General features: G+C 40.1%; 3 protein-coding genes across 8 annotated transcripts; all 3 read right to left on the bottom strand.

Moving 5' to 3' along the window:
* Positions 1-39,800: 39,800 nt before the first annotated feature.
* On the bottom strand, positions 39,801-53,025 carry SMPDL3A (sphingomyelin phosphodiesterase acid like 3A). 2 transcript variants are annotated; one of them, XM_005154805.4, is made up of 8 exons: positions 52,786-53,025; positions 51,064-51,277; positions 49,436-49,580; positions 46,370-46,466; positions 44,964-45,142; positions 43,550-43,730; positions 41,487-41,611; positions 39,801-40,317 (listed from the first exon to the last, which is right to left on the bottom strand). In XM_005154805.4, the coding sequence occupies exons 1-8, from the start codon at positions 52,889-52,891 to the stop codon at positions 40,006-40,008; spliced, it is 1,359 nt and encodes a 452-aa protein (XP_005154862.2). In that variant the 5' UTR covers positions 52,892-53,025; the 3' UTR covers positions 39,801-40,005. The 2 variants fall into 2 exon arrangements, with proteins under 2 accessions (XP_005154862.2, XP_030909976.1); XM_031054116.1 differs by lacking the exon at positions 52,786-53,025 and adding an exon at positions 50,128-50,310 and having other exon boundaries at positions 51,064-51,198.
* Positions 53,026-55,748: 2,723 nt separating this feature from the next.
* On the bottom strand, positions 55,749-59,309 carry FABP7 (fatty acid binding protein 7). The gene is made up of 4 exons (XM_005154719.4): positions 59,160-59,309; positions 58,316-58,488; positions 57,601-57,702; positions 55,749-56,117 (listed from the first exon to the last, which is right to left on the bottom strand). Exons 1-4 carry the CDS (start codon positions 59,230-59,232, stop codon positions 56,067-56,069), a joined length of 399 nt encoding a protein of 132 aa, XP_005154776.1. The 5' UTR covers positions 59,233-59,309; the 3' UTR covers positions 55,749-56,066.
* A 14,481-nt stretch (positions 59,310-73,790) lies between these two features.
* On the bottom strand, positions 73,791-129,681 carry PKIB (cAMP-dependent protein kinase inhibitor beta). Of its 5 annotated transcripts, none has more exons than XM_034060833.1 (3): positions 129,609-129,681; positions 78,907-79,081; positions 73,791-74,773 (listed from the first exon to the last, which is right to left on the bottom strand). In XM_034060833.1, the coding sequence occupies exons 2-3, from the start codon at positions 79,052-79,054 to the stop codon at positions 74,688-74,690; spliced, it is 234 nt and encodes a 77-aa protein (XP_033916724.1). In that variant the 5' UTR covers positions 79,055-79,081; positions 129,609-129,681; the 3' UTR covers positions 73,791-74,687. The 5 variants fall into 5 exon arrangements, with proteins under 5 accessions (XP_033916724.1, XP_030909905.1, XP_033916725.1 ...); XM_031054045.2 differs by lacking the exon at positions 129,609-129,681 and adding an exon at positions 129,279-129,530; XM_034060834.1 differs by lacking the exon at positions 129,609-129,681 and adding an exon at positions 120,455-120,472.
* Positions 129,682-144,179: the final 14,498 nt, after the last annotated feature.

Genomic DNA, 144,179 nt, shown 5'->3' with positions numbered 1-144,179 from the left:
CAAATATTTGCAGACACCAGTGCTACCCCTTCTCTCTCCCCAGTCTTCCTGCTATCAAGGATAAGACACAGGCAGGTACTCCAGGCAGTTCAAAGTCAATGGAACTTAGGTTCTTGGATCAGTTGTATGCTTACAAAGAGTCACATCTGGGATAGTTCACAAGACTGGAGACAACAGTGTCAATGGTCATGGCCCTCAACCTGGAAGTTTAAAAGTCCAGGATTCCATATTTTTCTATGGAGCATAGATGCTCTTCATTCAGATGTGGCTTCTACCTCACCTCTTCCCTCTCTGGATCTCTAACATTCCTATGGCACAACTGGAGTCTTCAGAGATGTCCTGTGAAGTATCAACCACTGGATTAAGCTCTTGAGCTATAAAATACATAAGAAATTGTATGATATGATGATATATGATTGATATATGATATGATGATATGTTTAAATACCAATTCTAGGCCATTTACCACACTGCTGTGAAGACATCCAGGTGTGCAGGTGTCCCAGTCTTCCACACAGACCAACCGTTGCTTCTGCCTGCTCCTCCTTCTATCCAGACAAGATAGACACTTGCCCTTGGCCTCTGAGAGCTAGAAACCCCAGCCAAACTGCAAGTGCTAACTTGCTGGACTCCAACCATAACTTTCTCATTTCCAGAATACTATCTTCATGGGAGATTGCCTGCTTGCAGCTTGACTCTTTAGAAGGCATAAACATACAAAACTTTAATCAGGGGAATACTATTACTGTAATGTTTTGTATCCTGTATAATGCTTGTAAAATGCCTGAAGACTTCCAGAGTCTTTGCAATTATTGGAGAACACAATAAGAAATAAAAATGAGTTGCTTAGAAAGAGCAATGTTTTCCTTACCTTTAGAAATGAGCCTTCTGTATCTTTTGACACCTGAAAGCATAATTTGCTTGGTTCCACACATTGCAATATTTCATGCTTCTTATTAAGCTTTGATCTGCATGAAAACACTACATAAGCAAGCTAAGAAGATAAATATAGTTAACAATCAATATTATTGTATTATTTTCTTTTATTTAAATTTGAAGGATTGACAAAATAGAACAGTTTTTAAATATTGTATAAGCATTAATATAACCAAAACACATGGTACAAGAAGTTATTATCCGTGCATAACTAGGGAATATGACAAAATACGTTCTGCTGTTTAGTCAGATACCATGAGGTTCAATTGACTTAACTTTAGCCAATCAGAAATCAGCTGTCTTGTCTACAATAGTAGTCAAGTCACGGGGAAAAATAAATAAAAAGAGGGGCACCTTCTGGGCAATTCACCCACTCTGTCATGAGGCAGATGTCTGAGGTATGTAGGATACATCACCTTTTGGAGAATGTTCTTTCTCTCAGTGCCTTTCCTGCTGGTAAGGAGCCCAGGCAACAAGCTTAAATCAGATATTGACCTTTTAGATTAGCTAGCACTAGGTGAAATTAATCCCCCTTCCACAGGGTCTTCCCTTTCTCAGGGTTTTCATGTTGTTCCATGTGATTGATTGTCATTGTGCTTGTAAGTACAATATGAGGGCCAAATAAAAACATCTTTTTATGTGCTATTCCTCTCAGAGATTGACTGGATTTCCATCAAAGTCAGTGGAAGGAGAACACAAATTCTGAAATCATACTGACTGTAGTTCTATTCATTGCTCTGCTCCCCCAAGAGCAACAGCCTCAGTCTCTGAACCTTACCTCTATACATCCATCCCAGTTCACATCCTCTGTCTTCCATAACTAACAAAATAACTGTCAGGATCTTTAACTCCAGGTTATGAACACTGCACATTGCCTCAATAGTGGCAAAATTATAATATTCTAAAATCCACACCCTTATTGATCCTTTTAGGTATTGTGAACAGTAATGACTTTTGTTTGTAGCAAGTGCTTCTTTGATCACTTCAGAAGAAAACATGGTTCGCTTAAATATGGAGAAGTAAGTTCCCTTTACTTGAGAAAAACTGCTCTTGTGTATCTCTTCACTGTGAGGGTGTGAGGCACTAATGAGAAATGACAGACAGGTTACACTTTTAAAGGATTGGCTGTAAAGATGAGTAATGTAAGCCTGATGCAAAAGAAAGAAAGAAATAGTACGGCACATGATTTTGTCTAGAGCAAAAATTAAATACACAAAATATTGTGGTGATATGGTGCAGAATCAATTCCGTCTACCTCGTTTATTGGCTGATACTCTATCATACAGAAAAGAATTAGCAAGAACTTAAAAAATCCCAGGAAATGTAAAAGGTAAGCCATTCATGGATATAGCATACACAAATGTATCCTACCACCATTTGTATTTCATCATTTATGAAGAAATACGAATGAAGAAATATGTATGAAGATAGGCTGAGTAAACTGGGGCTGTTCAGCCTGCAGAAGGTTGTGTGGAGACCTCATAGCAGCCTTCCAGTATCTGAAGGGGGCCTACAGGGATGCTGGGAAGGGACTCTTCATTAGGGACTGTAGTGACAGGACAAGAGGTAACAGGATAAAACTTAAATAGGGGGAGTTTAGATTGGATATAAGAAAGAAGTTCTTTGCTGTAAGGGTGGTGAGGTGCTGGAATGGGTTGCCCAGGGAAGTTGTGAATGCTCCATCCCTGGCAGTGTTCAAGGCCAGGTTGGATGAAGCCTTGGGTGATATGGTTTAGTGTGAGGTGTCCCTGCCCATGGCAGGGGGGTTGGAACTCGATGATCTTAAGGTCCTTTCCAACCCTAACTATTCTATGATTCTATAATATCTACTATGATACTATTAATATAAGTGCGTTATTTTGTCTGTGACTGCTTATATACATGTCATGGTTTTGTTGAAAATCATGATTTATATTTAGGATTTAATTTGAAACATGCTTTTCCTGAAAATTTTTACATATTATACACTAGGCAGTGTTTCGTTTGTACTTAGGAAAACCTTTCTTACAGAGCCATCATCTTGCAGCTCACACAGGTAACAATAGCAGATGTTATTTTGCATATATAAGGATCAAGATAAAGGTATTTGAACTTTTTCTTTTCTGGAAAGCCTCTTGAAGATTATAAAGTTAAACGACCACTGTAACATATTCAAGTTACATCCGCCTTTTGCATTTCCTAAAGAACAGCAAGTGCTTGACATTTTATCTTTATTGTGTCTCAGCCATAAGGCTTCAGTTATAGTTTGAGATGTTAGCATTAGTATGTTAATTGCTTGAACATCACTTTTTAAATATACTATGACAGCTACTGAATAGCACAAAGTATGTATGTATACTAATGCACTTTTTCTCAGATCCCTGTATTATTCTAATATTGTCAATTTCTTTGAACCGAAAAAGGTTTATTTTTAGAGATAATGTTTTCTTCTAGAGGTTCTGCTTCTTAGGAAGGTATTGATGTAAAGGAAACTTGGACTCCTTTAAGTTTCAAAGAGGCTTTAGAGAGATTTTAAATCATATATTCTACTCCATAGGTTAAGGATATATTCATTACAAAAAAAAGGTCAAAGCACATACTGAAAAATAAAATCTTAGTAAACTGGGGCAACTTGTACATGGGTTTAATTTTACTTTGCTTCTTTGCCTTTGTATCAGTGCTGAAGAGCTTCCAACCCTATCAATGCTCTGTGTATTCTACACAATTTGAACTAACCTTTGAGTGTTTTGTCAAAAGCATTGCTGCATTGAACTGCCTTGTCTTCTCCCTGTTATCACCGTTGTCTGTGTAAGTCTACTACTTGTCTCTACGTGTCTCCCTTTCTTCCACCAATATAAATCCTAGATTTTCTCTTCATCTTTCACACATTACAGCTGCTCCTGGATGCAGCAAGCTGTTTCACATGGAGTAGGAATATAGAAAATAAGAATTCTTGCCTGTCTAGTAATACCATTGCTTTGGCTCTTAGGACCAAAGCAAGACCTAGCTTTTTGAAACTCACCATCTACATGTAACCTTAACTTAGGAGAAGGAAAAAAATCTTCGTCTTTGTACTTAGTGGGAGAGAAGTAAAAGAGTTAGCTTTATCTGCTATACATATACGGATATTAGCCTGGGACAGAGGTTAACCCGTTTTCAACATACAGTGCTTTGAAGTAAGACAGCTGGGACAAAACAACACTGATACAAACACAGTATGATTTACTATGACTATGTAGGAAAGAAACACTGGGTCACAATATAGCACTATTAATATGTCATCCCTACTCAGCAGTAGTAAAAAAGTCCACAAACAAAAGGATCACTGTTCATGACAGCCTCACATCTTGAGTACTGGGTGTGCCCCATGTATAATACCTTAAAGTGCATAGTTGACTTGAAATGGGGGACAAAGAAAAGCAACAAAGATAATGGGAAGTGTGGAATGGCTGTTTAGGGGGAATGTTTAAGAGAAGAGACCACAACATCACGACTATTCAGCCTGGAAAACAAGACAAATGAAATAAAGCCTAAACTCAAGGTCTGTACAGTAGAAAGACAACTATCTTTCAACACAGCAGCCAAGAACAACCTACTGATCAGACAACAGTTGCATTCCACTCATAATTAAACTAGGAAAATCTATCCCAATGTCAAAACTATTAATGGCATTAAAAGTAGATGAATAACAGAGAGCTAATTTAATTTGTAGCTGTTAAACATAATGGTCTTAAATAAAACCCCAAGAAAACCCTGTGCCACAAACTGCTGGGAACTAAAGACCAAGGGAAGGAACAATGAACATTTGCTCAGCTCCACAGCATCTGCTTCACAGTGTTGCAGGAGGCAGGATTCACAGCTGAATAAAGCTTTGATCTAAAGGAGCAGGGCAAATATTGCACTCTTATGATAACCCATAACTGACAAAGTGCTTCTGCTGAGACTTGTTTAAATTCAAAATAGTATGTAAAGCAGCCACCTGCTTCCCTTTTCACCATAATGGTTCTGGTGACAATTGGAAGACTCAAAATGAGCCAGATTATGTTTTATGCCTTTCCCAAGAGGCCCTTCCTTCTCAGTGCAATAGTACTCTGCAGCTTATTATGATGTTCCCATCTGTCTTAGTCATCATGCAGCCAAGCTATTTATATTTAGCTTCTTAACCTTTCCTCATTAATCAATTTCTCTAACTCAGTAATCAAGATTGTCTGACAGGGAGAGAAAGTAAATCCTAGATTCAGAAATGGGGCTTCAGACAGCAACTCCTGCAAAAAGAGATGTAGAAATTCTCTACGCCCCTTGTACTACCTTTTCTTTTTTTTTTTTGATAAATGTGTATACATGCAGGGGGAAACAAGAAGCGAAAAGGAATGACCATGTTTGGGAAAAAGAACTGGGCATTGGGTAGGAAAGACCATTGAAAAGTATAAGAGTAAAAGGCAGGATTAAGATGTGTTTTGTTCTTTCCTAGTGGATTATGAAAAAGCATCCATCTGTCCATCCATCCATCCATCCATCCATCCATCCATCCATCTATCCTTCTGTTCCTCCTTCCTTTGTAGCTTGCTTCTGTCCCTCCCTCATCCCTCTTTGCTTGCGCTGAAACTGGTCCATGGCTTTGAGACGTTTCAGGAGCACCGCAAACCTTTATGTCCTAATAGGCAAATGTGTTGAGGCAGAGGCAGCATAAATCTTTGGCTATTCAAATGAAACTACCTATATTCCAGAATGTTTATTTCAAGACAGTCATTTACAGCTTATTTGTCTATTCATTTGAAGTAGTATTTTATTACTGATTTCTAAAATCAGTTAAAAAAATATATATGTAACTGGGAGGAATGTAAATCAGCCTGTGCCCCATCTTTGAAAATTTTCTTCTTTTTGGTAAGTGAAATGGACTTTTTGTTGCTGATTCAAGCTAGACTTTCAGAACTGCTGAGATAGATAATTTCTATGGAGCACAGCCCACATAAAATGCATTGTGATGAACAAGAACCTCTACACACTGCAATATCAGCATTCAAAATGAATTTACTGACATCCTTGATAGCATTTATTTTCATGCTCTGTATATTACTGACTGTTTAATGATACTGAATTAGAAACTATCGGTATGGAGGTGATGAGGCTTATGCTATATACTCTTTTAGAAAAGTATGCATATTATATACCTGGTATTATATTTTGCTGGTTCATTTTATCTTTTTAATTCATCAATTAAATATGACTTACATTATCCAAGGAAGCTTTCAGTTGCATAACAACACAAAACCTAATATGAACCTATTTCCCATATTATATTTTTTAGGAGGCTAAACCAAAACAAAAGCTTTTTAATTAGGAAGAACATGCTGTTACTAATTTTGATTTTTACTTTGATCTAGCCAAAAGTGTACTTGGGATATTAAACTTAATGTTCACACAGTGAATGTGTACAGTCTAGTCAGTTATAAAGCTTATGCTGTACAGGCTTTTTTTTAGCACTGCGCTGCCTAAAATTATGAATGGCAGCTTTCAATAAAACTTTAGAAAGAAGTTTAAAGGCATAGACTTCCCCTGCAAATAAACTAAGAAGTATCTGTCATTGCCCAGTTGTGTGAGTAGTCATTAATGAAGTATTAATGAAGCTCCATAGCTGTTACAGTTGCTTCTGGCTTTGCCAATACTCCACATTCATGTTCTTACTACTTCTCTGCATGAGGGTTGCTTTTATAAAATTTAAGTAAAAAACTCACCTTACTAAGTTCCAAAAACAATTAAGGAAGAGACATAAAACTGCTCTGAAGCAATTCCTTGGATTTAAAGCAAGACCTCCTCAAGGTTGCCTTTCCATGTACTGTTTGCCTTGGTTATGTTTATGTTCATCTCAACTATTAATGTAACAAGACTCACAGTGGGTCTTGTGAGTTCTTTATGGAAGGAGAAATGATAGTTTCTCATAGGTTGCACTTGCTCATCTTCTCAAACCGACACAGTCACAATCAGCAAGATGCATGTGACCAAGCTGTCCAGAATTCCTTGTGTGCAGCCCAGAGGGCAAGGAACATCTACTGAGTCTTCACTATGACTTCTGGGTTGCTTCTCCTTGGCAATGACAGATGCATGTTTGGGGGGGGGGGGGGGGGTTCAAGTCTCTCTTTAGGAGTCAAACAATTATTACAGTGGGATCTTTCAATTCATAGCATTGATTAACTCATCCTCCATATATCTTAGACAAGGTTGCCAGACAGTGCCTTTGGTTGCTTCTTCTGGGTATCTGGCTACCATCAACCTTTTGGTCTAGAAGAGAAGAGCACGTACAATGTAACCTACAGCCTGCGTATAAAACTTGTTCACTGAACATGTTCAGCTGAAGAACTCAGCAAAATGAGGACTAAACAGCATAAGCCCATATGTGGAGTCTTCTCAGCTTCTGTAAGTTTATCACATTACTAGGACTGAAGAACTCTAGAAGGAACTTAGAAGGTATGCTGCAATGTTTATTACCTCCAAAGAGAACAGAGACTTCTCTATTCTCTGATATAAGAGACTTCATGCCTTGTTTTACTGTCTTGCAGAAGTATTCGCTTAGAGTCTCTGAACTGATGACATTAAAGACAAAATAAAAAGCTTAGCCCAACAGAAATCTGTCCTTGCTTATGGACTTTCTCACTTCCCTCAGAATAGAAATAAACCACAGATTTTAAGGATTTGATCCCACCTTATATAGATTTCACACCCTTCTGGAACTGGCAAAAATTCTGGCATTCTGAATTGAAAGAATCTTTTATTCTTCAGCCTTTTCTTCTTCAAAGAAATCAAAGGAGTGTCTTGAATGACCAAGAAATAAAATTTCTTTCAATGATTGGCTAGGGTTTGGGCTGTGAACACTGTTTTTTCTTCACAACATGCTTTGCTGAAAGGAGAGCTGGTATCTGCACAGCTGCTGCTGCTGGTCTGAAATGCCTCCCTCCCTCCGTTCTAATAGCATGACCACAGCCATAATCTTGGCAACTTTACTTGGATATTATTGGCATAATTCCTTCTTCTTTAATGCAAAGAAGTTTGTAAATGGGTAGCTATTAGTAAAAAGCATACTGTGGACAGGAGAGATTTAGTTTAATGCAGCTTTCCCGAACAGTATTTTCTATCCATTTCATGTAACATAAATTGTTCAATAGCTGAAAATCCCTTTTTTTAATATTTGGAATTCTTTTCATTAATAATGAGTAATCTGATAGAAAGAAAGGGTGATTATATGAATACCAGAAGTGAAATAGGGTAAAATTTTCTTTACAATAAAACCAAAATTTAAATAGTAATAACCTTTGATGACATTTCACACATAACAAAGAAGGGGGGAAATGTGTATCATAGCCCAGTATGCAAGGGGGTGGGGGGGAATTATAATAAATGTTGCTTTATAAAATAACATTATAGTAATTCAATTTGTGACAAATTACAGCTTTAAAAATCTCTTAGTATTCTGCCACACTTGCATTATTTAAACTTTACCTTTGCCACTGAGGAAACCATGCTGTACTAATGGACACATAAATCCTTCTTCAGAAGTATTTCAAGACACAAGGATTAGAAAAATCATTAAATATTTGATGACAGTTTCAGTATCTGCCTGATTTAGAAGCAGATCTATTCCCACAAAACTACAGACAGAATGATAAAAAGATCAATAAAATTCTTCTTACATGTACCATATGAGGGAAATAAAATGAAGATACAGAAGATGCAATGGATCCATAAATGAAAGTGCAGATGGAATATAATTTGATTCCCTCATATTTTTGTTCCATTGAAAGAACAAAACCAGGACAAAAATCATTATAAGCATTCTAAGGTAATTCTAAGGTAAGTTCTCAGGATTTTATCACTACTTTCAGCTTGGATGGATCATCATTTATGCTTAGCTTTTGCTATAACTGGGTCTTTGTGGATGTAAAAAGAATGCTGACATGATATAATTAATCTACAGATCTCACAACACAGTTTTCTATCACTTAGCCCATGTTCAGAATAGAAAGTACTATAGCATATTTCATCTGCTTTGCAGTGATAGCTGCAGACACTGAAAATTGTACTATGGTAGGATGAAGATGTATCTGTTGCTGTTTCATCTTATTCTACTGATATAGATAGGTAAGATGAAAATTATTTTAGTCAGAGATGCATGTGCTTCAGATCTGTTAACATTAAACCTTGCACATTATTTATTCCAGGTATGCTGATAGTAAAACCTGAGGTAGGAAAACAGAGTGCCACAGAGCAAATTAGAGCTGGGAAAGACACAGAAGTTGCTTTATGCTTCTATGGTAAACCCGTACATACCTTTTTTGTATCTCAAGACCTGAGGATACCATTTTCATAGTGGTGCTGCTTTGCTGGTGGGGAATTGCATAAGGAAATATGCTTGTAGTACATGTCCTGAAATGCTACACAATAATTGGCCTATGAAAAGTTTAATTTGCCTATTTTCTTCCTCTCTGCTTCCATTTCTCTTTATCTAACTGACCCATCTTCAACAAAATATCTGAGCATCTTCTTATGAACCAAAGCCACAAAATAAATTTGTTTCCTACCTCAAAAATAGCAAGATTCTCTTTTTTCTTAAGTATACAAGAAATTTAATTTCTTTTTCAAGTTCAGAGAAATTTTATTTGGCTGCTGTGGTTCTCAGATAGTTCATAATTGACTTGGAAAAAAATCAAACTCAGCTTGGATCTAATCCATATCACAAGAAGAAAAATCACAGCTGACACTTTGTTAGCACAGTCAGCAGAGAACCCAGACCCTGCTTCCATAAACATTATTCAAGCAAAACACCTATTCTGAGGAATATATTGCTAAGAATTTTGCTAGCATGTGAACATTAAAAATTGAGACATCTCTCCCTTGAATGAGACCCTACCTGTTCCCAAAATTGCACCAGTTTAACCAGAACAGTACTTTTTAAAACAATTTTTGGTCAGTGCGTGTGTAGGAGTTGGGGTGTTTTTTTTGGTTGAAGTATGACCTCTTTTACTTGGATATACACAGAAATTAAATATCTGAATAAAATCTGCTTTCCATCTGAGTAACAATATTCATTGTGGTTCTTGTACTGATTTTAATGCAGTGCAAATAAAAGCAACCCACTTAGGTAAGCTAAGGTAGGACTAACCTCTTTGGTAGAAAGGCTAATTCTGCCAGGAAAAGGATGATGCTTGGCCTTATATGTAATCAAGGCACTGGTAAGCGCTCATTAGTTTTACTTAACCTGTAGGACAAACTGAAAACCAGAGTTTATGGTGTGCCCAGCTGATAAATTGGTTGTTTTGCTTTCTATGTCTGATGACTGAATCTCCTCTGCAGTTACGCAAGCTCGGCTACATCAGCTGTCACAGGAACGCATGCGCAGCACCAGTTGATGCTAATGCAACGGGCTTAAGCTTCTTATCTCCCTTTCAGTTGCTAACCTTAAATCTATGCTGGATTTTTTATCACTCATGTTCACTCCTTTTAAAAAGTAGAATAAAAAACTTTTTTCCATTAATATTTCTTCTTCCCTTCCCTCCTCTTCAGTTTTAGTACTCTGTGCTTTAATTTCTGTCTTCCATCAACAGTTTCCAGACTGTCACACCAGTAATAAGTTCATTTAATTTATAACTCCAAATAGTATGTTCATAGCTGTCAATATCTAATGTATTTGTTTGAATCCCAAGAGGGTCCCAGACTGCAAAACCTATTGAACATTTACTAAGCAGCAGAAAATTGCATGTAAAAACACATTTCTCTCTAGCATATATAATGTATGCTTGCCCATTCCTTCATTCCTTTTTCTCTGCCCTGTATCCATGTTTGAATGGATTCGGTGGGGGCACTACTCTAACTCACTGCAACAGATCTTTTTTTTAATTCTGGCAGTGGACAGTATACAACCTATAACATCCTATCCTAAATGTCACAGAGATAGAGGTTAAAAGGACTGAATCCCATGTTCTAAATGCATCCATCACAGATCAATATGTCCTCTACCATTCAGCTGAGAACTCTTCCATCTGAATAGTTTCTCTACTTAGGCCCTGGCAAATGGAAACTTGTCCTGCCCCACTCCCACCTCCCTAAATCTAATCCTAATAGGACAAATTGTTTTAGCATTCAATATGGGAACAATGCAGCTGAGCCTTCAAAAATTTGGCACTAATTTAATACCAACTGTCTTTTTTGGAGGTGCCTGGAAATTTTGTTGTTTTAAAAGCTTTTCCAGATTTAACTTTGTTCTCCTGCCAGTTTTTTTGTTTGGTTTTCCTTTTTGAGAGTGGCTTAACCAGAAGAATCAATATGTACGGACACCTACTCTGCTCTTTCACAGGCAGAACTTGCCCATGCAGGTGTGGGAAAATTCAGTGATCTCTGTTCAGTTTCCAGCACCAGAACCACTTTGGCTGAACACTGGAAACACAGCCTACCAGAGAACCTGCTTACTGTCATCAGTTTAACATAGACAAAATAAAGCACTTAAGAAATTAAACAAAAGCTTCCTTTTTACAGCATGGTCTAGTAAAACAGTTTTGCAGAGACATAATCCCCCAAATGCAAAATGTAAGTAACTGCCTTCCTTGATCAAGTCCCTGGAGACTTTTCTGTTGTTGCCTACAGAGATTTATTTGGGACAGTATGGTGGAAGGGCAAATAGTAACTTGATGTAGGGAACCTGCAAAGACTTAATGAAGAATTTAAGCCCTTTCTGTGAGTTACAAAGCTTAATTTGGCATGCAGAAGAGAAAGCAAACATTTTTACTGACGTGAGTTAATGCCTTTGTCTATTGGAATAATCATTAAATAATTAGGATTGATACATTCTTAATTCCAGAAGAAGAGCTTATATTAGCAAAAGAATTAATGTATTATTTTATCAGTTAAAGATTTCATTATCTTGTCTTGATTAAGCTAGAAGGGCACAACCCATTAGACAGCAAACCACAGCTGAAAAGTCCTTCTTTGCTTTTGAGTGAGACCAATCATAGAGTTGTCATAAATCTGTGAAATGCAGCTTTACTTTCTTTATGAACCTATTGTTCTTATGGCACAATTGTTATGTAGGCTTTTATTTGCATGTAAAAAAAAGTAAAATTAAAAAAAAAAATGCTTGCAGCTGAATTTTGTCCTTCAAAGGTCTGAATCCAGAGTGATTCTTTTTGTAACTATTTAGAAATTAACTACTTCAGGGTTTTTAAGATGCAAGAATAAAGAATTAATCAACTGTTTATTTTTGTTTTCCTTAAACTATTTTGTCAGATGTTTTATTCTAAAACAGTAGAAAACCAAATGTTAAAGGCAGGGGGTATATTATTGATTTCACTACTGTAATGTAGTGAAAGGATTCTGTTCAAACAGGTAACTTCTAAAGAAAACATTTCCCATGCTGCATCCACATAACCTCAGGCCCGAATCATCATTCTGCATACAACAATGCTAGCCATTGGGTGTACCCTGTCTCTCAGGGGCTCATGTAATAGGTGTTACACAGGTTTCTGTTGTAAGTTGCTGGTTTAATTTGTAAGCTTGAACACCCTTTCCTTAATAACCCTACGTATAGCAAGACCAGAAATGCACTCTCAGAGAAACATGGCAATACCAGCCTGATACTCTAGAAACAAAAGTTCAGTGTGAAGCATTAAGAATTCAACAAAAAAGATATGTTGAAACAAATCTATTTTTAAGTTGGTGTTTACAATAACAGTTAACATATTTTCTTGAAAACCTGAACTTTAATAGCACACTTAAGTAGAGAAAATAGTGTCAAATAGATTCTAGGGAGAATGATAAGGCACAGAGAAAGAAGCTGCTGAAACTGAAGGGAATATGGTACTTGGGAAAACTCTGGGCAAGTTGATTAAAACTGGGGCTCATTTTACCTGCTTTGTAAGGCATTAGCCAAACTGGTTGTCTAGACACTCTGTGTATGGAAAGAATGCCCAGAGGGCAATTCATCTCAATTAACTTAGATGCTTATCTTCAATTGAAATAAAATAAATGTGCTCTGAAAGTATTCTTTCTCTCCATTAACTATAGGGGAACTTAAACATCTGGTTAGACTAGACATTTAGCTTTTAGACAGCAAAGTTAGGTGAGATGTATAGCATGCAAAGTAAAAACAGGAGCAACATCAACAGCTGAGAAATAAAAGGGAAGTGAACTGCAAATGGCCTTTGGGTTAAGAGGAAAGAATATTGAAGATAGGAAATAACATAATTAGGTAATCAAGTGGGGTCCAAAATCCAAATCCAAAAAAGGATTTGAAAAGCAGGACAAAACGGTTTTGCAGCAACCAGGTAAATCTGACTGTACTGTCATATGGTAGAGAAGAGAAGAGAATAAAAAAGGTGGCTAGGGGAAAAGTTGGCAATAATCAATGAAAAAGTTGCTCAATGTGTGAATACAAGTCTCTTGTAGGGAAGCAAAAGAATTGCCAGTCTTTAGGATATTGTGAAAATACAGAGGGCATTCAACCACAGCGTCTTCCGAAGATGAGAAAGGCACTGAAGATGAAAATAGGTTGTATTTTTAATGTAGTAGAGATAAAAGACACAATACGCAAAATGTAGTAAAAAACCATATTTTTTCTCTTTGAACTGGATCTAGACCTCACAATGAGGAATAGTCTATTTCATGTTAGTATGGATTTTTTCTGGATGTCTATTGTGGCAGAATTGCTGACTGAGATACTAGAAGCATTTAAGCAGGAAATCTTTAATCTAGCAAAGGGAAACTATTTTGTTCAAAGAATGAATAAAATTGACATCGTGAAATAAAGAAATCTGTTCCCTTGTTATACATTATACCACCCAGTCCTCACAGTCTCTATGCACATTTAATATTATCAATTTGTAATATAACAATAAATATTACATAACCCAGACTATGAAGGAGCAGATTTTATTCAGCCATATCTTAATTATGAACTGATAAATATCGAGTAACTATAATGGCTTCCTAGGCTGGCTCATTTGGTTGTTTTGGGAAATTGTGCTGAAGTACTGTAAAAGCCTGTGGTGATCATCAATACCCTGTGTTATTTGAAAGCAATCACAGGGTAATTGAAGCAAATTACCAGTTTGAGATTCTTATTTAACTATTTTTTTTTCTCTTGCCCATCCTCCCAGCTTAAAATCTGAGCTGTACTACTTCTGTTTCTTTAGGAATTCATCTAGGATCTCTATTTTTCTCTGTGATGTTTTGACTGTATTTTAAGCATAAATATTATGAATCCTTTCCTGTCAACTTTTGATTTACCAAACATTTGGCAAAGTCAATGAACAGATTAAGCTCACTACATAATACCAGATGGCTTTATGGTTTTGTGTCCTCTCTTGGGCAAGTCCTGCTGTCATCTCTGAGCATCTGCACAGAGCCATGAGGGATGCGTGCACTTTTCATTCATTCAGCTGGGTCACTCATCATTAATATTCAGAGGAGGGAAAGAGGTGTCAGACAAGAGAATTGGTTCTGGCTTCTGTTAGCACATTGACATGTCAATCATTCACCCTAGAGGCTGCCAGGCCCAATTTAGAACAACAGTAACTGCTGGGCTGAGCACATCACAAAAGGAGATGAGATTTCTTTGTGTTAACCAGCCCCTTCACAGGGTGGAAACATAATTAGAGTCTTCCTCACAGCCCATAACACATGAAACCCAGTCATTATCAAGAGCTACTCTGAGATAAAATCACTGACCTCAATTACGTCATGAATAATTCTGCTGCAATTTTAGGGTGTCCTCAAAATGAAACTGTATTTGAAGTACCTCTCTTAGCAAAGCGGTCCAATCCAGCACAGTGATAGCTTGAATATGTTAAGTTCTCTGTAATTTCTTACATGACAGCTTTGATCATTCATGAAAGGTACTGTTGTTTTCCAAATTAATACAGTCACCTTTAAAAGAAAATAACAGCAGACACAAATTAATCCTCATGCAGTTTGATCTAAGTGCAATTTCCCAGCAGCTGCATCTCTAATAGCCTCTTAGTGCACCCTACTGGACACCCTAAAGAATGCCTCTTGCTTCCATGGAACGGCTTTAATGGATACGGTGTCCAAGTGCGCATGGGCTGAGCTGCTCAGGCTAGAAAACAGAGATTCCTGTTTCATAAACTCTTCAACATTTTCTTACAACATTTTGACCCTTTCTGGCACCTTGAGTTAATCAAAACAAATGTGTCAGCAATCAAAGCATTTGTTATCACAGTTCATACCTGTTTATTATCAAGCAGTAAAATTTTCAGTTTGCTCTGTTAAACAGCTTGTCTTTCAGCAGACAGTCTAACACAGGACAGCTCTCAAGTGTTTGCCATTACAGTAGCAGACTCAAACCTCTCACACACCACAATCTGAATGTTAAAGCTAGCTTCTTCTCTGGCATAAGGTGAAACTCTGTTATGTAGACTCCAAATATTCTGAAGAACATTAAATATTCATTCTATTGATAAGCTCAACCCCTGTGTGTAAAACCTCCCACCACCCTGTGATAATCAAAGAAACAAGCCACGTGTAAACCAGTAAATCTGTATCAGAATCAACAGACAGACACATTTCTATACTACCTGAAGAGCTGGTCTATTTAGTTCTAAAATAAGATTGTCAGATACATGCTTCAATTATGTTTGCAGTTACTACATGTGACACGAGAAATTCACCCTGAACTTCTGACTTGGTCAAAACATAGAAAGCCTTCCACCTGCAACATTTCTCATAACAGGTAGTCATTGTTTCATATATTTATTTCCTCAAGAAAAGAAGGAAAAAAGTATTTCAGTGTCTTTAATTCACTTACTTTCTTTAGCCCTGCTGTCCGTATGTGAATGCGTCATGAAAAATGTATTCTAACTGTGGCCTGGTTTTATAATGAAGTTTTATGGCCAGTTAAATTTCACCAACAGTATGAACCTCACATGTCTATTTCAGATCTGGTAGAAAAAACTCATAATATCGTAAGCCAAAGGTTGTAGCTAAACTGCAGGAGTAAGAAACAATGACAGCAGGAAACAATAAGCCACTTAACTTTCAGCTCTCATGGGCATGTGTTACTAATGCTGCTTAGTGATAAATTTCTTTGAACAGCTGCAATTCCTGGGCAGGTGAGAAGAAAGCTGGATCTCACCTAGTCCTAGCTGTCCTGAGCACAAGGAATAAAATAGCATGACATATTTGGCTTTGGCTCTTATTTATACTGCTACTTTATTCATCCAGTTATTTTGTTATTCAAAGACCAACAGACTGATTGCATGGCTGACTACATCAACTACTCTACATCTCAAAAATCTGGCACCATGCCCACTAAAAAGAAGACTACAAAGACAGCAATTTTATGATCTTTAAGTCTGCATTTTCATCATTAGTATAAGATCATTTCCCTTTTATAGTCTAAGAGACTAAATAGGCAACACTAGTGGCACTTTTACATGCCTTAATGAATGCTGCTATTGCATAAAATATATTATTCCTATTAATTTTAACATCTTCAAATGACATGTTCTTGCCTATTTTATGTAGGGTTGCAAGTTTACTGAAAGGATACAGTGCACACACTCTGGCCCAAATGTGTGGCAACATCAGAGGAACATACATCATGGCTAAAGAAAGTGATGCAGAAGGGATTTTGTGCTCTCTCACAGATGGCCAAAACTCACTGTGTGTCAGTCTAGCATCCTTTCTAAAGCTTTCTCCTCTAAATTACGTGAGGCTAAGAAGCTGATGTTCACCCCTTTTTTTAAAGGTACTTCTTCAACAAAATGCCAATCTTTCAATATTTCAGATAAAAATACTGTGCAAAGAAACTGTGTACAGCTTTAGTCATTCTGAAGCCAAATTTCCCCACCACCTGTCACAACATGAAGAAATGGAGGCTAAGTACAATACAATTTTGGATAAGCGCCATCACTGATAATGTAATATATTTGCATGGTAAGTAACTCAAAGTGCAGCTATGTCAATACATGTCAAAGTCATGCTAGAAATATATGCATGTGTAGATAGTGTATCAAGAGGAAGCGCAGACTGGTGGTAACCTGTCAGAAAAGACAGGTTCAGTTGTTTGCTCGACAGAGATTTGTGGTGTTCCCATTTGTCCCCTTCAGCTCCTCATCTCTAAAATTGGGATGATTATTTTTTTGCACATTGCAGACATCTGTGGGGTGCTTAAAACCAACTTTAATGGCATTGGTATAAATATCTTTGATTGATTGGGGGGGTAATTGAAATAATTTTTCCACAAGAAATGTTGTTTCAGCATAAAGATGCTCTGATTTTCAATGTGCTGACAGTATTTTGATTAGTAGAATTGTATTTTCTTGCTTTCATTTCCATCATCATGATTTTTACATAAGATGCAACTGGTACCTCTGTAATTCTTCTCCATACATTGCATTTCCATAAATAATCTTATTAATTCAGAGACAAATAGTTTGAGAAGACCGTCTGCTTTCATTTACATAATTCTCCACGTGCTCTCTGCTGTGAGGTTTGTTATGTTTAGCTGCTGCTTAAATTCTGAACCCAAGGCTGAATAATCTCTGTTACTTCAAAGGAGGATAAGAACTCTCTTTTTTTATGAAACATTATTTGTTGCAATACAGAAGAGTTGCAGATATACACAAGATGGGAAGATGGATTGTATTAATGTTCAGTCAAAGGTTTAGGGAGTTACTGTCACATTTAAAGAAACAGCATGTGCAAAGTAACTGTATCAGAGCACTGAAATAATCAAGATTGCTGAGTCAAATTTTAAAGAATGGAGTATTACCTAACAAAACACAAAACAAAGCTTCAAAGACAGTATGCAATATTTATTTAACACTGAACACAGGTTTAAGAAAATGTCCCAGAGGAGACTTTTCAGCCATCAAACAATACTTAGGTTTAAAAAGCAATGAAATAAAGCTAATAAATTAAACAAAAAATATACAATACATTGAATATCAGGGGACAACAAACTGACCAAAAAGACCCCTATATCATAACAATATTGAAAATAAATATAAAGCATTTCTTATTGCTAAAATCAGTTAAAAGTCATTTATGGAACCGGCAAAACCACAGCTTCTTTCACTGCGTGGTTAAGAGAAAACTGCCTATGAGAAGGCTATGCCTCTTGATTTTTTATTACATAGTCACTACCACCTACATCTTCATAGCATCAAAAATGGATTAATATTCCTCATTGTACTACCTAAATGCACATGCTGAGATTAAAAAGAGCTTCAACTGATGTAAATCCCAGCAATCTCTTTTAATGGTACTAGCATGTAAGAACATGACCGCCTAGCATTCTGCTCCATAGCACAACTCCAAAGGGAACAAAGAAGCCAGCTGCCTTTCTGGGTACAGGGTTGAGTACATGGTACATTTCTCAATACATGGACCAAGAGATCCTTGTTGGAAGAGTTGTTAATTTTATTGGCAAAATTAGAAACTACCTTCACAGAGGGATTTAAGATTGGCAATTCCTCTTTAGGTCTTTAAGTCATTGGACTTAAGCAGCACCAGCATTCACACCTGCAGCTAACACTAGGTCCAAGCTCACAAACACGTACAGCAGATTCTCATGTAACAGTGTGGATGGACTCCTTCAGGTGTTTGCTGTAAGACAAACCTCACCTCAGCTGGTATCGCAAAAAAGAAATGTGCCATATTATAACTGTGACAAGAAATGTGACATATTAAGGAGTCAGAAGAATAGAGCAGAGAAGCAATTTAGTGTTAAGAGATAAGAAATCTGTTGGAGAAAAAGCTAGAAAATATATCCAGAGCATCTTATGGCCTGAGACAAAAAGAGAACTGATGAATAGCTAAGCAAATTACTAGATGGCTTCAGATGTCTCTTAGAGTGCAGATATTCTTAAGATATAGAGAAAGATTACAGATTTTTTGTGCCCAGAAGATAGCTTGCAATTTATTATTTTTGAGATTTGGCAAGAGTTCTGGGTTGTATCTCACTGAAGTGGTTTCATTTTAACCTTGCAACACCCAATGAATATGCCAATCACCTTAAGTTCTGGCAGCCTGACCTACCTGCTTCTGACATTCCTCAGTGGCACAACAATATTGTGTGTGAGCGTCTATATGGCATGCCTTTACAGCAATGTTCTCTGCTCAGGCAGCAATGTCTTGACACAGTGCAGCAGTACATGCAAGTTATTACTGCACTGCCAGTTGGTCTATTCCCATTGCACAGAGCATTTGCCACTATCTGGGAGTCAGTAGAGAGACAGAGTACTGGCCACTTTCTTCATTCAGCAGTCCCTAAGGACAGATGGCTTTCACTTCAGCAGGCTGACTCGATTCACCTTTCCCTTCAGTGCCTTCCATGTCCTGATACGTGAAACTCCACACAGCAGCTTATTTCCACTTCTGATGGCTTCCCACCAGACAGGAACCATTTGTAAACACAGTACATGGCTTCTCCTGTCATGGGGCCTTTTGCACAAGTTACCTCCTTAGGCAGTGCTCAAAAATCTCTGCTTTCTTGACAGTCCATGGTCTCTACCAGGACCCATGGGTAGTTGGGGTTCCCCTTTGGGCCTGTTGCATGATCAACACTACCCACTTACTCCATATAGTGTGATGTGTAGAGGGCTCCCACCCTCTACATCCAGAGCAGCACAAGCAATCGTGATGCCAAGACAAAAAGTGCTTCTGTACTGCCTGCTTTCAAAGCAGCTCTAACCCCTTGATATGCTGCTAATATATCCTTTTCAGACAGGGTGTGCTTTGTATGATATTCCCATAAAATATAATTTAATGTGTAAATAATTTATAATGAAATACAATTAACATAAATTTCAAATATACTTAGAGAAATTGTACTAGATAACCTGGTTTACATATATAATAAACAGATATCTCCTCAAAAGGAATTCTTAGCCTTCATTAACTTTTCCAGCTTTAAGAGATATTAATTGCCTGTACTGTCATGCAGGTGGTTTTTGGCTCAGTAATGCAACATATAATGAAGAAATATGCTCAGGTTATTTCTCAAACTAGAATTAATGGTTCTAAAACAAAAACTCAATTATATTTAATGTAGCATATAGCTAACTAATAAGCAATTTGAATTGAAACTTCTTTTTAGAAACTGTTGGGTCAGTGAATTATATAACCTATTGAAAAGGTATTTTCTTATTGTATGATTTACATTGAGTGCCAGTAAGTTATGTTTTGCAGTATGTTTGATTTTCCTTTTGAGAAGTTTAATTACTGTATCATTAACAGAACACTAGATGCAAAACAGCTTTTCATTTTTGAGGAAAAAAAAACAATCCTGGGGTATGGAACTTTAAATAATTAAGAATAAATACGTTAGAGAGGTGGAATTCTATGCATTCCATTCTGTGCATTGAGTATAACACACTCCATTTCAAAGTCTCCAATGTAGACTTGTTTGCTTGAACTCTATTTTATATCTATATTTATGGGGTTTAATATACCATGAGTCAATAACCTACAATGAGCAGCAGTAGTATCTGAAAAAGTAAACAACTTTCTTAGAAAAGGAAGGCTGAAACAAAATTAGTGGCACCTCTTCATTTCTGTGAGGAAGCACAGCTGAGCATCCCAAGTAGTTGCCAGTTCCAGCTGATGTCAACTACACAAGAAGTGTTGAATGGGAAATAGACCAAATTTGAGGGCAAGCCTTTATCTGAATGGCAACAAAGGTTTTTGGGTGCTTCTGCTTCAGAAACCAACACTGGGTTTTCCCAAGCACTTGGTTCAAAAATAATGTCTCTTTTTTAGAAAAGCAAGAATCTGAGCAAAGCAGAGACATTTAGCAACTGATGGAGTCTCACCCTTTCACAACCACTGCTGGAACATCATTACATTAGATTTGTTTAAGCACCTGTGTGAAATTTCCTAGCTTCAGGCTACAGCCCAACAAGTCAAAAGCACTTCTTGCAAGAAAATAAAAAGTAAAACTATATTTTGCTAATATAACTCAACTATGATTTGAAAATTTGTTCCTGTTGAGAATTCAAAGGGATTGTAAAAGTGAGATAACCTAAAAACCCTCCTGTTCGAAATATGCCTGCTCCAAGTAGAACTTATGAATCTAATTTGTAAATCATGACAGTAAGGTATTTGTACTCTTAGAAATATAACAGTATTTTCTACAGTGCTTTAGAATACATTGTAGTCTATACATTTACTGGGAGATTTAGGTTAATCTTTCCCATTTTCACCTGGAATCAGAAAGGACAATGGTGATTCTGATTTCTGTGTGCTGAGTCTCTAGTGAGACATAGGCAATGGACTGGTTTGCTGCTTGCCACCCACTTAGAATGCAGAACAGAAAATCACTCCATCCAGTAAGGATCATTTTAATACAATGCAATTCATAATATTTCATGATAGATGCAGCATTATAACCAATATCTCTCTTTTAAAGAAAAGATGATGTTACCTTTCTCTGGCCTTAGCAGGTATCCAAGAGTCTGGGGTCTTGTGAGTTATTTCAAATGGAGGAGAAACTGGCAGAGTCCAGCATATCTTAGATACAAATTAGTTTATTAGAAAAAGTGTTCAAAGTCACTTTTCCCGAACTTGACAGAAATTAAATAGCAAAGGCAGGTTTCTCAGCACACAGGTCAACATCCCTTTCTGAACAACACTTAGACAAAAAATTCTCTCTCTGTTTTCACACATGCATTTTTCTAATTGCCTTTTGTAGAGTTTTCTCTCAGCTATTTCAGACATTCTGCATCCCACAGATCTGAAAAACGTCATACAGCAAAACCCATACATGCTATGTCTTTATTTTAAATGGAAGGTGTTTTCATTTCAGCTCTCTGAATATCTACAGAAGCATAAACATTTCTTACCTTTATCCCTCACAAAGACACATTCTTAAACCCAGAAGCTTTTAATGACGTTTAGCCAACTGTAACAGCATCTTGGTTTTGAATGCTTAGCACAGCTACAAAATTTCTGTAGCTCTTTTTCTACAGAAACATGCAAACAGCAGCCACATGTTCCTGTGTCCCAGGAAAAGTCTTCAGCAAAAGGCAGATAAATTATCCTAGTCTTTGGAGATAAACAGCAGCATAATAGTTCTCATACATGCTTCAGCTTCACAGTGATGCAGAGATAAGAAAGGAATTGACTCAGAGAGGCCACAGGCAGACAGCACTACTGGACAAGCAGATGCCGGAGGAAGGTGAGCTCACTAGTAGTGCTGTCTTTGGAAATCCTGTCATTGGGTGAAATATGCAACAAATAATAGTATTGACTCATGCTTAGCAAAACCTTGACACATGAGATTACTGATCTTGCACGGTACATTGCTGGAATACTGTTTTATTTGCTCTGTAATAAAAAAAAATCTAAACAAAGAAACCATGCTTTTCCTAATTAACTTCATCTGAGAAGGGAACCCACTGTTTCTTCTAGCTTTGAACTAATGTGGGCAGACATCTATCTAGATACCTATGAGTACACCTGCAATGCAAGTGAATATCTTGAAGCCTCGGTCTTAAAGTGAACTCTGCATTGATTCGCCTGTAGAGATGGTTGTTATATACTCAATGCCAAGATATAAACTAGATCCTGGTTGTTTTGCATGTTTGGACGAATGCTGCAAAACTTTAGTTCAGGCTTGGTGCAGTCATTCCAAATACTTGGAATCAGAACATTTTCAAATCACCATTTGAAAACATTCGTTTCCAGTAGCCAACAAACAACCTTTTTTTTGGTTGCTGTTTTGTTTTTTGAGTTTTTTTACTGAGACACTTAATATTTTCAAAAATATTTTGCAATATAAAATAAAATCTGTAAGGAATTTTGAAGCAATGTTTATAATTGATTTGGATAAGCTCAGCTTTTAGGATTACTTTCTGCTTCTTTTTAAAATAACTGGATTATCTGAAGGATGAAGAAATCTTTGACCTAAATATTCTAGTTACTGTCTTTCTTCCATTTACTTGTCTTTAAAGGATATTAAGACAAGCTAACCCATATAAATGTCTTGCGGGATAGAACATCCAATTTTAGTCATGCAAAAAGTACCTGTGTACCCAAGGATGACAGATGGACAGATTCTTATTTTAGCACACATTGCGTGGCAGAAGGAAACCAGTAGAAAGCAGGATTTAAATTTCTCTATCCCAGTAAATTACAATCACAGAATTATCCCTGAAGATCATAATGAAATAAGAGATAAAACAAAAGCAAAAAAGGGCAAAAACCTTGATGCTGCTTATACTGATACATCTTATACCAGGGTTGGTTCATAGTTAGCTCATCAAAGCTACAAACTGAACATACTACTAAGGAGAAAGGACAGACCAGAATGTGGCAGCTTAATTAATCAGTGAATTCCACTTCCTGTAGGGAGGATGTGACAGGCAGATGAGAAAGTAACATATGGGAAATTGTTCTTTTGTAGGAAGGAAATGAGATGGACATTCTGTTAGAAAATATTATTGAAGAGCTGGACCAAAGATGTGGAGCGATAATCCTTTTGCAAAAAGAGACCATAGCTAGCTCGGCAAACCTCTCCCAAAAGTCTAAGGAAATCTGAGTGTCCTTGATTGTGCCTCAGAACCTCTTACCCTTGCATGGGTCTGGCATGCAGTGGCATGCAGTGAGGCTGCAGGGATATGGTTCCAAGGCAGACAAGCAGTGAAGATGGTGTGCTGACTGCCCACAGTACCCGTAAAGCCATCTCAAAGTATCAATGAGGTGAGCCTCCTACATCTGCAAAAACAACAGATCTTTTTCTTCTTTCTCCTGTGTCTTGCCTCCACAACCCTTGTGTTCCTTCTTTCTTTGATTAACACATCATTTTAGATATCACATACATCACATACATTTTCTCTCTTATCCACATGAAATGCATAACATGGTCAATCCTAAATGATCCAGATAAAAAAATATCTGACTGACCTAGACAGTGGTGAAAAATGTTTTTTTCATTTGCCTCTCTGACATACTTTACTAAGAAGTCACTGTCACTATGACCACCAGAAATCACACTCTTTCATTTCTTTTTCGCCAAAAGAATGAAATACTCCTTCTCCCACTTCTGAGACAAATCAATTGAATTTGAAGAGAAAACAGGTAACAGTAATATTTAATTTTTAGGAGTAAAGTCTCAATATTATTTTCTTAACCATAGATAAATGGTTTCCCTACCAGGAAGGTATTCCCAAACTGGGACAGGGGAGGGCACTAAAGAGTTACATATGGATCTGAAAGCTAAGGAATACTTTGCCAACCTTGTAAATTTTCTCTACAACGATTTCAGGCTCATCATGTATACTTCCTGTATGAAAAAGGAGCATTGATACAGCCTATTTTAGTTGATTGAACCACGTCTTTGGAACCATATCCCTGCAGCCTCACTGCATGCCACTGCAACAAAAAAAATTTAGGCATGATTTTTGTTTGTCTCCAGTCAGTCCCATTAAGTTTTAGGGTAAAAAATATGTTTATAAGGTTGCTGCTCTAGCTGAGCTAATACCACTGAAGAACTGACATGTTTAGGTAGAGGACTGCAATCCTCATTGCACTTCCAAGAAATCAGGGTTATTTGCAAATTTACTATACTTGCTAAGGATTTAGCTCCTTAGGGGAGGCAACAATTCATTCTCATGTACAAAGGGAACATATTTCATCAAAGAAATGAACAACACACATCTATTTACATAATTAATTACCATCGAGTTCACAGTAGCATAAGAAGCTGAGACTATTCTTCCCTTTTTCTGCCTGTCAGAGTGTACTGTCACAATTGACAACATACACTGAGTGAGGCCCTTCTTTGTAAAAGCACATCTGAATGAAGACTTTTAATTACAGCAACTTTTTTTTTTTTAATTAGTGGGTAATTCTGTAACCAGTGGTAACATTTGTAATGGTGCAAGGCTATAATCAGATCTCATGCACTGGTGGAAAAACCTATCACTCTAGAGATCAGGAAGGCTCTATGAATAAATGTTCAACGGAGGTACAAGGTTCTGTATTTTTCTGAAGAGATTTTATACTATTTTTCATACACACAACATGGAATAAAGAAGGAATAAACCTGTTGGTAAACCACGGGATAGGTATGAGGCAATGGTATACAGTGTCTGTTAGTTGTAGAACACATGAGGAAAAGCAGTCCTACCAGGGATGGAGAGGTCTGAATGCTGCTTTACAGGCCACTGATACAGTTCTGGTGCACTGTTGTGGTCAACCCTGATAAAAATTATGAGATCAAAGTGGAGCAGATGAGAGGAAGGCTCTCAAGGAGCCCTGAAACACTTAGGCTGCTAGATGTCTTGTACACAATGAATACGTATGTACTCCATCTTTGGCCCTCATCTTGATTTGCATCCAACTCCACATTGTAGTGTTCTCTAAAAATAAACCCATATGCATAGGCAAGACAAGAATAACATTAAATGGTAGCTTAGGAAGTGGCAGGCTTTTTGGATGTCTCCAAGAGAAGTATGGGAAGGAATGATTGCCTGTTATATATAAAATAGAAGGCTTAACATTGGAAAAGGGTTAGACTGATTTAACTTATGCAACAATGTTGTCATAAAAGCATACAGTAAAAGACTTATGATAATGTGGCTGCAAAGACAGCTTCTGATAATTCTGAGGTGTGCGGCATGAGATCTCTATTCCCAAATAAATGCTTGCAATGACACCGTCACTTAGCACAACTGAGTAACAGTAACAATAGATGCCCTATGGTAGACAGGGTTCCTCCTAGCCACCTATATGACATCTTCCTTACGTCATCTTTATCCTCCTTATGTCCTGATGTTTTAGAAGGAATACCACATGCAGCAGAAATGGAGGTAGGGAACACAGTGAGGCATGGAGGAGTATGCCTGCCTGGAGAGTCCTAGTAGACCACAGGCCAGTCAAAGGTCCGGTGGAAGAGACCAGCAGCAGCTTTCTAAGAGCTCACTGCCCTGTGGCCAAACTCTGCTCTGGCTTCCAGAGGAGTACAAGCTTGCTGCCTGCCTTCATGGTAGAGACAGACAAATCCCTAAAAGCTCATGAAACTTGTTTCTCTCTCTATGATTGCAGTTTCCCATGACAACCGTGTTCCTCCATAGGGACACTACGCCTGGCTGCCAAGAGATGGATGTTTGTGACAGCAGAAATTTCACAGGAGCTGGTCCTGCCCACAGCAGATGGGAAAGGTTCGAGTACTTATGGTTTTCAAAACACATACAAAGAAAATCCATTTTTCCACTTTTGAAAGAAGCAACATCTGAGACTCATTGCAAACAGAAAAATCAAACTTCTTTTGAATTTCAAAACAGAACAAACAAGCTATCACTTTCTCTTAAGAAAACATCAGGAGCTCGCAAAAACAGGGATAAGCTGTGTGTATGTACCCATCTTGATTTTGTGGGTGGGACAGAAAAGTAGAATCACAAACGCACACCATGTGTTACAATAATTTTTTTGGAAGAGATCTGGATAATGTGCTGTCGCATCAACACAGACCTTAGAAATCAACTGCGAGGTCATCGCCATGAGAAACAGGATCCAGGGAAGCCTCCGGCTGTTTGACCTTCCCAGGAGCCACAGCAGGTTCTGCAGAGAAGCCTCCCCCGGCGCTGCAGGGGGACTGCAGGTTATTTCCTCACCACACTATGCTGCCTTTGCCCACTTGCCCACTCCTTCCGATTACACATCCTGCTTTTGTGCACCGGGGCGGCAGCGGGGAGAGAGCCATGTGTGGTTTGTGGTTCTGTTCCCTTCATTACCATGCAGACAATATTCGGCTGTTCTCAAGGAAGGTCTGGGATCCCTGCTCTTTTCCCAGGCTTTCTTCTTGTTCATGAAAAGAGGAAAAACAACAAGGAGCCTATTTGGCTCCGTCTGGCCGAGCCGTGGGCTGACGATGATGTAACGCCGAGCCCCGCAGTGACTGGCTGCAGCCAAACTGGTCATGCTCTGTCCACGCATGGTGCGGGCATCGGCTGGTGGCCGCCTCACACCTCAGCCCCCGCTGCAGCACAAAGGCTCCGAGGGGGGAGCATTCAACAGAGAACAAAGCTCCAGCCAAGCATGAAGTTGAAAGGGATCTCCCCCTCGGCTCCCAGCCCCCATCCCAATGCCTGCCCTGAGCTCATATGCTTCTTGGCTCTCGAAGTGTCACCCGCCTGAGGCTGAGGAGATGGTGGTGGTGGTGGTGATTATTATTAGCTGGTGGAACACTTTGTGAAAGTGGGGTTGGTGGGAGAAGTGAGCACAGAAGGAAGGAAACTAAATTTGCTTTTGTTTCAAAGGATAACAAGGCCAGATCTCAATGAATGTAAATCATCATAGTCTCTTTGCCTTCAGTGACAGGTATGTTCAAATACATTTCGGCACAAAATGTCCATGATGTTGGATAACTGAAGGCAGTTTACAACTGTTGCACAGTCCCTTGGTGAGCAATTAGTAAGCTAAGTGTCTACTAACATCTATTTAAACAGAAACATTTAGGCAGTGGATTTAAAACTAGCCTGCATTTTTTTGTCATCTTAAAATATTTCATTTTGCCTGAAAAGTGTTCATTATTCTTAATAGGAAAAAAAAAGGAAAAACCCCAAAACCTCCCAAACAAACAAAAAAACCCGAACAACCAAAAAAAAAAACCAAACCCCACCCTTAGTCAATCCTTTCGTGAGTGCTTATGATCAGGTTTTCAGTTTTAATTTTGCAAATGTGTTATTCTTGTTACTAGAGATAGGTTACCACAAAGACACTTGGTAATTCTCACACTTGTGTGATCTTGCCAGACAGCTGACATAGAAAGGTGAAACACAGAATAAATATCTGAAGTTCCTTCATAGTAAAATGTAGCAAATACAGGGTTTATGTTTGTTAACTAACTTACTAACTAGCTTTACTTTTTCAGTCTTCGTTCAGCCTTCACTCAGCTCATCAGTGAGCTGTCTCCTGGGGTGACATATCCAAACGTTCTGTTGCTCACAATAGTTACAGCTTTTGACAGATACAGAGCGAGTGAAAAGCAATGGAAGCTTGCAGCTTGTTTTCAGAAGGGCTAGCCAGTGAAAGCATATGGCCAGGTTCTTCTAAGAAAATGTTAGACCTTAAGTGGAAGGAGAGGAGAATGAATGGGAAAGATTAAGCATTCCATGTTGTCTGAAACATCTCATCTTAAAACTGGATCAACTTCCACAGTACCAGTCAACTTACCTTTCAGATGCAACTTCCCAAGGCATGGTGTAATTTAAACTTGAATAATAAGTGTCTGTTAACATGTAGTTTCATCTTTTTAAATGCTTTCCAGAGTCTTGAGTTTGAAACATGCTGTATTTAAACTCACTCTAAGTAAAGGTTGGAAATTAATTAATGAATTGTTAATTATAATGAAAAGAAGTGCCCAGGTACCTGATCTGCATGCTTTACGCTCATTAAAACACAAAAATTGAAGTACAAATAAACAGTAAAGCCCTACTAAATAAACCCATACTTATCACACAGCAACATGAATTTTCATTAACTAAAAGTCTTCCCCTTGAGTTTTTCAGCAGCCTTTTTAAATACTTCCAGATACATTTGTAACCTTTTCTATTGCTGTCCATTTCTCATGAGTATGCAGATGCTGCCTATTTCTGCAACTCAATGACATACAGTGCATGTGCATCAAGTGTAACAAACATTTTCATTCAGGAGATCAGAAATTGCCCTCCAGGCAGTTCACTCTTCATTCCCAGGTCCTGGCATTTGGAGACTGACGCATAAAAAATGATGAAGCCAAAACTCAGATATTGCAGCAAACCCATGCATCCACTAGTGCATTCAAGGTCTATCTCAACCTTGATATATCTCATAGATGCACACAAACACATCTATGACATAAGGAGGTATAGGCAGCAGAAGGGTGACAACTGCACTAGTAAAATCAGAAATCAGAAGTGCTTGGAAAATGGAAAGGATTTTGCTATTAAAAAGTAAAATTAAAATAAAATAGCTGGTGAATCCCCCGAGCCTGCCACTGGAGCTTTTTACACAAAATGGAGCTAGGGAGAGGAATGCATAATTAAAGAAGGCAGCAAATATAGCTAGGGTATAGAAATACTTTATATTTGTTTCTGAAACAAGCACAAACAAAACAAAATCAAAACACAAAACCTAGAAAATCTGGAAGTCTTCCCCCATTCAGTTTTCTTTGCTAATTAATTTGCCTTCATCATTAGACTTTTTTCTTTTCCTGTAGTGACAAGATATATTATATGAGCTCTCCCTTTTTGTTCACAATACTTTTAATCTCAAGGCTTTGCTCTTCACTGCTGCTAACTAACAATGACTACAATTAGCACAAGGCATTAGGTGCAGGGAGTATCCTTAAGACTTAGCAAATCACAGTTCAACCTGATTTTACCTTACTGCCAGTAATTCCTTATCAAAACCACCTTCCAACCATGAAATCTGAAAACTCAGCAAAAGCGATTTCTTTAAGAATTGAATACCTAGTCCTGTTCAGGGGATTCTCAAAAGCAATGGCATCTCTTGTATTTGTTCCATGACCCTTATTTTTTCACTATTTTCTTCTATTTACAAAGTCAAGAATTGCTTGAGCTATAAACACTTCATGTAACATACTGAAAATGTGTCCAGAGAGGAAGAAGATGAGGCCTTTCACCTGCCACGTGGCTTTGTTTTTATCTAGTTTGTTATTGCACTTACAATTGTCTTCTGTATTGTAACAGTATTTCCTATGCAAAAACTATCCAGCTTTGATTCTGATAGTGTCTGAAGATTAGCAGAACAGTTTGAAGGTCTTGACAACAGAGTACATTCATGCAAACTACAACACACTTAAATAGGGCACTATGCCATTTGTGAAACCTGTTTTGCTTCAGTGAAATTTGTAAACAATGTTTAAAAAAAAAAGTAAAACTTTCATAGTCCTCTAGAGAAAAAAAGAAGGCATCTGTCTGCACTTCCATGAATATGTATATGGTTGGTTTTGACAACGGGGAGCTCTATTGCTGGGGAATAAACATTTCCAGTTCCAGACAGGAAACCTTCACACTTCAGAAAGGCAGAAGTAAGAAGAGGCTTTTCATTCTGCTGTGAGATGCTGGGTTTTGTACTTGGTTTTTATGTGGGGACCCAAGCTTTCATACTGATGGGGAAGTAAAGCAGTTCTTTATGGGGTGTTTTATAAAGGACTATCAATCATTCCAGTACATGTCTGAAGCAGAAGGGGAGTAAAGGAGAGGTCATGCACAAAAAAGATTGTGTTTCAAGCCATGCAACAAATGGAGATCTGGCTGTGGGAACACAGATTCACATCCATGCAGACCCTGAACTTGGCCTTACAGAGTAGATAATGCTGCTTGTGCCTGTAATATCCTCTCTCTGAGGTCTACAACCTATAAAATAAATCTGTAATGAAAGCAGATCACCTCATAATGCAGTCCTGGAAGGGGCTGTTTCATCTAATATCTCTTGCTTACAAATGTACCATGGGGTTACCATAGTTCAGGCAGCCTCATTAAAAGCAGTGCAAAACATGCAGAGCTTGAATGAAGATGAAATAAAAGCCCTATAGATGGCTGTTACACATAATCCATTTGTTACTATGCTTTCGGCAAACAAAGGAGCTCATTGTTTATGGAGCTGCTCTCTGCCAGCAGCAGGACAAATTCTTGTATGATTCTAGTGAATATTTTACCAACGTTCAACAAAACAAAGAGCATGCCTTCTTCCTAACACTAGTAATTTATAACTGGGTGAGGAATAAAGGCAGAATAGAGGAGAGAGTAAAAAAGTGAGATCAGGTAATCACTAACAGCTGTACAGGGAAACTGAAATTCTCATTGTTTCTGAGCACCCAGAATCCTGCACTGGAAGAGAGAAGGAATTTTGCATTATTTTATATGCACTGCATATGGTATGTATAAAGTTTAGAGTCTATTCCCTAACCACTAAATTCAAGTGGTTTATAATTTTGCATGCCAGTAGGTGACAAAGCCTCACCAAGTTTGGTTAGACAAAAATAAAGAGATATTCTTGAAATAAAAGTTGGCCAGACACTAAAAACCACAACGGCAGGCACTGAATGAAGCAATGAATTTAACAAGTATAGGACCTGTCTAGTTACACGATGAAAAAGTTTAAAATAAAATCACTATTTCTAGTTCTACATTTGGCATATACATGAAGGCTACTTTTCATCCAAACAAATGAATCAAAAACTTTATTTGCAGTCTACGTATTAGCAGCTTTCTCATACCCTAGGTTAAATGGTGTAGATGCAGACTTCATCCTGACCTCAGTGGGGCCGCACCAGATTCTAAGGATACCAGCCTAGGTCAGCCTACCCAATTAGCACCAGTTAATTCACATTTTTCTCCACACCTTGCTTTCTTTTCCTGGAACTATGTCTTCAAGAGTACACTCTCATAGCTCATACATGTGAACAAAACAAAATTCCTGAAGTCAGATTTCTATAAAGAGGCTAAACACTCCTTATGCTGGCATAAACAGAGAGGTGGAGTTTTTGCCTGAACAAAGGAAATGCATGGAGATTATACTTCAAGCTGAACATGCAGTACACTATGCAGAGATAAACCCTTTGCAATTTAAGAATAGAACACTGGTCTGTCATTCTGCCTAGACACATATGAAGTGTTAGAAAAATTTATAACCTGAAAACAAAGCTAAGAAGAGGCGTATAAAAGACACAGTCCAAGAAGACCTATCCTGAGGTTCTGTTTAGCAGCAGTGTAGCAACAGCTGTCTAACTGCAGCTGAAGCAAGAGATTTTCATCTCTCCTGGTCATGATATGACTTACCCCAGCTTAGTGGTGAAGGGGCAGGTCTCTCTCAAATAGCCTTAGCTCTCCTTCATGAGTGAAAGCAATGCAAAGAGACCTTGAATACAGTTAGGGGCCTCAAAAGGGAATCAGTGCATCTGCAAAGAATATGGCACACTATGAGACCCTGACTGTTAATACTATCTTTGTTCCACAAAGAGAAGTGGTGGCAAAACATGATCTGGTGTAAAGATGTGATGACAGCACTGGGGCACATATGCAAATTTCTGTGGGAAAACATCCTCTTGGAGGCATTGAGAAGTACTGACATGTTTTGACATAAATCATTAGGTAAGAAGGATCCTATTTTCCATTCAAATGGCAGTCCAGATGCCAGGGAGTGCTAAGGACCACCCCTCTTCCATTCACAAACAACCTCTTTTGCTTCTACCTAGCTGATCACACAGCAATTGCTTTTCTGCATAATCATATGAATGTAGCAACTATGGATAGGGTATAGAAATACTTTCTGTTCTAAGGCATTTATTATTTGTGTATTGGAGGTAAATACTGACAATCAGGATACAAGAAGAGCCACATTCAGATCTCCTAATTATAAATTTGTTTGGACTCCAAGTTCCCAAAATTATTTGAGGCACACTTTGTATCATAGGTGGCTAATACATTCAAGAATACAAACTCCTTTGGGCTGGATTTCTGTTGCTGCTGGGAGATCTTATGGACTAAGTAGGTGCTGTGGGTGAGTAGGAATTTTCTGACTGGCTTGATGTGTCAAAGCTTAATTTCTGGAATATTGTGAAAAATGGACTCCACTGAAAACTTATTTGAGGTTATATTATGCAAAAAGCAAGCAATGGCTGACATTTATTGGTTAAAGAAAAGAGGAAATGTGAATTATTGACAGGAAAAAACACTGGGCCTTAGAGGGGTAACTTAAATATTCTGAGTAAAGAGGTGGGCTGAAGGGAGAGTGGTGGTCGCTGAGCTAGCTGCTGAGAACAAGGAGCTTGTGTTATTGCAATAAGCAGAAGCACCTACTGAGCTACCAGCAGGTTTCCAGCACCAGTGCCCACACCTGACAGAAAACTGCCCAAATGCACATCTTAATAAGCCCACTGAACATGTTCTGCTCTCCCCTGCTGCACTGCCTGCCTGTCTGCAACCCACTCCCCAGGCAAACCCCTTGCTCCTGGCCATCATTGCCCTGATGTGACTGAAAAGAAAAATCCTGTCTCTCGGTAATAGGAATCCCTCCATACATCCCTGGAGTCTCGCACAGTCACATGCTATGAACAACACACTCCCCTTCCACTGTGGCTTGTTCTGAGGGGGGTGTTTCACCCATGCAAATATTTAGCAAGAGTTTTCAGCAGAAAATTCCCAGAATCAGATTGGATGGAAGTGTGAGCTGAGGACAATGTAAGTGATTAATGGGTCCCTGCAGAACAAAACCTCCTCAGCTTTGTCACAAGATAGTTGCTATGGTTTTTTGACATCACTCAGCAGAAATTTGCTTTGGCTAGGGAGATTTGAGGAAGGGAGAAAAACATACAAAACATACTATAGAAAAGTCCTCCATTGAACACTGGCAATCATTCTGAGCAAAATCCTGTGCCTGTCTAGAATTTCAAGCTCTGTATAAATACTTCCAATGAGATTAAAAAAAATAAATAAAAATGGGGAGACTTTGTTGATAGCTAACAAGACATGTTGCAAGCTGTCTGTTCTTAACAAAGTCTGTTAGAAATGTTGGAAGGTTTCATGTAGGTTGATGTAAAAACAACATCAAATATTCCTCCCCCCATGAGTTAAATGTTCTTTGCAGTGACTCAATTAAAATGCTAGGTACAATGCATGCTTCATTGCAATCAGCTGCAACGGCATCAGAATCTTTTAGCAGGATATTTTACCGAAGTCTCAAGTTTCAACTGGTTTAGAAATGCAGATGGTAGTTTTCATAGGTGTAAAATATTCTAATATATGGGATGAGTTCTGCCCGAAACTTCCAACAAAATAGGAATGAGAAGTTCGCCAGGAAAGGGTTTTCAAAGTGTCTAAAAATGGATGCTTCCCGTTTTATAAGGCATAAAAAAGCCAGAGCAGCCTGAAAGAGTTTTAAGGTACCCTGCCCATCTGGAAGAAGTTTTTCTGCATGTATTTTGAGTGACTCAACTATAGGCTTTTAACACCACCCCCCCTTGGAGGAAGATCGTGCTAGACTGAATACTGGAGGTATACAAAAGCCTAGAGAAACTGCCATAATTTTGCAGCCTCAGGCATTTCTAAATTGTTTTATAAACTCCAAAATCCAAGAGACGCAGGGTGTCTGCATAAGGGTTGTCCATCTCTAGTCAACAAACATCATACCAGAAAACCTGGGAGCACAATTTGGATTTGTATGCTTATGTCTGTCAGTATATACTTACATGCCATAAATCAATGCTATACAGGCAAGCATCCAGGGTAGCTTGGAGGAGGAAGCAGGATAGCTGTGTTATCATGTCACTCTGGGATACAGGGGAAACTATTCCACTGATACAGCTACTCTACTACTGCTACCTGAGTTTGCTTGTTCAGTTCCATGTGCAACTGCATTAAGTCACACAGAAATATATTGTAGGTGGTTTTGAAAATCCATCCTGAATCTCAAGCAGGATTATTAATTACTTTATTTATTCACCACTTCACTAATTTCAGTGCTCTGAAGTCACTTTTTACCAGCTGATCATCTGGCCCACACAAATCATCAAAACCTGTAGATTATATACAACAAAAAAAAGTTGCTGCAGTGTATCCATTGGCATGTACTATGTGGACAGGCAAGGTGTCAAACTTTACAGCATGTGGGAGAAGTTGCGGAGAATGCTCTGTCAGTATCAGAGGTTTTTATATAAATGTAACAGTTCCAGTGAAAATTTAAATTTAGAAAGTTGTTCAGTTCCAGGGTAAAAAAAGAGAGCATAGTCAACACCACGACAGATGCACAGCAAGTAGTTGACAGGAAAGGTGGCAGGCTCGGGTGCAAATCCCCACTTCGCATATCTCATTGCCTAAAACCTCAGAAAGATCTTGGTTTTATTCCAGTGGGAAATATTGAAATCAGGATGCTTTTAAGGATGGGAATTATTTTTATTATTTTTATTTTTTTTATTTTTTTGCCCAGCACCACATTTGAAACTTCTTCAGCTTAATTATTCCTGATGCCCAAGTGGTTGCTTTAGAATCCCACAAAGAGTTCATAAGTTATGAGAACAGTCTGTGCAGTTTTCTGTGCAGTTTTCTTACCCAATGCAAGCTGGAAGACATGATGGAGGGATATTTCATTGATTAACGCATTTCATAGAATCATAGAATAGTTAGGGTTGGAAAGGACCTTAAGATCATCTAGTTCCAACCCCCCTGCCATGGGCAGGGACACCTCACACTAATCCATATCACCCAAGGCTTCATCCAGCCTGGCCTTGAACACTGCCAGGGATGGAGCATTCACAACCTCCCTGGGCAACCCATTCCAGTACCTCACCACCCTAACAGTAAAGAAATTTCTTCCTTATATCCAATCTAAACTTCCCCAGTTTAAGTTTTAACCCATTACCCCTTGTCCTGTCACTACAGTCCCTAATGAAGAGTCCCTTCCCAGCATCCCTATAGCCCCCTTCAGATACTGGAAGGCTGCTATGAGGTTTCCACGCAGCCTTCTCTTCTCCAGGCTGAACAGCCCCAGCTTTTTCAGCCTGTCTTCATATGGGAGTTTCTCCAGTCCCCTGATCATCCTCGTGGCCCTCCTCTGGACTTGTTCTAAGAGTTCCACGTCCTTTTTATGTTGAGGACACCAGAACTGCACACAATACTCCAAGTTTGACAGGTAGATTCAGATCACAGCTCAATAGAAATGCAGATGATAGAAGGAACTTTCTAGACAGTGTTTCAATATAGCTCCACCACTGAAGGCAAGTTCCACTTGAAAAGCTGTAATTTGGCCACATCTGTAAGCACATCAGTGCTCTTACCACTTCTTCACTAAGTGCTTAGAGATGGAGTTTGGCACATTTCCAGTGGTTTTGCTTTCAACCTTTTTTACTCCTTTATTATGATTTCAGTCATCCATCTACTGCATTTTGCATCCCACTTGTGACCAGTCTCCCAATACCTACTTTTGCAGGAACCCACTTTTGTGCAGCAGCACACTGGCAGTGTTCATCAGTACGGTGACTTTGTCATTCCCACACCCATCAGAAATAAATTAAGCATGTATATGATGGTTAACATTTTTGGTTATTTTTTCTCTGAGTTTTGTTTGGATTTCTATAGTTGTGATATTTCAAACACAGTATGAAAACTACATTCATTTTACACTAGGCTACTTTGCAGACCAGCAAATAACAAAGCTGGTAGAATTCTTAAGGATGTTCCTCCAGCAGAACAATAAAGCTGGGGCCAACAGATAACAAGTGAATTATCTAAAACAATATTTTCCTGTTGAAAGCTGTACTGGTAAGCAGATAAATGTTAGTCTTCAGCTTTTGGAGAATAAGGAAGGAAAGCAACTAATATCATTCAGACAATTACAGTCCCTTTCTTCACTGATATTGTCATAGTTCCTCTTGACTGGGCATAAGAGAGACTTCCAACAGTATTTATTCTCAGAATGATGTGACAACCCACCTTCTGGAGGTGGCTGTTTCCACAGTGGAACTTATAAGTCAGTGTTAAATTGGGTACTTCTCCTTGAAGATGTTATATGCTCATCATTCGTCCACACAGAAAATGGACAAGGGACTATGTGTACTTAGTTACATTCATCACTTTGATTTTACTAACAATATTTCACTCACTGCCCATCTCCTCCACTAATTTCAATTTCTTCAGGCTGGCAGGTGAAAAACAACAGAAATTATGAGGTCACATCCGGACACTATAGAGTGCCCCAATCCAAAGCAATTAAAATTGGCCTCTAGGTGCATCTTCACCTTAGTATGGGTCTGTAGCACACCTCTGAACAGTTTACTGATCATCCTCACTTACTGTGCTTTTATTCATGTTACAGAATGCACTTGAAGAGTGCTCTTTCAGATGCAATGCAGTTGGAAGCTGCCGTTCAAAGGTATATCTAATGTCCTCCATCTGCTAATGAATGTGCAGTGGTCACATCAGCTCCTCAGCACCAACTCTCCTGTTAAAGAAGGCACTTCTATTAGGCTGCAGTACCTGTTAATGTAGATATAAGATCAAACAGTTAACTCCAGTGGAGAATTAAAGTATAGGAGCTAATTGGAAGGAGACACCAGCCTGATTAGGGATAGATCTCTTGTTTCTGTCACATTCCTTTTCTGCTGGCTAGCTGAGTTGGACGCCAAGAATACCTTCCACAGGCTCCAGGTCTTCCCTGGATGTGAACTGAGACCTGCACCTCCTATAGGGCTCATGATCCATCACGTGACATGACCTCTAGAAGTCAGCAACCATTTAAGACCCAGAGAAAGTGTACTACATAGCAGTACTGCTACAAAGAATAGCAGCACTTTCTTCAGAAACTATAAATTAAATCCTAGAATAGTCAAGAAATTACTCTCCTTGTTTATATGCCTCAACTTTACTGTAGATATATTAAAAGGTTTTTGCTCCACTAGGTGGTGTAATTTGCCTTTCTGACAAATGTGACCTTACAAATATCCCCCTAATCCTTCATTCAAGGTGGGGACACAAAATACAATATGAAAAGTGAAATGGAAATCTGGTCTACAGGAGCCAGCAACTTTACCAGGTCATGCCTCTTGGGTATTTTCTACGATTCCTTAAAAAAGGCGTCTGTCAGGAAATGCTAACCTACCTGTAGAACATTCCTAGTTCCATGAAGGAATAAAGTAGGAACATGGAACAAAAATATCATGGTCACCCTTACACCCAGGTGCCATCTAAGGTGTTCATGTGATTTATCTTGTTTCCTACAGTGTAACATTCCAAGAAGCTCTCTCATTGGTTTATGCCTGAATTACACAATGATGCATACTCATTAATCTTTCTTGGTCAGTTACGCTTGAACTTGCATGAGTATAGTTACATACAGGAGAAAGAGAGAATGCTAGCTGGCACAACAAGGTGTATCTTGGAGGATATACCCTGGCTAAATGTAATCCTACTGAATGTATCCCTCTGGCTGAAAAAAACCCTCAAACATCCTTGGTTGATGCCATCTAACTCTTGGCTTCAATTAAAGTCCAAATTTTAAAATAGTATGTCTGGGTCATAGCTTGCTGTTTTGACATTTGTAGCCACTGATTTGTTCATGCTCACTACGTAACACCGACTGATACACATACTAAAAAGAAATCTAGGAAGCAAGATGCCCAAAAACCCATCAGCAGCTTACTGTTCCTCCTAGAGTTCTGTAGCTGCTTAGCCATGTGGTTCAATTCTCCCTGAAGTTCTGCAACAAAGAAGTCCTTAGTAGAAGAATACAACTTGATAGTGTTTATAGTATTTCCAGGATATCTTGTAGGTATAAAGTTTAAACAGAACTCAGAACTCACAGAAATAAACCAGTATGAGAGAAGAAGCGGTTGCAAAGCACAAGACTGAATGGAGCAAAACCCATCTGGAAAACTGGAAGCAGCCCAGCAGTCCCATCAGCTGCAATTGCCCTTTAAACTATCAGCCCACAACTTTGATTACTTGCCCTCGGAGAACTGATAGAGGTAACATGGCTGTTTTCTTCATGAACATACCCATGAGAAATGCAACCAATGAATACAGCCAACACAAAGGGAATCATCATCTTTCAGCTCTGTAACTTTTGAGTACTTCCTCACAGTCACACTCTGTAGAGAACCCACATTAATTCGGGTTATTTACATATCCAGACACATTCGAGATCAGTCAGAGCAGATAGCTCTAAAGCATTTAAATGCCTACCATACCATTTCCAAGCAATTTAAAACAAAGGACTGGCTACTGTGAATTATTAATGTAATTTCTAAACATTAGCACTAGTGGAGGATTGGTTTCTGAATGCAAATTTAACAAATCAGTGTTTCTTCTTTGGATGATTGATGCATGACAAATATGAGGTATCTGCTTCTACAACTGTAAATATTACAGGCTTAGAAATTTGTCTGGAAATGTTTTTGCTAAATATTTCAAACTTGGGTGGAAACAAAGTCAGGAAGATCCTCAATGCTACAGCAAAGGCTTTAATCACGTGAACATAAACAGCATTTGGATTTGTCTCATAACCACTTCTGCAGCTCCAATTACTCTGGAATAATACTATCTGGAGTAGGGTCTGTATGATATTGTATTGACCAAAGGTTCCAAATGTATGGCTCTTGAAGTGACAGAAAAACGGGTAAAGGTCCCTCCTGGTTATATACATGAGATAAAACAGCCTTCTTAATACTATCATCATGGCGTACATTTAATCACAAGAGGAAAAGAGTCTGTGCAATTGTTAATTCACACATGTAATAATTACATGAAGCATGACGCTGCTTTGTGAAAAAAATACTGAGAAACGTGACATGTGCATGTTTACCTGTGCTGCAAAGCAAATGTATATGCTATGTCTACTTAGTGATGTTGATCAATTTAAATGTGATTTAAGGTCTGCTACAAAGTATCATACCAGGAGACTGTTTGATAGCAGTATCAGTGTACACAGCTCTGTCATAAGAAAAAACCACTTTGTGCTGGGCAAGCACACACATTCTGACAAAATGCATGAAATAACTCAGGATGCAGATATATGTTGCACTGAGTCCCGTTCATGCTGTCATTAGAAAATGTCCATAAGCAGAGGTGGGCTTAAGGGGTTAAGAAGGAAAAGGAAACTTGGCACAGGGAGATACCTAAATATTGGCATCACATCAATATAAATGCACTCCACTCTCCAGCAAATGCAGGTTTTGCAGATTTCAGTTTGCAAATTGTGATGGCAGATGGCTGAAACCTGCCCCCGTACAAATCCCATGCCTGAGATGGCATTGCCTGTGTTTACATGTCCTGAGAAAAGAGACTTGGATTTCTGAAGATCTGAGTAACTTCTATTACCACATACTGGGACGGCTGTTACAGAGGGTACAGGACACTTGAAACAACAGCAAAGTATCTCACCACTATTATGTAGCCAATAAACCTTTATTTAGATGTGGAAGGAAAATACGTTTACAAGAAGAAAGATCTAGGGAGGTATACTGCTCCCCTGAAATTCAGAGAAGTCCCACAGGCTCTCTTATCAGCATGTCAGTGCTTGAGTGAAAGGATGAGCAGGTTCTTTAAATCACAGGCTAAAGTCAATATCAGCATAAACTGCAGAGAGACTTCATCTCCATGTTGCTTCCCGATTGATACAATCTGTGTATGAGGAGTAATCCAGATACTGGATTGCACATATTTGGCAGGTCTTGCACCCCTCTTCACAGACAAAGGTTTTGTCATAACTCACAATGAAGTTACTGTAATACTGCTCAAACAGCGTGCTGTGTGGGACAGACAACTGCTTGGCCATTTCATACAGGCTTTCTGGCTTCAAGTCTTCAACACCATAAGCTTTAGTCAGAATATATTCTAATTTCCAGTTTGATTCATTTTTTTTGTTGGCATCTCTGAGATCCAAGTAAAACTGCCAAAGATCCTACAGTTAAAAAAAAAAAAGAGAGAGAGAGAGAGAAAGAAAAAGTAGTCACGGCTGTATTGCTTTCTTCCCTGCTTCATTAAGTCTCTAGAGTGATATATTGATTAGGAAGCTGTCACTCCTCATTATTCACAACTGAATAGAAGGTCATGTCCCACCCCAAGAGCTGGGCTTACACCCAAAGCTGGTACTTGCAGAGCAGTAATGGTGGGGGGATGGGGAGAAAAAGAAAAAGGAGCCACAAAGGGCAGCAGTGGCAGTGTTAAGAGGTCTTACTGCCCAAACGATAAACCAAAATCCACTGTGCCCATGTCTGCTTTAGAAGTGGGGCAAAAGGGTGAGAACCAGAAGGTTTTCTTCTGTGGGCACTGCTTGAGGGACAGAATAGACAGAAAAGAACAGCCAAGGGAGAACTTAAGGGAAAGGGAGAGACAGAAACGCAGGAGTGAAATCTGCACAGGAAAGGAGCAGCCTGTGTTAGCATAGATCTCCAGAGAGAAACCCCAGTCCCAGTCAAGCTGCATGATGCACTGTCACTGAACTCAGAAAAGTCAAGATTTTACTCTGAATTACAGAGAATAGCCAAGTCATTCAGAGCCAAAGTAATTACACAGGATTCACTTTATATCCAAAAATCATGAGACTACATATCAAAGTATTTTACTTTTTTTTCCTTTTAAATTTATATAGAATTTCCTATAAAAAGCATTAACTGCATAGGAGAGTGCATGATTACAGAAAACGTCACATGGTTAGAAGTTTTTTTCATCTGTTCTTCTACATCCTTTAAAAGCTTTCATGGACTGTGTCTCAATGCTCAAGCTATCACCAGCAAACAACACTCGTATGTAAAGAAGCCCAGGATTTAAGTGAACCTTCTTCAGCATTGCAGAGCTCCCTGCAAATAGTTTTAGGATTCTGATCAGAAAATTTCTGCCTGTCTTTGATTCTATGTCATAAGAATCTTCCACAGAGAACAGGAAGCACTGGGTAGTACTGCAGGCACAGATAGACTGACCAAGTTCCTTTCCTTTTCCCAGGAAGAAAAACTAAGAGTAAGCACCAAAAATTCACCAACAGCCATAATAAAATGAAGGCTGACATTTCATGTAATTTTAAACTACATTATATTTAGATGTTTTAAACTATGCTTTAAAATAATTACTTACCAGCAAGTTATAATCAAGAACATCATATTGATAAAATCTAACACCAGGGTTATTGGACTCCATTTGCCATATATTCTTCACCGGGGTTACAGCAGGTGCCACAAACAAAGAATTTACTGGCTTTCCTGCAGGAAGAAGGAAGGTGAGGAAACAGTTTCCTTTCAATCATTTCTTTCTCAAACAAATGTATTTGTAGAGAACCAACACAGCAAGAACCAGAGTGACTGGCTTAAGTACATTAACATTTTTTTTTTCCCCTGGAATGGCTCTATCACTGTGAATTCCTTCTATACTTCCACTGGATAGAACTAAATCTGTGTAAAATACCACAGTACACATTCTAGTGTGTACCAGTTACTGTCTATAGTACAATCTTCCCACCAAATTCAACTATCTGTGCACAACGGTCTTGCTTATATGCAAGATCTCTGTATTTTGCCTATTTCTACTCAAGAAATATTAAGAACTTTTAGTTGCTGTCTCAATGAGATATTTTATATACTGTTTTCAGTATTTTTTCTTTATGTATTTATGATGTTATTCGAAACACCAGGGTATCATCACCTGAATCTGACTTCAGTCATTCAGACTAGCAGTATATGAACACCAATCTTTACAGCAACTGAAACATGAGGATGCACACCAGTTTTAATGAGACGTAATATGCAGGTAAGTATAGTGTGAGGTTCTCTGTGAACAAAAGAACCCTAACTATTCCTTTATCTGACAACATCACAGCTGTGAAATTGTAAGGTCAGTCTCCACACCTAAGCAGAAGCTTTGGAAGCTTGGAAATGAGTAGATTTTTCCGGAGAAAATAAAACTGAACTCTGTGTCACAGTACACTGATGCTGGCTACAGTATTACAGTTATCTTGAATTCTCTAGGATTCTGTTGAAAGGAAAATTGCATGAATAGAAGACAGCCTAAAACTGTATGGATAAACACAAACTGTACCCAGATACATGCAATTTCAGTGTTCAAATTTTGTCACAAGATGCAAAATTATTAAAATAACTTGGAAGCAATTGCTTTCACATGCAAGCTGTAATAACAAGGCACCAAGATCAATCTGTCCCAAGTGAAATTTTCAGTAGAGGTGATGATTCATGCACAAATGAGACAAAGGACAAAAATATGTAGGTATAAAACTGCCTTGAATGCCATTAAAAAAGCCAAACAAATAAACAAAAAGCTTGTTCTTTCACTAGGACTGGAATCCTTTTTACTGAAGATTAATTTCATGGTAATGCCATGTAAAAAGGTGAATTATTTAGAATACTGTTACCACAACAGCATTTTGGGCATTGGTTTTACGAGTTCTTATAAAGCAGTTAGAGCCAATTAATATTTGGATATTTTATATAAACTAAAACAATGGACCTCTCACTGTTCTATGGTGCAGACACAAATGTTTAACCAGTTACTTGTTAAAAATTTTCTGTTAAAGATGTCAGAGTGCTCCATACAGCCATGGCCATACTTAAGCTAAGGGATTATAAAGCAGTATTTTCAGACCTGGGTGCTTTTCTTGAAGGGAAATTAGCTGATCTAAGAGATGCAACAGGCAGAGATTTTCTTTCCCCTGCCTCCTGCTTACCCTTATCTTAATTAACTTTGAAACAGCAGGGAACTCAGCAGAGGCACAGTAATGATGCAGGAAACACAAGAACATAGAGCACATCTAGTCGGCTCGAGAACATTCTCTCTGACACATTACACAATAGCAACTGGCTAGTATAATTTACTCGTGTCACTGTAAGAGTGGAGAGGAAAGACTAGAAATGCTTCTCTAGGCATATGCATTAATTAAAAAAGAAAAAAAAGGAAGCTTGGGGAATCTCTTCTGACCAACAAAAGACAGACAGTTTGCCTTGCAAGGTTCTCTTTATGTAAAAAGGAATGGCAGTGTGTAAGGCTTTAATTCTTGTAGACAAACAGTATTTCCCTATTTCCTTATTCAGTTATTTATAGCAGAGGGTAACTAGTAAGAACATGCAAGAAAGCATTAATTTGCTTTTAATTGAGAAAGAAAAAATGAAGGTTTCAACAAGCATCATTACCTTCTTCATCCAGGAGGACCATGATACTATCTCTGTGTGTATGTCCAAAAAACTGCCCTGCAATTACACTACTGTAATTGCGAAAAATCTTTACCAGTCTCTCATTGTAATACTCCCTGATGGCTGTTGTATTCTTTGCATATGGCAAGTATCCTATTGGCACATGTCCTATTATATATACCTAAGGAATTAGATACAGAAAGCACAATTAGCACCTTCATTTGAAATTTACCCTCTCAGCTGTAACTTAAAAATGGTTACCACAGTTTCATACTAATGCTATCTTAGGAATGGCATTCTGAAAGTTAATAAATCATGGCAGTTTTGTTACACAAAATACAAACAGTAAGAATGTTTAAATTCATAATGAGAAAAAAAATAGATATTTTTATATATATAATTCAGTATATTCTTGGGAAAGAAAGTTTTTATAAATCTACATATGAATTTGGGCCAAAAGAAAACTTCATCAATTATTTCAAATGAAAAAATAAGTTACTAGGGCAACACTTACAATTCGACATCTCAAGAGGACAGTAAGAAAAACTTATGCTACAGTACTACAGAGCCTGCATGGTCAGAGAGTCACCAAAAACATGGAAGAACTAATTAAAACCTCTCTGTTTGAGGATGAAACTTGGCTGCAACTGCACAAACTAACTAACAAGCTGCAGGGTTTTATGAGGAAGGGAAGGCTTTCCTCTCCCCTAACTGTAATATAATAATATTATTAAATTTACAACGCCATAGCAAAATGTAAAATTTTAAACTAAACACTTTTTCTGGTCAGATGATTATCCAATGCCCACACTAATCAACCAAACACAAGCCAATGATTTATAACCTCACTTCAAAACCTGAGTATTAGAGGACAATTTATTATAACACTCAAATCATAGCAATTGCTGCAGCCTGGCTAAGTTTTGTGGTTGACAAACTTCTTTCTAATTTCTAATACTTGCAATTACATAAAAATATAAATGAAATATGCCTGCTTTTGTCTCAGGCCTAGGTTGCACATTTTAAAATTAAATGTTATGAGTAAAAAGAGTCAGAAACAAAAATGAAAGTTATTGATGAAAGAATATTAAGTATTAAGTATTTTAAGTATTAAGTATATTAAGTATTCTCATCCTTGTTTCTACAGTATTTTACATAGTAGCAAAGAAAAGGTATTTTACTGCATAATCTGAGAAATTCCATTCAACTATTTTATTAATTGTTGTGATATCATGTGCATATTCAAGAAAGAATTATTAAACAAATGAAATTCTGACATTGCAGTATCTGTGGCAGCATTAACAGTCTTCTAGAATCATGTTTCCATTTTCATTGTCTCTGCTTCTTACTACTTTTTTTTTCCTTTTCAAAGTTTAAACAAATAATGCTGATGGGCTCTGTTCACAGCCCCTACCTTTTCCTTTTTTTGTGAAGAGGTTTCTAGTATTCCCTCCAGCCAGGCAAACTGATCAGCTGGGTCAGTGATATTCACAGTTACACTATTGGGGCTGTAATATAGATTTGTGTTCAGACTGATTATCCTGAGTGGTTGAGAGCTATCGCTGGATTCAAACAGCTGCGTGTAGAAGCCACCTGTGAAAATAAGACCAAAGCCATTTGAAAAATGAAATGCTTTAAAGCACAACTTAGGAATGGAAGTACAATGGAAGTACACTGACAAAATATTCATCCTTACTCTAACAAAATAGAATATGACATGTTTATTAAAGCCATGCACCACCTTATCACAACACAACATCTTAAGAATGTTTTCAGCAACATTTTAGTTGCTATGAATTCTTGACTGCAATTGCTTTTGTGTTTACTTGATGGTTTTCAGATGCAGCTATCCAACTGACACAGAAGAAGTGCCCTGTAACATTTCTTCCCCATTAAGAGATGCAGTAATTGTTAAAATGTCCAAATTTCTTGAAATTCTGAAAACGTAAAGGTTTCTCCAGGAAGAACTGTTTGAGTTCAGTAGCTTTGTTACTCTGAAAATCATTTAACTTCTGACTGGAATACGATGAAAAGCAAAGATCACGTTTTGTCAATCCTACCTCCTAAAGCTCCCCATGGCATACAAAGCTTCTTCAACAGGTGCAACTTCAGAGTGTATGAACTTCAGTGGAGCTATGGCAACAGAGCTATAACAATATACTTCAACTTAAGATTTGCCACTTTGAGGTTTTTTTCCTATTAGAATTTCTACTTCCACTCTTACCTAAAGTTCATTCACATTCAGGACACAAAACCACAAATTAAAACTTCCAAATCGCTAAGGTTTGAGTGAATTGGAAGTTGGGTTGAACTTTTCACTCCTTTGCTAATAAGAAAAATTGTAATTTGGTATCAATATTCTATTAGTTTAGTAAATTGGAGGCAAATATGATGCCATTAACAGCATCACTACCAAGACTATGTGCTATCCTAACTAGAACAAATATGGGCCTATTCAGTACGCTCTGAAATACATATAGTAACAAAACAGAAACATTTCATCAATTTTTTACAACCAAATTTAGATCTTCTAGTGCATCTTAGGCATTTACCTAAAAAGCACTATGAGGGTTCTGGTACAAAGCCAATAATACTGTACATGTTACAAGAAGCAGTAATTATTGCATCAGAAAAGAATAAATGTACTCTGAAGATAAGCACTGCTATTCAAAAAGACAAATATTTCTTCCAGGAGAAGCATTATAGATAATCCATTGTACTGATTCATCTTGTAAGACATAGCTAGACAACTGGGACAAACTTATAGAAACATTAGTTCACCAAGCCCTAGCTTTAAAATGCATTACTGGCATATTTTACCTTTTCTGAAGGTACTGATTGCTTCATCTGTTAGCCAAGGATTCCAGAAATCTGCTACAGCATTGTAAACTTCATTGGTAGTTACAGGAAGCTGATCCTGTGAGAGAGCAGAACCTGCCTAAGTCTTAGCATTCAGATACAGACACAAAAAACCATCAGAGAACAACAATAACAAAAACATCACTAAAATATCCCTTAACATGTAAGTATATCCAGCCACCACCAAGAAGCACTCAAGAAAAGAAAAAAAAATCTGAGCATACACTATGCCTGATCAGGAACAAATGCCTGAACTTAGAAATAACTGCATGGTTTTATTAATGCATTGATGAACTACTGCCAGAAATATTTCAACCCTTAGGAGCACAGCAGAGTGGAAAAACATACATTATGCAAAATTAATAGATATACAAATTGAGGATTCAAAGTCTAAAAATAAAGTCTTTTGGGGGAAAAGCTTGATTATAAGCTTCTTTTACAGCAGGTGAATTTTTCAAGCAACTTGGAGTTCATAGGAGTTTCCCAAAACTCCACTATAGCCCTCATAAACATTCTGGTTCAATTCACAAGTATTTCCATGATATCCTGTAGTTTTAGTAACAAAAGATTTAAAATGTAAAAGTGTTGTCAATGTTTCCTCCCACTGGCTCCAACTAGACTGTAGCACTCTTCAGTATGAGCCAATTGTCACAGTCTGGTAAGAGCCATGCTGCCTTCTAACCCTAACAAAGAAGACTCCAGCCGGTCCTTGTGTTTCCTAAAATACCTGCTTGGATTTGTGGATCCAGAAGAAAAAAAGAAACAGAGGTCGAAAAACAGGAACAGTATTACAGTGCATGTTTTCTTAAACATAACATTTGACCTTTCTAAGATCTTTGAAACTAAACCTATGTTATTAGAGGCTTAGGCACCAAGTCTCTGTCTGGGAATAGTGCAATCAGAATTCTGTTCAGACGTTTGTTGCTTGCAGTGCACTGATACCAGCTATTAAGAGAGCTTTGAGCCATAACAGTCCAACCAGAGCTAACAAGCACTAACAGACATAGTAAAACCTGATCTCAGATAAGAGGCCATGTTTCTGACTGAAGGCAGTTTGGACCCAGGCAAGCCCGTGCTCTGTGAACTTCTGGATTAGACAGCAGTTTGAGAATTTGGTTTAAGCAGAGACAAGGAGTAAGTCTATGCAGAAAGACCGAGGTCACAATATACAATCTGAAAGGGATCCCAATGCTTGATTAACCTGAGTAGCGCTTTCAGTAAGCTCTGCAAGAAAAATCAGCCAAAACCATTAAATTGTTAAGACGGACAGGTCAGAACACAATAAAAAGCAATAAAATTCTTTGGTGCATGGTGAGCTCACAGCTTTCATGCTTGCTCTGGAACAGCCTACAGTGTGTGGCTTGCCCCACGTCGCTTCCAGTCAACAGGACATTTCCCAAGCATGTCCACATGAAAAACAAAATGCCATCAACAGCCAACAAAAAAACCCAAAACATCAACCTGAAATGAACCCATAGTGGGGAATTTGTGATCCCATGGTCTTTCTCAAGCAGTAACATAAAGTTGTGTGAGTTCTCCACATAAGTAAAGCCTGCCATTTCAAAGCAAAGTATCACAGAAACACTCCTGTGTGGTTTTGTGCAGAGAGAACTAAAACTGTTATTCCAGTCAGCAACCTGCTTCAAAATACTATTTACTACACCCCTGCCCCTCCAACCCCTCCCCCAGCCATCTTTTTCCTATCTTCAGATTTAATTTCACAAATGAAACTTCTATGTGTTGAAAAAGTCACTACACTCTTTGTCTACAAGGTTAATGAATGCAGTTGTTTCTTCTGTGCCAAAGGAGACTGCTAAATGACTGTTCTCTGTTAAGACTTTTTAAAAGGCAAAACAAAACAAAGGACTGGGAGAGACTTCAGTTGGAAATGTTATTTATCAAAATACTTTACCAGTGTTTCTGGTGAATATGACACGCTGAAGCTCTACTACCAGAATAAGAACGCAAGAGACTGAAGTCTAGCTTTGTTTGTGCGCTCACACTTCCAAGACATGTTTAGCTCTTATTTTGTTTAGCTCTGATTTTGTTTCTCACATTTCCCTTTCCCCTCTCTGAGCACCTCCTTTACTGCCTGATTTGGGAATCATTCCAGCAATGACACCAGCAATGATAGTTACCTACTACACCATGATATACCCTGATAGGCCTAATGAATAACACAGAAAGCTGGAATAAAAGTCCTTGGGGGTAGAAGAGGGAGCACTAAATTCTCATTAGGCATTTCAAACAAAATATTTTCATTGACCTCCTCCACATCCCTTACAATCCTCTCAGATCCAATGACAGAACCTGCTTCTGAGTCCTGAGTGCTGTCAGGTCAACCCATAATATGCTTTAAAGGACACATGAAGCAACTGTTTACTTTTGAGCTATGCCAAAAACAATATTCGCAGAACACTGAGAGTAAAAAAAGCACTGTCCTCAGCTGCAATGACCCACATATCCAGTAAGTCATCAATGCAAGTATTTCTAAGTGTCCAATAAGGAAAGAAAAAAACACATATTTTTAATAATAGTGGCAAAACTATGGGAACATTACAAAAATTCTGCAATTTGTCTGATAAAAAACCATCCAGTGATGCCAGCAGGCAGATTTCCAGTATGCCTTTCAATAGGCCTTGAATCTTACCACAGGTTCACAGATCCATTAAGGTCATTTCTGCTAGATTTAAGTTACTGTAGACACGTGTGACTTACACAGCAAGAAAAAATAAGTGTGTATTAACTATGATAAGACCTGGTGGTTCTAAGCCATGAGCAGTACATTTGCATGACTCGGACAATGTACATTTTACCTGGCATCAGCATTTGCTTGGGTAACTTAACACACACAGAGATGTACTTTCTGTTCCTGAATGGAACTATTTATAATTTAAAGGCTAACTGGAGGACTGTAGAATAATGCTTCCAGAAGAATACACAAATTTAACTCTTCTTTTTCACACCTGCTTTCTGAGAGGTTAGGAACACACTCAATATGATACATACATTTCTAACTTGTTTTACCTGTGGCCAGTAGTCATGATTGCCCAAGGCAGGGAAAACCTGAAGATCTGGAAAGAAATTACGAATTGTAGAAGTCATATTGCCAATAATGCTAATGACCAACTTTGTTGAGAGTTCTTTTACAGGAACATGAGGAGGACTATCTCTGGAAAAGGAAAAGATTTTATTAACAAAGGTTTATTAGCAACATAAGGAAAGGCACAAAATTCCTCAAACACATCTACATTCTAGCATGTAATAGTACTATAGGACTCTAATGAAAATCATCAAATTGCTAAAAGGCTGTCTGCAAAGGCATTAAAAAACAAAGTTGACTAATGTTTATCCTATGATTCACATTTATCATCAAGAAAGATTTCTTAGAAATTAAATTCATTCAACTCCATCATTTTGAGCTACTGCTCAATTTGGGTCATGTATCTTCCATCATCTGCACAACTTGCTAAGTTATTTTCTCCCTTTCGACAACACCTTGTTGAAAGGTAAGTACAATAAGGCAAGTGACATAAATTAATGACTTGTCTTTACATACTCGTATTCCTTAACACCCTTCCCCCAATAAAATAAAGTGACGTGACATAACATATATAAACTTTACAGCAAAAAAAAAAAAGGACCTTGTCATTGATAAACAACTAGTTCTCACACTCAAAGATACTAATCTCTGTGATAAATTATCCATCGATTCATACCATAAAAATGATGTGACGGTAGAATGTAGAATTTTGCTATGGCAGAAGGGTAAATTAATACCATCTTTTCTGAATACCTAGAAAGTAACAGGGTATGGTACTATCGAGCTACACATATGCCTCCCTTTCACACTTCTTTCTCCAGTCCCACTGCTAAGGCACACAAAGCACCACAGATAACACCTGTGTGAGAAAGAGAGAGTAGTATTATGCCCGTTTTCGAATAAGGAAGATTGGCACAGAAAAGGGAAACGTTTTACTCAACAGGCAACTACACACATTCAAAATACTGCAATAAGGGACTATGAAACCACACTTTCTTCTTAAGCACATGTAGCTGTGAGTGATAATAATGAAGAGAGAGACAGGATCTACAACACAGTTATCCTCTCACTGTGAGACCTTGATCCAGAATTCATATGGGCACTGAACGTGAATGGTAATTTTATACACTTAAAAAATACATAAGCTGTATTATTGATTCTAGTTAGCTCTTACCAAATAATTAAAGGGTATCTTCTAAAAATAGATACATTTTAGATTTAGTGACCCTGACACCTACAAAATCCAAAACCTTCCATGACAATTCATTCCAGTCATTATTCCTCTTAAGTTTCTTTTTTGCTTTTCCACTTCCCACCCTCACACATCATTTCTAACACTGTAAACTAATACAGTCATGGTAAATGTCCAGTGAATAGTCCAACAATATCAAGAAGTTATTGGAGAAATCAAAATCTGTTCCTGAGAACAGCCTTATAGTCTCACTCAGTCTTCCACTTATTAGCCATTCAGACAACTAAAGGGACTATTTAAAAGTAGTGTTTGTGAGATAGTACACTTGTATTTGTTGGTGAAAATATAAATGTGAATTACTGCACTATATGGTTATCCAGCTGTTAAAAACTTGAACTGCGGAGCAACTTGAACACTTACCCTGTCCAAATCATGAATGAAACCTCCTGCTTTGAATCCTTCATGAATTCAAATGCTGACAAAATAAGCTGATATGGCGAATCACACAAAAAGTCTCCAAAAGGACCTGGGTTGGATGCATTGGCTCCTTTGGAAGAAGAGCAAACTTTGGTGCGATCAGGGGTAATATGGTAAGTCGGATCTAAATGTAGATCAGATATATGCCAGAACTGCCCTGTTTTCAGAAAACAAAGAGTAAAGAAAATATATTATTTGCATTTGAACTATTAGACATGGGTAATGCCAAGTTTGCTCCAGTTTGTCTACTGCTATTCCTCTTTCAAGTTTTGAAATGAAGAATAAATTTAACAAATTGCTGGTGTGGGTGAGTTCTGCATTCCTGACAAAGAGTCCTTCACATAGTCTGCTCAGAAAAATGGAAAACAGAAGAAGGATAGGCTTAAGCTATGCAGCAGAAACAAAGTGGAGTCTGGTAAGGACTGGAAAATCAGCTCCTTTTCACTAATAGCAATCTGGAAACTGGAAAGCAGAAGAGGCAACAGAAGAACTTCTCCACTCCACCTGAAAAGAGAGGGAGTTGAATATTAATTATTTTTCCAGACCTTCCCTGGCTAGAAGCTACTACAAAAGATCACAGTATATAAAGAAAGGCAAGAAACAGCATGTGTGCAAAAATATCAAAGCTCTTCATCTCACCAGCAGCCGCAGTAACAGAGAGACTGGGCTTCTCACCAGAGAGGTGTGTCAGCCTTACTCACTACTTTCCAGGCTGACAGGTTCTCAGTTCTTGCTGCTTAACACTGCACAGAAAAGGGAGCTGAGAACTGTAGTATGGTGAACAAGACAAAATAAGCTTTATTAGACTACCAGCTTTCAAGTTTCATGTAAAAGAAGGTAATTTCTTTCGGTCAGTTTCAAAGTACTTGGGAAAGGCACATATGTATCTGGGGAAGTGATTGTGAAACCAGGACTGATAAATTGATTTTCCCAAGGTCACATGCTCATGTAAAGCAAGCAGCACGCGACTCAACCCCATGGACTCGACCCCACGGAGTTTTATTTCAGGAAGCAAAGACCAGCAATGCTCTCCAAAATCTGCAGAACTGTGACTCCTACCAACAGGCGACAGAGAAACGCCTGGACGCTGCTGTGTGTTTGGTCTGAGGCACGTGCGAGTCACAAGGGATGAAAATCCTGTGGAAGCCCGTTTCGGAGCCCTCACCGCTGTACACCATCACTCCACTGATCACGCCAGGCAGAGCACGTGTGTGTTTGCTGACAACACAGGAACCAAACTTCATGTTTGCAGTGCGTGCCTCAGGACACCACGCCGAAGTCAGGGCAGGGCTCACCTTACCTGCCACCGTCCGGACTGCCAGCCTGGCTAACTAAATATAAACCCCATTTAACCCCCCATACCTGAATAGCGATATATTTACTTATCTGCAAGACTCATGAAGTTGAAGCCAGTTGGGGCAGGAATGCCACTGCAGCAGTTTACGGGCGGGCAACAGAGAGAAAGGGGAAAACGCAAGAGGGGAGCACTCAACCCTGGCCTCCCCGCCACGGGCAGCACGGAGGGGCGGGCGGCGACCCCCAGCCGGCTCCCTCAGCCGGGGAGGCACCGCGCTGCCCCTCACCCTTCCTGAGAGGGTATCCCCAGCCTGCTGCCACCCCGCGCGGGGACGGCCCCGCTCAAGCTGCGGCCCCCGACGGACTCACCCATGGCGGAGCGGGGCCGCGAGCCGGCCGGAAAAGCCTCCAGCGCGGAGCAGAGCAGCGCCAGGCTCAGGGCCAAGCGGGCGGCGCGTCTCCCCCGCAGCTCCATGTCAGCCCTGTCTGGAGGGCCCTGCCCGCCGACGGCCGCTCATGTGACCGGCCCAGAGCGGAGAAAAGGGGTGAGCCCGGAACGGCTTGTGAAAGCTTGGGCTCTTCTCTGCTTCCCCGGGGCAGCCGGAAGCCGCCGCTGCGCCCCGCCCGTACCACCGGGGGCCAAAAGCCGACCCCGGCCGGGGTCCCCTGCTCGGTGCTTGAAGGGGGCAGTTACTGTGGCCTTGGCCAGGTGTGCCGAGAATCGGGGTGACCTTCAGGACGTGCCATCCCCAGCGACGCACTGAGACCTTGAGCACCTCGTAGGAGCTAGCCTAGCCGCGGGCAGGGCTGCGTTCACAGCACCGGCAGATCTGAGATGGGCGCGAAGCTTCCTTTGGGAGCCCCTTCCCCGCTCGGCCTGTGGTGCTCAGCAGGCCTGTTCCTTCGGACCCTGGGGTTCCAGCAAGGGGTTATGGCTCTCAAAAGCGGCTGGGACCTGTGGCTGAAAATCCTTCCCACCTCCCGAGCCAGCCGTGGCCCTAGCGGTGCGAAACTGACTGCAGTGTGAGCACCGGGGCACAGCTGTCCCGAGCAGTCCGCCAGGAGTCTGGGGCATTTAGGAAGGAGCGTTTCTGACCTGAAGTATACGTGTAATAATGGATCCTGATTACTTAACATGCTTTAAAATGTAAAATGCTGATGAAATGATCAAGTACACCTTTAAAACCTCTTAAGGAAAACGCTGAGGTGTATTGTGAATACGGGTTTCCATTGCTAAGACTTTATGGTAGCAGAGTGGCTGTTCATTGCTGAAGTCAGAGTACTCGGTGTCAGATTTAGGAGCAGACGACAATAGTGAAATCATGGATCCCATGGCTGCCATCAAACATCCTACTGCTCACTGTTCTATTCAGACCAGCCTTCAGGGCTGGAAGTCCTCTATGTTTGTATTTTCCTCACTTTTCCGCTTCTCTGAGCAATGCCATAGGCACTTCACAAGCACCACTTCTCCACTTACTGTTCCCTTAATTTGATGTTAATATTGTTATCTTTAGAATAGCAAGACTTCACCAAGAAGCTTTAGGATTGCTTCCTGTGCTTACAGAACATATATATGTACAGAATAGTAGCCTTTGTTTAAAAGTAACTGAAACATAAAATATTTACTATTCAGTTTTTATTAGTAAACCAAGTCTTAAGAGTGTCTGTATTGCTTTCCTCATATTTAATATCTTTTTTATTTATGATCACACAAATCACTTGTGAAGATGAATGCCTGTGCCAGGGATCCAAGTCTGTTTTCCCTGTGATGAAGGGAAAGCAGGTGCTCCTCCCTGAGTGGGGTCACTGAGAGGGATAGTTGTGTGGTAAATGCACCCATGGGAGAAGAGGCAGCAGCAGAGGGGAGGCAGATGAAACCTGTATTGGGCACTGTAGCTAAGGATTAAATGAGCTGATAAACCCAAGGGCAGAACATGCTGTTTAGACGTAAGTTGCACTACAGCAACTGAAGCAGCGCAGAACACAAGAGATTGCAACTCCTCATACCACTGTAACATGTTGTACCTTTCATTTCTTCAATAAAAAAGTTAACTCCTAGATTTTAAAAACTGTTAATATCCACCCAAACCCCCATATTTATAATGGTTCAGAATTAAGGACTCTGTCTTCTAGATGTTTCCCACAAGACAAAACAGACTTGGATGTTCCTTTCAGGCAGCTTCTTTGTTAAAAAGTAAATGTAATAACATTAAATTTTCTATTTGTGTTGGCTAGGTGCCATATTTAAGCCTAAACTTTTATGAGCGAGATGAGGTACCCATGTTATCCTAGCTATCCAGGGAATAAAGAACCCATTTTTCATGATACCATGTAACAGATATGAAGGATGGCACAGCACAGTCTTAAGTCTGGGAACCTGGGTGGGACACCCCTCCTGCACCTCCTTCTGCAGCCACAAACCCTCAGAATGCTGACTCACTAAAGCCACAGCTCAGCTGTGCCTTTGATTGAAAGGTGGTAAGTAGCTGCATCTCCTCCATGCGGTCTGCTGAAATCAGTGTGTTAGAAAGCATGGTCTCCAAACAATCTTACCCATGCTGCCAGCAAACTTTTTCTTTATTCCTAATAATCTGAAGTGTAAGGCACCCTTACAGGTTTCCCACCCTGGTCTTTCAGGGAAATATTCTTCAGGAATAAGGTTTTCATTTATCTCTTTTAAACAGCATTTTGTTTTAAGTTGCTCACAGTGCAAATTGTAATCTCTTGTACATATTAAGTAAGAGCCTATAGCCCAGGGAGGGGAATCTCAGAAATTTAGTCTTTTGTTTTCCCTTTGTTCTCCTCCCACTCCTCAAGACCCTGATGAAAAATAAGCTTTGTATCTCAAGTTCCCCAAGTCCTGCCCTTTAGCATGCTGGTCCTTTCCTCTCACCCTGTGAAACTCTTCAATCTTTTCACTTTGATTTACATCAATCCTTTAGATATGAGCAAAGAGACCCATCAAAACAAATTAAAAACTCTCTTAACCATTAAAACCAAAACTACGGGATGCTCTGACATCAAAGGCTTGCTACTGACCTTAACATGCACTGGGTAACAAGTTCCCAGTGAAGACATGAGCTGAAACTGGCTTGAGGCTCTCCCTTCTCTGCCTACATATATAATAACAGGGGCTTAAATTTCTCCAGCAAAAAGAAGCCACTGAAGTAAAGCATGTCAATTTTTCATTTCCCATGTACTCCCCACCACAAAGAGAGAGGCTGCTGCAGCATTGTGTACTAAATCCTTTTCTGTTGTTTAACTCTGAAGAAGAAACTTGAAACAACTCCCTCCAGAACACTGAAATCTTAGCAGATTAAATGTAAAAGGAGCACAGGTTTAAAAAACTCTTTAATTTCTGTTTGATCAGCAATCCAAACCAATTCAAATATGTTCAATTTACTGTTAAAAAAAATAAAAAAAAAAAGGCAAGTGTTTCAGAAATCTAATGCCAAGGTCGACCTATTTCACTAGACGGGACAAGCACACCAATTTGATGGCATAAAGTTGTTCTTTTTTAAAAAAAAAACACACCTCCCTCAAACTGTTAACCTTTCATGCCAGAAATGTGCATTTTAGCTACTTTTGATTATGGACAGTACGGTAATCCATCCAGCAGAAGTAACATCTGGACAGAGGTCAGGTAAACTCTACGCTTTCTCATAATGGCGAACAGCAACCACATCACCAAAAGTGAGAGTCTGCAAGTCCAAGGAAAAGATAGATAGATATATTAGATACGGACCATTTTCTGTAATAACACATATTAAGAAGTCAATTTTAGATCAGGGTTGGTTTATATTATCTAATAGAAACACGGATTAGTCTAGGTTATTGATATTTTAAATGAAAAACAGGCAAAACCTTCATTAGGGTTCCCATCATAAACATAACTTTCTTGTTGCTATTTTTAATCCCAGGAAGCCCATAATGCATTTACAAGGCAACTAAAAGGACTGTTCAATGTAGTTTCTTAAATACACCATTGTTCTAATACAGACTTAACACTTATTTTCTGAAAGCTGATCACACTGCAAGATGTGCTATCTAAAACTCCAATTCCTTTACATCTATATTCTATACTACTTTGCATAGGCATATAATTAAGAACCTTGTATTACAATACATGTATTCTGTGCACTTACGTAGCTAGAACTACCAAGTGCTTCAGTTGCTGCTGCTGTGCAACTGTAGTAAATACAGTAACTACATAACAATAACTATAGTGTGTGATTTTGGAGGTATTTCCAGAAGTGGAAGAAGGAATCTCACAGTGTTCAAATTCCGAAGGAAGAGTTTTCTGTATATACATGGAGCTGTTTCCAAAAACAAAGCATGTATTTTTCCTTAAACTGTTTGTCAGATCGTGTTGCATTGACTGTATGCTTTAAGCTTTTAAACATTTGGAAATCTCCATCCATACAGATACTCTCTGAAGTATTTAGAAAACAAGCTAACTGGCTCTCTCCAACAGCAAAGTCGTATAGATCAGTACAGCTGAAGGAGTTTTATTTTTGAAAATGCACAAAATAAGCATGAGAAGTACCACCCTGAACAGTAAGATAATAACTTACACCAGGTGTTCACCCCATACTGCTGTTTCTGAAAATTCAGGAAACGAACGTAAATTTAAACCAAGACTTTTTTTTCATAGAATTGTTGTTTATTGTAGTTTTAACGAGATAAGAGTGCTTGATACTTATCTTTTTAGCAAGATAAGAGTGCTAAATGCTATTAACTTCTGCAATATTGTAGTTTTATTTTCCCAGAGAAACACTTGTTCTGTGTAACTAAATATTATTTATGTGTGCATATATAAACCAATTTTTTAAAGAAACTAATACTAGCAACTGATCACTGCCTGTGTAATCGAGAACTTTGTATCTTTTCCAGCTCACCAGGACTTTTTTTTTCTTTTGTGTGGGCATTTACGCAATCACTAGGAAGAGCATATACACTCTGGAAGTCCAGAGGATGGCCTGCCTACAATCACTAGCAATGCTTTAGCTGTCAGTAGAACAAGATAGCAAACAAAACAAATATTTGAAAAAAAAAATCTCTGCTAGCTTTTCACACCAATTAGTTTAAGGGTTTGTGTAAGTAACACTACCTGTTCATAAAGCTCAAGATAAACGTGAGGAGTGTTAGCAATGTATGTGAATGATCAGTGAGCTTTATACTTACCATTACCATTTTGCCATCCTTGATTTCTCTCACAAAGTTTGTCTCTTTGCCATCCCACTTCTGTACATGCACTAGCTTGTTGCCATCCAGGGTCACAACTGACTGTGAGATAGCAAGAGACACAAAGGCATTCATTTGTTTGGGGTATTTGGGATTCTGGTCACACATTCAGCCTGCACTATTTTATTGAATTCTCTCCAATAGATGGATGTGGATCTAGAATGATAAAGTAGTACCAGCCATTTTAAAGCCAAGCCCATGAATCATCCTCATTTTAAGCATGAGCTCCATACAATTCTTGTTTGTGTCAAAGGATGAAAAAAGTTGTTTCCTTTTAATTCCAGCCTCACAAGAACCACTGTTTCAGCTGTGCTTTGGGATAACATTTATCTTAGGCCCCCAGAGATGCTAGGAAGAACACATATCCCCATTTTGCCTGGGAAAAAAAATATGCTAAATATTTGGATTGAAAGAAAAGCAGGCAGCTAACACAATTCCACGCTGGAAGGTAGGCAGGGGTATAACACGTTGTTTCAGACAAGGAATAGTGTAAGCAGGCAAGTAAGATGCAACCTTTTATTTCCCTGCCCTTCAGTGCTACAACTGGCAGCAGCAGAGGTTACATTTTTTTCCTTTGACCCTTCCAAAGATACAGCCACAGGGGCGGGGAGAAGAAAGAGAAAATGAGGCCTCAGCAGCCCCAGAGTTCACTTACTTTGCAGTTTCTGTCATCGGGGGTAGTTTCATCAAATTCCTCTCCAAGTTTAAAGATGATTTCTGTGTTTTTGAAAGTGCTTTGAGTCCTGATCACTACTTTGTCCCCCTCGGTGCTGATAATCACAGTGGGTTTAGTCACGTTCCCCACTTGCCGTGTTGCAAAACCCACTCCTAGACCATCGAGGGAAAAAAAAAGAGAAATCCATCAGACATTAGGGGTATTTTTCTGCCATCTTTTCTGCCGCATGTTGAGGTACAGAAATCTCCTCCCTTTTTCTACAGCTTTAAGCTACCACCGTGAAAAGCTACTTTCTGCTTCGCTTATGCCCTTACACCTAAAGTATCCACAGGTTCTCCTCTATACACATAAAGCTGTAGCTCTGAGCCCTTCCTCATTTCCAAGTGCCCCGCCACGGAACCAGAGCACCGGCACGGCCCGCCCGAGCTGCGCCTCGGAGCGGGCGCAATCACTTTTTTCTTCTGCTTCTCCGGATTTCGGTTCCTTAGCATTCCTTGTGACGATTTCTTGTTTGGTTGCTTGTTTCCAGTTTATCTGCAGGCAGCATTTGCCCTTCTTGCAGACGCTGTCCCTAACCGGAGGTCATCTCCCGCCTTCTCCCCCCCCAATCAGTAGGGCTCCACGCACACACACCGAACGGATGACCCGGATCGACGTAACCCCACAGGCAAGGACAGAGCAGCCCATACCCCTCGCCCCTGCGAGCGCCTTACCTACACCTCTGACAGCGGGGGGATTTTTTTAAATGATTAATTTAGGGTTCTTAGGGTGGTGTAAAATTCCAGGTCTCCTGAGCGTGCCTCTGCTGCCCGGCCGTACCTACCCAGCGCCTTCATGTACTCATCGAAGTTCTGGCTGTCCACCAGCTTCCAGGTGCCGCAGAAAGCCTCTGCCATGGCTGCGGCCGCCTGACGGAGTGACAGCGGTAGCGACTCGTGGTGAAGAGAGTCGCAGCCGCCCCTCCGCTCCGCATTTAAAGCCGGCGCCCGGCGGGGGGCCGGGAGGCGGAGGGCAGCTGCGGTCCGCCCAGCTGGCCCGCACGGGGGAGGGCGCTTCTCCTCCTCGCCGCCTCCGGGACAGGGGTGTGGGGCTCCCCGTTAGGGCCGCCCCTCAGGCCGCGGCACACGGCGGGACACTGAGGGGCAGAGGGTGGTGGGTTACCTCCGCCTAGGGCACCACTGCTTGCCAGAGGCGCCCACCGGGCAGCCAGCACCCGCCCGCGTTGTGATGTCCCTGAGAAAGTAACACAGGCAAAAAGAGAAGGCACCAAACGCGCAATATTCTACTGAATAAAAATATAGGCTAGCAGTGCTACTGCAGGACATCTTTCCTGAAAGCTTTCCCGTGAGATTTTCAAGCCCAGTTTGGTGTTGGCCAGGTACAAACCACTTCCCCCTCCATCTCATGGCATCCATAGGGATGCTGGGTGAAATTGGCATTTGCTATTGTTGGCTGGAAACAGTATCTTATAGAAACATAGAATAGTTAGGATTGGAAAGGACCTAAAGATCATCTAGTTCCAACCCCCCTGCCATGGGCAGGGACACCTCACACTAATCCATATCACCCAAGGCTTCATCCAGCCTGGCCTTGAACACTGCCAGAGATGGAGCATTCACTGCCTCCCTGGGCAACCCATTCCAGTACCTCACCAACCTAACAGTAAAGAATTTCTTCCTTAGATCCAATCTAAACCTCTGCTGTTTAAGTTTTAACCTGTTACCTCTTGTCCTGTCACTACAGTCCCTAATGAATAGTCCCTCACCAGCATCCCTGTAGGCCCCTTTCACATACTGGAAGGCTGCTATGAGGTCTCCACGCAACCTTCTCTTCTCCAGGCTGAACAGCCCCAACTTTCTCAGCCTGTGTTCATATGGGAGGTGCTCCAGTCCCTTGATCATCCTCGTGGCCCTCCTCTGGACTTGTTCTAACAGTTCCATGTCCTTTTTATGTTGAGGACACCAGAACTGCACACAGTACTCCAAGTGAGGTCTCATGAGAGCAGAGTAGAGGGGCAGGATCTTGCCTCCACAGCTGGCAGCATTTGGAGACTAAGAATTAAGAAAGAAGATAAAGAGCCTAAAACTCTTTCATCTGTTATGGGATTTTTATGTGTGTGTGTTAGAGAGGGAATGTTTTCCTTCTTATAATTGTTCTCTGAAATTTACTGCAAGTTCTGGGTAGTCATCTTGCCTCCTGAGTGTTTTTCAGAAAGCACCCTGTCTCTCTTTGGGACGTGCCATGGTGTCAGCTTTTCCAGATCTATGGCTTGGATGAATTTCCGAGTCATGAATCTAGCTCTTCAGGTCATAACAAAACTCAGGGACTAGGTGGAAAAGACTTTCTATGATTTAGGAACAAAACCCCAGTAATTTTCTACCTGGTTCAGCCATACAAAATATAAACCATTATTAATACTTTCCTGGTATTTTTAAATTTAGTTTTGACTGTCATTTGCCTTTTTCAGGCTCTTGTAGTATGGCATGTTCCCTGGGTGTAGAACAAGTGATGCTGCTGATTGGATTTTAATTTTATTTGCCATTTTTCCCTTTGTCCTCTGAAAGAATTAACCGCTCTCTGAATTAAGTCCAGGAATATATAATTGTAATCCTTTTACCACACAACACAATTTTCATTAGCCTTGATAACCTCAGGGTATGAACCAGTGTGTCTATTTCTCTTTAACCTTGCATTTACTTACTTCGAAGGGCAGCGAGACACAAACTGCCCTCCTCCAGCTGCTCAGTTTTATGTCCAAATTTCTCTTTTGACCTGCAGTTCTGAGACTTGCCAGCTAGTGCTCAGAAAGCCAGGGAGAGTAGAGCATCACTTGAAGTAACAGACCACCAAGTGTTGTTCATGAGGCTGAAAGGAATCAAGTCCCTTTTTTCAGACAAAGTTGAGTTGTCTCCAAAGTCTGCACAGTATACCAGCCTTACTGGTGCATCTCATACAGATGTCCACTAACCTAATGTCCATGGTCAGTCAAACACTCTACAGTGAATGAGCAATACACTTTGTGATTGGCACTGTCATGGCATGGGGCACTCAGGCTGATATTCTGCATGGGTGTCGTCCAAGACTCCTGTTCAGTTTGGGAATTGTTTCCTCAATACAGTAATATTATCAAGTATTCAGTAGTGTTCACCACCCATAGCCTAGCTCTCTCTGCAGCCGTGGACTCACAGAGCTTCATCGCTGGCACTGAGGCAGCTGATATGAAAGCACGTACAAACTGACCTCACCACTCATCTGACACTACTTTATCTGACATGCACCATGTTAAATTCTAAATTATTTTACCAATATCCTCATGAACTGACAGTGTCTCCTCTCACAGTACTGTCAAAATGGAGTTTTCTGCTCATATAGCTCTGTCTGCAGAAGCCTTAGAGCCTCTGCTGTTCCTTCTGGTGCAAGATGTGTGCACAAAGCCCTGGGAGAGCTCCTTGCTCTCTGTGCTCACCGGGGCTTGTTGTGTAGAACCAGTCTCAGAGATTTTGTGCCGTATAAAACTGAAAGTGATTCAGTGTCCCTGCTGGTAGCTGGACTCCTGAAAGACATTTTTGCCTTGCACCTTCTTCCAGACAGCACTGCAGCCTGGCCCTTGGGAGGTAGCCCCTTCAGGATCTTTCACAATTTCAGCAATCATACTTACACTAATGGCTCTTTTCTACCAGGATATCTCAACGTACTTAGCCAAGACAAGCAGCTAGTCTTAAAACTATATTCTTCAACACTTTGCACCATGCTTCAGATGTAAAATAGGGTCTGCTGAAATGTTCACATTCCTTCTGCTACTTAGAGAGATTGCCAAAGTCATCACACCAGGTTTTATGGTGGTGAGATTCCAAATGTTACTGATGATTTAGGAGCAGGATAAATCAACAGTAGGACATGTTACATTATTGACACCTTGTGGGGTGACAAGCCACAGCCAAAAGTGTTTTCCATGGCATCTTATGCCCTATATTTGCTTGTGGATCCTTATGTGAGGGTTGTGCTAGTGTCAACTGCTAGTATAAGTTATCCTAATCTATGTAAATTCTTTGCTGTGTCTGGAATGGAGATCATAGTGTGAAATACACTGACCTGGTGTGCATTTAAGAGACTAACTTGGAGTTTCTTTTATGCTGTCAGTGTGCTGAGTTTGAAGGTTTTAACAGACTGTGTGCTACTCTGTAAAAAGCCTGTGTGATGAGATGTCTATAGATTCCTCTCTGAACACCCAGAGAGACTCATTCTCCTTTACATAAACTTCTTAAACCTGAGCAGTGTAAGCAGGCACATTTACATTGTCTACACGAGGGCTGCTTGAAAGATGGAGGTGCTGTGGCAAGACATCCCAGTGTAATAAGTAATCCTTTCTCCAAAGGCCATCCAGGGTGGATATTGTACTGCTCTAACCTTCAGCCTTTGAATATAGGGCACAAAACCTGCTTTTGCCTACCTTTCCCCCCTGTTATAGCCCTGCTTCACATGCCCTCAGGCATTCAGAGAATGAGGGCCTTGGCCTCATTCAGCCTTCATTCAGTTCTTGAAAAAAATATTCATTTGTTCAGAGAAAAATATAGGAGGGGGGAACACTACAAGATGGCCACCAGGCTCCTGTGGTAGAAAGGTCTGACCAAGAGGTTCTCTCCTGTGTCAATTTCTCATAATTAATGTCAGGAACTGCTGAGCATTTCATCACAGTCAGTCAGTAAGGGCTTAGTACTATGGTTATTTAAGTATAGTGAAATTGATGCAGCTAATGTTTGAAGTCAGGTTTATCTATCCTTCTTTGGTGTCCCTCTGTGGATCTAACACAGGAGGGGCACTCTTGCTGCACCAACTCGGCTAAACCTATCCTTTCACCATCCTTGCAGTATAATAGACAGGAATAACATATTACTCTATACATTTTCATCAGTAGTTAAGGGGATGCTATATTATAAGACAATTTAGTGATGACTGCATTATTCAAGCATTTCTATGTTCAGGCAATGACAACCCTGAACTTCCTAGCATCTTGTACCCATGTGTGCCACAAAGGATAGGAGTGACACCAAGGCCTAACTCCCCTGGTATGGAACCAGATGTAGGCATTCAGAGGCCTTTTACCTGTTGAATCCTACTGAAAGCCAACATGATTCTGGGTCCTAACTCTCATAGTAATTTTGGTAATCTCCTAGCATTCTGAAACATATAGGGGGCTACTTAGGAATTAAGGAAATTGAAAAAAAAACATGTAGGTGAAAGTAAAAGAGATTTCCTCCATTTATAGACAGTGGACTAGGGTATTACAGGCACATTTTAACTTTGGTTGAAGCCCTGCTGTGAATCTCTGTACAGCCTTGATCTCAATCTTAGGCACAGCTACAGGTTGGGCAAAAAGGAAATTCATGGTAGTCCTGTGGAGAAGGACTTGGGGGTGTTAGTCAATGAGAAAATGAACATGAGCCAGCAGTGTGCACTCACAGCCCAGAAAGTCAACCGTATCCTGGGCTGCATCAAAAGGACCGTGACCAGCAGGTCGAAGGAGGTGATCCTGCCCCTCTACTCTGCTCTCATGAGACCTCACTTGGAGTATTGTGTGCAGTTCTGGTGTCCTCAACATAAGAAGGACATGGTAATGTTAGAACAAGTCCAGAGGAGGGCCACGAGGATGATCAGGGGACTGGAGCACCTCCCATATGAAGACAGGCTGAGAAAGTTGGGGCTGTTCAGCCTGGAGAAGAGAAGGCTGCGTGGAGACCTCATAGCAGCCTTCCAGTATCTGAAAGGGGCCTACAGGGTTGCTGGTGAGGGACTATTCATTAGGGACTGTAGTGACAGGACAAGGGGTAATGGGTTGAAACTTAAACAGCAGAGGTTTAGATTGGATCTAAGGAAGAAATTCTTTACTGTTAGGTTGGTGAGGTACTGGAATGGGTTGCCCAGGGAGGTAGTGAATGCTCCATCCCTGGCAGTGTTCAAGACCAGGTTGGATGAAGCCTTGGGTGATATTGTTTAGTGTGAGGTGTCCCTGCCCATAGCAGGGGGGTTGGAACTAGATGATCTTGAGGTCCTTTCCAATCCTAACTATTCTATGATTCCATGATTATATGTAGTGCAGAAATGACCAGATTTTAGTAGCTATTGTGTCAGATGGGATGATGTTGCTTCAGGGCTGAGTGTGATTTGATTTTTTGGTGCTGCAGAAAAACCTCATATCAAGCAGGGCAATAGAAGGTCCTTAACTAAAGTTATCTCTTGTGTCCTTTAGCTGTCTAAGAGATTTGCTGATCCCCCTAATAAAAAGAAACTATCTCAGTGCTGTCGGCGATTCACAGAAAATTATAGGTTTACTCTATTGATGGGCAGCTCTTCAGAAACCCCAGTTTAAACAAAAGACTTAAATACCTTATAGAGAAGATACCCAATTATTCAGCTGCACAAGAAAGTGTTCACAGAATGGCTTCAGCTACAAAGCAGATGTAGGAATCCAGCCTTGTGCTGCATAAATGCTATGGGAAGGGCTTTTGGTGATAGGCAAGGTGCAAGGTAATGCAGTCAGGAGCAGGGAAGATGTGTTTATACCGCATCCCTTCTAAGAGCACAGCATACCTTAAGCAAAGCTTAGGAGCATGTCACTGTAAAAGCTCAACCAAAATAATGCCAGGACAGGCTAATATTAGAGCAAGAGCCATGTTACGGTCTAATTCTGGTGGGTTTTGGTAATTTGTGAAAACGAAGTGCTCTGTGATCATGCATTTCATTCTTGCAGGCTCTTTCTTACGTTACAAATTGGTGCAACATGAGATTAGCAGAGTCCTGGAAAGTAAATACCCACTAATACCTCATTATGAACTATTAGACATTTATTCGGATTGGTTTAAGCTGAGAGGACAGCTGGTTGACAATGGTTTAAAGAAGGAAACAGATACTGCCAAATATCTCCAGGGTCTTCTCTGCTTCTTACATGCATTTAGAGAGTTGTTATCTGCTGTCTAATACTACTATAGCTATCATCTAGAGGACTCAAGTAGGAAGCTCTCCTCAAAGAATTAGCCTTCACTAAAGCCAGCCACCTTCCTGGCTCACAATTCAGTTTATTGAAGATGCAGTTATTTTAACTTTGTGCCATTAGGCCTTTGTTATTTTAACATTTGTCTTTGCTTTCTTTTGTGTTTAAGAGTAGAAAAAATATTTAAAATCCTCTACAATGTGACAGAAATGTCTAATACTGGGTGTCACAATAGCTGTCTAGTTACTGCAAAATCAATACACAAAATCAGCTGTCCAGACTTACAATTTCAGCATGGCCAAATGCAAGGAAGAAATGAATACAGTCTTACAAATAAGCAACTGACTATTCCAGGGGTAAATAAGGTTAAAATAATCCTTATGTGCATGAATGGAAAATAGCACATAGGTTTAAAGAGATTAGGTGACTTGCACTTGACTTGTTGCAACTGATTCTGGAAGACTTGTGTAGATTTTGTGTTCAGAGCAGCCCAGTGAGAGTATTAGTGGAGCAGAAACACAGCCTGTATCAAGGTCCAAAGATTGTGTACTGTAACAAACCTAGGGAATGAGTTTTGTTAAAAGCAATACAAATTTTATGGTATTAAAAGTACAGGTAATCTCTAAACGTCATATGCTGTAATCCTAGTTTACGTCTTGAAGGCTGTGTAACACTTAATAAGTGCAACTATTTGGAATTCAGTATAACTGACCTCAAGCTAAATCCTTGCAGGATAACAAAAGACAACTTTGCAGGTCTGGATTTAAGAAACTTTTGGAATAGCACAATATACCTTAGTTCTGTTTGCCCATACTGAAGCACTCCATTTGCTGTGATATCCTGAAATCACTCTCAACACCATCTGAAGTTTAGACAAAAAATAAAATCAGCCTTATTTGACTGAAATACAAATTTAAGAAAATAACCACTAAGTTTGGAGAACAGATGCAAAGCAGTAACTGAGGTCATTACCTACCTGTATTTAGATATTGCCTGGGTCCTCCTCTGTTCCACTTGGCTATGGACTAACAGGACAGAATCAAGGTGTGCTGGAGCCAGAAGTGATCCCTCAGATTCATCTGGAGACACACTACTGGATTTGTCTCTTCTAAATTGGAATCTCTCAGCCAAAGCAAGCTGTTTCCTCCAAAGTTCTAAACTAGCAGTGGGTTACAGGGAGCATTAATGAACCCCTGAAAAATGTCTGAATTCCACAGTTTTGATAAAAAACTTAATTAGGTTATCAACTTATGGACCTGTTGATGGAAAAATATGCCTGACATCAGAAAGAGGTGCTTCTGAAATGAAATCTCATGCTGGATGATCTAAGCAGAATTACACATCTAACTCGCTTCATTCAAGAGTGCAGTTATATCCCTGCTTTTACATACTGGTTCATGACCAAGCATTATGTCATTTCTGAGTATGAATGTGTCTAAATATTAAACTTCCTGGAACACGAAACTCTAGAGTAATTTGAAGCATTACAGGGTTATGATAGCTCATTACTAGCCTTAAAGAGGGACCTAGTAGCAAAGCAATCTTGGAGAAAATTTCAGTCAGCCTGGTTTTTGCAGAATATCCCAGAGAAACAGAATAGAGTGGTCTCCAGTGTGGTATACAAAACTCCAGTCACTGGAAATTAAGCCTAGAGAAATTTATATTAAAAATTAAGTACATATTAGTTGTGATGAGACTTCGCCCCTTGACCAGCTTTCAAAATGCCTTACTAGACTTTTCATCCCTGCAGTTGTAAGCTTCGTTAACAACTACAGCTATCAGACATGATGCAGGAAGTAATTCAGAGAAGTTCCATATCCTGGATTATGCAAGGAGTCACATGAGATGGTCACAATGGGCAAGTCTAAACCAGGAAACTTTAGAACATACCCCACTTGCTATGAGTATGTTTGTTCTTTTCCAAGACAAAGTCTATCATGGGAAAAGATGCAGATATGCACAGAAAGTAAAATATGTGTGTAGTCCCTGCCTGGATAATCAATGGTCTCACTTTCTGGACTATACTGCAGCAAGTGCCATGGGGGAAGTATAGACACATCCTCTATTCCTTTAATTCTACACATCCATGTGTACATTTGAAAAGATTTCCCCCTCAGTGTGTCAGTTGTAAACATAACCCATACCCTCTATGGATCACAAAATCTGTAACTAATCTTGTAATAGTTAAACAAGGCTTCTAATAGCGTCTTCCTCCAGACCTTTGAAACTTTCTTGAGTGCTGCAGCCACAGCTCAGAACATCCATAGTCCAGAGCCAGCGGAGGGTGCAGGAGCAGGCTGACTCACTTGCACCACAACAGGCTGAGCTGTTCTGCTAAATGAAAGGCTATGGAGAGGAAACATAGGACAACTTTCATGCCTTTAACTCCATCTCACTGTCCTTTGTCTCCCCCCGCCTCCCTTAAGTATATTCCTCCTTACATTTTATTTTATCCTTTATAAATTTAACTAAAAGTTTCTGCTCATAACAGCCAACTTTAACATCATCAGAAAAAAAAAAGATGCAAAGTCAAGAGTTCAAAGGCTGTCTGAAAGAACATGTCTGAAACTTATTTCAGCACTTTCTTATATTGCAACACTATCCCTATTTGCATAATCACAAGCTATTTTTGTTCTAGAGAAGCTTTCTCTGTGCTCAAGACAAAGACTATTCAGGGACAAGCTCAAGGGTCTTTAATGCATCTGTCTGATATATAAGATCTCTACCCAGGACTTGCTGGGAGGAATAGCAATGAGTTGTCCTACCATCTCATTTTACCAAATATGGAGGCAACTAAAAAGATTGGTTTCTTATACTGGCTGTTTGAAGCAGTAACAGTTGATGCTGGGCATAAATCAGGAGATGTAAGTGAGCAAAGCAAGGGGTGAGCAGTAGTGAGTAGGTGAATGTGAGCTTTGAATGGAGCTAATGAGAAATTCAGAGTGCTGGAAGGAATGGTATTCTGAGTAATTAAAGTACAAGATAGGTACTGAAGTGGTGGGAGAAGCAAGAAGGTTGAAAACGTGTAGCTGTCCTGCAAAGGCATGTATGGCTGTTTTACACTTAAAGGGTGCTTTTCTTCTGTGGTGCACAGGATATCATGGCTCAGTCCTTGCTGTCTGTTGTCTGCTGGATGTGGCTTAGGCGGCTGCTAGGCAGAACCCACCTACTGGTGCCCTGGGCAGCTCTGTACAGGTGTCTGCCAAGTCACGGAGGTGCTGAATGATGGTCGTCCAGGTGTGGGAGCTGTGCTGGAGAGTCAGAATTCACATTGTTGTAAATAAACTGCTTGTTTAGCTGACCAGAAGGATACTGCGGCAGGCACCTCTGAGGGAAGCTCACCTTCCCTCTCCCCTCTCCTGCAGATGAGCAGGAGCTGGCTGTGCTGGGGAAGACGGAGCTGCACAGTTCAGCCCCGTTTTCCCCATGCGTTTGGAGACCGCCCAAGGCCTTCTGGCGCCTCTGAGCCGCTTGTGGTACGGGGCACTGGGGCAGCTCAATGGGCAGAGCCGAGGGGGGAGCTGTCTGACGCCACCGCCGCAGGCGAGCCCTGCCGGAGAGAGCGGGGGCGCCCTCTGCCGGCACCTCTCGGCACCTCCGGGGAGACCCGTTATTCGCCTACCGGCGCCGGGCGGCAGGGCAGTGCCACAGCTCCCCTTCTTCACGTTAAGGTTCACGCCGACTGCCATGCCCGAGGCGCTGCGAGCATGGGGACTGAAACGCTGAGGGGAAGGGGAAGGCAGTCCTGTGCCTGGCACGGGCTCGGGCGCCATCTTGTGCCCACCGCGCGTGAAGTGCACGGCTGGCTGGCTGACGGCTGCGGAGCCCTCGGGCGAAATGGTGCTCCTGAGCCTTCAGGAAATAAGGTGGTTTGTGAGGAAACCATTTCTCGAATACTGCTTGGGCTTAATAGCAGTTTACATGCTCCTTCTTTTTGTTTACATTGCTGATGTGTTATTTACAAACGTGCCTAAGGGATCTGGAAAAAAATAAAATAATTGGGAAGGTTATTCCAGTCTCCCACAGGTTAGTTTTTCCGTACATTGTATGATAAACACTGGATTTACAGCATCAGTCACTGCACAGCAGAGTCCCAGAAGTAAAGCACCGGTAAGGATTGTCCAAAACCTCACATAAGGACCCTTTACATTATAGAATCATAGAATAGTTAGCATTGGAAAGGACCTTAAGATCATTCAGTTCCAACCCCCCTGCCATGGGCAGGGATAACTCACACACAAGGCTTTGTCCAGCCTGGCCTTGAACACTGCCAGGGATGGAGCAATTGCTGAATATATGTTTAATCCAGAAAAACCCACAGCTCCCAGGCTTTGTATCAACAGCCAAAAAAAAAAAAAAAAAAAAAAAAAGTATTTTCCATCAAGTGTTAAGGCTTTAATTAGAATCCTGAGATCTGGCTTTAGGACATGACACAGAGCAATGGCCTTCAGGCCTCATTTTGCTCCAGGCTGTCTTGTGATGTGAAGTGTTCCACATTGGTCTGAACAGGAGAATAAACTAGTAATAAAACAGCTTTCAGCATTTATTGCTGATTACTATCAGAAGTAGAACAGCTTCAGGTGTGGAAGATGAAACTGAGTTCTCCCTAAAAAAGGTCAAAACCAGTCATCTAGTATTGGCACTCTAGCCCAAATTGTAGAGGGAGCATCTAAAGCTGCATAGGTGGCAAGCCAGACTTAGACACCTGTTTTGTGGCAGAGCTTCCAGACTGAAAATGCTTTTGTCTACTTCACTCCTCAGTGCCCCAGCCTCACATCTTTCCTTTGCCCATGCAGTGTTAGTGAGTTTCCACCAAGAAGTCTGGGCCTTCGAATGAGGCGATGTGCTCCTGCAGAGTGGGTGAGCAGGTAAGCTCCAAGGGGCAGCAGGGAGGAGCACTACATACTTACCCCACAGGCAGTCCTGTGAGGTGAGGACACTTCAACCAGCATTGGATTCCCAGCCTGACTTAAGCCATTGGAGTAGCATTCCCAGCAATGTAAGACGTCTCATTTGCCACCATCCAACTTCCTGAGTACACAGAGACACCAAGGTACTGAACCCTTGCTGAAACCCTTGAAGTTAACATCTCAGATTAGCTGGAGACAGCCTACTTCTCACCAGGCCAGCTCCCAGCATCTTCGCTCTTTCGCTCTAAAGCAGATGCCTCCCAGCTGGTTTTGAGGTCTCTTAAACTGTCTCCCTCCACTTATTTGCACAAACTACCCGGTAAGATAAAATTCCACTAGGTGGCAGGACAGTTAAAGCCCTCTATTACTATTCAAACCACTTCAGAGCAAGTGCCCTGGGACACCCTCGACACCAGGTAGGGGCCAGGGCTTATGCTCACTGAGCACAGCAAATACAACCTGTGCGAATACAGTGGAGAAATCCATGCAGAAACATCCATTCAATTCCTTTTGATGGGCTTTATCACACATAAAACACCACCAGCAGACAGGAAAGGTGAATATGAACTAGTCCTAAGTAATTTTCTAAACCTTGTTTCCTCTTTCTGTGTGTGATACATAAAGGATATTTGGAACACTGACAGTAAAGTGTAGTTTAAACTTCTAGTCACTGCTGTGTGTCATTTTCAACTAATGCAAAAGCAGTTATATTATTTTGTATGATCAGCACTGTATGAAAGCTGCACAACACAGAAGTGGCCACCGTGGGTCAAACTGTGTGTTCATATAACTAAATACAATGTCTTGGATACATCCATCCAAGCTCAGCCTATGCAGTATTATACCAGAGTGATTGTATATAGCACAGGTGGAAATAGCTGTATGAGGAATCATAGCAAATGAGCTTAATTTAAAAAAATGCTTAATTACTTCTCTTAATCTCTCTAAATGAGAACGTTCTAATGATCAGTCCCCTACCTTGAAAACTATTTCGTCCTTTATTGCCTTCTCGATAACAAATTGAATTTTCCTGGTTTATAGCAACAAAAGATGCACCTCAGCATGTTAATCTACTTCTTACACGAAGCTTCTGATGAAGGGCTGACACAAAGAAAATTACCTTCCTAATAATGTGGAAAAGATTGAGGCCAATTTTCTGTATATTAAAAGTACCTAAATTGTTTTATGTATGCACAGTGAAGTTACAGAAGGGTATTTCATGGCTTTTTTTTTTCTTTTTTTTTAAATATGCAGAGTGGATAATAATGAGTAATTGCTTCATTAAGTTCTAAAATTTGAAGACAACAAATTTAGCTTTTTTTGCTTGGTACTAGAATGAATTTCTTTGCTCTATAAAAGCCCAGGATACTGCTGTAAAGTGGTGAAAAAGATGCTATTACCTATGCCATACTTGCTGGAATGGAAATTGGGATTAATGCATTATAATACTGGATTAGCCTTAATGGAAGTTTGCTGCTGTAATTTGTCAAGGTAATTAGGTATGTACCTAATTTTAGGCACTAAGAAGTTCTGTTGACTTCTATGAGACATATGCATTTAAAGTTAAGCATGTTTTAAAATACTCTGCTGATTCAGGGCCATAACTTTGTTACCCTGTGAATTAAGAGAATGCCCTGTCATCAATCACCCTTAGCTGAGCTAATGGGAGGGTGGTATAGACTGGATAATGGTTCAGACTGGATAAACAGGCTCAGTGAGAAACATATTCAGAAGCACTTCATTTGCTCTTTACAGGCTCAAAGTTTAGTGGGACTATTACCTATCTTCAAGATGCTAACAAGAAAATGAACCAGAGCTTTCCCAACTTTAGTTGTGCTTGAGTTAGTTAGCCCTGCCTAAACCCCAGACTACTTGACAGCATGGCATAGAGACCATAGCAATAAAAGGGCTAGCTCCCCATTTGGCTGAGACAAGCATAATATGGAGCCAATAAATTCTTCTGGACTGAAGTTTGTATGGCACAATCTCTCCCGCACCAGCAAGTGTTTATACTGGTCAGAAATATATAGCTGGTTCAGAACCATTAAGTTTTGTTTGACAAAATACAGGGCATAACTAGACATTCCTCTCCTATATCTGAACTTACTACAGAAAAACTCTCATGCAGCCTAAAATAATAATTATTTAGACACAGACTGTACATTCATGTGGCAGAGAAGTATTTCTGCATCTGTACCTGTTAATCTGCAACTAGGTAATACACAGGCAAATGAGGACTGTATAATATGTGACTTGTATTAGAGATCAGAAATGTTCATCCCACTTTTAATTGAGTTTCATTTTAAATCTTCTGGTTAATCTTTACTTCATATGAGGTTTTTCTAATTTTCTGTGAAAATCCTTCATTCTACACAGCATTTTGTCAATGATGGATTCATATAGCTCAAGCACAAAGTAAGCACCAGTTTCCCAGAGTACTGATCACTCTGACTAGTTCTAAGCTGTATGTCTGTGAGCAGTTAACTACATGCATGTATATAGCTGTGGAATTATTTTTGTGTAGAAGTTAGCACATAAATAATTTCCTAAATTCAGCTGGTTCGTAATTGGCATTTTAATAGTAAAAAATTTTAAAGCATCTTAGGCTAACAAATGAGTATCTATTCTTGTAACCCAAATTTCAGTGACTGTAAGAGCAAAATATAATTTATCCAATGCTGCAATTATGGAAGAAAATTCAATATAGGCCATGACCCAGAAGAGCACTTTAGCATATGCTCCACTTAAGTGTATAAAAAATTCTGTTTCAGCTACTTGAGTTCCATGGGATTATTTTAACTTCTTAAAATTGAAAAATTTTATGTACTGTGATGCTATAAAGAAAGCTGGTACATGAGAATGGGACTGCAACTCAGAACAAGAGAATGTACCACAAATATAGTTAGCTCTGAGTCCCTCTCCACTGCAGTTTTCAATTCTGGTTTGCCAGTTTCAGCTAGTTCAGTCGCTCAGACTTTCTGAAGCCACCTGTTTTGCTCCAGTGGAGTAGGTTATTTTACCTTTCCAAACCTGCAAGTAATTCTGGGATGCTGCACTTGTAAAATGAATACAAGTGAGTGGAGGGAACTATGTGTGAATTCAGTTGGATGAAACTGAATCCTTTACTGAATGGCCCCCAGAAGACAGAAGTGCGTGAGTAAATAAATGCACATAGCAGGAATGGTAAGTGTGTAGAGAGACCTCTTATAAGCTCTCTGCCAGCTATTAAATACACAAATATTTTAGAGATGGTATACTGGTCAAATGTGGAGTGTACTCAGAGATGCTTCCTCCATCTGGCTGCAGCCCAGCAGAAAGATTGTGTAGGCAAATTAAAGCATTCAATTGTCAGTGTTGGTTAGGTTTCAAGAAATACATAAATGGCTGCTATCACAGGTTGCAGTAAAAGGTGCACGTCTGTACCTTAGGTCTAGAAACTTAGGTCTCCTACAAAAAGGGAATGAATGCTAAGTATTTTCAGGAGCATGACCTCCATAACAAAACAATTCCTTTCAGCAGAGAAAAAAACTTTGCTTTATAATCTTTGTAAAAATCACAGTGACTGAAACATCTTTATTGTCAGCAGACCATTAAAGCAAAAGCCATATGAAATAAAAGAAATATGTATTGTGGGATTTTAAGTCTTGTCATACAGAAGAAACATCAAGGAATCAGCAGAAGACAGAAAATACGATAGCTATTTAATTTCCACAGTGAGATTAAACAATTTTAATCACTTACAAACATGACTACTTTATTTTAGATACACATGAACAGCTACAATATTCAGCCTAAAACCAGGAATGACAGAAGTGTCAAGACTGCTAAGAGCAGGAGAACTGAGATGACGCCATAATCAAATAAAATTTAAAGAGAGTTAGAAAGCAAACATTGATGTTGAAGTAGTTTACCAAATCTTTTGGAGACAGGAGGAAGGGAGAAAAAAAAAAGTATCTTTTTTATTTCTCACATTCATCTACATATGCCTAATGAGAACAAAAATCTCAGGAGATAAATTACAGATAATATCTGAAATCTAATATATACTTAATATCACCTTAAGGTGGGGAGAGTGAATATACCTCTGTGTCAGAGAGAAAGAAGCTCTTTTGGGAAATTAAGAGACAGGATTTTTATTTTGATGCAATTATTAGTTGGTGGTACATCTGCTGGTACATTAATTAAAACTGTCAAAGAAGATTAGTTAGGATGAGTACTATAACTATGAGAAAACACATAGTTCTTTAGTTTTCTTCCCACTAGGATGTGAAGAACATTTGTTTTGAAGGATGACTGTATAATAACAGTAGCTCCACATTAATGTCACCTAGGTACAAGTGTGCTGCAAAATCTCGTCTGTGCTGCTAAAGTTGCTACCACACTTCAGAAGGGGTGTCACAGGGAAACTGGAAAGTCTGTCAATTGGTTTCATTAATCCAGCAGTCCTTAGGTGTTAGGAATCGTTGCTTTTTCCTTCTGCCTCTTGACTTTCCAGCAAGGCTTTGGATGATGACACTTCTCCACCCTCTGCTCCTTCATCTAAAAAAAAGACAGAATTAAATGTTTATACCACACACATTCTCACAGCTTTTTTAATGTAGCCAAATATCTGCATTGATCATCTCTGTTTGGATTGGCTTATTATTACCACACTCATGATGCTTTAGAAACAGAGATCAGCTTGACAGATAAAAATCTTGTAGAGGCATTTTCCAAAAGCAGGTGCCTATTGGTGTTGATTTGCCTGCTCTTTGCACACATTGATCAATGTGCATTTGGTTGTAAGATTGGAGATAAATTTTTATTATTGTTATTCTTTTTTTCTGGGTCATTTCCAAAGTCAGGTTAGAATATTGCATTCCTCTGAGCATTGCTTGGTTTCAGGTAGGTAACATCACAGTTTATGAACATGCCAGTTATCTGGCAGACCTTCTTTGCCAAGAAATACCCAGAAGAATTCACTGTCTTCACAAGATGAGGGATTTTTTTTTTAAGTCTCATTTGGAAGTTCACTCTTCCATATGTTAATAGTTGCATGCTTACGTGACTAATAGAAGTAAAAGCTCTCCAGTGTACATAGTCACTTCATGGAGTTAAATGTCATCACTTTAGGTGCTCAAATTCTTTCACTAAGAAACAGGAACACCTCTTGCCTTGATTTCCTTGCAAAGCATAATAATTTTCCAGACAGCCTACAGCTTTTGGGGCAAGGAAAAGTCTGCTCAGCATCTGTCTGAATTGTCTTCAGTGTTACTAAATATAATCTAAGAGGGTATATTTTCAGCTATTTGCCCTGGAGACTTTGCATAAAGTATCACAAACAGACAAAAAAGTTATATATCTTGGTCTCTACATACTACAGCAAACATATAATGCTGTACACAATTCATCAGCTAAAGCTCTTAGCAGAAACCACTTGATGGAGCAAGTCCGCTCAGAGGTTTGGAGGCTTCGGAGTTTTATACTGGTTAATTAAGAATTGAGTTACTTTGACACTCTTCCACATTATGTAGCACAGTACTGTTGAGGAAAGGGAGACAGAACAGTCTTGCCTATTGGCCATTTCTGTGTGAGGCTGGATGCTTAATAGTGCAGTATAGACCAGTACAGCCTCTTTGCTCAAACTTCTTGCAGGCTCCTCTTCAGCCTTTTGATCACCAGTGACACAAATCAACTGTTTAACATGGTTCCACTTTTGGCCTCTCACCAGACCACCTGTGGAACATCTTGGCCCTCCAAACCTTACGTACCATCAGAGTATGATCAGACTGGATACAGACAGTCTTCATTTCAGAGTTAGGCTCTGTGATAAACAGCTGGTGCCAAAATCTCTTCTGCTCATCTCATGAGAACATTAAGTTGGTGCAGCTTGCAGAGTACATGGAAATTTATATCACACAGCTACGAGCTTTGTATATGCATAAAGAATAAAGCAAAGTCTCTTTTCTAAGCCAGACAAAAGGTATTAGCACATCCTGTTCACTATGACAGCAGCTGACAGCATTTTAGAGACAGGGGAAATATATGATCCAATGAGCATTAGCTAAATTTGAAGCAAGATAGAGAGAGTTCTCTTCACCATTTTCCATAATCTTCACTGAATCATTTGGAGTAAAAAAAAAAAAAAGGTAGGGTATACTTTATATAGCCACATGTTCTATCTTCTCCACTTTTCTCATTTATCCAGCTTCTTTGTTCTGAGCTAGAAATGGCTTTCATTTTTTTTAACAACTTACTCTTACAGCCAGAATCAACCAAAAAGAGATGCCTGTTAGAGCCCCAAATGTTTCACAGTTTCGCTGTCACAGCATTTGAACTTCCAAATTTTCTTTCCATTATAATGAATTCTCACTCCTTGCCGTCTTGTCAGTAGTTTAACTTACAACACAGCAAGGCTGTAATTCCCATATGATACATCTGGAATTCCTAATTCCAAAAAGCATTCTAGTAGTCAAAGTGGACCTAAGTGTCTCCTGTATTTACTTCCTATTATCACTACTGCAAACTGCTCATAACAGAAACCGCTCTTTCAGGGCACACTCTGGCACAGCTATATGTCAGTGGCATATAAAGTAAAGCATAATTCCATTCTCTTAACTGTTCTTTAAATCCTGGCCATGCTGGTCCTTGTATTTGTAAGAAAGTATCAGTACATTTTACTGTAGCTAATGTAGCTGAGTTTCATTTCCTCTTGGTGCATTGTATGGGCATTAGAAAATAAGGATTATTCTGTCTGGAGGGCTAAGTACTTATTTTATTCTTTGCTGTTTAAAATTTCTGTAACAAGACTTTCACTCTTTCATGTTTATTTTTATCCAGGGAAAAAAAAATGAAAAAGAAATTTTGCATGCTTTAAAAAGTATATGTTTTTCAACTACTAGATGTTCTAGATGCTAAAATGAAACAAACATGAAGATCTTATCTACAGTTCTTTGTTTAACATGGTTAGCACTGTGCATCTCCCTCAAGATTCACTGCTATTAACAATACACATAATGTAGCAATGAATATTTCAGTGGGCTGGATCAGTCACTTCACTTCCATAGCTCCTGACACTAATAGCAATATAAGTTCTCATCTACCTCCCCTTTGCTAAGGGAAACAGTTGTCTCCTGTTGGAGTTTGACTGTACCAGGCGGAAGAGCTATTTGGAACAAAAAGAACACCATAATATTTGAAAACCAAAGCAGTAAATATTAAGTGACTCTGTACTTTAGAATGGATTTCCAGTGTTCCAGTTGCACACACCAGAAGATCTGTATGGACATACTTCTCATATTCCTAGGGGAAAAAACTCTGCTCAAAACAAAGGAGTTTTAACTGGACTTACAGGGCTCCCAGCTTTACTTTATATGTACTCTGACATAGTGCCTGCCATCCTTCCTGCCTGCTCTTCCAGATTACCCCAGTTCCTCTCATCAATGTCCTGCAGCCTGAAGGTATCTGACTATGTCATCTTTCCTTTTTTTTTTTCTTTATGTCCACCCTCTCTCCTTCATAAATCTTTGCAATTCGTTTTGCAAAAGTAGTGCCTCCTTCCAGCACCCATTGAGATTCTTACTTCCTCTCTTCCTGGGTTCAAGCCTGGAGGTGGTCATTTGGTCAGTTCTCACTCCTCCTAGTAATGTTCTTTCTACCTGCCAAGCAATCATTTAGTAGGCCCATGTTGGGTTTAAATTACAGAACCCCAAATAAATAAACATAAATTAAATTACCAGAGCAAGAACAACTTCAAATGAAAGGAATTCCCTGCCCCTCAGCCTTAATGGTGCTTCATGAGGCTGTAAAATCAACATCCTGTAGCTGCTTCGGGCAACACACAAGTAAGATAAGACACACATCCCTGGAGCCTGGGATTCCCTCTTATGATTTACTTCAGATTCATGGGCCATCCACTACGCTGCACCTGGACATGGGCCCATCAACTGTCGTGACATTTGTCACAGAAGCAAGAGTGATGGGCATGAGAGGAAAAAGTTACTTCCAAATCAGAACCTAAAAAAGTAGGAGCAACACATGCTCAGGGTAAACCTTATAATTCTCACTTCATAGGCATTAGAAACCAGATTTTCCTGAATCTGAAAATCCCCAAAAATCCTACCTGAAAGTAAAAAGTAAATCTGGTGTTGATTAGACTTGTGCTAAATCCAGAGCACCTTATCAAATTAAAGGATATGGCAAAATAAGACACTTGTCTCAGACAGCAAAGTTTAAAGCCTACCAGCAGGAGTAAATTACTGTAAAAGCTACTCTTCATGTATATGCTTGAGTTAGGATAGCTGTAATTGGATTAACAGCATAGTCTGCAGTATTGTGCTAAGTTATCTCAGTGCAGGAGTAGACCCTATAGCTAGAGCAGTGTTTTTTTAAGCTGCCCAGCAATGCAATTGTTTGCTCTTCCTCAGGGCAACTGGAATTCAGTTCCCAGCACCCTTCCCCAGGCTGCTGAACACTGAATCTGTAGGTGGATATGGCAGACTTAGTCTGGGTTAAAATTAACTTGTCTCATCAGGAGGTACAAGTGGCAACTGTTTGTTGATGGTTGAATTTAATCCTAAATGAAAAAAGACACATTAGTATTGACATCAAAATTGCAAGCTGGCAGAAGTCTTGAGAAGAAAGCAAAGGACGACTGCATTAAAATGTCAATTTCTTGAATGTGCAGCCATTACCTTCTGAAACAGAGAGCTCAGCCAGTTTGTGTGGCAGGTCTGAAGTCCCAGCACCAGCAGGAGAGCCCAGAATATCTGGTAAGGCATTCCGGCGGCCTGCCCGTCCTGATGCTGCAAAATCTGTGACCACAGGCTCCACATCAGTCATTGCTGACTCCTTTCCTCATAGCAACATCTACATATGCAACAAACATAAGAAGAAAACAGCTGTAGTCTGGATAGATTCTAATCACCTGCTCAATAATACAATAGTCTTTGCCCAGTGGGTCTTTTGTTATTAAAAGCTGTACATTTCAATACTGAGTGCTTAAGCTTTTTTTTTTTTTGTGCCCCAGAAGAAGATAAAAGAATCTCTGCACTGTACCACTTGCACATCAGACAAGCACAATAACAGCTGTACACCTACAAGAAACCTTATGGATAGGGTCAGCAACAGCCCTTTCTGTCAGCCACTTGTATGTCTTTTTATGACCTGATCCCTCTTTTTAAGTGGTTTTGTCATATAGCTACTTGGAAGGGAACTGCAACTCTATTTCGTCATACTGTCTCTGTGAAGCAAAGCATGTTTTCTTTATTATGAAACATGTTTAGATTCTTATTTCAAATATTATTATAATAAACTCCTTTCACCAAAGACCGAATTATATAAAAAAACCCGCAAAACTCTCAAGAAGCCAAAATAAAACTTCATAAAATTTCTTCATCCTGCAGATATCAAACCATTTGTTTTCCTCTGCTCCTTGTTAGCTTAGTTAACTTCAGCTTGTGCATGTGACTTTTATATAATAAATAACTGAATCCTGAAAGAATAGAACCAACAGCACTCTGCTTCCTCAGTCCCTGTCTCAAAGCCCACTGAATTAAATGGGAAAACTCCTGCAGACCAAAATGGACTCTGGATGAGCCATAGAGGTGTTCGCAGGATCACACCCCAGAGCATCAGTTTAAGTGAGAACACCTGAAGCCAAAGGTGATGATGCTTAGCTGCAAGTGGCACACAGGGATAGTGTGTGAAAACTGCCATTAGCAACTGTATTAAGAATCACAAGACTGTCATACCAGAATTGTACACAACAATATCTGATAATTAAGGACATAATTTCTCATAATTAGACATGATTCACTGAATTAAAAACAGTATTTACTTGCTCTATATGAATACAGTTTTGTGTGTAATGTGGGAATAGAAATACTGTCTGTGTAAATATGGTCACTGCTTTGTGTGGGAAGGGATACAGATGGGGCCAGAAACCAATCCAATGGAAGGCTGTCAGCTTTTGGTTGACAACTGGCTGTATTTATAATAAGAACTGGATATGAAAAGTCTTATTCATTTTAGTGCTGTTCATATAGAAGCAAAGCATCATAGTCCCCTTTCTAAAATTCTGCTACAGTTGGGAAATACCAGCGCTCTCATTTAATGGACAGAAAACCCAAGACAAACAGAGATCAAACATGACTTGCTCTGATACGCAGGAAGACAGGGGTGGAAATCGGATTACCGATGCTGATCTGGCATTCCCACCATAAACTACATTTTCCTTTTCTCCTTTAAAGTGCCTTTTGGCTGTGTGACTCTATCAACAAGAATAAATATCCTTAATCTTCTTTGTATCTCTAAGTGCTTTGTAATAAAAGAAATATACCCTTCTTGGCAAGAAACAAAGGTATGAGTAAAAACAGCAAGCCTGAAAGATGAGCATACAAATAAACCGCTTTATTTAAAGTCAGTAACTGAAAATTCTGAGCTGGAGATTCAGCACAAGTTCCTGTATTGCATGAAATCAGTCAAGTCAAGTACAAATTATCTCTTCAGTAAGCAGTAAAAATATAAAGACTATACATAGGCATTCAGGAATGCAGCTTTGAGAAAATGTATAAAACACGTGTATCAACATTCTCCATTAGATTTAGCCTTATACTAATATATATATATATATATATATATATATATATATATACATTAAAATGGTTGAGGTCAACATTTAACAAGAAATGCCAAAATAAAGAGAATGAATCTATATTTACAGACACAGTCTCATGACTTTCTGTGGTTGTTCATATTTACTTAACTGTAGGTGTCCTAAATATATTTCTCCACATGCTCACGAGAGCAAGTAAAGAGGCCATAGATTACACTTCAGAACAGAAAGTACTCAGGATCTCCTTTGGCTTAGTAAAGCTGCTAAAATTTGTTCCCAGTGACAAAACACCAGTGTGGCTACAGTTCCAGCCATTTAGTTGGTGAGACAGAGCTGTTGTTCTGTTAATCACAAAAAGATTTACAGAATGATGTCAATATTAAAACACATCAAAGACGTTCTCAAACCTGTCTTGTGGGCTTGGCTTTTTTTTTTCTTTTTTTCTCTCCTGCATGAATGCTTTGGTCCCTAAATGGTTACCTTTTAAACAGAAAAAATCTGCTCTGCAACTGATACAGTATGTAACTTGTCTCTTCTGTAATATAGTTTCATTTTACGCACCTTGCGCACTTTCAAATCCCTCCCTCTCCAGCTCACCTTTCTCCCCTGAGGTAATGTCCCTGCATTGCATAATACTATGCAACCCAGGAAGGTGATGAAGGTCACAGTCTAACACGCTTTCATGTTCATAAATTTTGATTTACGGACTTGATTTAAAAAGCATGCAGAGACAAACCTAGAACATCTGTCACACAGAAAATCAGCTGATCATTATCAATGAGTCTGGTGGCTATAACACAAATGTAGCTATCCACAAATAATAAAAGTACACAATTTTTTATATATGCAGCTGTTACCATTATGTTTTCACCTTTGTTTTTTCTATACTACACTTAAGGTGCTAGAGACTAAAGAGAAGACTGGTTCAAAAGTTAACAGCTACCCATTATGCAAGCACAGGATGCTCTCTAAGTGTATTTCAAAGTTGAGGGACTATCCCAACAGGCCTAGAATTGACATTATAAAATAAAACTTATGTCTATTTAGGTCCATATAAATAAAAATTTAAGTCCATATTCATAATAGCTTACTGGTGTACCTTAGATTAATGGCATTTTGTTCTTTAATGTTCTGAAGGCATTTCTTCAATTTAATTATGATTCTCTCTTCTAATAACATTTTCTAAGGACATCCAGGTCAGGATGCAGAGTTTCTCCACTCTTCATTTGTTTCTAACTTTTTTTTAATATATCCATAAGGAAATAACTATCTTTTTGGCATCTTCTTGCATCTATTATATGTAGTATTTTCCATGCTTCCTCACAGAGTAAATAACAATCACAGTGTGCACAGCATCTGCTTTCCCAAATCTACTCCTCCCGCTGGCAACATCTCCTTCAGCTTCACTGAACTCATTTTACTGTAACCTTATACAAGGTAAAGATACTTCCATTGTGCCAATGCCTGCCTGCAGTTGCTTCTCAGATTCCAAGTTACTCTTGTCATTTTCTCACATGTCACTGCTCACCAGACTTAATGGTACAGAGCTCTGAAAGAATGGAGACAGACTTCCAGTGCAGAAGGTTCTGTACTTTTCTGGCTCCCTTTTTTCCATAGCAAAAAACAGGCCACTTAAAAGCAGAAGGGGACTGGGTAGAAAACAGTTGAAATATTGAAGTACTATTCAGATTGAAGAATGGTTCAGATATTGAAGTAAGTGTCCTCAGAGAAAGCAATGGCAGGTAAACTACCAGTGGGATTTTCTCTAAGCAGACAGTTTGTTAATCTTTGAATCTTCATTTGTCGGCAGCATAGCCAGTCCCCTGGGGGAAAATGAGTCACAGAAGCTGGTGAGAATTTATTTAAATAAATGACAAAGGAAAAGAACCGGTAAGTATCCTGAAACGATTTCTGTTGAGGCTCAAGGGAAAAAATGCTTTGAGGTACTCAGCAGGTGACAGTGTCCACATTAAATGTCAGTGCTGTCTCTTCCTCACCCTATCTGTTAGGAAGTAGATAAATCACCACCATATGTATTTGTGAAAGCTCTTTTTTCTTCTGATCTTTTTATTGTCTTACAAGGAGACAAAATACTGGTTTTGTTCTACTTGGAAGGACAAATTATTCCTCAGGAAATGTCAAAAGATTCCCAACACTGGTGTTATTACAATTCCACACAAACAATTCAAAGACCCAACACGTCATTCCTTGCCACTCAGGCACTCCTCTCAAAAGCTCTTCTCTTAGGTCTGACAAAGTCTCTTGCACTATCAGAGAAAGCTACACTTCCCCAGCACTGTTCCCGTTGAATGCCCCTTAGTAGGAACAAAATACAAAACATTAAATCATCTCAGAAACACCTGAAAAATACAATAGCCCAGCAGGACTTTTAGATCCTGACTGATTGATTTTGTGTCTTGATGGTCTCTTACTGTAAGATGCATGTCAGTATATTACTATATTCAGAAGGAATCTTAGTCTTTTCAGTTGTGTTTAGTTTTTTATTTACTTTTAAGTAATGGGTTCTCCAAGCACCTTTACCCCCAAAGCTTGTAGTTTCTAAGTAAAGAGAACAGAAAACTTATTGAATGAAGTGATTCCTGCTGTGCAACTGAGATGAAAACCACATCTCCTTGCTATGCAGTTGACACACTTTCACATCCTCTTCTACTGCAGCTGAATCCTGGTGGCTTTGCCTCCTCTTCCCAAAGACATCAGAATAGGAACATATGTTTATGTAATCCTTATGCTTTATCCTGAAGCATTACTGGACCACAGAAAAGGAAAAAAGCTACGAACATATTTTAATGGAGATAGCCCATGGATTATGATGATGACTAACAGTAAGCTGGGCACTTGCACAACAATTTTTGTGAGAAAAATTTGTTACATAGGGTTTTTTTTACATCCATAACATTTGTAAGACACTCTTAAGCTTAATACTGGAAAGTACACTGAAAAATAACCAAGCAGTCTTTGCCATATCTGTATCAAACACAGGGGTTTCAATTCTGTTTGGAGCCTAGAACAAGAGATCACACATTTCTTAATACACAGAAGCAATATCTCTAACTACATGAAAGTTCTAATTGTATCCTTTTATCATTTAATGTTAGATGATTTGGGTTTCCTGTACCAACAGAGATGGCCTCTCTAGTGCCTGTTGTCTGACAAATTCATGAGTTGTTTTCCCATACAGGGAAAGTAAATTATATTTCATCTCAGTAAATCTACAGTGCAGAAGGATGTCTGAGTTCTTCTGCATCTTCTGTCCCAGTCTGGATGTTACAGCGCATGTAACACATGATATTTTGGGAATGATATTTGAAAGTTTGGTATATTGTATAACAGGTTTTACTTTTCTCTCTTTGCAGTATACAGCTGAACAGACATTTAACACAAATGTTTTGTGTGTTTCTTCTGCTCTGGATATGAACGACACCACACTCTTGCACCAGGGGAAACATCCTTACTGATAATGTGCAAGAATGGCTTTCCTAGTCGCAAACAAGTCAGCTTGAGATACCAAGATTACACTATTCCTTTATTTTCTGCCTTGGTGCTCCCAGAAGCATTGAATGAACATCCAAGATCTTGTGCATGTTGTTCAGGTGCTCATCACTTTGGGTATAAAATCTAAAAATGTTGGCCAAAGCTGTAGGATAAAGACAGGAGCTGATGAATTTTGCCCCTTGGTGAGTACAGTTTCTAGATAAATGTTGTATTTGCTTTCATGAGGAACAGCTAAGATGGACAATTAATTTTATTAAGTATTAAGGACTATCACAAATCTCACTATCTTCAGCTACAAATGCAATATACACCTTAACTTTTGCTGTCTTCTGTATACAGTACCTAAAAAGTGTATATGTGCACTTGCACAGATACTGCAGCTGCAAAGACTGCTGTAAGGCAGCTTGTCACACCAGCATTACAAGGTATGTACGGCATGAAAACACTGTATATAAATGACCTTTTTCTCTCTCAGATTGGTACTTCAAAATTTTCAGTTGAATTTTCTGATCACTTCCATAAAGCCAGTATTAAACTAATGGAAAAGATAGAGAAAAAAAGCCATGTAAGTTATTAGTCATGCTGCTTTTACACTTCTGGAGAATGCACAGATACCATGGTACAGTTCACCCCCTACAAAGCTGTACAGAGGAGAAGAGCTTTACTGTAAGCTGTGTTTGACACTGAGTGTGCACAGTGCTCTGATGCACAGAAGAATACATTACAAAACTAATAGCAGTTCTAAGTAATGGTACAATTTTTCCTTGTGAAAGAAATAAAGGAGAAGGGTCATGATACTGACAACTGAATCGTTAGTTATCTGCAGCATGTAATAAATGCAGTGACATTAGCTGAAGACAGTCAATAACAGACAAGCAAATCACTTTTCAAATGTCTCTGAGTGACCAAAACCAGTGACAGACATGAGCTTCAGTCAACTTAGCAGGAAAAACAATTCAACAGGGAAGAAAGTCTAATGCATCAGCTATGCTGAAAAGAAGTAAAATGCATCCCCTACTATGGAATAAAAAATGAAGCTCAATGGTAGCAAACCAACTAACCTAATTCTTCCTCTTATATTTTTGCCATTTATCCTCACAAACTTCTAATTTTCTATTGCAAAATGTATAAATATTGCCTGTCCCTACCCACACACAATTTTCTGAGTTCAGCCACAAAGGTGCACTCTTACAAATCCTTTCTTACGCTTTGCATCTGGCCTGACATCCAAGAGAAGTTTGCCCACCCAAGAGGGCATACCTGGGGAGTAATTTAGGAATTACTTAGAAACAATTTTAAGCCTATTTTTGCAGAGGCCCTGCAACTACAACATTGCAGTTAACTTGTATTTATGATTTTTCACATTGCCAAAGGCACACAAGGAAATGCGTATCCTCCAGCCTCTCTGATCTCCTTGTTTCTCAGCCTTTAAACTGGGAATTCTTAGGGAAGAATCAAAGGACATTTCCCCTCTACTTTGACACCTGCTGCCCCAACATTCCATGAATGCTTCCTGCAACAGAGACAAGTCAACAGCTATGTAAACTCGCACATGTGTATGTCAGTAATGTATTCTTTACTAGAAGCAGCAAAGATTTGGTTCTCTGTCTGCCAGCTCTGGCAAATAAAATAAAACAACAAACCAAACCAAAACCGAAACCACCAACACAAACTAAACCAAAGCAACAAACGTTGATGTGCAACTTAGTAATTAATTGCTACTTTCTCATAGAGGTCTGTCACTTGAAGCAAAGTCTGATTAACCCCCAATTCTTTATTGAGCAAAGTCCTGATGTACTACTAAAAGCTAATGTTATTTTCTTTAGAACAGCAAGCTGCAACAAAGACACAAAGCCTGCGTGTCTTTGTCATGAATGAGTTTGTAAATCTAACATGCCAAATGTTTACTCTTTGACTAGCTTTCTCAGGCACCAGCCAGAAAGGTACAAAGTTGACAGCTTCAGCTATTTCACTAGTGTATAGTGTCAATGTGAGCATCCACAAAGAGCAAATACCAGACTGAGAGCTGCTAAGATACCCTGTAGACATGACCCCAACACTTCACTCAGACCTGGTTCTTGTGGGTCCCAGTGTTCTTTGCTTTCATCATGAAGCTCTGCATAACTATTTCATCCCATAATTATTTATTCTGTCTCTCACTTCAGATGCTTCTTCTACTTCTCAAATTATCTGTGTTTCCTGAACTATTCTTCTGGCTCATCTACAAATGCTTCTGGAAATCCAGTCCAAAATACTTCATTTGGAATTCTTCACTGGATAGGATGTTGGAAAGAAAATTGTGTTTGCTCAGCTCAATAAATGTTTAGTTAGTTAATAAAATATATTTTTATAAACTCTTAATAAATATTATTTTATTAACTCAGTTCAAAGGTAATAAAAAGTCTTTGATTTTGCAAATATAAATGAACTATTATGGGATAATTGTATAAAGCCATTTAGCTTGAAGGAGAGCTGGTCTACCCAAAAGCATTTCCAATTACATTTTTCTAACTAATAAAAGATACTTTCTCTCCCCAAAAATTTTTTATTGACCATGTCCTTAGGCTACCGCAGGTGCTGTAAAGTTCTACAAAATCATTGTTCAGTATGCCCTCAAGGGAAGATGAACCTCCAGGGATCACTGTGCTTTTTACAGTAATCTGATGACTTTTAGTAAAGCCCAGGCAGAAAACAGCCATTTGGCAAGTGAAGGCTTACACAAACAAAATGGAGTTAACCACCGACTGCAAGTCACCCTGGTGCACTGAAGCACCCTTTAACAAGTTACTGAAGTTTTCTGCTGCTGTGCTTGACTTGTTGGCAACTTATACATTCACAAAGATGACAAGTCAATAGGATATACAGCTACATTTTGAGAAGTTATATGACTTTCCTGCACTTTAAAATTGCATTGTAAATTTGGACCCTCAGTACCCTTCTCTGTCTGTTCCATTTATATTTTATTTATGCTTTCAATATATTTTTGTTTCAGATATAGTATTTCTTTGCTATTAATTTTTCATTTTAATTTCATTCTTTAACATACATCATGTTTAGTCTAATACAATTCCACCCAAGTCATATGCTCTAGAGCATACCTGTTCAATCGTTGTAGTAGTTCTGTTTATTTATTTTAATGAAATTACAGGTAGAAAAAACTGCCCCATTTCACAGTGACTCAGCAAGAAAATAGACTGAGATTTCAGAAATGCATCTTCCTTTAGGCTTATAATTTAAGTTAAATAATAAACTTGATTCACAGGACTTCACAATTATCTTTGCAATAGACTTCAACTTACAAGTAAAAAAGAAAAATAAATTAAATCAATTAAAATTCACTGAAACATATCCTATATAGTTTTACATTTTGATCTTGCAGTTATGCATATACTTTATTTAATTGCAAGGCTTCTGTTGTTCCCATTGAAATTTGATAACACTGACAGGAGACAGCACTAGGAAAGTGCTCTTTAGTGTACAGGAGCAGTTCACTGGGTCAGATTTGTCCCACTCATATTTGGAGATAACAGTTGTCATCAGTTGTCTCTGATACATTCCCTGGTTTTTGTCTATTTTTGCACCAGAAAGTCTTTGCACCTCAATGGTCTGACCACGGTATTCAGTGCATGCACAGGCACAATCGGAACAAGACAAATCACAGATTCACTTCGCCACCACAACATTTTGAGACTGGGGGTGGGGGGGGGGGAACACGATGACACCGTATAATTTTTTTTCCAAAGAATAGAGGATATGGGATCAAAAATATTTGAGAGCATCTTGTTCTTACATTTTCTGGCAATAAGCTAGCTACACCCTGCTCTACTGAACAGAACCAATGAACTATAATTTCAAATAAATGAAAAAGAAAAAAATAACCCCAAACCTAGTCTCCTGAGGTCTAATGATGCAAATAAATAGGCTATATGATTAGCCACAGTACACATTCATAACTTTTTCCTTGCAACTTACTTTGGATTAATTTTGTGCTTCAGGTGAAAGGTTTATCTGCAGTACTACACTTGCTCACACCCTTCCATTTTTAGATGACTCCATTTGTTTCCTCTGCATCTCTGCTGAAAGGATTCCATTGATCACAGTGATTTATAAACCCCCCTGACTTTCCTGCTGTTTCAGAGTGTCTCTTTTTCCTATGAGAATAGGCCTAATAGGTGAAATTCATGCTAGTTATAAGCTTAAAGAAGTCAGCAGAATTACACCTGGGATTCATTTAGTTTAATTTCTTGAGCCTTTCAATATACTTCTATTTTATGAAAGTATGAATCATTTCTATTACCCTCCAATACCCTTAGCCTAGGACATTAAAACAACCTTTCTATTGTAAAGCTTCATGGTTACAGACTAGTTCAGTAAAACAGATATATTTCCATCAAAATTCTAGCGAATTGTACAAAGGAAATTAATTTATTGTCTCCCTGAGCTTATCTGGCAATTAAGGTAAATTACTGTCTCTCAAAAAAGTAATCCCTAAATGCAAAACCCCACCTCCAAATATGATAGCCTATCTGTTATTCAAGAACAAACAGAAAACAGTCTTTTCTAAGGCATGTACTGGGCTGGCAGTCAGGTAATTTCCACACAGTTGAATTAATGTATTTTAAATTAATTCAATGTAAATGATCTCTAATTAAGGCAGATGGTTTTAAAAGAGTCTTGTCCATTTTGGTAAATTATCTTTCAGAAAACATGCCCTGCTATCATAACACCTGGATCAAGTGTTTCAAATAAGGACCAAGTAAGACTGTACTTACATCCCAAATGATAATCAGGCTGTGAAAAAACACAGCACATATAGGACCATTTAAAAGATGAAAGAGTAGAAAGGCAAAGTGTGCATTTTATAAATTACTTGAGTGAAGTACAGCTGGACCCTCAAGCTATTTTAGCTGGAATGGCACTAGGCATAGGACTTTAATGTAACTTTCTTAATCTACATGGACCATTGACATTTAAGGAAAAGTGGAGGGATGGAAACCAAAATATAAGAAAGCTATCAAGCCTTGTTCCTATTTGTCATACAAACAACATTGGTTGAGAGGTCCACATACTGAATCTTTTTGTTTTAAAAGTTTTAACAACCAGCTTTCTTTTTCCTTGTCTTTATTATTTTAAATATATCATTTAGTCTGCTATATTTTGAGTGAGAGGTAGAATTAACTTTGACATGTGTCAAAACCTCATGCTTAAACCACAACAACATGACAGATCAGAGCCAAAGCAAAAAGTAAGATCTGTCTGAGTACTTTTTTTATGTTGCTTTCCTTTGGAGCAGAATTGGATAGGATGTTCCTACTGAAAACTGTTTTCCATTGCAAAAGAATCTGCACTTCCATGGTGCAGGGGTCTGTTGGAACTATGATATTCCTGAATCACATCAGTTTTAACAGGAGTTTTTTAAAAGGCCCAGTCAAGAGAGAGCCTGCCAACTGCTGCCTTTGCATATGGGGCATCCTCCACCTCAACTCCTCCCTCTCTTCCCTTGCAAGATGCAGCATCAGTATTGTCCCCCCTCTTATGGCAGCAAACACCTTCCCTTCTCTTTCTCTGCCTTTCTACACACCAAATCTACACACACACCCAGGACACTCTCACTCAACACAGGAAGTGCCAGTGCCCTCCTCCCTAACCAGCCTCTTCCACCCTGCCCCACAGGAGGAACACAGCAAGAGCCTACATTGTCCTCACAGAGGCTCTTTCCCCAGGCAGCACCACACATGAACCTGCCCACAGAAAGACAGAAGAATGAGCAATGCAGCTCAGAGAGGGGGAGTTTATCACATCTGCCATTTCACTCTCTTGCTGAAGGCACTCTGATGCAGAGGAACAAGGCTCCCAAAAGAACCTGTTTCCAGTTGGTTAAATGTTATTGTTCAGTGATGACATTTGCAGCCTTCAGATTTTATGTTTAATTAGAAACACCACCCTCACAAGTTTCTCTTAGAATTTTGCAGCTTCCACAACATCTGGCCACTGGGTACACATACTTCTGTAAAACACTGTGTGAATTCAGGAACTGCTGAATGCTCAAAACCCAGTTTTTCCTATCTGCTAAGCTAATGACCTCTTCCAAAATGTCCACGAGCTATGAGCGTTCCTTTTTTAGCTTTGCCAGCATAATCATCTTACAGCCTGACACCAGCAGTGTAAATTAATCTCTCGTATTTTTTTTCTTCCTGTGCAAATTTCTCAGAAGTGGATTCTCCCCCTCCATTTTATCTTATTAAAAGCACAGAAAAGGAGAGAAGGAGAAAAATAGACAGACATTATCACTGAGTGAATTTTCTTGCAACCTGACACCTTCCATTTCTAGACAGATTGAAACCAACACAGAGACCATTTTGGAGGATACATTCTACAGAGATGCACCTTTCCCAGAAATACACAGAACTAATTGCACTGCTTAATGAAAACTCCATGGAATTTCATTGGTGGAGGTATGGACTTGAGCTTTTTGAAAACAAAAGCCTGGAAAATTATACTGATAGACAAGTGCAGATCTTTGGGAGATTATGCAGATGTTGTAGCACTCGAAACATTTACTCTTTGTTTTATGTACTGGCATTTACTTCTGCACTAAGAGCTGTATCTTCAAAAAGTCAAAAATAAGAAGAATGCTTGCCATACTTTCCATACCCTTAGAGATGGTAGATTCTCTTTTCCTAAATTCCACTCAACACTGGAGATGAGTACAGCCTACACCTCCCCCCAGAGTCTTGCATGAAACTGGTTGGAGAACTGCAGATGGCGTGATTTCAGGGGACTCTTTCTGTAGATGACCTCTTGTTCTTGAAGAGCTTCAAAAGACTACAGGCACCAGGGGAAACATTTTTCTCTGGTATTCTCTGTTACATTTTTATGGTTCACTTTCGCTTTAAAATAAGCAGCTGAAAGGTTGTTTTTATTTATATCTTGTGGTTTTGTAAAAAAAAAATGCAGAAATAATTCTGAATTTTCTTGATTACAGATGAAAAGACATAACCTTTCACCAAACAGACCTGTATGATATATTAATTTTGAAACTATGAGTCACAATCTTTTCCTGAGAACGTCAACAAAACCACTACAGATTTGTTTAGTGAAACAGAGGTTTAGGAGAGAGTTGACAGAAAACAAATCTCTGCAGATAACCCTCCACAAAAGCCCTGCTGATTAATTCTGTCACGTAGAAAATCAAGAAAAATCAAGATTTGTTTCTGCCTTGGAAATTTTAGCACTCCTCCCTAAACTGTGAAGAATGCCTCAAATTTGTGAGGACTGTGTGAAGGCCTGGTCCAAGCACGAGCAAGTCTTTGGGCTCAGTTCACAGCTGTTCATGTCCAGTGCTCCATCTCAAACTCCTGGTCACAGGGAGCTCCGGAAACCTGGCTTATATATGGATGTTTCTAGAGGACTGACTTGACAATCTGCATTTGAGAGGCCACATGAATGGTTTCACCTGATGATTAATCCCTCTTCCTTTTTGAAGAAGGAAGAGATGCAACCACAGAGAAATGGAACCAATTTCTGTACTTTTCAGCAGGGAACTCCCTAACCACCGACTGTCACAGCCAGAGAACAAAATTAGAACATATAATCTAGAGCCTTTTTGTTTTTTAATCTAACCACATTTATTATACCAAACAAGATGTTTGTTCTAGTGTTTCAAAGCAGAGCCTAGAAAGACAAAAAATTACTTTCAGAGTGTGTAAAAGCCCAGTGAGCAGGAGAACACTGGTAAGGCTCAAACATTTAAATAAAGGGGAACTTCCCTGTTTGCTTGGTTTGTCAAAAGCAGTATACAGACAAGCACAGCTCTAACTAAAGCTCATCAGTAATCATAGATGCCTATGGAACCTGTTAAAACATTTTAAAAACAGCCTAAAAGTGGTAGAGAACACAACTGGTACAATACATCAAAGGAGAGCATAAGAGAAAAGCTACTTACAAGACAGCAAAAAGGGGCTGATGAACACCAGAGACACCCAGGAACAACTAGATGTGATCTCAGTGGCCGTCTTTCAGCTGGCTAAAGCAGAACTTTGGCTAAAGCCAAAGGAAAGCTAAACTGTTGCCAAAGGGGAAGCAAAACTTGAATACACTTAAATAAACAGAGTACAAATTCACATTCAGGAGCATATGCCTTACAAGCAGACTTCTGGACTTCAGCCTTTCTGTTCAGGGCATTTCTGGTACGAAAATAAGTTCTTAACAACTATGTAATAAATGAATTCTCCATCCTCCTGTAAATGAGGGCAAATCTCTCTGCACAGGCAGTGGTGCTGCATTCACACCAAAGGTGCAACTGTTGTCTGGACATCCCATAAGAAAGCAAGCCGTGTCCCTTCAATGGCAGTCTGAGATCCAAAGTGATAACACATAACAACTGCATAAGAACCTCCACACTGTCATAAGTTAAATAATACACACCACATTTTCAGCAAATGTCTACAACAGAGTTAATATTTCAGCATCTATACACACAGAGCTTCACAGCAGACAAGAAAGCTGCCTGGAAATAACCATACTGATTAATTTTGCATTAGCTGTCAGCTGATTTGCATGGAGCACTGACCAACATGCAGGGAATTAGGTCATCTAGTATAGTTTCTTGTCAATCTGCCCAATTCCGTCTCCGCAAATGCTTAAGTACCTGAAGATTCATGGTTCAGGTATGACTTCAGTCCCACAGCATGGCTTTTCTTGAAGAGGGGCTGGGTGTGAGCTACAGAAGAAAGCCACCACTTGATCTGTAGACAATCACAGGGAGGAACATACAGGAAGGTACCAGCAGCTCTGGCTTCCACTGTCTCCTCAAAAATAACCTGCCATCGCACAGTTACTAGAGAAGCAAACAGCCAGTGGAAAAGCCTCCCTGCTTTCAAAAATCTGAAAGGCTCAAACAATTTGAAGCCATACAAACAAAAAAAGCTCCTTATGTGCCAAGTACGTCAGCAGGGGTAAAAAGGGAAAAGAACACTGAAGAAAGATTAACTTCTCAGTTGAGGAAATGACTCAACGTTTTGTAGAAAGTCAAGATAGTCTCCACCTGACATTTTTCAAGGGTGGAGACTAGGGGGAAGGTGGGGTTTTATTTACCACTGCATAGGTTTCCTCCAGTGTAGAGGACCTTAAGCTGCGTAAAACTCAACTCCTATAAATCTAGAGCAATCCCATAGGAGTTAGGTTCCCCCAGATGTACACTGGGGCAACTGAGATAGGGGTCCTACCACAAACCTTTCACATGGGACATTTCAGTGGATGTCAGTGGGATCATAAAGTCAGGTAGGAGAAATAGAAATTAATTGGCCTAGATAAATATTCCTTTTTGCATGGTGTCATACTCAAATGTTTAACCTAGACATAAAAAGAAAGGAAAAAAATGAACCAATTTTTTTAAATGGTTAAGTTACCCTTCAAATCACTTAACGTATTTATTTGGGCATAGTATGAACCTACATTAAAGCCTACTCTGATCTATTAAACAATTCAGCACTTGCCAAGTATAACATTTTCTTCCCCATATTCTCTCTTGGATGAACATTGTTCCCTCTGCACTTTCATATTAAGTAGTAATACTTATGAAACCCAGTGCAAACATTGTGAAGGGTTCATAGAACCCCTATCGGTTCCATAGGTACTAGTTATAAAAATGTTGCTCCATACAGTTATAACAATAATAATAATAATATAAAGATTAGCATTTTGAAGTAGATAGCAGTTTGTCATGGAGAGATTACTGAATTTCAGAATATTGCAAAATAAATTGTACCACTTCTCAACCTCCATCTCAACATTTCTGCAACAGTAGCTGATATAATAGCATAAATGCACAGGAAAAACTGCAATCTTCCCTGGAGCTTTTATCACTCTGTAAAATTAGTTTTCTTCTTGTGCTTGTCAATTATGCCTATTTTATTGGTTTTGCTTAATTAACACCATCTAGAAGAAACTTCAACAACATAACTGTCCTTGGCCATTGGTTACAAGATATGCCTCATTTATTCTACAAGTATAGTTGGCAAGGCAAAGCAAGAATGGGTTTCTAATTAAAGAGCAGGTTCTGAAGAGAATAAAGGGGGATAAAAATAATGTTGCCAGGGTTACACCTACCTGTGCTGCAGTAGCAGATTGCCACAATGCTGATGCGCACACACAACCCAGCTGGGGTAATTCAATGGCTAGAGTCCCATTAGCCACTTTCCAGCCCATTTCCTGTCATTCTATTCCCCCTCTATTCAATAAATCATGCCTAGTATCAGCAGGGAAGCATAAAATTGTGTATGTTATGTCAAGTTAAAACACTCTCTTGTTCCAAATCTGTTGCTTACCAAAGACCAAAAACCATGCCTTTGCTTCCGCTGATCTTACTGGACAAACTGTTTGTACAGTGAGTGCTCTGAACCACATTCTTAGCCTAAAATGCTTTCTTTGCACACACCCCCTTTCAACCCTGACATTTTATATATTGACTTTCGCTGCTTTATAGTTACCTAACTGCTGAGACAGGAAGAAAACAACATGGACATACAAAAGATCTGTCACAAGTTCTCCTTTTTGTATTTTAAAGTTCAAAAGCATATATATTATATATCTTTGCAGCTCTCCAGGATTTCTACCAGCTAAAGAATAGATTTTTCTGAACTGCTACTGCAGCTTCCAAAACTATGACTCAGCAAACAGACTTTCATATTTATAAGTTTGGCAAGTGGCTTGGTGCAGATAAACTAATGATCTAAGAGCTTCCAAATATGCAGCAGGACGCTTTAAGGAAAGTTTACCCATTACATATGTAAGGACAGATTATTTGCTGTAAACTCAAGATAAACTTTATTGGTCTTGGAGCACTGAGAGTATTCTGAACCTCTCAAACAACATAATGTTTGGGTTGTGTAAAGTTTATTCTAGCATGTCATCGTTTATCAAGAAACCATTTTTGCATTTCTCATTTCAAGAAATTTATTTACTAAATACTACTGCTAAGACTTTTACTTGCTCACTTTGTCTAAAGAGTTTTGTTTATTCATTTTTTAACAGATGAAAAAAGTCTTCTCAACTTCAGTTTAATGCTTTTAGAAGCTCAGTTGTCTAGAATGCTCTTAAATTTACAAGATGCATATAAAAGCATTTCAGGTTATGGGTATTGTGGACATAATTCACATTGTAATTTGCACGTAATTATATGGGATACTCCCACGTGTACATTGATGTCTGAGGACATATGTCATCCAGATTCTGTTTTTGTCTAAATGCTGTTGCTATAGCCATTAAGGTGAAATGAATATGGAGGAAAAGAAACTTCTCTAAACTTCACTGGATATGGAATTGTTCAGGGACATACTATAGCTGATAAAACCCACTTTTCTCTAAAGTGAATAAAGATGGAGTCAAGCCTACTGCAAGCAGCCATTGGCAAAATCAAGCTTTGTGTGGATTGTCATGATGATAGCCCACTACTAGTTCCTGGACCTTACCTTGCCTCCCCTTGTACCACAAACCACAATTCTTCATAACATCTGGGTATGGATTTATGTTCATTCTTCAGTGAAGAAGACGTGCCATGACACCTTTGCTTAGGGCAATTTGCAGGCCTGCAAATCAGAAAAAAGCCAAACTGCAGAGCTAGATGCCAAAGTTTCCTCTACCAAGTTGGATGCTTCAGGAAACTGCTTCCACTTACCAATTTCACACAAGAAAGAAGAACCGGCTGGAACTAAGAAACTAACTTGAGAGGAGGGCATGCCTAGGGATCCTACCCTTCACAGATTTGCTCTGGCTTCCCAGGGAGCACCTGCATCTACTTATCACTCACTTCAGCTGATGAAAAAATCATTACTTCTGAAGCAACTCCTTCAAATCACCGGACAGGGTTCATTCCTCCTTTTAAAAACATGACCAGAAGCATATACCTAGTGATCTGAGAAAAAAACTGCCTTTAGCTGCTGTCTCCAATGTGAATATTTTAACCCCTGGAGAAGAGATTAAGTTGCGCAACAGCACTTTCCACTGTGAAGAAGTACTGTAACTAAAACTCTGCTCTTTTTTTGTGTTAGCCTTTACACTTTAAGCTCTAACATAGTACTTCCTTTGAGAGGGAAAAAAAGTATGTCACAGAAGCTGGGGGTCAGGACTGGCATTAGTCAGGCCACCACTTGAAACACAGAGGAAAATTATTATGCTTGAAACCTAAAGACTGCTTCTGTTATTTATGCAAGTGACTATTCCTTATACAAGAAGAAAAAGGCCTTGAAATCAGTCCAACATTCACAGCTTCCACATTTCCTGCAGAGTATCATGACTGTTCATTTTGTCCCCACAAACCATTAATTCTTACCTATGCTCTTCTCTAATTACCTCCTAACTGCCCAGATAAAAAGTGTCCATGGCACTTAGCTGTTAGAGAGGGGTTAAACCAAACATGAGTAAAACTAACACAAAATTAAACCAAAACACTGTATATTTATTTAAGACTTGACACTAAAAACATCAACTATGCTGCAAAGAACTGCAAAATATTTCTCTGAAATAATATATTCATTGCATTGCTAATATTACATTAGCAAAACAGTGATAAAGAAAGCACTAAAGAGGACCCCATTAAGATGCTGTTCTCTTGGAGACAACAGTTGGAAAACATCTGTTGTGATTTGAGCATGTTTTGAGGGTGTTTTTGTTCAAGGTTTTTTTCCAGCCAGGTGGAGGAGGGGAGTCCGGGAGGAAGGAGAGACAGGACACCTGACCCAGGCTAGGCAATGAGGTATTCCATACCATAGCACGTGATGCCCAGGATGCATACTGGGAAAGAGAGAGAGCTGGAGGGATGGAGCTGGAGAGGAAAATGGAGGAGGGAGCACATGGTGCTCGGCCAGGCAGGGTGGAGTGAGTTATGGGTCGGTGGCTGGTGGGGTGTTGTATTCTTTTCACTTGCTGTTTGCTGTATCATTATTATTTGTAGTAGTAAATGGCAGTAGGGGTTTTGTGTTATGCCTTAGCAATTAAACCGTTCTTATCTCAATCCGTGGGGGCTACATTCTTTGGATTCTCCTTCCTAACTCTCCGGGAGTTGGGGGACTTGGTTTAAACCACGACAACATCTTAGGACATTTACATGTTTCTTGCAACTGAAAGTAAGTGAGATAAGTTACCACCCAGATCTGCTAATCTGATGATAGGACACTTGTAATTGCCTCTATTGCTACATGCTATGTTGACTCACTGCCACTGAAAAGTTTGACTTTCCCTGTCTCCCTAGGGGAATGATTATTAGAACTTGTCCCTGCCAGTGAGGATTTACCACACCTACAAAGGAAGAACAGGATTAAAAGAAAGTTGAAGGGTCAGCTTTCAATTATATATATGAATTGCATACACCAAACTCAAACAGTGATAATTTACTCTGGAGTTTTTAGACAGTTTTAATACAACTACTCAGGAAAAAAAATTATGCTTCTTGCCAGCCCTTGGTGACATATAAATGCACTGCATACATTAGTTTGTCAGGAACACTGGAGTTAGAATCACAAATAAAGGAGGTCGGTATAAGCTGTTAGGCATACAGTACCTGAGAAAAACAGACTGCTAACATATCCAAAATAAAGATAACTATGCAATTATTTTGGAAACTCTGAGAACACAGTTTCTGTTTATCGTTTCTACCACCTGTGTGTCTCCTACTACCACCTCAATCCCTGAACACTCACAGGCAGCACTGAGGTCAAGAGCTGATCATCACATAGTCAAGTCTGAACTGACGCAAACACCTACTACATCATATGTCAGAAAAGGCCTCCTGTTTTGTTGCTCTCACCAAATAGAAAGCCATCCTTGCTCAGACACATCCCAAGTAATTAACTGAATTTCCAACCCTAACTATTCTATGATTCTATGATTGGTGAACTCAGCAACTGCTACCAGTGTTGCCCAGTTGTCAAGGCAACATGAATGTTGCTTTTGATAGACAAACTGATGATCCTTCCTTGCTGTCATTCTGAGACCCTGTTTTTTGGGGGAGACTCTGCTCTCCTTACTGTCAGCCAACCTCGTAAATTTAAACTTGAAAAGTAACATTTTTGGGAAAAAACACAAACCCAAACATTTAACATTGGCCCAGAAAGAAGTGTCTTTGTTGTATACTTTATCATATTTTAGACAATTGACACTGATCTGGATTAGAAACCTGTAATTTTAATCCCTTTAATTTAGAAAAAAAGAAAAGTCTGCAGTTTGCCTAATTTTGTTTCACATTTACTAGTAAGTCATTATTTCAGGCTATTCATGGGGCCATTTTGGATGACGTCTTTGTGTCTGCCCATTCTGTATAGATTCTGACTCTGTTACTGTGAGTTTTTCTCAAAATCATCTGAGGAGGGGAAGGGAACAAGTAACATAATTAGGAAGAGTACAAACTAGTTCAACTTTATTCTGTGTAGACTTCTAAAAAAAGCGTTCTGCATATGAAAGTGAATTAGTGTCACTGCTTCTGGGACAACTAAAAAATCTAATTAAATCAAAGGAATCCTACTCAACTTTGCTGAATACTTTATGAACAGATGGGGTGCATGAGACACGAGGCAAGGTCTTGAGGGAAGCAGATTCTGGTGGTTTCTCAGAGGCCACAACCAGCTGATGCTTGCTCAAGAACGTCAAGCACAAATCTAGGGATATTGTAAAATGTCTGCCTCCTAAAAAAAGGATCATCACTCCTTTAACAGTGAAAAGTTTGCTATTCTGTTCAGATGGGAGTAAATGGATGAGGCAGTCAGGCGGAAATCAGTAACTTACACTTCTTGCATTGATTAGAACAATCTTCCTCACCAAGCAGAGTTACAAGGCCACAGGGATAGGCTGGCACAGGTTTGAACTCAGGTACAGAATGAGCCAAGGTGATGACTGGGTGTGAAAAATGATTTATACTTTCCTGATGCAGGAAGTCAGTCTCTTGCCAGTCAATCAGTACTGGTTTGCTGTATGGGGCTTATTTCTTTCTTTTTTTTTTAATTCCGTCTGTCTTTCTGCCTAAATTAACATGTATCCGCTGTCTTTGGCTCACTTCTTGCTCCTGCTCCCAGAAATTGCTCCACTTTATTTTGGACCCTGAATACAAGTTCTTTGAACTTATTTGAGGCTTGAACACTAAGTATTATTTCTTCATTTGCTGAAGCAGAAAGAAAACTTCATTTTTGTTATACTAAACTACCTCAGCAAAGTGTTTGTTGGAATGCAGTTCTGCCTTCCTGCTAATTATTGCTGTGGCTTCTTGCCAGCCATCATTTTGAGAAATTAAATACTAGCTTCCAGAGAAGCAGCAGTGTTAAAGACAACAGAACATCATCCTAAATAAAATGGATGGTGGCATGAAAAAAAAGCAAATATTTTCCTGATGGAACAGCTGTCTACAAGTCCTGGCTAAGCAGCTACTAAACAAGGTAGGGTTTTGACAAAACAGGAGGTTGTCAATATCCCAATACCAGCACACTTTTCATCCTGTCAGGGCTCACTAGGTGGAGAACAGTGGTGATATCCTGCATTATTTGTAGGCCTCTGAGAGTGGGACAAGCTATGTAGCCAGGAGGAGGTGTCTGGTACAGAGCCAGAAGTAGAGGATAAAGCAAGGCAGAAAACTCTGACATGAAATCGTAGAATAATTCAGGCTGTGAGTGACCTCAGGAGGTCATCTGCTCCAACCTCCTGCCCAAATCAATAACTGATTCAGACCACACTACTCAGGGATTTGTCCAGTCAGCTTCTGAATATCTCCAAGGACAGAGACTCCACAACCCCTCTGGGCAATCTGTGCCAGGGCTTGACTGCTCTCACAAAGAAAAGGCTTTTCCTTACCTCAAGTCCACATCTGCTCTGTTCTAGTCCATGACCATAGTCTCTCATTCTTCTGATGTGCAACTCTATAAGGAGCCTGACTCCATCTTCTCAGGTACACCTTATATGGGAAAGCTGCTCTTAGGTCCTCCCAAAGTCTTCTCCAACCTGAACACGCCCCAGTCCCTCAGCCTCTCCTCACAGGGTAATATTCCTTCCCTGACAAACTTTTGGTAAGGCAGGAGCAAAACTGGATAGTCTTCTGTACATGGTTTAAGGAGTACAGTCTAGTATGTCATTACACCTTCCTTGCTAAGTAAAAATGTTTAGCTTGTTGCAGGCAATGCACAAAATAGGATAAAGATGGTCACAAGAGACTTCCAGCTGAACAGCTCACCCTGACAGGTGTGGAAAAGATGAGGAACTGATCAACTGATCCAGCAGGACTTTGTATTCTAAGAGTTTCCATCTTTTGGCATGGTGACAGATTTCTAGTTTGGCTGTGAGACGTGTAGAGCAGAGCATGTGGTACTCCAAATCAGGTATCAAAAATCAGCTATTTTATTCTGAAAAGGGCTGGCCTGGCACTGAGTCTGGTTTCCAGATGGTTTTCTGTTGTGTGTTTCTGTCACTTAGAAGAACGGAGCAAAATCAAAAGGGAAAGCCCTTCCCCGAAGAAAAGCAAGAAGTCAGGGAAACAGAAGTAAACATGAAGAATAAGGCACTAATTCATAACTTCAGTCACTTTCTGTGTCACAGTTTTCTCACGTAAGGAACCAGCTGTGGAACCTCACTTTTATGCCAAACAACTCCGTGTTTGACTCTCCTGCATGTAGTAGATTTGGCTGGCATTTTCCAGCCTTATTTATACAGTTAGATAAAAAGCAGCAAATTAATGTGGTCACTATTTATTAATAAACATGGTTTTTGAAAGGACAGATGCTCCTGGCTCATCATCCTATCAATCAGCTCCATATCAATGTTTGTGCTCTATGCTATACAAAGTCTGATTTCTTCTATTCTTTATCTGCTTTTGATATTCAATTTTTCAAAGTGCTCAGTGCCTGTATTAGGGTCTGTTCTAGTTGTTTCTATATTTGGAAATGTTCCTTATAGCTCCTTGATATCACATTCATTCATGAATATCATTAAAAGTCAATTGGAAAATCCAGTTTAAGAATTTGCCCCCTGGAGTAACTCTGGCTTCTGAAAGACTCTCAGCACAGTCAAAAGGCACATATTTAATACAGGGGGGACATGATGAAGTTGACTTAAAGGACTGCTAACTCAACTCATCTTTAACTATTTGCCTATGTTCCATTTATTTATTGCATTACAGCCCTCTTATAACCTAGCAAAAGACAAGTAAAAATACAACAGGGAATAATGTCAAATCAATAAACTGAAGTGCAATATACCATCAAATGCTACTTTAACTCGAAGTTTTAGCATTATAAACAATTATACTGCATAGCTGCAGTACATAGGAATATTCAGATGTCGTATTTCATAGCTGCATGCTTAAAAACTCATACTTAAGCATTCTGTACAACTGGGGCCATTATTACTTATTTAATCTTATTTTCTAATTTCACCTTTAAAATAGCAGCTGCAGCCTTAAGAAATACCACTAGGACACAACAGGTCCCAATATTCAAGTTTTTAATCTGAACTCAAGAGAGCTGAGTACTGTTGACTTCTACAGATAGCGGGGAGAGCTGAAGTTATTTAGCAACTTAAAGGATCCTATTAAAATTTCAGGAATGTGCAAGACTTCATCAGATAGGTTCTGTCATAAGGGATATTTTCTAACAGTAGACCTTTCCCTGACATCCAGTCTCCTGCCTGACACAGTTTGATACACTGGCACACATTCTTGTAGGTCTCTTGTACTGTCATGGCCTTGAGCCCAGGCCCTCTGAGAAGATCAATAGAGAAAAGACATAGAAAGTCATCAAAACCAAGATTCCCTTTGCTGATCATACCATCCTACCTAAGGGCAACCATGGGAGGCTGAGCATGGAGCTCCTTGTTGTTGCCGAGCAGCAGTAGCTGGGGTAGAGGAATTGGGCCAGGAAAGCACGATACCCTCTAACTGCTCATTCAGCCCTTGCCTCTTGACCTTGAATCCATGTTACAGTTTCCCCACTCCTTGCAACTATTCTCTTTTCCTTACTGATGCAGAATCCAAGCTAATAAGCTTTAGGAGGTTACTACTTTTTATGTCAATGACAACTTGGCTTAAAGCAGAAAGGCAGGAAAACAGACTGTGGTAGCCAAAAGGTCAAACTACCTTAGTACAGACATAAGCAGTGTATGGACAGGGGGGCCAATTAAGCTGTGCACCTAGCCATACAGACTTTAACATTACTGGCAGGTACACTGTAAAAAGGCAAATGTGTGCTTGCAGCATTAAGACCCATGAAATACAAAGGGTGAGCAAGCAGCATTTTGAAGAGTAATTTAATTCTAATCACTGGTCAGAGATTTGCTGAAAGCAGAGAGGGCATTCTGGGCTCATCACTGCCCAGCACTGTCCAGCAGATGCCAGTAGGGCAGTAAAACACCTTATTTCACATGCCCTAGCATGAAGGTAGACACAAGTAGAGTCACATGGGCATCAGCAGAGCACCAGTTAGGTGTAACTGCTAGTGTGCAACACAGAAAAAGCCATAGATTCAAAAGGAGAATTGTGGGGAGAGATGGTGGTTGAAAGGGCTTAAGTCTTTCCTCCTATACTGTAGAGCTAATCCTATCTATTTGTCAGATGGAAAAGGAGAGAGGAGAGAAATCTCCCGCAAGCATCAGTATCCAATTTTCAGTGGTGTGCAGCCATAAATCAGCAAAATTCACACTAGGTCTGAGTGAGGCTCCATCTTATTTCCATGCAGGTTATCACACTGCACATGGTATTTTTTAGGTGCAATTATAGTCTCTGACATCCTATCTGAAAGAGTGGTCACCATAGTAACGTTCGAATCACGTGGCACTGCACACCTGATACCAATCAATCTTGAAAACATCTTTGTAAAGAAAAACACTCCTAAAAAAGCCATAGATGGAGGTTTCTGGTGAGACTGGGAAGATGCTCTCTTATAACAAACACGGAAATTTTACCTTATAATCTTTTCATCCAATTCTCCCTCCATAAAACTCCAGTCTCTATTGTCTTACAGAAGTGATAGAAAATAGAACAAGGCAATGGCTCTCTGCTGAAAAGTGACAAACAATGAAGTACAGCTGGCATGTAAATGATATATTGCATTTTTCCCCAGATCATTAACTGTGACTTCTGAGAATAGAGCCATGCACTGTTGCTGAACAAAACATAAACATGCTCACCATAGTGCCTCTCCACCTGCCCAGGGCACCAGATTTCCCTTCAAATGCTAAACCCCAGAAATTTCACCAGCTTCTTTCTCCCTTTTTGCTTTCCCAGTCTGCAGTTCAATTTAGTTGATTAGAGTTGTGTTCCTCTCTCTGTGTGCGTAAAAGAAGTGGAGCATGTTTAATGAAATGATGTTTGCACTTAGCTTGGCACAGTGCATACTTCAGCAGCCAAAGAACTAACGAAGTTAAGCTGCTGACATCACTGGGGTTTTGGGTGGGCTGCCTTATTTTTACAGCTCAGCTCCACCCCAACAGTCTTTCAGCTATTTGTGGTGTGCCTGCTCCTCCACCTGCTTCAATAGTCTGCTGCCTCTCTTTATCCCAGCATAAACACTGCTACGGGCTGATGAAAATCATTCGTCCCAGCACTCATGCACAAAGTTCAACTAGCCTCAGCAGTATTTCTAAAATAGTTCCTACTTGGTTCTATCTGAAATTTTTGCTACTGTCATTTGAAAGCTACCACTTCTCAATTGTCCTTTGAAAAAGACTGTTTCTGTTCAGATGGATTCCATCTTTGTCAACTTCCACTCTACCTTTTCTTTTTCAAATAATTCACAGCTATAATCATTTATTCTGACAGTACCTCTCCTTTATTCAATGTGATTTTGAAACAGGAGAGCCACTGAATTTGTAAATGCCACCAACTGGCCTGGGAAGAGTACATAGATGTTGTCCGGGAAGCTAGAAAGCAGGTTAGGTAAGCTAAGGCCCAGTTAGAATTAAACTTGTCTAGGGCTGTTAAAGACAACAGGAAGGGATTCTATAGGTACGTAGTGGCTAAAAAACAGAGTAGGGACAACATAGGCCCCCTCTGGAAGCTATCAGGAGAACTGGCTACCCTGGATTTGGAGAAGGCTTTGGTTCTGAATGACTTCTTTGCCTCGGTCTTCACTGGCAAATTCTATGACTGCACCACCCAAATCTTGGAAGGCAGAGGCAGGGACTGTGAGAATGAAGACCCCACGCCGACTGTAGGACAGGATATGGTTTGAGACCATCTTAAGAACCTGAACATGCACAAGTCCATGGGACCTGATGAAATCCATCCAAGGGTTCTGAAAGAGCTGGCAAATGAAGATGCTAAGACACTGTCCATCATATTTAAAAAATCATGGCAGTCAGGTGAGGTTCCCAACAACTGGAAAAAGGGAAATATAACTCCTATTTTCAAGAAGGGGAAAATGGATGACTCAGGATATTACAGACCAGTCAGTCTCACCTCTGTGCCTGGCAAAATCTTGGAGCAGATTCTCCACATGAATAAGGCACATGAAAAACAACAAGGTGTTCGGTGACAGCCAGCATGGCTTCACTAAAGGGAAATCCTGCCTGACCAATTTGGTGGCCTTCTGTGATGAGGCTATGGAACTGATGGAGATGGATAGAGCAGCTGATGTCATCTACCTGGACTTGTGCAAAGCGTTCAACACTGTCCCACACGACATCCTTGTCTCTAAATTGGAGAGACATCAGTTTGATAGGTGGTCCACTCAGTGCATAAAGAACTGGCTGGATGGGCGCACACAAAGAGTTGTGGCCAATGGCTCGATGTCTGGCTGAAGGCCTGTAACGAGTGGTGTCCCTCAGGGATCAGTGTTGAGACCGATCTTGCTCAAGATCTTTGTCGGTGACATGGACAATGGAATTGAGTGCACCCTCAGCAAGTCTGCCGATGACACCAAGCTGTGTGGTTCTGTTGATACGCTGGAGGGAAGGAATGCCATTCAGAGGGACCTTGACACACTTGTGAGGTGGGCTGGTGCCAACCTCATGAAGTTTAACCATGCCAAGTGCAAGGTCCTACACCTGGGTCGGAGCAATCCCAGGCACAGCTACAGGTTGGGCAGAGAAGAGATTCAGAACAGCCCTGCAGAGAAGGACTTGGAGGCATTGGTCGATGAGAAAATGAACATGAGTTGGCTTCAGTGTGTGCTCACAGCCCAGAGGGCCAACCATATCCTGGGCTGCATCAAAAGAAGCGTGACCAGCAGGTCGAAGGAGGTGATCCTGCCCCTCTGCTCTGCTCTTGTGAGACCTCACCTGGAGTATTGTGTTCAGTTCTGGTGTCCTCAACATAAAAAGGACGTGGAACTCTTAGAACAAGTCCAGAGGAGGGCCACGAGGATGATCAGGACACTGGAGCACCTCCCATATGAACACAGGCTGAGAAAGTTGGGGCTGTTCAGCCTGGAGAAGAGAAGGCTGCGTGGAGACCTCATAGCAGCCTTCCAGTGTCTGAAGGGGACTATAGGGATGCTGGGGAGGGACTATTCATTAGGAACTGTAGTGACAGGACAAGGAGTAATGGGTTAAAACTTAAACAGGGTAAGTTTAGATTGGATATAAGGAAGAAATTCTTTACTGTGAGGGTGGTGAGGTACTGGAATGGGTTGCCCAGGGAGGTAGTGAATGCTCCATCCCTGGCAGTGTTCAATGCCAGGTTGGATGAAGCCTTGGGGTGACATGGTTTAGTGTGAGGTGTTCATGCCCATGGCAGGGGGGTTGGAACTAGATGATCTTAAGGTCCTTTCCAACCCTAACTATTCTATGATTCTACGATTCTAAGTTGGATATCCAACAGCCATAATGCTAGTAACAAATTTGCTTAGAAATTCTTTCAGCATCCCGGAGATGCATGTAAAAACAACAGGAGTGGAAACTGTACGAGTTGAAGACATCCTTCACTAAGCTTATTGAAGTCACTATATACGCTCACTGCTGACCCACTAGAACAGATTATGTGCACATGAACTGCTGCCATAGGTTGTTTGAGCTCATCTGGGTGACTGTACACTAAAACTGACTAGGAGAATGCTCCCACAAGTCATTCCCAGAGAGGTGCTCATATCCAAGACTGACTACTTAGATCATTAGATTGCCTCTTAAAAAAAAAAAAAGCTGTAACTATTGCTATCCAAGAAGAGTGCTATCAAGGTTTTTCCATTAAGGAAAGTGCAGTAATTGCGTGTTTATGATATATATATATGTCATTTTGCATCTATCACAACTGAAAAGTCAAATTGTTCTTATTTTCCTTAGGTAGGAAAAAAAATGCAGTTGCCTCTAATTTTAGTATAATATTGGCTTCTATCCTACAGGTCTGTTCCAGGAGCAAAGTGAGGAGCAGAGCTAGAAATAAGATCCATGTTGCTTTGAAACTACAAAAATAAAGGGAATTGATGATATGTAAACATTTGTGCCCATTGTTTTCTACACTCAATATGTTGTCATGCAATACAGATACTTCCTAGTGGCTGTATCAGGTATTTGTACTGTCTATAATGCTTTAGAAGTCAGTGCTAGCAGTCATGGAGTCCTATTACACATAAGGAAGTCAGGCTTTGATCTGTTTTCATAATGTGCAAGTTACATTTTTTCACCTGTGGTTCTGACATGTGTGTCACAGTAAATGGCATTATTGTTTGACAGGGCAACAGACCCCAATGATAGCAATGTAATGCTCCAAAATCAAAATGAGGAAGTCAGTAAGCAATGCTGAGTTTTAAGCTATGCCAGGGCCCTATTATGGTTTTCAAACTGCATAGGAATTGATCGCAGAGGAGATTCACTGATTTTGGTGTAGATGAGAGACTGTACTTTGACTATATCCAGTATCTTTTGCAAAGGTAGATGTCAAGGGAAGATCAGGAAAGCACAAGTGAGCTGTTATAGCAACTGAGAAAGCTTCCTGTGGCCTTCTGTGCTTTATCAGCCTGTAGAAAAGAGCTTAAAACCTTCCCTTCCCAAATCTTTAGTTTCAAGACAACAACATGATCCATAAAATGGAACACACAAAACCAGTCTACTCTCACCATGAAAGAACTTTGTTGTACATAACTAATTAACCACACAGGCATTTGGACACAGGCACCCAGGAAAAAACGCATTAAGAGACAGAATCATCACATTACACTTGCCACTGGAAAACGGTGACTCACTTGTTTTCCACATCCTTTGACAAACTAAAGGTCATCACTAAAAAAAAAAGACAAACAGAAAAACATTGAGAGTCAGAAACTTCATTAATATTTTCAGGACCTTCTCTAGCAGGTCTTCATGTGCCATTGCTGACAGTAAGATTACACATTTTCACCCTTACACAGCTGACTTGCCAGTGCTGTAGAAGCTGTCAGTGTTGCATGTTTCAAACTGTATGCTAAACTGATGCTTTCTGTTAAGGTTGCCTTCTTTTACTACTCTCCTTATGAGTATGGACTTCAAATACCAAATACTGGACTGTGGATGTGGCATGTGCCTTTTAGGCTGAGGGGTTTTTTTAGTGCTGTCTTAGGAACACAATTTTTGTGTAAGCACATCTACACTCTTTTTTATCGCTTGTACTTCTTTTTTATCCCTTGATGTTGTGCAGTAGAAATAACTAACAAATTGCTTGCTAAAGAGTTATGTATACAAATGCAAATACAAACACACTAGATTTTCTAATATATTTTCCTGTTGTATTTGTATAAAATAGGAGCAAAATAAAATCAGCATTATGAAAATGTGATTCATCAAAAAAAAACAGAACGGCAGAACTAGCAAGTCAGACAAGTCAGAAAGTCTGCCTTTTCAGATTCAGACTTCCATCCCTGGCACCTAGTCCAGTTTCAGTTTCTGAGTCTTAGTTCTATTACCTAGAAGCATTTAACAGCTTTTTTTCCCCTCCTCTTTCTATGTCTTGGAGAAGTGCAAAAAGCAAAGATAAAGCCTGGGACAGGGTTTGTCTTCATACTGTGATTGATGAGGCTGATGCTGTATTGAATTTAAACTTAAAAACATCAAAACCTACATCCCTCTGAAGCAGCGATGAAGGAGGGCACCGATTCAGCCCATTGATGTAGGTAGCATAGCCTGAAGTTGCTTAAATAGGCTCAAAATCATCTGAAAGCAGAGGCCTGTCTCCTAAGAGAGATTTAATTAGAGGATTTATGGTATTCCATGATTCATTTACCTGGAATTTAGACTGAACAACCACTGTTTTCTAGCTGTGAAATGTAAAAGGAATTGCTACCTGCTGCAGCTCAGCGCTCCTCTCCTCCAGTTGCATCAGGGAAGGATTTCAGCCACATGTCCCCAGCAAGAGCCACCTCCCCCAGGAGAGAAGTCTCCCTGCCAACCTACATACAAAGCTCCCTTTGTCCCCTGAGACTCCAGCTAAGAGGCTTTACCCTCACCCGTGGTTGTTCCCCACCCATGAAGCACATAAATAGGAGCATTGTGTAGAAGCCTCTTGCTAGCCAGCCAGTGAAACAAGGGAGATGTCTGGCCCACCCTGGATAGGGACACCTCTTCCTAGAGGGCCTGAGCCTTTCTCAATTGGTGCACACAGTTTAGGAGTCCACCTCCCCCCACCCTATCCTCACTTCTGAGCTGAAATACCTATTCAGAGTAAAATGAAACGTCTGGGGGATGCAAATGTGATTTTTATCATGAGCTATTAAATGACAAATACTTCTGAGCATGGCCTTAAGGACCCTGACATCTGATTTATTCATTACAGAAAGACATGGCAAATACCACTGCACTCACATGATGCTCACCTGCCACTGCTTTCCCAAGGTAGCCATGCCTTTCCCAACCATTTGCAAGATAAAAACGTAAAAGACAACTGGCATTGTCAAGAAAGAAACAGCATCTTATAGCTACTCTTTTGACTCCTGTTCACATTCTTTATCCAGTGAATGCATAACCACTCCTAACTTCTACTTATTTTGGAGGGAGGGGTGAAGGCACCTCCAAACACTTATCACCCAAGTGCATCTGCTCCTTGTCCATACCACAGCTGAAGAAAGGTAACCCAGAGGAGGCGGCTCTGTCCTGTCACATTCAGAAGGAGGTGTCCTATAGACACTGCTAAAGAAAGGCTTTTTTACATGTATGGAGGCCCTCACAATTAGGCTCTTGATGTACTTACCATTGCCTGATTCTGCCTTCAGGTAAGTCTGCATCATTGTTAGGAGCAGCCTCAAAAGTGCTCACCTCTACTGAAAGGCATTTTATGCCAAGAACTGAAATGCACAGGCTCAGTAGCTGGGTACAGCTATACTGCAGGAGAGGGACCAGAACCTCAGCCTGCAGAAGAATCATTCTCCTTAGGCTTCCTATCTATTCCCATGACAACAATTACAGCATCTCTTTGGCTGAAAGAGACCAACTTGCTCTTTCTTCTGAAATATGTAAACATGGCATCAGTTTGGACTATACAGTGCTTTTATAGGACATCTTTAATGTGCACATAGAGCAGCTTTAGAGATTCCCACACGTTTTTTTGTAAGAGGTTTAGGCATGGTCTCGCCAATGAAAAAAAAACTTTTATCACAATTCCTCCTGGGTCTAGTATAATTATATTGGCCTGGGTGACTGTTCCCCACATCAGTGTGGTGCCTATACAGCCCTTGGAGGCTTTGAAGCAAAACCAGGTGTCTATATTAAAGAAATAAAGATGTGAAGTTAATATGGATTGAATACTTTATCTGACTCATGATGAAGTCAGGGAAAGCATTTCCAGAATCTTAGATGAAGGACAGGGCTCAAAGAGGTGGATTTTATGCTGCTTGTGACTAGCAGCAAGAATTCTGCCTTCTGTGAAGCATCTTTGAACCCTGAGAGGATGCACACTGACTTAATCCTCCTCACACAGACTATGCTGAAAATGAAGGGTATTGGAGGGCAAGATTTCCACACTGTAAACTCATATTTGAGGAGTTTATCTTTCAAAAATTGATGTAGCTTATCCATGTGCACATTTTTACCATTCCCAGACACAGAGATATGTGGGCACTACATGTGAACAGATAAAGGAAGTCAATTTAATTTCTCATCCCACGTTGTAAACTATTAAGCTTCACAGCTTGTGTCATGAGCATTATCTGCAGTGAAATATGTAAGAAAAGACATTTCATGAGTTCTTTTATCAAGTTTTTAAAAATGTAGCTGATCAGTAGGTTAAACTTATGCTTAAGGCACATCTACTTAGAGTTGTAGCTTTTTCCTCCACCAGTAACTTGTGTAAGCAAGGGCATTCTATTACTTTCCAAAGAAATTTCACAGATGCAGAGAGAGGAAACCTTTCCATACCCAGAGTTACTAATACTTATTGATAAGCATTTCAAAATCAAAATCTGTTCTAAATATTCAGGAATGATCACCCCAAAGAAGCTTGTTTTCAGCAACACAAAAATATTTTTTCCAAACCAAGTCATCTGTATTAATGAGGCCTAATTAAGCACCTTTACCTTAACAGACCTGACTGTAAGGACCTACTGAATCACTTACTGATCTGCAGAACTGGTGAATAGCTACACTTCTCATGTGAGATCTCCAAGAACGTAAGTTAAATGACACAGTGTGAAAATCATCTACTGTAATTAAGCTTTTGCTTTAAACACATAAGCTCAGATGTTTTGTTAACATGTATTTTCTTCAGATCTTAAAATACAACTTTAAGGAGCTCTGCTGTCCTCAATACAATGTTAAAAATCACCAGGACTGTTTCTGTTTCTTCCAGAGCTGTGACTAGTTCCCATTTCATTCTCTTCTTTTTGGGCACCTCAGTGTATAACTTCTGAGAGCAAAATAGTAGGTAGGTTATCTGAAGGACATACACTACACATCACACCCTTTCTCACCTCAGTATTTCTTTGTGTGGCACATGAGCAACACTTCTGCTTTCAAAAGTGCTTACCCTGAAAAGCACTGGCAACATCCCTATGTACCTGAAGTGGACAAGAAAGCAATAGCTACGCTTGGAGTAGGGACAAGCAAACAATTACACCAGCTGGCAGAGGGTCATGAGGAGGTAGCAGTGCCATTCAAAAGAACAATGAATTATGACAGCAGTGAAGCTTGGCTTTGAGAAGACTATTGCTATCATTTTGGATGTCCTGTCCCTTGGCCAGGATCTCTGTCAGAATCCAACACTGCAAATTCCCACACCTCCACAGATTCATGGTTTGCTTTCCATTACACATAATCTTACCATTTCAAATGTCTAACGAACAAACAGGCAACAAATCTCAATTGCTTCCAAGACAGAATTTGCTTGATGTCATGCAGGTGACTTCAGGGGGCAACATCTGGATGTCTGTGGTAAATCTATCCTACATCTGAAAACTGGATTCAACCTATAGAGATGATTGAGAGATCCAAGAGGTAATTAATAAAGTTGAGAAGGTAATTTAAAAAAAAATGAAGAAAAAAAATATCTATCAACAGGCACTAAACACAAAGATACTGCATCTGGCTCAGGTAACCTGTGAGCTGCTGGACACATGGAGAATATACAGGGGGAAGCACTTTCTTGTGTTCCTAGTGTTCCTCTTATTTTTGACCTTTCTCAGCAGCAAGGCACTATGCACTAGGCACCATTTGATCTGAATCAGCTCAGCCGTTCTTATGCTCTGAAGGAAAATATAAAAATAAACTCCCCACAAACAAAATCTCTGTTATGTCAGTTCAAAACAAATTGAAAACTTCCCTCCCATACCAAAGAGCAGTTCAGTCACTTAGTCAACATTGACTTAAGAAAACCCATTCCTTTCTAGACACACAAGCACCAGGACAGTACAGCACACTAAGGCTTCTAGTCCAGTGTTTGCTGTGCGGTGCTGTGGCAAGACAGAACATCCAAGTTTTTAATGAAGCACAAAAAAACATTTTCAGTTTTGATTTCCACTCCCAGAAACTGGTGTGTGAGACCACCTCTAACAAGCCCCACAGCAATCTCCTGCAGAGGGGAATAAGTAGTCCTATGGCAAGAAGAAGTCAAAAGTATTGCTGATTTTGGAGGGGTAGAAAGAAGAATCTGAAAGCAGAAAATTACAAGGGTATTTTGGATGAATAAGACACTACAGCTTTACACTGAAAATGGGAAAGGATCCTACTAACCCTTCATCCAGTTTAACTTTCTGATTTCAAAGAAGCATTAGACAATGAAAAAGGACTCTGAAGACTGGAAGAGCTCAGTCAGAAAAGAACATTATCAGTTTTGTCTTCCTATTGAAACTGTGTGACTCCTCCACTTGTGATGAACTCTGCTTGAATGGTAAAATGGGAAGTTTCACAGAACGTAAAGAGATGAACAGACCGGTTTTTCCATACTGATCATCTGTGAAGCCCTGCAACTTTCTGCTGGTGGCAGCAGAGACAGCCCTGCAGTGCTGCAGGTTGCCCTTCAGAAAGGGCAGAAATAGGAGCAGTCTCTGAAGCGGTGACCTTCCAAAGCAAGGTGATGCTGCGGAAATTTAAAAGTCAAATGCCCCGAAGAATAACCACCTGCTCTCCTGTCTGCAGTGACATCCCCGACATTGGGCAGTCAGGACACAACTTATGTGCAGTATCTGCTGTAAATAAAGCCATCGGCATAGATATGAGCTGAAATCAGCAGCTCCAAAACCAGACCCCTCTTTAAAACCTATGATTGGAAGAAAAAGGGTGTCAGAAGCCCAGATACACCCCAGCTGCAGACTGTGGTCACTTGCCAGCATTCAGCTGAAGCAACCTGCTGATACACCAGGGCTCGCCAAAGGCTGAATGGCATTTGGAGGTGAGGTGAAGGCAGTCCTAGGGAAGACAAAAAATCGCATCTGATTCCCTAAAGAGGTGGAGAGGGACAGCAGAAGAGGAAGTGGGTTTTTTTCAATCTTTCTTCTTGCGCTGTTCAGGCCAGAATACAGCTGAAGCCCCAGGCATTCCCTGAGGGCTAGGACTGCACCTCTTGGCTCTTCCTGGAACCACAGCATCCCTGCAAGAGCATGAGAGGGAAAGCAGGAATCATTAAGCTCCAGCCCTATCCTCTGCATACTCTTTTATAGCTTCATCCATCACATGGGATTTTTATAAGTTCTTTGCAATCCCCTGCAAGCCTCCTTGGTGCTCTATCAGTAGGGAAATGCAATTTTACACATATGAAAACACAGTATTTATACTAAAAAAGAAAAAAAAAGAAAAACAACAACAAAAAGAAAAAGACACATAACTGATGTCAACGGCAGAAGGATAAGCCTGAAGCCTTGAAGATAAGCCTGAAGAGACGCAAGTGTGTTTGAAAACTACTGTCCTATGTCCAGATTCATAGCTAAATCCACCATTTCCCCCTCCTTTCTTCTCCCTTCCCCACATCCAAACTGTTCTGCACAAGAACTGCTGTGTTTGTTAGCACAAGGGTCTGTCACGCAAGCTCTGTAATTGCATTTGCTAACATTTCTTTTAATCTAACAGGCTGTGACTGACTACATGTTATTCCACAGCCGATATCACCGAGAACAAACCTGAAATAAAACAATGGAAGTAAGCCTTGGCACACTGTGTATCCAGGGATATCACACTGATGATAACTGAAGGTCATCTCCTGGATACAGTGTGCTGTGAAACCAAACCTATGGCAATCTGGTGGTGTTCTTGCTCTCCTCTCTGCTATGTACACCACTTAAATGATGGCAGACTACTTATGCAGCTTTTAGCAGTCTGCAAGCAAACATAATTCTGATATCAATCCACCAGGTATTATTTCTAGTCCATCTCTCTCCCAGGTATGCACAGCAGCAGCATTCCCTCTGTTCATTCTTGGAATGAAATCTTCCCTTTACCAATACGAAGGAAAAGATTCAATGCACTGGCTTATTCTGAGCACAGTTCACATGTCAATGCTCTATACAAGGATGTTTAGGCCACACATTAATCAACCACGCAGCCTTACAGCAACAAGCAGGCAGGTCTACATATTTTTTAATTGCCCTTGGTATGGAGGGCATCATGAAAGAAAAAGAAGAGCCAGTGTACCACTGTGCTGAAGAGATCCATCACAGAGGCTAATGCGGCCAGGGGCAATTTATAACAGGTATTCTGAATTATATCAGAAGACAAATTCACTTTCATTTATGCTCAAGCACAACAAGGCAGACAGGCACCAATACAAGACTCTACCCCTCAAGTCCTAAGAGTTCCATTCCTTAGAGCTTGATGAGCTGTGGGTCTAAGGTGGCTAACAGTACTCTTGGGGCAGGAAACTGTTGCTGAAGAAGCTGCTAAAAAGTTCTTCTAAGGATGCACTATTTCCAAAGAAATGCATAAAACTCCAATGGAAATAGGGTAGGATATATTACAGACAAATGGAGAGACACATGGCATAAGCCTCAAGATATTGTGAGTTCAGCCAATTTCCTTTCAGGAATTTAGTCAACATCTATAAAATATTCATACCCATTCCCACTGAAGGATGTCCAAGCTCTACAGCAAACCTCTCGTGCAATGCTCTGAGTTTTATCTCACTATTTGTCCTTAGTAAATTTTTGCTTCTCAAAGAATCCTCAGTGCAGCATGAAGGAGAGGAGGGAGTGGGTATTTAGCAGTAGTATCATGTCTTCTTATCTGCCACAAGTACCATTGGTCAGGGGTTTGTGCCTAACACTCAGGCTCTCTGTCTTAGGATTCATCAGTCAGTATCAGTCTTCTTGGGATGTATCAGAACAGGACAAAAATACCATGCTCTCAGCTTTTGTGCTTGCTGAGTTTCAAGTTAACATTTGATTCTTCAGAGATGTGTGGTTTGAACAGATGTGGGAGCTGTCAAAATACTCTATGTGTATACATGAAAACTGTATTTGTATGAAGAAAAAGGAAACAACATCTACAAATAAACTACTCTCCTGGAACTGTGACCTTCCAAATACATAATTGGAGCCTGAAAAATGGGTACCTGATACCAAAAGCTGACACTGACAAAGTAACTTAGGTAAAAGAGAATGAGCTTCAAGTTCACACTAAGTCCTATACAAGTGGCAATTTTATCTGAAACTGTAAAGGACTATTAAAAACAAAATCAAAGTCAGGATATACCAATAGCCTTTCTGAGATTTCATGCAGCAAGAAAATATGCTGCAGATCCAGGAAAGTAGTCTTTGGTAGTGTGTGGTTTCAGGTTGCTTACTAAGTGACCCAAAAGAGTCCAATGGACATGGAGTAGTTCAGAGGCTGTAGATTAAAACTGAGAGAAAAAAACAGCGCCCCTTCAGTGTGATGGCAGAACACTTGTATTGTATGTAAAATGTGCAGCACATTTTACATATGTGCCAATAAATGTGTCTGGGATCATGTACTTTTCCACAAACAATTTCTATTATCACCCACTTGGCACAACTGAATCCAGAGTGTGTCATTCATTTGCCTCATTGGAAGAACATAAACTCCTCAGTCTTTCAAGTAACTTCTCTGATGACACATTTGTTCTGCCTTTTGAAGGCTTCATCCCACAACTCAGAAGGTTGCATTTTCCCAATTTAGCAAGGACAAGCTGGAGATCTATGAGAAAACCTGCCCCTACTTCACAGATCCCCAGCTGAATAATGGCCTCCAGCCACAGGGGAACACTTCCAGTGAAGGATGCCCCATAACCAACTGGGAGGAGCCCCACCATCTAACCATGGCATAGAGGGATCTGGAGGGTGGTGCAACCTAGACCCTGGCACAGTCCTTACAGCCAGATGTGGCTCATTGGCAGGCAGGAGAGAAGGCTGAACAACAGTGCAGTGATTGGGGCCACAAATAGCCACAAAACCACTAAGCTGAGGTAGGTGCATGAGGCTGAAGCCAATGGTGTGAATGCTCAGTAGATGTGATATGAGAAGCAGCAGCCAAATAGCTGCAAATCTCTTTTCCCTTCCACATGTCCCACACTTCTAGATGTGGAGAATGAGGTACTTGCTACCCTGCTGGGATGTACTGCTACACATCAACATCTGGGCTCTGTTGAAGCTCCTTCTGAATTAACTGGATAGCATCCCTCACTACTCAATCCTAGAGAAACAGACACAAATAAAAAATAGGGGGTTTGTGGTAAAAATGCCTTTTCAAAATCAAGTTGTGAAAGACAAAGAAGGTTCACATGAATTTCTGAATTAATCAATTTGTGGTTTAATAAAAAAGGTCTTTTGGTCTGTTTGGGTTTTTGTTTGTTTAGTGGTTTGGGTTTCTCAACCATCCTTCAATTTAAAGCTCCATGCAATTCCTACATTATCTGTGTAGTGATTTGAATCACTGCTGATTCAAAGCAAGGATTGCTAACAAATCTGTGCCACATCAGATCCAGTAAAACAGCAAGTTAGTGGATGGGAAACAGCAGATGTATCTGATGTCCAAAATTACCTTTCCTACAGATCTCTGTATTTGATTAAGTATATCTTTTTCACAGTACACTGAAACATCGGAGCTCTTCCCAAATTGTGAAGACAAGAATGAGGCAGTCTTTACCACCAAAACAGGAGAAGCCTCATACAGTGCAATTCAGTACTGCATGTACAGTGCAAATTGTGCAAAACCACCTGTACAATTTTATTCTTCTAAATAGTGAAGTTACTTTAATTAACCTTATTAAGCCCAAGCATCACTACGAGTTCCAGCATTAAATCACTGAATACAGAGCAGTCTTTCTGTGGGAAATTTAAGACCAGAGGAAATATTCTAGCCCTGGTATGTTTATAGCATCCATTTTTTTTAATGGAGGAAGAAGAGATCTGAGATTTCAAATGCTACTTAGTGACCTCTGCCTTGAAGAAGGAAGGTAACCTGCACTGCAACACCCGTCACAGCTCCTGAAACATGAGATGGCAGCTAGCTACAACTGCTGTTGCCAAGGCACATGCATTTAGTCAGCCACCATTCTCCTCAATAAACCTGGGAAGTATTGGCAAGGTCTCATTAGACTCATCCTGCCCATTTTTGATATAAACCCAAACCATCCCAACCTTTTATCTTACTCCTCTGTCCAGTACCACTGACACCCATTGTCAAAGCCATGGCGCACAGCTCCAGGGCCAAACGGCACACAGCAAGAGCTCCTCAAGCCCTTTCCATGCACTGCAGACCTTGTTCCTTGAGGTGCCTGGTGGCCCATCACCCCAGCTCTGCCGCCTCCCACAGCCAGCTGCCTTTCCCAAGGCATTCAAGTGAACATGGCACAAACTCAGCATCCCAGATGACAAGTACAGACAGTTCATGAGCTCTTCTCTGGCAATTTATTACCAAATGCAACATGGTCTGAGGCGGGAACAAAGATAAATTAACTGTTATCTTTGTTCCTCTAATTTAGAAAATGAGGGTGCAATTTCCTCCAGGAGGCAGATGCCACAGGATTAGTGGTGGGTTTTTCCTGGTATTCTGTTCACTGTCTAAACATTCAAATTGGAGTATCAATAACTGTTTGCTTAATGTTTAGCACAGTAAAGCTCTTTTTATCTAGGGAAGTATCATTTCAGAAGTCACAGTTCACGAATGAATGCTGAACACCACATTCATGCAGGGTGGCATTTCTCTTAGGATCTACGACTCCAGAGCTGTTACTGGAAAAGCCTTTTTCTCCCGAGTGGCAGCTTTTCCCCTGAAACATAATTAACAATGTAATGCATCACTGCAGCTCCTCTGCAGCTTCCATTTGCAAATTGGTGCTAATCTCAGCATCGCTCCCTCCTCAGCTTCCCTTCCTTCTCACTCTGCCTCTCTAAACTCAGAGACACTAATATCTACAGGAAACATGTGAAGACATTTCCTAAGGAGGTATAAAATGGAGAATAGTGTCTGTCATGTACACTACACAAAATAAGACTATTTGCCTTCTATACAGTTTATATGCTTATTTTCTTAACAATTTTTGAAACTCCCATACTGACACCAGACATGACCATTCCATTATATTCCCTCCTCAGCTCAGGTTTTTCCCCTCTAAGGATTTGCTCCTCTGAACAAACCCAGAACAGTTTCAACCACTCCTGGGTTAGGTACTGGCTGTGCTGGCACTGTGCAACTGCAGCTCCAACACCACCGAGCTGTTTTTAGCTCCCATGCTGCCTGAGGCTGAGCATCTTCCCCCTCATCACATCCCATTTAGTGATGAGCCATTCATCCTCAGGCTTTTGAGCCCTACACTCTCTTACAAGATGAAGCCTTAAAAAGGTCTCCATCAAAAAAGCATGTCTCTATGCACGCTGCTACCAAAGCCTGTGCCCCAAATCATCAGAGGTGTCAACACAAACACTAGAAAATCAGAATTAGGTCTTATCCTGCACGTATTTAGTTCAGCTGTCTAGACTGGCTTGCTGTCTGCTGGAGCAGCTCAGACAGGCACAGGAGGAGTGAAGCCAGATTCCCCTGCCAGCATCTGGTTACACATCTGAACAAATATCCTCATTTTGGGAAAAGTTTAATTTCAAATGGTAATTACGTCTCACCTACAATGGGCTCCTGATTTTTGAAGCATCAGCTGCTGGACTGCCTCATCTGTCAGACACAACTAACCCATCCACTGCCATCTATGCATCAAATGCAAGTCCCATCAGATGGCATCTCAGGCTGTCAGCCTTGCTTTTCCTCCTCTATAAAATACTGACATTGTAAAGTCTTAACAAGGAAACTGAGATTACGGGAAACATCTTTCGCTCCAGAGACGTCAATGCCAACTGTTATCTCTGTTCTCCAGTCTCAACCAGGAATAGAGGAACAAATGCACTTGATCCTACCCTGAATGGTAGCTCTACAGAAAGGTCTGGACTGTAAATCCCAGCTTTGTGGTGGCTTTAATCAAATGGAACAGCATCAGGAGGAGTGGGGAAGCGGTGGTGGGGAGGGACTGCACCATCAAAAAATTTAAATTGACCTTTTTTTAATCTGCTTTAACCTCAAATCTTACATATTTTCTCCTAAATTCTGAAAAGGTACAGAAATGAGACCAAGATACAGATTTAAATAAAGAAATTACCATTTCCTTTCAATATGTATGCTTAGAAAACTTACACAGTTAAAATATTTATAGTAAGAGCTGATCAAGTGATTAAATATACTTTTAAAATTTCCCTTTTAAAAACAGTACATCTCTGAATCTCCTCCTTCAGCTCCTCCATAGGATAAATCTTTATTTCATTTTGAGCAATAGAACTTCAGGTCCTAGGTTTTACAGAAATCTAAAGAAGAAGAAACTTTTAATATCATTATGCTGTTAAGTTTTAATTGGCTTTTTTGTTAGTCAAAATCAAGAAGCAGATATCACTCCATGTGGACTTACAAAATAGGTCAGCTGGGTAAATTTGTCCAGCTTTCTTCTACGCACTTTAGACACTTCACCAGTTACTACTTCTTTCTAAAGTGGCCTCCAAATTTGTTCTCTGTACATGACATAATCCAACTCTCTACAAAGCCTGGCTTGTTAACCAGTCACCTAATTAACACAGTGAATATACAATTAGCTGCATTATTATACCCATTCAAGATAGGTATGTTTCTGTAACAACATTCCATTTCCATGGTAGGATATGTGAATTAATATAGTTTGCTCAAACCAAGAAATTGGCTGTCCTTAAATGTGATTATAGCAAGTAAATTTCCATTTGTAATTATCTTAATATCAGTAAAGGTAAATTAATTAGTACCATGAATTAACATTTATTTCTTTTACTCTCTATTTACTACTTCTACTTGCTAGAACAGAAACAACACATTCTGTTGGGAAATTTGAGGAACACATCATGCCATTTATTCTGGTTTACTCTGAAGTGCTACTTCCAGCTACCTGTAAATAATGAGGATCTGGAAGTAGAGAAGAACATAAAAGTCAGTCAGCCCATTAAGAAAAGGAACTGCGTGGACAGCATGTACACTCTTTTCAAACTGTAATAAAGCTACAAATTCAGAATGGAAAAAGCTAACATTGCCTTTTCAATAAGTCTTCTTCCTAAAGGCATCATGCTCTTGGCTCTATGCTATATGCCTCCCATGTTCAAATGGAGAGCTTCCAACCACATCAGTAAGAGGATGTTTCTACTAGGAACTGGTTGAGATTAATTTTTATTCAGTTCATTTGCTTCCACAATTCCAGCTTTTCTAACAAACAAATGCAAGTTCAAGAGGAAAGAAAACAAATATACCTCCAACCCTCGCACACTCATCTTCTTACGCTTTTTTAAGTTCTCTGAGGTAAACAGCATGCACTTTCAATGACAGTTACTGAGTAATGATGGGAAGAGCGAGGAGGTGGTTGAAAGTACCACTGGCTTCTTAATGCAAACTCTTTTATACTACTCAAGGAACACATGTTCAATCACTGCTTATGAAACAGCTTTGACAACAGGGAGGGCAGCTTTTTGCTTGATGTTTGTTTAAGTGAGGCTGTAGAAGCTAGTGCTTTCATTTCACTTTTTTTCTTTCACATTTTTTTGTTACACAGAAGCAACCCACAGTCTTAATAACAGGCTGGTGAGTGGCTGTCTTCTCCGGAGACTTCATTACCATGAGGTTTCACTGCACTCCAGCTCTTCTGAGAAGGCGTTCAGAGAAAACATAAGGGTACTACAGAATTTCTAATACTTGAGCTTCCCAACAAGAAAAACAATCAAGACATATTGGAACAACTGCATTCCCACTGAGCGACCCTACTTTAAAACATCAAAATCACACTACTGCACGATACCTGCATCCAAGAAAGCAATAGCATCAGAGTTTCACTTCTGAACACAGAACACGGATAGCATGTTAATGCTTTAGCAAAACATGTTTACAGAAATCCCTGCGTATTTATGGAACTATATTGTTCTTTGGAGTGAGCTTTCCTTAGGTGAACAAAAGAAGCAGCAAACCAAATTAGACTTGGAGCCTGAAACAGAGCATGTGTAGCACACTTAGAAGTTATTTTACAACACTGAATGTAAGCATATTTTAAATGATTATATGGGCAAAATATTGAAGGCAGGGACTGCAAACCACTCTGCTGTTGTAAGCATCTATTTGTTATTTCTTATTAAAGGTAGTCACTGGCCTTCTTTCACTCTGGGAAATAAGGGTCCCTCCTCCCTGTTACATTTTTCATGCACAGATGGTAACAAGGACTTCACAGCAACTTTTTAGAGCTCAGCTTTGAGCTTGGAATGATAGGGTCACAGACAACTCAGGCAGGATGAGAGATCAGGAGGTCCCTGGTCCGGCTGTGCTGCAGCAGGCTCAGCGCTGAGGTCAAACAGGACTGGAAACCCGCAGATGCACAGCCTCCCTGGGTAGCCTGGCCCTGGGGAAAAGCCTTTTTCTTGTGTGCTAGATGGACCTCTTTTGTTTGGTCCAGTTGCGGCTCCTTGTCACTGTGACTCCCTCTTCTTGACCACATCCCTGCAGGTACCAGGGGTTGCTAACAGCCCCCACCGAAGCCATCTTCCCCTAGGCTGAGCCAGCCCCATCCATTAGTCTCTCCTTGAGGGGCAACTGCTCCAGACATCACCATCATACTGCTGATACTCTAGGAAATGGCTCCTTCCCCAGAGCCTATTTTACAAGAAAACAGATAAGGTGAGCCGCACTGGCAGCCCCTGTCAGCTCCACAGCATCATCTGACTCTTGCATCAGGGCTGCAGATAGGTTCCTGTGTGCAACCCAAGCTCTGCTACAGGCAGGGTTATAGCTAAAACAGGGTCTCCGACCTACAAATTGCCTTTGTAAGAGTATTCTATTCATGTTCTGGAAGAATTGGCAACAGAAACAGAAATTTGGCAACAGAAATTGGCAACAGAACAGAAAGCTCTGCTCCTAAGTTCCAGGGTGGCTTCACTTTTTTGTGGAACTGTTTAGAAAGCCAATTCTCCAAATTTTTATTCATACAGCAGCAGAAAAGCTCAAGCACTCCCACTATACCCTGCGTTTAAATTAAGATGAAGTGCCATAGGTCTGCTTAATGCCTCATTGTATCATTTGCCAAGTCTAACAACGCTATTCACAACTGGCTAAACCCTGAGAAAAGTGAATACTTCAGCTATTAGGCAAACCACATCCTTCTACTTGGTACCACAGAGGAATTCTGGTAACATTTCAAATACTACTTTCAGAAGCAATTGCCCAGTCAGAGACAGAATTTCTAGACATCACTTTCCTGTCTCCTGCTTCCTCTAATCCTCCTATCTAACTAAATCTTATCCATAACAGACAGAAGAGACCTTCCAAGGCCTCTGTATAAATATTTACAAAACAAATCTTACCAATTCTATTTAATGGAAATTCTCTTAACTAAGTACGGTAAAATCCACCTTTGTAGATATAAATTGCTTATGAAGAAGACATACTACATGCCCAAGAATTAAAGCTGTGTGTGATGTGGGAGAGGGAGGGTGTAGGCTCATCTTAATGATAATCACTTTGGCACCACACAGCAGGTATGTCACAAAGCACTTCATTACTTTATGTGAAATATGTAACAGCTGCCAACGCTTCTGCTTCTCTCTGAGCAAAAGCAAGATACCTTGCAATGAAGAAACTGTAGGTATTGATGGGTGAGATGCTCAGCTACATGATACAAATGACACAAGACTCAAAACTAGGCAAAATAAAGGATGTGTCACACCCACACAAAAGGGAATACTTTACCCAGACAGAACACAGAGTTGCATAAGTTTTATCAGCACCTGTCTGTATCCTGGCTTCAGTCACCAGACATCATACAGAGATGGTGAAATACCACACTTCCAGTTGTTTTCTGTGGTGTACATGGAAATACACGCAGCCATAGAGCTACAACATAAGTTCTCCCTAGGGTATAGTTAACTCTGAGATGTTTCCTAATCAGAGTATGTTATGTCATGGAGAAAATGTGCACACTTTAATGCAATATTGTATGAAAATATGACAAACCAGCACTTTAAAAGCTCACAAACATACTGAAACTTTCTTCCTCTCTGGTTCTCCTCATGCTCATTTTCATTGGTTCCTTTTCTTTCAAGGCTTATAACACAGGTATTGCTAACCATTTTGTATTCACAACCAACTCAAAATACTGTGAAGAGTATCCTAGTGACATTACCCTTCAACAAATCAGCCTGCTCCATCAGGAGTAATAATCCCAAAGACCAAACCCAGAGATCTGAAGGCATTTGGATTTGTCTTGTAAAAATGGCTTATGTACTTAATACTTGTTTTTATCAACCTGCTGGCTTCTCCTTACATGAACTGAGTTGCAGGATGTCAATCTGATCCAAGGCTGATTCCAAAGGAGGTATATTTATTCTAGAAGAGGAAGTTATAACTACCCAAAAGGTGCTGAACACAGCACGTCTTTCAGAGACATTCCCACAACTCTGCCACTGCATTACTCAGCACAGTTACAGGTTACTCAGAAGCCTATGGACAAGCCTGTGGGTTTCCCACAGAATTTAGTAAGCCAGTTTCAAAGGTAATTGAAAATGGCTAAAATAAAAGGCTTCCCACTTGTCCATCAAGTCTTGAAAGCATCATAATCCCAGGCACAGCTACAGGTTGGGCAATAAGGAAATTCAGTGCAGCCCTGTGGAGAAGGATTTGGGGGTGTTGGTCGATGAGAAAATGAACATGAGCCGGCTTCAGTGTGCACTCACAGCCCAGAAAGACAACCATATCCTGGGCTGCATCAAAAGGAGCATGACCAGCAGGTTGAAGGAGATGATCCTGTCCCTCTACTCTGCTCTTGTGAGACCTCACTTGGAGTATTGTGTGCAGTTCTGGTGTCCTCAACATAAGAAGGACATGGTACTGTTAGAACAAGTCCAGAGGAGGGCCACAAGGATGATCAGGGGACTGGAGTACCTCCCATATGAACACAGGCTGAGAAAGTTGGTGCTGTTCAGCCTGGAGAAGAGAAGGCTGCGTGGAGACCTCATAGCAGCCTTCCAGTATCTGAAGGGGACTATAGGGATGCTGGGGAGGGACTCTTCATTAGGGACTGTAGTGATAGGACAAGGGGTAATGGGTTGAAACTTAAACAGCAGAGGTTTAGATTGGATCTAAGGAAGAAATTCTTTACTGTGAGGGTGGTGAGGTACTGGAATGGGTTGCCCAGGGAGGTAGTGAATGCTCCATCCCTGGCAGTGTTCAAGACCAGGTTGGATGAAGCCTTGGGTGATATGGTTTAGTGTGAAGTGTCCCTGCCCATGGCAGGGGGGTTGGAACTAGATGATCTTGAGGTCCTTTCCAATCCTAACTATTCTATGATTCTATGATAAATTATTCCACTGTTCTGCATGAGCAGGTGTTTAGATTTGCAAAAATGACCAGTACTGTGTACTACAAACCCACTTCATCTTCCTCTGTCAGATGGAATATGTGGACAGGATGGGGAAAGTCAACAGAGGAAAATAATACACTGCTATCATTACATATGCAGCAAATACTTCTTAATCTGGATTAAAGAAAAAAGCAAGAAGTGCTCCCTGATCTGCAACTGTTTCTCTGGGATCTTCCTAAGGACACCACAGAAAATAGAAAGCATTTAATTAAGAGCTGCCTCCTTTCAGCACAACCTAGCACAGTCTGCTCCCTCCTCTGGGGTCAGCACAGAAAGACGCATGCAAGCACATGCAGAAAAGCTTCTGATGTGTATATTGCTTACTGTGCTCTAGCAAGGCGCAGTAACAGCTTCTGTCCAAATGGTTCAGCCTGGGTGAACCTGACATGGCTCTACACTCAAAGGCTGCTCAAAGTACAGATCTTCCCATATGCAGTACAAACCTGATGCAGTTAGCAGAATCATCACTCTCCTTCTTCACTGATGCTGTGTTTTTAGGCTGTAGTCATGCATGCTGCCTTGTCTGCAGTTGAACCATGTTAAGGGCTCCTGATCTCAGCCCCGCTGCTGGCTTTCCCACCACAGCCCACCCCCTTGGCCTCTGAGCAGGGGCTATGCTCTGCTCTCAGTGGGATGTCACTGCCCTTCCCCAATCTGGCAAGGTAAGGGCAAGGGTTTGCACACCCTGCCTGACCTGTCACAGTGGTATGAGTTGAACACTTCTACTGGCAGCATCTTAAGGTCCCTTGGATGTATCTTAACCAAAACAAACTGAGCAGCACCTACGCGTGCTGCTACATCCCACATTTCTGTGAGTGATGCAACTGCTGGTGAGGGGTGGGGAGTGAGAAACCTCTGTGGGAGCTGCTTCTTAAAACCAGCTGGAAGGTACCCAGCCTGGCATGCCTGGTGGCAGCTCTCCAGGATGCGGGGAGAGCCATGTGGGGCTGCTGGAAGGGCCACGTACTTGCAGTGGGGAAGGAAGAATGATTCCTTCCATCACAGTGCACAGGATGAGGCAGAGCAAGATGTCACATGAGCTCAAGTACCTGCTCCCACAGAAAAAGATGTTCTTGTGCACCTTGCTCCTCCTCTTGCTAATATAAATCAGGAGACTAAAGTCAAATGTAATCACTACACAAGCATGGTGCTCTGTCTTTAGTGGGGAATGCAGGCTTTAATAATACATAAATGATTTCTAAAAGATGTAGAGCAGAGCTTAGTGCAACTTGAATGCAGACAAATACTTCAAAAGAAGTCAACATAATCTACCAAGCACTTTACTAAATTGGTTTCATTTATATATACGTACACTCATGCCCAGAGAACAAGTCCACCTGATACAATTTCTACAATAGGAAAACCCTAGCAAGTCAGCTTATTGAACTATTAAAGCTTTCTAAAATACAACAAAATGGGAAAAAAAAGCAAACCACAAACAAAAAAACAGCTCACAAACCCACAACAATTTTATAGGGAGGTAATAAATGAAAGACAGACAAGTATTGTGATGGTATTTGATGGTATTAATGCTGGAAAGACGAGGAAGGAGAAAATGAGCAATTACCCATAAATATAGCTCTTAGCTTTAACTATGTAACAGAACAAGTAATCAGAACAACAACCACCATATAAAAGTCAATAAAAGCAACATGTATTTATAAAGGTACTGTCAGATAAACTCACAATACCTTTTCACATTTCTCCTCCATTATCATTCTGTCACGACAGAGGGAGAGTGTTACAGCATCCTGCTCACCAGAGAAAGCAAACAAGGACATTTGGATGCAGCCATAACCAGTAGAAACAGCAGTGGCAGTAGGAAGCAAATTAAAGTCTCATCAAAAACTTGTAAGCAATTCAGAGAATTTTATTGTGGAGGAAAGTAAGTTTTATTGTGACCACGGTAACTGAGTGTTTGCACCAAGTCAAAGTAAAGAAAACTAATTACTGTACTATCAGCTATCAACCCTGCACACAGAAGTATTAAATTATGAGCTAGGAAAGCAACAAGTCAGATTTTGAAGCTGAGGAACAGCAGAGTTTATATATATCTCATTACCAGAAACATCTCGGACAAGCAGAGCTTATTTTGGAGTTACTATGGAAAAGGCATGATCAAAACTTTCAAGACTCTGCACTCCCAAAGAGCAAAGAAATTGAAAATCAGCAACCCTTGAGCAGCAGAAGCTATGAAATTCAGCATCCTACGGAGCATCCACAGGAATCTTCAGATGTCTAATAAGCTGAATGATTGCTATAGCTCTTCCCTCAGTGGGGGCATCAACCTGGTCACCCCAGTCTTTAGGTTGTAGGAACTTCCATCACTTTGAAATCTCTACTCTCCTGTTTATATCGGTTGAAATTGATCCCAGAGGTAAAAATACTTCAGGGCAATGAGGGGAACTATCAGTCGGACAGCATCATTATTACCATTACTATTTCAGCTTCATCTCCTTAGGAAACCAGGTTGAAAATAATATAGTCAGGACAGAAGAGAAGAAATAACAAACAGAAATGTCACATGGAAAAAACATTTAAAACCAGAATTAAGCCAAGTACAGAAGACATTATTTCATGGGAGAAAAGGCAGATGTGGAAGCTTTTCATTAACAGATCACCATTCCTGACTTCCTATGATTTCTGCTAAGCCATAATCATAGAATCACAGAATCATAGAACAGTTAGGGTTGGAAAGGACCATGGGCAGGGACACTTCACACTAAACCATATCACTCAAGGCTTCATCCAGCCTGGCCTTGAACACTGCCAGGGATGGAGCATTCACAACCTCCCTGGGCAACCCATTCCAGTGCTTCACCACCCTAACAGTTAAGAATTTCTGTCTTATATCTTCCTTATATCCATCCTAAACCTCTGCTGTTTCTAATCTTAGGCTGCAAGGAAAATCTGGATGATCCCCTTGTAAAAATGTAACTGCCAGAATCTTAATCCATTCCAGCACAGATGTTTGACTGTCCAAATACTTCTATCAGATATAATCACTTGGATTTACTTCAGTAATTCTCCCCTTTCACTGCTGGTGGTGATCCCATGGGTGTGAGTGGTCTGTCTGGATGCCATAGAGTGGAACAAATCAAGCCATCAATCAGAAATCTTGTATCATCTGACTGCTCACAAAACTGCTTGAAAGAACCAGGAGCACATCAGCATGGAGCTATTGCAGTGAATGGAAGCTCTCTGGCCATCAAGATATGGACAGAGTGCAGAAATTTCCCTCTTACTTCCCTCAAAGCCAGTTAAGAGCGAGAAGTGCACTGAGAAAAGGTCAAGATCCTGGAGCATCCTCATCAGAGAGAGAAATCAATGAAGCCTGGCAGAAAGCCAAGCAGGAATTTGGGGAACATGGTGGATGTAACACAAAACAAAGTAGGCTGGTCTGTGTTCCAGCAGGGTGTATTTCAAAACCAATCTACAGAACTAAACCTTCATTCTAATGGTAAAGTCACTGCTATCAGAAATTATTTTGGTATTTCTAATGAAGTTCCGCCTTATCTTACTTTGATATATGTATTTTTATCAACCACAACATCACATCTCATAAATATCCTGGCATAAACATTCAAGTTCATATTTCCAAAGGGAATATTAACAATCGAAGAAAAGATTCCACCACACAACATTCTCAGCCCCATGACTTCTTCAATGAGGAAAAGTAAACAAAGTGTCATGGCCTTCCCTTCAGCTGCTTTGGAGGTCTCTATTCCGACCAAACATTTCAGCCCAACTGCTTTTCCTAACTACAAAAGGTGATGAAGTTAATACAGTGCAAGTTAACATGCCCTATGTATTTCCACATTCATCAGTCCTAACCACAATGCCTCCAAAGGTGGCTAGGATTTTCTTGTAATCCCCAAAATCTCATTGCTTTTCAAAATTCAGAACTTCAGGAACTGGGTATATCTGTACCAGACAGACAAACAGCATGCTGTACATCATTTTATCTATTGCTCCAGGAATATTTTGAACACTCTTTCACTTCGACCTTTGCTAAAGGCACTCGCCTGCTCCCCAGAGTCCACAAACAACTTTGAACAAATGCAGAGGGGCATAATTCATAATGGAATTAAGAAACAATTCTCTTACTGCCAACATTTTGATGCAATCAGAAAGAAAAATCTCTGCCTTGTGAGTGATCAAAGTACAAGGACACTCCTTGCAATTATGGGAAGATGAAAGTCAATGATGTTATAAAGTGATTTTCTAGGACCATCTTTTGCCTCAGCAAACTACACATTAGTTCTTCACTATGTTGTCCGTGCAACTTCAATTAGAGTTCATGCACAACAGTTATTCTTCAGAAATGTATTTTCATATAAATAGCAGTGTCATTATGTAAATAAAGCTGACTATTTTTACTCCCTAGCCTTCGCGTTCTTGCCACTGATTAATTTGACCACAGAGGCGTAATTGCAGAAAGGAGATGTAGATAAAAATTGCACCTGAAGCACTTCTGATTGCTTCTCTGACAGAGAAAAAAGTCTGCTTAGTTCTCTTCCTGAAGAGAGGCAGCCTATTTATGACACCGGTTATCAGTTTTCCAGAGCACTCCCTAAAGGTTAATATCTAACGTTAATGAACATTAAACCTGCCCGCTCCAAAGTCGTGGAAGCACCTAGGTAGGGCAGGGGGCACGAAGAGCTTACCCCGTCACTTACCCACGGTCACGCAGGACACACGGGAAGCGGTCGGACACCAAACCTCGTGTCCCGGGAGCACCCTCAGCGGAGGCTTATCCTTTCTCTCCCAGCGCACCGCGGCTACACGTTCCTGCCCTAGCTCTCCTCATTCCCTTCCACAAGCAGAGCTGCTGCAGGGGCCGGGGTCGCTGCCCGGGGGGACGCGCACCTTACCGGGACGCTCCGCCTCGCCGCGCACGCACTTCCCGGCACCGCCGCCGGCACCCGGTCCGGGAGACCGAGCCAGCCCCGGCAGTCACGGCCCTGTGCCGTTCCCCCCCGCCCGCCTGCCGCCGCCGCCGCTCTCACCTAGTGCCGGGGGTGCCGCTCCGGCGGCTGGCGCGTCTCTGCCGTCGGCCCGCGCCGCCCCGGGAGCTGCGGCCGTGCCGGGAGGGGGCGGCTGCCGTGCCCGCCCTGCGGCCGCACCGCGCTGCACCGCCCCCCCGTCGGCGAGCCCGTCCCGGCAGCGAGCGGCGCGGGGGGACAGGGAGCGGGCTTGCCGCCGGCATGAGGGGACTCCAAGCGCCGGCATGGGCCAGCGCTCCTCGAAATAGTGAGTGGGGACAGGCCCAGATTGTGCTCCCCCCCCCCCAACCCCTTCTCTAGTTCGCGTCTGCAACCGGGAAAGGGGACCTGCCCAGGACCCCCCTCACCTCCAACAAGCGAGAAGGGATGCGCCTCCCGAGGGTCCTTGTCACCTCCAGCCCAGCGGAGGCACAGAGCCGTCCCTCTGCAAACGGGCAGCGGCGAGGCGAGCAGGTCTGGAGTTCGGTCACCCCAAAATAGGGGAGAAGACTACAGCTTTCTCTGGAACCTTGCTCATTTTAGTGTCAAGTTCTTCGTGTTACACTTGCGTTTGTTTTCTTTTTTGGCTGCAATCCCTCAAACTGCACCAGCAAAATGACACAGGACATCCTCCTGCTCCTGCCAGACGCAAGCAGCCAGTGTCTGACGAGTTCTGCTGTGAAAACAATGCATAAAGTTGGCACCTGGATGTAGCCGTATGTGACCCTTTTCTGGCTTCAAGCTTTGTTGTACCACACACGGAGAGGCCAGAACACAGCTGCATTTGTCTGTCCTAAGACTTCTGGCCCCTGGGACATGGGGTTGGAAAAATCCAGCCTGGGCCTGAAATTCAGCAGTCTTTGCAGGTTTTTGTTTCCTTTAAAATGATGCCCTGTGAAGAATATTGCAAGTTCCCTGTGTTAAACCTTGCATTTCATTGGAAACACAAAAGTTAGCATCTGGCACTGTAGCCGGTGTGTGGAAGCACCAGTACATTCCCTTCAGCTGGATGCATAGGACCATGCTTTGGAAGCTTTTAAAAAGATCCATATATTTTAAGCATTGATTTTTAACATGGATTTTTTTTTTTGAGATTGTACCACAAGGACTCTTACCTATTTTGTAATGCCTTTAAAGTGTTTTGAAAGTCTCACTACAGCCGATCCATACAAGTCCAAGCCTTCGTCCAGCCATTTCCCTAGATCCAGACACAGCCTCATGATAAAGTAACTTGCACAGAGGTTTTCCGTTTATACCTGATATGCTGAAAGCTGGACAGATTCAGCTAAATATGGGTATCACACGTGGGTTGTTCAGTGCTTACACTACAAACCATGTCAAGCTTTTTGTCATACTTATTTATGATGACAAATAAAGGCAGTCAGAGGGTTAGAATTCTGTTTCACTTTGAGGCTGCAGTTGGTGTTCCTGAAACTAAAATCGCTTGGTTTTACTTTTTACATTTTTCTGGCGTGACCTAGAATACTTAGGATCTATTTTTAAAACTATATAAGCCATGCTATTGCAGTAATCCAATTTACAATGGGAATTTTAAACACCTAATAACCCAGGTGATGCCTTAGAATTGGTTGGTTATCTTGTGTTTTTATTAAGTCTTTCCAAATGTCCTCTGAAAGTGTAAAAGCTGTAGTCTGGAGTCATGCCAACAGTCCCTCTGAAATATTTTTGTTAGAACATAATTTACTCCACCCCCTTTACTGATTAGTCTCTTTGGCATTTATTTTATTATTTGGGCAGATGGTTTGATTTCTCAAAAACCCTTTATGACTACTATTTTTAGCATAATGACAAAAATAATTGGCAGATGTTCTTCATTATTTGGGTTGTAAGAGGCTCATTCAAAAGAATGAACCTGCAGTGATTCTCCCATAAACTAGTATTTATACTGCAGATTTAGATTCAGCTGTTCATTTTCCCAGCAGAAACTGGAAATCAGTGTGCTGATCACCTGTAGTGCTTAGTTTGTGTGAAGACACATCATAGAATCATAGAATCATAGAATAGTTAGGGTTGGAAAGGACCTTAAGATCATCTAGTTCCAACCCTCTGCCATGGGCATGAACACCTCACACTAAACCATGTCACCCAAGGCTCTGTCCAGCCTGGCCTTGAACACTGCCAGGGATGGAGCATTCACAACTTCCCTGGGCAACCCATTCCAGTGCTTCACCACCCTCACAGTAAAGAACTTCTTCCTTATATCCAATCTAAACTTCCCCTGTTTAAGTTTTAACCCATTACTCCTTGTCCTATCACTACAGTCCCTAGTGAAGAGTCCCTCTCCAGCATCCCTGTAGGCCCCCTTCAGATACTGGAAGGCTGCTATGAGGTCTCCACGCAACCTTCTCTTCTCCAGGCTAAACAGCCCCAACTTTTTCAGCCTATCTTCATACAGGAAAGAAGAATACACTCAACCTCTATATATATCGCTATTACAAATATTAGTGCCTAGACACAGTCCTGGTCTTAGCTTGGTAATACTGTGTGAAGGCTTTGACATATTTCTAGCTCACTTGTATCTCTGCTGAGGGAAAATCCAACCTGTGTACTCCTTTGGGCAGATGTAGTACTTGTGGGGTAGCACGAAACACTGATCACCTTTCCTCATGCAGGGTGTCTGCTGTGTGCAGGCAGGATTTCATGTGTGGTGTTTCAGGGGGAGTACTTCAGACATCTGTTCTGAATTAGACCCAACACAAGTGCCGGGAAGAACTATGGTTACTATATGGCAACAAGCTCTTCAGAGATGTGTGTGTTCCTACTGTGACACTGAGAGAAAAATTGTTTCTGCAGAGGAGCAAATCAGTTACCTTAGTGATGTTCATCAGCAGAAAATTGTTTTGAAGCAGCCAGGATGAACTTACTTTCTGCTGTGGGTATGCCCTGACAGAAATGTGGAGCATCCCACGTAGAACCACCATAGGGTTTCTCTTCCCTTTCTTCCTGATAAACTGCTGCTTCTTTGTTTTAACTTTTCCCTCCTTACAGCAAAATCAATGTCACTTGAAAACCAGATTTTATATCTGTAAGGCTTGCTGAGAAATTTTTCATGCTGTAGCTCCGTGCAGTTTCTGTATTTTTAGACATCTATAGGATTAGGAAAAAATCCTAGTCTACTTCAAAAATATTCATGCCAAGTCTTTCTTTCTTTATATTATATTGTACATACTGTTGAGAGTTTCACATAGAAAATCATATAAGATTAAAACCCAAAGAAGCTTCTAATGAAATCATTTGCTTTCACAGGAAACAGCCCAGTGCAGAAAATACTGTAGAGGACTATTTTTTAATTACAGTTGATAAATCTATGAAGAAGAGCCTGTTTTACTTTGTGCTTAGAAGGCAGGGAATTAATTCAGTAGACCAGATCCTTGCTCCCCCTGTGACCATGTTCCATGTTCCACCTGGCACCTGAAGTTTTTAAGAATAACAGTGCATAAATAAAGTAAAAATGAAACAAAATCAAAATGCAGACTCTGATAACTACCTTGCTCTCCCCTATTGCAGCAGGCACTGGCGATGCCAGCCCAGAGAGGCAGGGACAACACCTGAGGAGTGGCAGGAAGCTGCACCATCCTTTCCTGTTGGCCACCTCACAGGATTTACCATGTAGCAAACCTACTGCCCATGGCCCTTCATGGAGCTGGGAATAGAGCTATGCTGAGCTGCACTTTCATGGGATGTGAGCAGCTGCAGCACAGGATGTAGCTATGTATCAGAGGCTCAGGCTGCCTTTTAAGCTGAAGGCAGCCTTGCCTTGATAGAGGCTTCTGAACTCTCTACTTTCTTCTAGAGAAGCTGACTTTAGAAAGCTGAAATTTTGCCCTCCTTAAAAGCATCTATTTAAGAGATGAAGAATAAATTAATATTCCTTGTAAGAAAAAAAATAAGATTCTTAGAGGGCTATAAATAAGATGCCAGAGCTAAACAGAGAAAGAGGCTGTATCTGAAGGTAAAGGGTGCTTTTCAAAACATGGAAGTTGTGTACAAACAAGGGATCTCAACACAGATCATGAATCCAGACAAATTAGGCTCAAAATTATAAACAAAGATTTCAAAGGAAAACTTGCTACAGGCAAATATAAAAGTTACTAATAAAACCTTGGACCACAAGAACTAGGAAACTCTGCAGAGCTAATGGATGATCAAAAAGTAAGAGGATCACAAAAAAGGCCATGGAAGATGTGCAATTCCTACTCTTTGTTGCAGTGTTCACCACAAAAGGCCTTGGAGACACTCATATCCATACTCTTGCTTTGCAAAAATGTGGTCTGAAGTTATCTCACATTGAATGGTTAGAAGAAAAAATATAGCTTAGGTAAGTAAAATGGATAATGAAATCAGCTGGCCTAAGTCCTGTTCACCCAGTAGCTCCTAGAGTACTAGTATTCCTAGATAGTGAATAGTTGTTCCACCAACTGAAGTGCAAATTTACCATTCAAATAGTTTTTGAAGTCAGCCAAATAGAAGGTACCAAATTTTGAAAAAGGCTCCAGAAGGTGCTTGTATTTGAGGCAATCCACTTAAAAATATCCTAAAGAATATTATCAGTTGGCACATGAACAACTCTGAACTAATGGGGAAGCATCAAGTTACTTTTTGTGGAAGGAAACCATGATTCCTGTTATCTGCTGAAAGCTTCATCAAGATCCTTCATATGTACATGATCCACTCTATATGAAACTCTTAAATATCATTAATACTTCTGTGAAGACCATTATAAAGAAACTCAACTATCTTGAGATGAGAAGGATTAATAACTATCCAAAAGCCCATCATAAGGTATTAAAGGAAATGGTCTGGTTGCATCTTCTGTCTCAGAACACAAGAAAAGGAGCTCTGAATGAAATCCTCAGACAGTGGGTTTGAAACAAACAAAGGAACTACTTGTTCCATATGGCTCCTTATTAAATGACACTTTGACCACATAATCAGAGAATCATGTAGAAACAAAAATCATAAATGGGTAAAAAAGTGCAAATTATGCAAGAAATATCCATCATGTACAACTAAACACACAAATTCATGTTTCCAGTTCTTTATATGTGTGAAGCCTCTAATAAGTGACTAACAATAACAAGGTTTATAATAGTCTACAGAGACAGAAAAGCAAGTTCATCATCTGTGTCTCAGTTCCCTGCAGCTTTAACACTTGCAGTCTTCGTGCTTACTTGGGGAAAGCCTGGACTCTGGAGACATTCAGAAATCTTCTTGGAAAGAATGTTGGTTGGAAAAAGTGTTTCAGTAGGAATACTAGATTTTCCATTTACTTATTAACCAGCATTTTCATTAACATACTGACAGCATGAGCACTGCATGGAGCCCTTCCTAGTTTGCATAGCACAATTACTCTAAGTAACATCTTTTTCTTCTTACTGTCATATTCTTATACTGATTAAAATCAGGAGAGGGCCTCCAACATATTGGCCTCTATCAACTGGCTTCTAAATTATTATGAAGCAAGAGTTAGCTCTACAGAAGTTGAAAGCAAGTATGAAGCAAAAATCAAGCTTCTGATTCATGAGATTACATGTATGCACCCAAATACATGCAAACTTTCCCATGCAAGCATCCTGTCACCTGTGATAGAGCATGAGGCTTCACATCTGTCTGCAACCTAGAGCAGAACTGGCAGGTACATATGTGCTTTGAATTAAAGCTCTCTAAGGAGAATGGAAGAGGATACATTGCCTAGATTCAGATATGTCTACTCAGAGGATCTGCAGCTGAAATGTGTGTTTGTATCAGAATGATAGAGCCAGGATTTGAACAAAGATCATAGAATCATAGAATAGTTAGGATTGGAAAGGACCTCAAGATCATCTAGTTCCAACCCCCCTGCCATGGGCAGGGACACCAAGATGCTGCTTTTTTAAACCGGAGTTGGCCCTGACATGTTGCATGTGCCCCGCAGATACCCACCTCTTGCTTCCTACCCTTCCTCATCTCCAGGCTCCCACACACATTCATGAAGGGATTAGAGCATTTAAATAGCCTGCTTACAAAACTGTATTGAGACATAGATACTGATGCAAATTGTACAGCCTGTTGGCACTGTATGAATCATGCCAGGCCTAGAATGAGTCTATATTAATTCTCTGTGTGCTGTATTTCCATTTCCAAACTAGTTCTCTTTTGATATTCATATTTGAATTGCCTTCATTTAGATTATTTTCTTTCTTCTTGCAATTTTCCTTTGCATCTATTAATGATTTGCCAAATCTCTGTATACGTAGCTGATTTCCAAAGCTTCCCTCATCCTGTTCTGTGTTTGATGTGCAGTTCTTCCAAAGGAATATAAACAATGGCAGTTGGAAATCAAGATAAAGAAAGAGGCATCTCTTAAGCTAATTGTTACAAACAAATGCTTGTTAGGAACAGAAAAAGTATCAGGAAAGGGTCCATTCCCAATGTAAAGCTGCTTCTTTGCATCTCAGATGTAGACACAGCCAACTTACGTCCTACCATTGTGGTCATCCTGACTTCCATTATATGGAAAGCATGTGCTACCCTTTGAACCCTGTTCCTGCTTTCTAAGGCGAAAGCCAGCTTTTCCCAGGTCACCTCTATGAAAACACAGGCACACACGAAACCTCACCAACAGCACATACACCATGTATACAAGGGTGTGCTGGTACTGTCACTGAGGAGGAGTGGTACTGCCACAGGACATAACTTGCTGTGAATGGCCATATGCAGGTGATACATTTGAGAGTGGCTATAAACCACCTGTCAGTAGGAGTCTGCATTTATCAAGTCAGGCATACCTTTGGTGAATCTGGTACTGAAGCAGATTAGCAGGCACAATGCATGCACCTCTGTGTGCTGCAGCAGCTACTAAAAGGTCACTATGTTGTTGTTTGATCCTCGCTACCAGAAATTACAAAAACACTTCTAACAAATACAGTTGTTTCTAAATCCATGGACTAGCCTGCTGGGTGAAAAGTTCATTAAAAGTCACATTCAATTAACAAATGACTGTCATTGCCAGATGTGTATACCCTGAGGTATGGTTTAATATGTCAGACACAGCCAGAACGACAGGCTACATGGTGATTAATGCTTAGCTGACAATCTCACAAAGCATCACACTAAGTAAAGAAAATAAACAGCCTAACTCACATACCTTAAGCTACCTGGGGTGAAATATGAAATAAGGGAAAAAAGATGATGTCCAAGAAATGCAGAGAATTACAATGTGTTTGCATGCATTCCCCAGGCTATGTTTCCATGTTTCATCCAGCTGGGGAGCAAACATCTCCTTTTCAGATCAATAAATAACAAATACTTTGTTCAGAAGCAATAAACCACAGCAACACAGTTCTAAGTACATTACTCAAAAGACAACAAAGACAAGGTAGGTCTCAAATGTGACCTGCTGGGCTTCTGGAGAGAAGCAGAATTGCATACAAGCTCAGAAGACCCAAAGTTGTGGGTGATGTTAATGAGACTTTCCACAGCTTTGTGGAGCATCTTCCAGGCTTAACACATTTTACTGTGATGTTACAACTGAAGTACAGACAGCTGAGGCTGTATTTTCATTATATGAGAGGACTGGCAACAGCACTGAGTTCAGGAAGAGTTTGCCCCTGACACCTACTTCACAGATGGCCAGTTTTAGCTCCATGAAATGATACATCATCTCTTCAGCTGTACTGTACTCTGGCTGTGGGGTCATGCTGTAAACTGGAGCAGCAAACGGGCCATAAGGGTGGGCCAGAAGCACTGACGAATAGTGCCAAAGTGGTATCATGGAAGCATGGTCTCCACTCAAGCTCTGCCATACTGCAACCATCTACATGAGCTTTTTTGGATGGGAATTTTTCTTCATTCTATTGGAAAGGTACAAGGAAGTCAGGAGAAATTTACTTGTATGGTTGTCTGCAATGTGTTTCTTCATGACTGAAGTCAGTGCAGCTTTCCAGAGCTGCTAATGCTGGCTGCTGCAGTAATGTCACATACTGTATGAATTCCTGGGCTGAACATTTTCACTTTTTCTGAGCTATCTATCCTCTGCACACCATAACCAGTAGGCAAAAGGATCATATGAGATGAGGATACCCACTAGTTCCAGCTGGAAATGTTGGGAAATTGTCCTACCAGGAGCAATCTTATCAGATGTCCAGAATAAGCTGTAATTGCTGAGGAAAAAATGCTAAAAACACGAGAATTTAGATTAAAAAAAAGAAAAAAAGTTTGAATACAAAGAATTATCTCTAGTTTTCTCACTCCAAAACGGGCAGGTTCACAGCATCCCTCTTGTTCCCTTCCACATTTCCTTTCTAAGGGTGTTTGACCTGTCCCTCAAACCTGGCCACATAAAGCACATGCCTGTTACAAGCACATGTTGCTCAAACCACAGAATAACATATAGCAGCAGGACATCCCTTCTGCTTGCACAAGAAGCACTTGTGATACAGCACAATATAGAGCACATGCAGTCTAACAGCAGCCACAATCAGACAGTGCTCCTGGCATATTAACTCCACCAGCAGTATAGAGCACTTGTACAGCATCATATGGCAAGTTAATTGCATGAAATAAGTTTAGAAGAGTTACAATGCCCATGTCTCTCTCATAATCCCATAATAACACATTTGTTTATTTCCTCATCAAATGACTGTACACAGTGTGTTGCCATTCATTTATATTATGTGTATGCTGGCTACAACCACATCTCTCTCAGGTCCTACTTGTCATGCAAAAGAAGAGCAAACAAGCCCTGAGATACCTACAATGAGGAATATGCACATATCGGTAGGGAGACGAAAGAAAAACAGCATTGTGAAGAATTATCTGCATGTCATCACAAAGTGATCAGAAAGTGACAATTATTACAAAAATCCAAGCACACAACTATTATTTGGCATTAGTTGTCATTTGAATTTGGTTTCTGAGTAATCTGGACTGAAAAAGTTCCAAATAAAGAAGCTACAGTGCATGTGATTTGGAACAAAATAAGACCAGAGGATAGACTTGAATCTGAGTTTCCATTTCAGACGTAGAGATCATTGTCAGGGATGATGTAAGCCGTGGTGATGTAAGCAGTAATAAATTTGAGCTTGCACTGTGTCTTACTCATTTCATAGCTGGCTCAGAGCAGTCTCCAGGGAGAGAGCACATGGATATTGAAAACCATTCTGAAGAGGGGTGAAAGGACATTTTGTCTTAAAAAAAAAAAGAAGGCGGAGAGAAGATGTTTCATGAAAGAGCCTCTCAGAATGAATCAGCTCTTGGAGTGCGTCAAGTAAGCATTACAAACCAGACTGTTTCTATGTATTCACCATTCAGAAAACCTTCAGTGAATCAGTGAATTAATTTCTTTCAGGAAGTTTCTCAGAAGTGCCTCACCAACATTACTGGGGAATTAATCTTTATAATTCAGCTGTCAAGCAGTGTGACTGATCACACTTATTCAGTCCTATTCTTGCTCCCTCATTAAATGGTCTCTGCTTTAAAAAGACTTTTTCCCCTTAAAAAAATGAAACTTTCACCTAGTCACAAAATTAGTCTCAAATGTCAGCAGCCTTGAAGATCAATGTTCTTAACTTTGTGTTTATTAGTCTCAGAATTATAATTATCTGAAAAAACTAGGAAAGCAGAAGTTTTGTTCCTTAGAAAGCCCAGGGGAGAATATAACTAAGGCATAGAAAATGGATCTGAAGATACAGGCTGACCCTCTTAACCTTGTACAAGACTCTTCAAGCTTCTATAAAATGGACATATTAATAAATCAGAAAAGCATTAAGAGAATAATCACTGTGGATTTGGAGGTCCAAAACATTATACCAGGTAATGAGCACATAGGGAAAGAAATTAAGAATGGACATATCTGAGATTTAATTGATTCTGAGGCAGGCAGTTTGAGAAAGAATCTAGCTGCCACTGAAAGGTTGGGAAGAGAGGTGAGATTTTAGGAAGCAGAACTGACATATTTCTTCCCCAATGGTAATTAAAATGTGGAATATCCTACCAAAATGACCAAAACAGTTATAACAAAAAATCGTATTCAAATAAAGGCTGGATGTAGTCAGATGGTGCCAATTAGAAATTGCATCTTCATCCAGACCAAGGAATGGTTGTATTTCCAGTTTATTCATGTTATTAGGATGCCAGAGCAGTGCCTATGTTTGCACTTCCCATGACTGTGAGAACAGGTCATCACAGAAAATTTCAGTGACTACAGAAATGGTGCATGCGGTCTTTCCATAATCTTAGCTCGCTGTGAGGTTCCTGCCACAATAATTTAGCAGTGGTGAAGAGCTTGGCTGGGCAAAACATTTAAATCATCAGCATGCGGAAGACACACAGCTGATTTTTCTTTTCAGCTGTCATAATCCCTGAAAAGATGTGTTTCCTCCAATTGTGCACTGGGAAACATTATTTCCTCTTCAGAGTTTCAGACATACCATGGGACAGTTCACAATATGCAGAGATGGCTATCTTCTAAATTAATAGACTAGATCTTTTGGGGGGGGTGGTCACTGGAAAGTTCATTTGCTATGTTGTTTAGAGTTTATGCAATGTTTATTCGCTAAAATGTGCTTCTAAATTTAATACAGCTGCTCCTATCAGTAAGTTTTCGCCTAGAAGATAGACAAAGGGGTGCTTGCTGTATGGGAAGTATTAAATATTGATAAACCTTTCTGTTTTGGTTTCATGCAACACAACAGAATGTGAATTTCCTTTACTACACCTCAGCTTTGAAATGCATAAACAAATAGCAAAAAGATGTTTAATCAGAAAATACTTTATTTCTTTTTTTTTAATTTTCTTTATTTTTTATTTTATTATCAGTTTAGTTAAGTTTAGGTCAATTCAGCATGATCATGAGAGAATAATATTTAGAACCAGAAAGTGAAAAGAACAGAACCCACAAATACTGTAAGAGACTGGTACTGTAATGTTGAAATATGGTTTTGGTTGTAAATTAATGCTAGCACATCATTCACAGAATCACAGAACATCCCAGCTTGGAAGGTAACCTCAGAAGAACATCTGGTCCAACCTCTCATTGGAAACAGAATTCATCAATTACAACAAGTTATGTGATGAATCCTTTTTAAATTTCCATGAATGCTGGTTTAGTGAGCCCAATGGAGTATATATGTTAACGCTGGCAATATTAAATACATAAGCAAAGCATATAAAAACAGAGATTTCAATCATCTCATTATGCTGTTATCTTTTCAGCTTTCGTAAGGTAAGTGATATGACATCCTTAGGCTATGCCTTTACTTTCACTGAAAATTTTCTAATTTTGTTGAAAAAATGTAAATTATACAAAAAATAAGTTTGGGGATATTTGGGGGTGTGTGTTTGGTTGGTTGTTGTGGGTTTTTATTTAACAGAAGGTGAGCAAAGTCTGGTAGAAAGAAAAAATACTTTTCATTGAAACACTGAAACACAGGGAAAAGACATTTTCCAGACTTTTTAATTTTAATTGGCACCTATTAGATTACAGCCCCACATCCAAAGCAAAAATGTGAGAACATCTAGCTGATGGCAATATATAACTTCTACAGGGTTTTCCTCCATTCTCCTCCATTTTAAAGAACCTCTACAGAGGTTTAAATGTGTATGAACCTTTTAATTATTTGGCTTTCAAGCATTAACTGGTTAACCAGGTAATGCCACAAATGTCAGGAGCTGAAAGTAAAATATGTGGTACCAAACATAAACAGTAAAAGCTACATGAAACTAGCTTAGGCTGGGTTGTTCCAGTACACATTTTTGTTGTAGGTGGGTCTCCTCCCTATCCATGATATTGTTATTTCAGCTGGGTTTTCTTTCCTTCCTAGATCACACAAGTGCAAATTAAGGAGGCATTGCTGCCCTTAGACTCCCTTCCACAAAATATCAGTGAGATGGTCACTGATGTGCCATTGTGGGCATACAAAGGTTCTATAGTTTGCTCCCTTTTTTCATTCACCAGGGCATGAAAGCTTCTGGTACTGACCTTTTTGCTTTCCTGCAGTCATCTTTAAAAACATTTTTTCTGGTAATGGCTTATCAAGTCTTGACACAAGAATGCCAGAATAATTTGTAAAATGGTTTCTAGCCTCCTAAGCTTCACTATCTGTGGCTCTTTCTTTAGAAACACTGCATAAACTCTCGCATAAACACAAGTTTCAGCAAGAATCAACATTTATACTGTTTGGATATGAAAACACCTGCTACTCAGTGGAATGCTAGGGATGTTACCTGAGGTCCAGAATGGACCTGTTACTAGCTAAGCAGATAAAGATAAAAACTTTACACTGAAAATTCAATTTATAAGCATTGTAGAAAAATATTCATCATGGGCTTATGTATTTCTTTTGCACTAATGCCGATGTATAATATACAAAGATATCTTGCATATTTATAGGCCCAAACCACATTACACATGCTAGGACACCAGAATGTACCTGCTTCGTTGTGCAAGTCTGGGTTCACCCTAACTGACTGCACTCTTGCAGGCTGCTCTCCACTTTCATTCTCTATTGTCTGGGCTAGGATATACACATGGGAAGGAGATAATTTGCTTCCTGAAACATGTCTCCAGTCCTGAGGCTTGGAGTCCTGTCACCAAGATGCCAGAGTCCAAAGTCCTCTCCCCACAGACTCCATGCTTAAATCAATGAGAAAAATAGCAGCGAGCTAGCTATCATCCACTCACTGGTTTTATAGGGGAGCTCAGGGAACCAGATGCTTATCTAAGGCACATCATTTCAGAAAGCATTAAGAAAGCTTTAGAATGGCCTTCAATTTGACATGCTGCAAGAGTCACGTGCATGATGGTCTCAATGCATGAGGGCATTTCTGGGCCTCTAATTAATTCTGGATGACAGACACTGGATAGTGACCTTTAATCCACCCCCAGCACCACCTGGACCAGCACCACTTGGACCTTTCTCTTTCACCATCCATATCTCCCTGAAACAGCCACTGACCTCCTTCAGACCTGTTACATCATCTGCCCCACTTGACACACTTCTGTCACGGATTTTACCACCCTAGAAAGAAGACAGATTACGTTTTATTAATTTTCTTGGAGCATTACCATTTAAATCTGCGCCTGTTGTTGAGTAGCCTGGAGCTGCCTCTTCTGACCTGGATATCAGGTAGGTAGACAAGAACATTTTTGTCCCCAAGCTGTGATTCAGTGCTCAGAGCTGTCAGAAAATCTCATTGCCCTTTTTTATGAGACATTGCATGCCCCCATGAAATAGGTTTGCTACATGGAGATAGGCAAATGCTATTTGCAACTCAAGTCAGCTTTTGCCAAATTACTTTGGCTAGAAAAAAAGCTGGTCTGAGGATTACAGAAATGATGGGAAGCTGCTGAAAATGGTAGTTCCAATCCTCACCAGGAGACAGCAAACCCAGGCATGACTGTCTTAGCTTTAGCCCTACAGTCAGAATAGGAGTTAATCTAGTTCAGTGTTGAAAGGTTCATGTCAGGGTAGGTCTGAAACAGTATGACTGCTTGAGACAAGCTGTAGTAAGACATGAGAGTGCAATATGGAACTGGCAGAAGCTGCCTTGATCATGCTGCTGACTGCTGCAGGTTCCAGAGAGCCAGAAGAGGTGGAAGTCTCTGCAGGCTGGGAGTCACCCTGACAGCCCAGAGGAGATAGGTCAGGTAGTATTTCCTTTTGATGAGCACTTTTTCTCTATAGTTCCACACATTGCCACTGGCACATGTTGTCATTGGAGACAGATGCTTTCTAGCATAAAAGTTAAGCTGCCATGAAAGTCAAAAGACAAGATAAGAAAAATACTTTTAATTCTGGATCTGAAAAAATATCCATATAAAGTAAATTATTTATATAAAATATAGAGAACATATCAAGCAATTTTGCCATAATAGTATGCTGTGAAAGTCTGGAAAACCTAAGAAAGCAGATCTGGACCAGGTATTTGTACAATAGATCATTGATGACTTACAAAATCCATGTTTGTAATTCAGTTATGTGAGACAGATGGAACAGCAAAAATCCAGCTGCACTAGTATGAAAAAAAGAAAAAAATCTTGTGTTGGTAGAGAAACAAAAGTTATAGTCATTCCTTTTCCTACCTTAGGTTACAGTAAGCCTGCAAATGGGATCAGGAAGAAACAAAAAGCTCCTAGCAATGAAGAAGATGCATTGCCACATCTGTGGTAGCACACTAGATAGACACATTCTAAACTCTTGCACAGTTAAATAAAGAAATCTCTTGTTTTCAGACATCAGAATTTTTATATACAGAAACAGATCTTATAGGGGACACATTGAATTCACAACAGGCTATGTAAACATTTCCTGACATTCCTACACAAAAAATTTCCTGACACCATTATGATTGCATAATATTTGACCAGAGTCCCTCTTCATCATAAAGGCCTTCAAGAAGAAAATGAATCATTTGTTCATAGTTAAGAGAAAGAAATACAGGTAAGCAGGAGGGCCAGGAGACCTCCTTGGATGGATAAGGAGCTGCTGCGAAAAATTCACAAGAAAAAAGAGGCTTATAAAAGGTGGAAACAAGGACAGGTGGCCTGGGATGAATACAGGGATGTTGTCAGGGTACTTTGGGACCAAGTTAGGA

Source organism: Melopsittacus undulatus, chromosome 3 (assembly GCF_012275295.1).
Source record: "Melopsittacus undulatus isolate bMelUnd1 chromosome 3, bMelUnd1.mat.Z, whole genome shotgun sequence".
NCBI lineage: Eukaryota > Metazoa > Chordata > Aves > Psittaciformes > Psittaculidae > Melopsittacus > Melopsittacus undulatus.
The sequence above is the reverse complement of the archived record's forward strand: the minus strand, read 5'-3'. Positions and strand labels throughout refer to the sequence as shown.

Coding starts and splice junctions, on each gene's coding strand:
- SMPDL3A (XM_005154805.4), bottom strand. CDS start 52,891: ATGGAGCTGCGGGGGAGACGCGCCGCCCGCTTGGCCCTGAGCCTGGCG. Junction 49,581..51,063: donor TCATTCATGATTTGGACAGG/GTAAGTGTTCAA, acceptor TTCCTTTTCCAG/AGATAGTCCTCCTCATGTTC. Junction 46,467..49,435: donor ATCATGACTACTGGCCACAG/GTAAAACAAGTT, acceptor GCTCTCTCACAG/GATCAGCTTCCTGTAACTAC.
- FABP7 (XM_005154719.4), bottom strand. CDS start 59,232: ATGGCAGAGGCTTTCTGCGGCACCTGGAAGCTGGTGGACAGCCAGAAC. Junction 57,703..58,315: donor CCGATGACAGAAACTGCAAA/GTAAGTGAACTC, acceptor GCTATCTCACAG/TCAGTTGTGACCCTGGATGG. Junction 56,118..57,600: donor AGGATGGCAAAATGGTAATG/GTAAGTATAAAG, acceptor TTGGACTTGCAG/ACTCTCACTTTTGGTGATGT.
- PKIB (XM_034060833.1), bottom strand. CDS start 79,054: ATGACTGATGTGGAGCCTGTGGTCACAGATTTTGCAGCATCAGGACGG. Junction 74,774..78,906: donor TGAGCTCTCTGTTTCAGAAG/GTAATGGCTGCA, acceptor TCTTTTTTTTAG/ATGAAGGAGCAGAGGGTGGA.